Source organism: Balearica regulorum, chromosome 5, assembly GCF_011004875.1.
Source record: "Balearica regulorum gibbericeps isolate bBalReg1 chromosome 5, bBalReg1.pri, whole genome shotgun sequence".
Taxonomy (NCBI): Eukaryota; Metazoa; Chordata; class Aves; order Gruiformes; family Gruidae; genus Balearica; species Balearica regulorum.
In genome coordinates this window covers 50,027,001-50,171,179 of record NC_046188.1, presented here as the reverse complement: position 1 = coordinate 50,171,179, position 144,179 = coordinate 50,027,001, and the positions used below count along the sequence as shown (strand labels likewise).

Genomic DNA, 144,179 nt, shown 5'->3' with positions numbered 1-144,179 from the left:
TGCAAGTTGGTGTGATAAATTCCAGAAGTTGTTTACATTCCTTGACAAAGCAGTATTTCTTCAGTTCTTATTATTTAAACAATTTCAAGAAGCATTGTCCTAAGACTGGGTCATGGAGGGTTATATATCTGGGGAGAAAACAACCTTTGAAGAATTATAGTGAACTATTAAATATATCTACTGAGGCTTAAAGGTCAAAGAAGTCATGCCTTTTAATAAATAACATACAAGATTTGCTAGAATAATGGTCCTTCATAACTCTGACTTTTTTCACTGCCTAGTAAGAGGAGAGCCAGAAGAGGAAATCTAGCAGTTTTATATGCAGAAAGTCTATGGAACTTAATCCATTTAGTTGCCTTTATAAACTTTTGAGGCTATTATAGTTAACAAAAAGTTTGATTTTATTCATTTCCTTTATATAAAAAAAGGAATCAGCTCTTTAATTATAGCCAATGCTTTTCTAAACTTCTTTGGGAAGATTTAAAGGCGGCAAAAAAAACCTTGACAGGGATAATTTTCTGAGCAATATATGAAGAAAATCTTAAAATGAGAAGACATTTGTCTCTGCTTTTTTTCTCCTTCATGAAACTCAGGTATTTACAGAAGTCACCTCTATAACCTATCTGACAAAAACAATCAGAAGAAAAGTTAGCAAAATGGAGTGAAAAACAAGAGCCAAGAGAAATAGGAGCTGTATGGCAAGAGGTGCACAATGTGTCAACCTACATTGTCAACCTACCTTGTTTTTGAACAGAATAAGCCATTAAATTCAGCAGATAAAAGGACACTGCAAGGTTTTTCATAATACCTGTAATATCAGCACTTTTCTATGACCTGAAAAGGAAGCTTTTCTTTATTTTCATCCAACTTCAACAGGAAAATATAGGAAATGTACTGACATAAATCCATTACCGACATGGTCTTTTATAAAAGTTCTTGGGATTTCCCCAAAACATGAAGTTTAACCAACCATTATAAACGTCCTTGATCCAAAACAGGCCATAAGTACTTTCTGTATAATATATACATGTAGTTTGAGGTTTTTATCCTCATAGGAGCCTTTAATCCCCCAGGTACAATAAACTCCCAAGGTTCTATGGGAACTGGGTTGCTTCTTTCTCTAATTTCTTTTTGATGAAAGAAGAGTCATGGCAGACCTAAGACTAGGCTTAAATCTCCCATCTCTTTCACATTAGAAAGCAGGAACAAGTAGACTCCTGGAAAACCTTTTATTTCATACCAAAGAGTTGACATCTAATACTCAATTTTGATGTCTAGAAGCAACTAGAAGACCTCTTTTGCTTCTATTTCTTGGGATGATAAAGAAAACTGAAAAAAAATTGTGAGAACCTCTAAGCTGAAGAATAAAGAATATGATTTTTCCTGGATTGCATAACAGAAAGTGGACCATCGTGATCTGCCTGCCTGCACTGCTAATAGAAAAACAGACCCTCAATACTGTGTAACCCTTGGAACAATGAGGTACTAGTTAAAAAGTACAAGTAGAAGTCAAAAGAAAGTAAGAGAACATACTTATGCTCATACAAACATATAAAATTCACTCAGGACTAATCTATAGTCTTAATGCAAGTATTCTAGAACTTTAATACTAAAAATTTTGCAAATAGATTAGAAAAAAGATAACATTAGCAATTGCATTGTATATGATACCTATAGTTTTCAAACACACATGAGAAAATATGCATACTTAAGTGTATCATAATAGATCTTAAAAATCAAGACCCATGTACAGAAACATGTATGCTCACTTGCAATGTGTAGCTATTAAAAGCTTTCAAGAAAGGACATAAGAAGGATTTCTTTCTGTTTCTTGTGTGCCTCAATTATCCATACTGTTAGTTGGTTTGATAACTTGGCTGATGATGTTAAAGGCTGAGTGAATATTCACTGTATATCTGACTCGATCAGTAGAACTTAATTGCTCTTTGTAAGTGACAGCAGTGACCGCCCTTCCCAGAGAAGGAAATGGGGTTGCTTTCATTGAAAACGCCCCTTGAAACAACTTGGGTCTGTTTCTTTCAGGTTTTCTTTGTAGAATCTTCTCGTACTGAAGCCAACAGATTGGTAAGCCAACAATATTTCTCAGAGGAAAATATTACATAGGAAATCTTTTTATGTCTTACACAGGTAGATTAGTGTTGTAAATATTCTGTGCTAAAGTGAGGGATAAATGGATTCCAGTGAGGAAAAGTTTAGAAAAGGGATTAGGAAAGCGCTAGAAACATAATTTCTTCCTATTAAATATATCATTAGCAGAGGTTTAACCTATACCTTCTGCAATTTTATTAGTAATGATAAGAAAACTAAAAAAATTACAGAACCTAAGATGCTAATAAAGATAACTGAGCTGTGCATGAAGCAGCGAGACTTCTGGGAAGCCATGACTAGCTTCTGTAACCAGATAGTTCCTAACAGTGCCTTGCTTTTGGTGATATTTTTAATTTTTACCTTGTATTACACTGGGAAAAAAAACTCTTTAAAAATATTTTCAACTAAATATATAGATCTTATTCTGCAGCTAACAGGGTCTATTTTTCAATTTATGATGATAAAGTGTAAGGCAAAATGATGGACATGATGACAGACCATTCTGTGAAATTCTGAAAAATCATTTGGAATAAATTTTGATTCAAGTATCACTATCCTAAAATGAAACCTACGGTTGCTGTTTTTCACTAAAGGGCTGCTAATTTACAGTCATACATAGCATAGTCATGGTTGTTAGAAAGGCAATGGATAAGGATAGTTGCTAACATTCAAATCGTAGAATCATAGAATCTTAAAGTTGGAAAAGACCTTTAAATTATCAAGTTCAACCATCAACCCAACACCACCATGTCTACTAAAGCATGTCCTGAAGTGCCACGTCTACACGTTTTTTGAACACCTCCAGCGATGGTGACTCCATCACCTATCTGGGCAGCCTGTTCCAATGCCTGGCCACTCTTTCAATTTCAGAGAAGAAATTTTTCCTAATACCTAATCTAAACCTCCCCTGACGCAACTTGAGACAATTTCCTCTTGTCCTTTTGCTAGTTACTTGGGAGAAGAGACCAACACCCACCTGCCTACAACCTCCTGTCAGGTAGTTGTAGAGAGCAATAAGGTCTCCCCTCGGCCTCCTCTTCTCCAGGCTAAACAACCCCAGTTCCCTCAGCTGCTCAAAAGATTTGTGCTCCAGTCCCTTGACCAGCTTCACTGCCCTTCTCTGGACATGCTCCAGCACGTCAGTATCCTTCTTGTAGTGAGGGGCCCAAAACTGAACACAGTATTCAAGGTGTGGCCTCACCAGAGCTGAATACAGGGGCACAATCACTTCCCTCGTCCTACTGGCCACACTCTTCCTGATACAAGCCAGGATGCTCTCCAATCTGTCTGTCTTTTCTGAATTGTGTGGATCAGGACTGGACACAGTACTCCATGTGTGGCCTGTCAAGCAGTGACTAGACTGGAATGATTACACCTTTATCTCTGCTAGTAATGCTGCTGTGGATGCAGCCCAGGATCTAATTTGCATTCCTTGCTGCAATGGCTGCTGACTCATGTTTAGCTTCTTGCCCACCAGAACCTCCAGGTCCCTTTTGGCAAGGCTGCTCCCCAGCCACACAGATCCTCTCCAGTACTTGCTGGGAGTTATTTAAGCTCCTTTCCATGAATGCTTCCCATGGAATTCCTCTCAGCTAGGCTCTGAGCATATTGAAGTTGGCTCTCCTAAAATCCAGCGTCTTTGTCCTACTACTGGTCTTTAGTGTGCTCAACAGGAACATAAAATCCACTGTGTTATGATTGCTGTATCCAAGGCTACCATTAGTTATATTGTGAAGTAAGACATCTCAGTTTGTGAGCAGTAAATGTAGCAATGTGTTATTCTGAGTCAGCATGTCCAGCATCCGTAGCAGGAAGCAGTCCTCAATGCATTCCAGGAATCTGATGGATGACTTGTTCACCACTGTGTCGGTTTCCCAAAAATTGAAGCCTGTTTTCCCAGGTAATTGAAGCCACCCATCAGGACCAGCTGGCCCAAGACTTCCCTGAGCAGTCAAAGTAAGGTCTCATTAGCCTCATCATCCTGATTGGGAGGTTACCTAATGTAAGATCCCCCTTGGTGACAATCCCTCTCATCTTGAGCCAAAGGCATTCTATAAAACTTTCATGTTCTCCATAGTTCACTGCCATACACTCAAATTTCTCTTTTACATAAAAATGCAACTCCACCTCGTCTTCCTTCCCTATTTTTCCAAAAGAGTTTGCAGGCATCCATTGTGATTGTCATCACATGAGTTTTCCCACCAAGTTTCTATGATTCCTATGACATCATAACTCTGAGCATGGAGCTCCAGTTTCCTGTTTGTTACCCAGACTATGTGCAATGGTATACATGCACTTGAGATGGTTGGTCTTAGGGATTTTGCATTTGGAGAGGGTTGGGAAGCATTCCTCACTACCCTGGTAGGTGGACACATGCAACCTGTTACTTATGAACATGCAAGTGTCACAGCTTTGAACACAATCCCCCAAGTTCATGACTTTAAAGCATGATTCACTTAATCAGCCAATCTGCTAGCAAAGATTCATCTGCCTCTTCTAGATAGGTGGATCCCATCTCTCCCCAATAGGCTGTATTCATCAAAGAATCTCCTGCAATCATAGAAACCAAAGCCCTGGTGATGAAGCCAGGTATTGATCTGCAGGTATTGATGTGTAGACCCCTGCATCTGTCTGGCAGAACAGAGGAGAAGATCACTTGTGCTCTCAGGGCTCTGAAGTTCTGATTAATCTTGCCCAGGTTTTGCTTTACCATGTCATTGGTGCCCACATGGAAAAGAAGTAGGGGAGAGTAGTCTGTGCTTTTAACCAGTTGGGGCAGTCTCCCTGTGACATTCCGTACCTTGGCTCCTGACAAGCAGCAAACTTCACTGTGTAGCACGACTGGCAGATGGGTGCCTCTGTGCCTCTCAGCAGAATCACCCACTACTAGCACTCGTCACCTCCTTTTGCAGCTTTTAGTGTGTGCTGCTGGTGCTGTTTCTCCCTGTGAATCTTGCTCATTGGATTTGCCCACTGAAAAGACTTCATATCTGTTGGTGGTTGGTACATACAAGGAAGAAGAGTGAAGGGATAGCCTGTTCCCACAGGTCAACAAAGTCCATGGTGCCTCATTTTCCAAGGTACTGGCTGTTTGCTGTTGAAACTCCTTGTCTTGTAGTCCTTAGAGGTAAGCGCCACGGGGCGCTAGTATTTCTTCTTGCAAAGTCTCAAATAATACTCAATATATTTCTTGATCACCCTCTCTAATACCGCATAGCCTGTTAACTTCTTTCTGCAGCTCCTCCACCCACTGCCTGAGTGACTCCACCAGAGCACAGCTTGCACCTCCACCCTCCTCCACTGAGAAAGGGAGGTGCAGTCTTTGCAGCTCTTCACGTGATAGGAAGCTCTGTCTGGGTGGCTGCCTCCACTCGTTCCAGGCTAGCCTGGCTTAGTTGATTCCTGTCTGCTGCAGAGTGCAGTCCTTGCCTGATCTCAACCAGCATGCTTCTGACAACTTCAAAGCACTGCCTAATAAGATCTAATTTCCTGGAGACCTCAAGCTTCCAAGTAGACTTGCACATCTACCAGCTAGCTGGGATGACCATCAGGGCTGCAGCCTAAGCCTATGGGTGAGCAGAGCAGGCATCAGATCAATAACTGGCAGAGTGTGCTTTCCTGCCTGCCATTCCACAGGAACTGCCGCACTCTAATCTAATGTTTAGATTAACCCATTTTAATCTCCATCCTAAAATACAGTTTAAGAAAATATGTGGTAATTATTTATATTTTGCAGAATTCATTCATCCAATGATGCTGAAATAAAGTCCCATGTAAAATTACAATATTTGCAGAATGTTGACTTCATTGTGTTTTAAATGCAAAACTACAATTTAATAATAATAACCTTTTGCATGATACCTCATAAGCACATTTTTAAGAACTTTCAAAGCTACTACAGAAATTCTAATTGAGTTATGAAGACGTTTTCAAACAAGGAACTAGTATTTTTAACATAGGCAAGATTTTTTTAAAAGCAGTGAATCTTTAGATTGTTTAACATTAAAATGCACAAAATATACAACGATTATTTAATGAGATGTAAAAAAAAATTCATATGGCATGATGCACCTGTATAGAGCTATTCACATCTGTACCCTTAGTAATTACAATGAGAAACAACATAATAGGTGTATGGTTTCACACTGAGCAGGAGGTTGAGACACAATACTTCAGATCTCTGTTGCCTCTAAATAAGAAAAGCTTCTCAGATTTTGGTGGCCTTAGAAGTACATGTCATCAGTTGCTCCTCACATCATTTCTCATCAGTGGGTAGGCAGTAATTCCTCCTGAGATCTTGCAGGAGCAGAAGTAGGTCCCTTGTGTTTGGTAGGTGTGAGCTTCCACTGAATTTACTATTTCAAAGAGGAGGAAATCATTGGTGAGTTCAGAATTAAATGGAAACTTAAGCCCAACTTCCTTCAGGCAAGCATCAGAATTCAGAACTTAGGAAAGGAGCCTTTGCATCTAGATGTCCTCAACCTGCCCTCTGAGTCAGAGGTTCCCAGCTGTTGCAGGACTCAGGCAGAGTTGCTTCCTCCCAAAAAGTTGAGCTCTAACCTTAGCAGGAGCTGAGAGTCAAGCTCTGTTGCCTCTTACAGTGCTGAGATGCTGTGTTTGATTCTGAGCAAGGCAGTGGCTCTGGAACATCCTCCTCCTTGGCCAGCAAAGAAAATCGTTGGAACAGTGGGCCTCTTGGAATTTCAATGAGGCTTCTGCATATAGCTACTTTGCCCAAATAACAGTGGTCTGGGGATGCATAAGACTAGAAATGGCAGTAGGGTCTGCAATCTGCTTTGATCCACTACTATTAGAACTGGAAACCTTTGCAAATGGTATTTCTTAGAATACTTCAAATTCTCAGTGCTTTTCTCAGTTAAAACCTCATCAAGAGAGCCTCTGGTTTAGTCTGAGTTCTTTAGGATATGAAGATTATGTGATTGTGCTGGCTAGCAACCCGTCCTTGATACATTTGAACCTATTGGCTAATTTTAACCAAATGGGACAGATTAATTATTTTCCTGTAAGTTTTATGAAGCAGGAATCAAGACTAAGGGGTTTTTTATAATTTCTCACAATATTATTGATGTGTATAGTAATTAACTTTCAGAATTTTTCTCTGAAGTTTTTATTCTATTTTTTTTCTTATACAGAATTACTCTAAAATCAATGTGCTTCTTGAAACAAAATTAATTTTTAAAAGATATAAGATGATCTAACGTGGTAGTCATGGTTTTGTTGCAATGATATAGGTTGTGTGAATAATAGTTCTGGTAGCACACTGATTGATGTAATAACAGGAAATTCTTAGTTGATATCAGTGTAATTCAGAAAAGAAAATAGCCCTTCATTCAGAAAGTATCTATAATATTTAGTTCTATTTGACACTGAGCTGCAGGTGGTAAAATGGGCAAAAGATTCACTGAGTGAAAACTGCCTACATTTTACAGAAATTACAAAATGGGAAAATGGGAAGAAAACAATAGCAAAGAGTTTGGAAGGATGAAGAAAATGACCCTTCCCTTAGTACTACTTAAAAAAAAAAAAAACCCAAACCCCCAACAACCAATCCCCCCAAAACCCAAAACATATTCTCTGTTCTACATCCATTAAAGAAGAAACAAGTTCTATACATTTGAGGGAAAAAATAATCAAGAGGTTTCTCGAAGACTTAAAGAGCAAGCTACTTTCAAAATGATAGTTGTGTATTGAAGTTCTATGTCATCTTGAGAAAACTGCAAATAGTGTCATCTTCAACTTATCTCTGCTTAGGTAAACAATGAGCAGCTGAGATGCAAATATTGAAGGAGGGGGTATTGCTCTTGAACAGAAAGAAAAATTCTAAATAACTTTTCAGGTCTGTGACAGTGTCATCATTTACTTAAGTTAATAGCATTAAATCTTTAGATCAGTGAAGCAATCCACAGCCTTTTTGGCAACTGGAGTGCCTCATTGCTTCTGGAAACTCAGATCTGTCAGTGTTCATACTCTGTTGGAAAGAAATTTGTGCCTTCCCTGCTCAGAATTAGATTTAGCCACAGAAAGCCTTGCATTTGTGATCTCCATGCTCAGTTATGGTAAATCATTGTATTCAGGGTTAAAACAAAAAATCTAAAATTCTTTCCAATGCAGAAAAAACAGTATACACAAATTACTGGTGTCACTGCATGTTAGTAGTCACCTTGTAAATACTGAATTAGATTCAAAGATATGCATCTCCAAACTTCTGCAGAGAATCATTTCTAGTTAGCTGGATGATGACACTCTCCCAACAAAGCATTTGTTTTCTCTAATGTCAGGGTTTCACTGGAATTACTTCAGTGTACATGAGACAATTTTTTCTAGTAACTTAACTCCTAAGCCTAGAATTCACTGCCATTGCTCATATAATGTTAGAGATTTTGTGTATGTGCTTGAGGATGATCTTAAACATAAGATAATGTTATAATATGATAATAAGATATCTGTTCATACTTCATGTTACCTGGGAAGTAGGAAAAAAATCTCACTCATTTTTCATGCAGATGGACATCAGTCTGTGAATGCAGTGGGTTTTAATATTTTATTTTAATATTAATTGGTGAGTTGCTGAAAATCAACCTGGCTATACAATTTCAGCACAGAAATATCAGACACACTTTTTCCTGCTTCATTCATTATCTCTCAGTAACCTTGACAGTGAAGGGAGCCACTGCATCTCCAGACCATTCCAAAATATACTGCAAAATCCACTTTTATTCAATGGTTTCCCTGAATATTAGACAAAGTAGCCATTCCTGATGGGTTTTTTTTGTTAATTAAAAATACAGTCGGTCATCCTACCTCATCAATTGTATATAAGGGACATTTTTACCATTAAACACATAGTAGAATCCTTACGATTTACCATTTGTTCTCAAAATTAAACCTCCAGTGAAAAAAAATGCAATTTATTTTTTTCTCTAAACCCAATGTTTCAATACTCTCATCTGTTTAATCCATATTATCATAGCCTTTACAATTCAAAGCTTTTTATTCTTGCCGAAAATAGTATTCTCCCTGTGTTTTCATTTAATTATTATGAAATACAGTTACAATTATAGAAGAGAGCACACATTGTGTAGGACAACCAATGGTAACCCTGTCTCTTACTATCAATTTGGAGACATTAGAGACAGTTCTGTTATTAATGCTTATTGTTCTATTGACTTGAGTAAATTTTAGATGAGTGTCATTGTGAGTTTGTCTGATGGTGAACCTCTGGTGAAAACTAGGCATAACCTAACAGTTTCTGCAAATTGCATTAATCCTTTACAGTTAACCAAACAACAAACAACTTAATGGGTCACCTCAATATGAAAATAAACCATGTAGTCACAGAAATGGACATTTTTCAAGCTCAGCTAGAAAAAGCAGGCTTTGGACTAATTCTGTTTCTTTTGTCTGAGCAGTGAGATTTAAAATTCCTACAGAATAAAAAAGACTAATAGCATTCTTGACAGGGAAAATTGAGGGAATGAGAACATCAATTATAGGAATGACTGATAAAATTATTTAATTGACACTAATCTAAAGATAGATCTAGACAAAAAGTATGATGGGCAAGTGATGGATTAAGACTTTGAGTATAAAAAGAGGCTTTCTTTTGCATCTGACTCTAGTGGAGATGAAGAGATCATTTTATTCTGTAATTCAACAAGAAGATGTAAGTATTGTGATTAAAAATTGGAATAAAAATTACAGATTAAAATACACTGTTTCAAATACTTTTTACAGAAACCCAAAGAACAAACTGTAGTCAAGGATAACAGAATTAACATATTTTTGTAATACTGCTTGAATGCAAATTTTGACATCTTTTGAAATAACTTCTGTGGTTTTATTCAAATAACACAAAGAAAACATTTTTTGTCATGGAGAATTTTCCAATTTCAAAAATGACTTTCGGGATTTAACAGTTGAAAGCTAGGAAGTTTCAACCAGAAGTGCATTTTTGATAAGGTAAAGGAAAACAAAACTTTGCAAAAATTATATTGCTATTTTCCAGATCTGTCTAGTCTGAGTTGTGAGAATCATGCAATGGCTGACAGAACATCCTCAGCAAATGATAAAAAGCATTAAATGAAATCGGCAAAGTTGAGCTTCCCATTTATGTACAATAGCATTTAAGAATTGTATAAGATAAACTTTATTCAAGCAGTTTTAGATCAGAGATCCAATGACATGGCTAGATTACTATAACCCTAATGTTCCTGACAAAAGAGGGTAGGAAACATAACTACAAGACACACCTTCTGCTTCTAGCCTGCATTATGAACATTATGCTACATTGAAGTAAAAAAATGGTTACTCTTTAAACTGGTGAATGATAGGTGTATTGCATTGTTAGCTTTCGCAGCTCCACATTCAAGTTCACATACACACTGTGTAAATTTTGCAGAGAATCATAAGCAGCTTCAGAAAAAGGAGCTGGAAGTGTAACACATTCTGTGCAACATCTGTGATGCTTTTCTTACTGAAATATGAATTTGAGGGACTTGTAGTGAATAAACTCATCTGTTGCAGAGAAAATATAATTTGTCAAGAAAAAAAAGGGAACTAACATTGGTATCTCTGCCTTATAACTCAATTTTGCACATCCCAATGCCAGATCTAACCACAATTAAGATAATCAAACTTGTGAAACTTCACTGGTTATAAATTAACAGGCTGGGGCTAGTCTAATCACTGGGAAGTGCTACATCCCTAGCCTTTCACATATAACAAAAAAAACCCCACCCCCCCAGAAAAAAAAAAAAAAAAAAAAGAAAATAAGTGATATCTCAGATACAAAGCAGCAAGGAAGTACGAAAACTGAGTTTTGACTCAGCTCTTTTTTCTCTGATGTTAGAGCAAAGAGCATGAGTCAAAGGAATTTTAAGGGACTGTGACAGGCCTGGATCACAGGGAGCTCCAGGGATCACAAGCGGAGCAGGGGCGTGTGAAGCCCTCAGTATTCCCAAATACAATCACAAGCAGATGTTTGTATTTAGCTCTGCTTCCGTACCTGAGTCTCTGAAAATTATCTGTATTCACTTTACACCGCCTTATTCCCCACCACTAACCAAGCCCTTGTGAAGTTGGAGCGAGTGACAGGCACAGGCCAGGCTGCCCAGACCAGAGCTCCTCTGGCTGCTCACCAGCCTGCCCAAGGCCGCCATAATCAGAGGTAATTGCCCGGGCTGTTATCTCCCTGCAGCCTGCGTCGTGCTTCCAAATAACGTCTAATTGAATTGCTATAATTTTTGCCCTTCCTAATGCAGTGGGTTGGCGAAGGGAAAATGACCCAGGGGAGGCGGAGGAGAGGAGGGGGTGGGCGGCTCTCGGCTCCCTCCCCACTCCCCGAGGGCGCCCCTCCTGCGCGGTCGTGCTGCAGCCCATAAAGGCGGAGGGAACAGAGAGGGTGGGCGTGTAGATCCGCGTCCGCGGACATGCAGTGAGTGTTTGCCGGTAAGACTGTAGCCGTGGGACAAGCCGCTCCGCCGCCAGTACCACCTGAAACGCTGCGAGGGAGAGGCCGTTGCGCCCCAGCTCAAGGTACTCCCCTCCCCACCTCTCGGCCTCTCTCCCAGTGGGAATTTGGGTGCCAAACCGGTAGCCACAGGAGCCCTGCCCCATGGGAAGAAGGTTCACCCCCCACTTCCCACCCGCAGCAGAGATGCTCACGTGCCTTGGGGAATCCATAATTGGAAGAGCAAAGCAATAACTCAGAGCATTTACCTTAGTATGGTTTCTTTCCAGATGCAGAGGTGCACTAGTTTCCTGTTTCTGTCTTTAATCCTTTGTGCCACCCTGTCAGAAACATTTGGACTGGTTTTCTCAGTAAGTACTAATCTGTTGGAGGTCCTATCCATTGGTCTGCATCCATGTCTCACCTGGCAAGTAACAGTAAACCTTGCAGTGATATACACTGTATTTAGATATAGGGGTTGTACAAGATGCAGCACTCAAAAACATTTTGGGCAGTAAACAGGTTTTAAGTTAAGAATTTGGGGCTCTTGAATACTAGCTCCCTTTTAACAAATAATGACTAAAGGGAAAAAAGAGTGTCTAGTTTGTAGACTGAAATTGAATGGCCTGACTTGAAAAGGTGGTGTACATATGGACTTCTCTTTATAAAGAGGCTATCATGTAAATCCAAACACTTAAAAAAAAACCCACTGCTGTTTGCTAAGGTGATTATCAGGCGGTAATATAAACTTGGAGTACAAAGTCAAAATTTCTGCCTCCTAAGTGTGACTTGCAGTTTCACTTACATGGTGTGAAATCTTCATACCACATGGATTTCAATAGCAAAACTATTGACTTAGATGGGGCAAGAGTTCATGATTAATATTTGCTTCAATATTATTGGCTTTTGTTTTTTACAATATTTCTTGATTTCAAGCCTTCAGAAGACACTTTCTGCTAAGAGAATGTTCATTTGGGTGCTGTTTGCTTTGTCTTCAGAAAGCACTGTAGTTCATGCAATAACATACTTGCATTTTTTTTCTTTAAGGCAAAAGAAAAAAGGGGCTGGACTTTGAATAGCGCTGGTTACCTACTTGGGCCACGTAAGTCAAGCACTTTCTTTTTTTTTTTTTTTTTGCATTATTTCAAAATGCAGAAGTTGCGATTTTTTTGTTTGTTTGTTTTTGTGGTTTTCTTGTAAACCAGTTTGCTGAAGTGTGCTACTCAATTTTCTGATGAATACAGTAATTTTGTCTAAACCTGCAAGACTAGAGAAACTCCTTTGAGAGAGAACTTGTTCAGATATTTGTTACATGCCTATTATAGAATTGAGTTGTCTTAGATAATAACTGTTCTTTTCTAAAGCAGAGTTGTGCTGTAAGGCTTTATATGCAGAAGTACGTCTGGGCACTCCTTGTGTTTTTTGAACTGTAATTGTCATTGTAATATGACAAATATCCTGTCTGCCGCCCCCCCAAAGTGTTACAAAATCTTATAGCATCTAGATATCAAGGAAAGAATGACAAATGTGACACTCTGGCACTTATCAATGTATATTGGATTTCACCTTTAAATCTATTTGAAAATGGCTTTACTACCTAGCTTTATTATACTACTTCCCCCCAATTAAAGCAAGACAAATTAAAACAATTACATGCAAACTTGTGACTGTAAATATTAACAGTTAACTATGAAAAATACTTGTTGCACAAGGTGTTTAAAATACAGGAACACATTGGTTTATGAAGATGGAGAATCACAAATGTAGATTATAAGAAAAGTGAAATGCAGTGCTAAGCTGCCCCAAATATCTGTCCTCTTACTATTATTTCTTGTTAATGTAATAATGCTCACTACCAATGTTTCTATATTTTCAGTCTCAGTACTACATGACACATACTATACATACTTATTATGACTCTAATAGTTCCTTTTAACCAATCTTAAGGATACGTACAAAAAAAGATTAATGCATCTTAGTTTATTAACTAGTTCTATAAATGTCTGGAAGTATACTTGCTCCAAAGCAGATCTAACCAAATTGCCAAAGATACTGTGGGGAAACGTACTTGTCAAAGTGCCATTAATCTAAGACTAGATAATAGGAATCATCCTTTGTTGCAGGTTGTATTGATCAGCTTTTACTGATAAAGGAAATGCCCATTGCAAGGGGGAGAGAAGAGGCACCAGGGGCATGTAAGATAGTTTTTGAAGGTTATTCATGTAAACTATCTGCAGTTTTCTTTTAAGCAAATTCATCAGCAACATTGTCTAAAAATAGAGGAAAGAGTAGCAAAAACAACTTCCCAAATTACACATGAATGTACAAACTTACACTTTCTTTACAACTTCCTCTGAATTCAGTAATAGCTTCAGCTGGGCTGGGTCTGTAAATGATATAAATCATAAACACAAATTCATAAGAGATTATTTTATTTAGTGACACATTAATTGCTTCTCTGACATTGTGTACATCAAAAGTGCCCATCATGATTTTTCTTTGAAATCCATGAAAAGCAAGCAATGTAGCAAAAGTTGTTGTTTAGTCAATTAAAACCTCTGATGTTTAATTTCTTTATCAGATGCAGTAGATAATCACAGATCTTTTAACGACAAACATGGTTTCACTGGTAAGCGTGAAATACAGCCTGATGAGGATATTAAAGCAGGTAATAAAATTCTGACAACCAGTATTGTTGACTTCATTTTTTATGTTTAGTAATTTATTTACAGTTATTGAGTTAACTAACTACCTAGGTACAAGGTTATTCCTGCACTTTAGAAAAATTCTAACAAATGTACAAAAGGAAGAAAAATCAAATTTGGCCATTCAGTGTGCTCTTTGTACACGGTCATAGCTTAAAACATCTTGGTACCTAGGGAATAATACCATAATTATGTTGCTTTTAAAGTCTAATAGACTGTATTACTTTGAATAAACCTAGTTTTTTATTTTTGTATGTCAAATAAGTACTTCAAATGTCATCCTAAACACTCAAGAGTTGATTCTTTTCAGCAAAGAAGTGAGCTCATAAAGGAATCTTTCAGTAGGGAAACCTACAGAAACTGGCAAATATTTTTTTATTTTTATTCTGATATTCTAGAACTGAAACCAGACCTTAGAACTGCATGACACTGTTTATGCTGTAAGAGTCATCACTATTTAAAAAAAAAAAATCCATGTTAAATCTCACAAAACTTCCTATATTTAAGCAAGATGGATTATCTTCATTAAAAGATTGAGAATCTGGTTGTTGCAATTTAACTCAGCAGACAGTTAAAGCAACTACACAGCTGTTTGCTCATTTCTCCTCTGCCCTTCCTCGGTGGGATGGGGGAGAGAATTGGAAAAAACCTCATAGGATGAGATAAAACTAGTTTAATAGGACAGAAAAGGAAGAGATTAATAATAATGATAAAAGATACACAAGTGATACACAGCACAATTGCTCACTAAATGCTGACTGATGCCCAGCTAGTTCCCGAACTACAGCCCTCCCTGGCCAATTTCCCCCAGCTTATATAGTGAGCATGACATCATGTGGTGTGGAATACCCCTTTGGCCAGTTTGGGTCAGCTGTCCTGCCTGCGTCCCCTCTCTGCTTCTTGTGCACCTCCTGTGGAAGGCTCATGCCTCTTCGTTGGCAGGGCCTGGGAAGCTGAAAAGTCCTTGACTTAATTGTAAACACTACTTAATACACTAATGTTTAGTTGTTGCTGTCAACACTATTCTCATCCTAAATCTAAAACACCGGCTACTATGAAGAAAAATTAACTCTATCCCAGCCAAAACCAGGACACTGGTCAAAACTGAAGTCAAGTAAACATATTGTTTTGGAGTTGTATGTATCAGAATTTATTAAATGGCAATTAAATGGATGCAGCCTTGTTCTGGATTCATCATCCAAAACTGGGTCACTACAATATATGTTTAGGCTCCCTTTATGAAGAGAAGCTGGCATTTTTAGGATTTATTTTTAAATACCTACTTCAGGATAAAATGTAGAAACTTCTAGAAAAAACTATTTCTCCTGAGGAGGAGCTAAGTCTGCTACAGACATCTAAAGTGAGCTGGAATGAATCTCATCTTTGGACTGCCAAAATAGTGATCTATTCCTCACTGAAACCAAAGCAAGCAGTACTTGAGTACTGTTGCATTCATCACTGCACTAATGGGGGAAGACAGTCTCAGGCCCAGAGCGCACTCAGACTATTTTAAATCCATCTAGCACAATAGAAATGTAGCTAACACTAAATAAGTTCATAAATAAAGGAAATGTGCTTGATTATAATTTTATGGGCATAATTACTTCGTCAATAGAAGACTAACATTAATACATTTCTTAGGTGTTACATTCTCAGAATTACTGCTAGTTTAGGTCTGGTACATAGCTACATAGTGGGGTTTAGTATATGTACTGGTTTGGGTTTTTTGGTGTTTTTTTGTTGTTGTTTGGTTTGGTATTGTGTTTCTTTTTAAGAAAGAAAAAAAAGGAAAACCTACTTCCTCAAACACTGGTGTAAAAACTATATTTTGCCAGGCAGGAACAATGTGAACGGAAAGCACTTGTAATCTAACAATGCAGCTCACACTGCAACATGTTGCCATTTGTGGATATACTACCAGCTCCTTTAGAGGAGTATGATCTGTAAGAGTTAGGGAACTCTTTCCCAGGTACTGCTGTATCTCACAATTACAAGTAAACCCCACCAAAGTTGTCTGGATGAGACCTGAAAAGCTGCCTCTGTTATGTACCTTATCAAAAGTTTTCTTTGAAAAGAAAGAGTTCCTATCCAAAGGAGACTTACATATAAAAAAAAATAAGGTAGTCAGAATTCTTACTTTAATTGAAAAGGAAGGACTTTTTTAGTTAAATTCTGCTGATTATTTACAGAAGTATCTTAAAATGGCAATATGCATTATTGCTATAAAAGAATTCATGCAAAGGACTACTCTCTCTCCTTGAAGGAATGTTGCAAATTTCACAAGCTCTCCAGATAACCTAGAGGAACTTGTAAGCTGTATTATTTATGTAACACTAGGTCCAGGAAAAAGGTAATCTATGAGCATAATTAGGAAAATCTTTAAATTCCAAGACCATAACTGTCTCTTTACTAGAGCGCAAGTAATTGTCTATATAGAATTAAGGTCAATAGCAGAGTATATAGAAATACACATGTACAATATGGTCAAGTCAATAAACAAAAATATTTATCCAATAAATATCACATTGGTAATAAAATCTGGGTCAATAAACTACTAATATAATAATGATTAATTATAACAAAAATCCATAACAGCTTAGGTGGGAATAAAAATTAAATTAAGGAACACTTCAAATGACATAAGTATTATTAATGTAAGTAATAACAACATCTTTGTGTCAGTTCAAAGAGTGGAAGACAAGACTTTTAGATGCAAATTTCTTAAATGTATTCTTAAATGCTGACTCTTTATACGCTAGAAACTTCCATGTCCCTTACAACTCTCCATCAATATTTTTTATTTGTGCTACAGAGCTCAGTCTGCCTTCTGATCCTGTATGTCACTAGAAGCCTAAATCTTCTTTTTCTTCATGGAAGAACTCCCCCTAATATTGACCTGCTGCAAAGTCAGTCTTTCAAGCTATTTCCTGAGATTAAACACATCCCCTATGATAACATCAAGGGACAGTATTTTCAGTGATGTAATAATGGACCATCAGTCAGATACTGGTACCCATCTGTTTTGTATGCAGAGAACTAAAAATCTTAGGGAAATTACCTACCATTTGTTCTCTAATATAGAACAATTCTCTATCCTGTTGATATAAAGCAAGTTATCTCCCCTTCTTTTTTTTTTTTTTTTTTTTTAAATAGACACAAAAAGCATACTTCTCAAACTACCAAAGTGCAATAACAAGCTCCCAGGGAGCTTGATAAATCGGGCCATTTAAAAAGGATCAGAATGCCTACTTTTATAAGATCAAAGAGGAGTATGTTGTATTAGGTACATACACAAAAACATAACTTCCTGAGCTTTCGGTAAAGTCCCAGGCCTACCTTTTGGGCTACAAATCACTTTGATATCGCTTGAGTGGTTATTGGGAACAAAGTCAGACTACATGAAGAACTTTTAAATGTTTTGCATAGCTGATGAATTTGTTTGCTAAATTTACCTTTCCCTTCAATCTTAGGCTAATGGTCACAATGGAGAGAGGTGAGAACAGTTGATAACTCCCTTCTGCAACAGAACTCATAAGGCCTTAAGGACCATGACCATTAAGGTGTCAAAGCAGCTCCTATGCAGCAATAGCATACATAGTGGGGCAATTTTGATTCTGAGAATTGCAGTTACCTACCTTAAGGTAGCTTTGCTCTTCCATTAAATTAGGTTTTCCATTAAGGATTTTAAGGAGAAAGAAATTTCAGATAGCTTTTTTTTTCCCAGAGTACTCCTAAACCTAGCCACAATCTCACATACAATAGATCTTTACACCATGTTAACTTTAAGTAACAACCAACTTGTTTTATAGGGGATCTTGGAAGACCACTGGCTGATGAAAACATTGTGCGCACAGTAATTGAATTTTTGACTTACTTACATCTTAAAGGTTAGTGAATACCTTTTTAATTTTTCACAATTTCTGGTGTGAAATTTACTGACAAGATAGGACTATCCTTGAATGTAAAAGTCTGCTACAGCTTTGAGTGTGCAAGACTTTAAGCAGCATCTCTGGTGTGCAGGAGGGACTATCAATTCCATTTTAGTGCACTAACAGGCCTGATTTAGAGAGTGCAGGTAGTTCTGCTATGCTGTAGGTCAATGAATATCCAACATAGCAGGGTTCTAATACCATTTGATTACTCTGGGCACTGTGAAAACAATAACAGCTACTACTAAAATTGTATGGACCCAGCTTTTAGAATAGTTGAAAACAAACTAAATACAGTTTGATTACATGGGAGTTAGTTAAAACAATTCAATAACAAATTAAATAAGACCATAGTTCAATGCCAAGAAGAGTTGGTTGAAATTCTGAAAGACTTGTTAGCGACAAAAGAAATACATCTCCCTTTCTGCATGTATTCTACAATAAAGTCACATCATAAAATTGCAACAACACTAAGCTGAATGTTGGCAAACAGCTCAAAATGCTGCTAGTAAAAACACTGTGGAATCTTAAAATTGTGACAAGAATTGTAAAACTGAGCTTACAGTGGATTCTATAAGAACTGTAACTTTATTATAGCATTAGGTGTAAAAAAAAAAAAAAATCTGGCTGCTTCTAAGGTTTCATTAATTTTGCTTAAACCTCCCCCCCCCCCCCCCCCCCCCCAATTCAGAGCTTTTAATAACCTCTTCAGCCCTTCTAAAACTGTCTAGAAAATGTTCAAAAACATAATACATACTTGAAAAGAAAACAATAGGAAGGAAAAAAGTTATTTTTACTGCAAATGTTTGAGGAATTCTCTGTCTCTGAAAGAAGACAATTCAATAAATCTGTAACTTCTATATTCTTACCTTTGTAAGAAATAAGCAATTTTGCATGCTGTGGAATAGTAACAAAGAACTGTATGTTACATTTGTATTTTAATTTCATTATTAAAAGATACTTTCAAGAGATCTGTTTATTTTCTGTATATCTAGGAAACAAAATTCCAGACCTCTTTGGCATAATTTTCTAAATTTCTTGCATCCACCCATAAAAAATAATTCTCACTACTGAAAATATCAATCCAGTGTTATTGAATCAACTTTGCATTTAAAAAAAAAAAAAACCAACTCTTTATGATTAGTACTAAAGCCCTGAGATAATTCAAATATATATTTAAAGTATGTTATTAGCATGTATATTAACTATTGACAAAGTAATAGCTTGTTTGTTGTACCACTGTGAAGAAGGAGGAGCTCTAAACACTCCTTTATCCTGCTATATGAGCCTAGGAAGTAAAACCAATAACAGGACACAACAGAAAGGGTGTGAAACATGTCAAACTCAAGCATGCAGGCGCTGATGAGTAGAGTAAGAGCTGTTAAATTGGGCAAGAAAATAGAATGCATCTCATAGAAATACAAATTACTTCTTTCCTGGGATGAATGAGCAAAAAAGGCTGTATTGTAACTCTATGTAACAATTCCTTGTTTAGGATAGCTATGTCAAACAGTCATTTTTATTCAGAAAAGACCGTATTATTATCTGTCCTCATAAAAAAAAAAGGAATCTCCAGATTATATAAAATGGCTTTTCCCTGAGATACTTCTTGTATTCCCAGGTTTCAAAAGACACAGAATGTTATCATATTATCCCTTAACAATATTTATTGGCAAGATCTAGTACAAACTCTCACATAAAATCAGAACTGTAGATTTAAGAGTTGAAAAACATACTTTTTTATGATGGAGACGCTTTAACATTTTTGCTCAAATTAAACTTTACTACGTTAAATATATTGGCTTAGATATGCTCTTTTGGGGGATGGGGAAAACTCCCACTCATGTGATTCAGATTCAGGGAATGGTTATTCAGATTAGATGTTTATTTCAATCTGCAAGATAACGTGAATATTTTAACTGCTAAGAAGTATCTTGGCAATAACTAAAAGTGACCTTCAGCTCTTTCTCTTGAAAATAGCTCCCTCCAGCTTTAAAGGCTTCCCATATACAGTAGGCTGTAGGATGGCAACCATAACTGGATAATATTAATCCCAGCATTTGAGATGCTGGGATCCAGCAATATCAATTGACATAATAAAATTGATATAATTTCATTGTCATTCTGTCATTGCTGTTTCTAAAAATGTGAAATTATTGCAGGAAGATATTATTAACATTAAAAAGAAAAAAGTTTATAAATTGAAACATTAAAAGTTCAAGAATTTGCCTCTTATAGTTGAGAGAAGAAAAATATAAAAATGTATACTACTGAAATTTGATTTCATTATTTAATTTATAAGATTAATATGCATACTTACATATGTGTTAATTATCTTTTTTTTTTTTTTTTTACAGAGGTGGGAGCACTTGACAAACTACCTTCACCAGAGGAAACAAACCAGTCTTGAAGAAGTATGCATTTTTATTTTATTGTAGTGTAGATTTAGATTGAATTCTAAACAAAAGATCCAAATGAACTGAAGATGAGAAGTATTGCTTGCATTAATCTGATAAAGGTAAACAGCATTCTGCTCCCTGTTGGGATTTTATTTGTTTGGAATTTTTTTGTTTACCTTTTCTTATTTTTTTTCTCTCCTGTGATGTTAGACTGTAAAATTTTGCCTTGGTAAAATTTTTCTGTAGGTAAATGATAAAATAAAAATAAAGAGCAACTACATTGTTTCATATTTTTAAAATTAAATACAAAGCAGCACACAATACATCATATACAAAGTCCAAGTTAAATTGTAAGATTACAGTGCATGTATGCTCTGCAAATTGCAGTAAAGCAAAACATATATGCTACATATTGGGTACTTTAGCTAACTGAGAAAAAGAGGAACAGTGACTTCAAACTGCTGCCATACAGAGTCTTTTTAAGTCACGGATCTGTCTGTATGTCTAAACTTCATGGAAACCTTCTTCTCATCATTTCATATCTATGAAAATATGAAAGTCATATTCATTTTAAATTTCATATTATTCACCTGTAATACACCAGCCCCTTAACCGAAGCATACCTTCACACAATACAAATTTAACTGTTCTGTACAAGTAATAGTTCTACACAAATCCTGTGTAGGATTCCTGTTCCTAAGTCATCAAGAATACTGGATCTGTATTGAAAAAACTCTCTTTAAAGAAGAAACTCTCCCATCCACTCCAAGATTAAAAAAATATTTTATTTTATGAGATGCTTTAGTCTGAGTACAGCAAAACACTTGAACTGATCCCTAACAAAAGAGCTTTGATGTACTGTGACCAGACTGCTAGGCCCATGCACAATAAGTGTCATATCAAGAATGAGGAAAGGTTTGAGAGGATAGAGAATCTTAGAAAGGTTTTTCACACTCAGATGACTCTCTGCATAGTGCAATGAAATCTCATCCTTTCAAAATGCTGCTGTGCACTAAAGGGCACAGAGTGACAGAAATTTTGCAGGACATTATTACATAATCTGTTTTTTTGCTTTTAGTATAGCAGAGTACATTCTAGATGCCAAACCACTAGTGTCTAATTTGAATCCACAAGGTTATCTCACCTTGTCAATCAGCCAGTGCTATTCCTCTGATAATCACTCAGCCTCTGATCTAATGTCTGACGTTCACTTCCCAAAGTGTACTTGTACGCTTTTTATCAGAGCCAACGAGCTTTTGAGCAAGCTCTTCAGACAATGTTTTACTGTTTTTGGTATTTTTTGAAAGAGTAATAAAAAAGCATATGCTGCTAGTATACATGCTAGTAGTTCAACATTATTTGGTAAATTTCTAGGCCTCCAAAAATGTGAAAAAAGAATAGAGTGAACTTTATCTTCTGTACATTAGTATAATTCAGTAATTCCAAACCCTCATTTTCAGCAGTAATGTCCACATTTCCTATCATAAACTTGAAAGCAGAGCTCACTAAAATCAAGAGATGTTCTTTCCATTGATTTCCATGGACTTGGGTTCATTGACTGCTAAGAACCAGTATCCATTTGCAGAACTCAGTAACAAGCCCTCTTTCTATGGCAAAGCAGCCAAATCTATGATCAAATAAAAAGAATAGAATCTTAACATTTAATTTCTTTTATTTTGAAATAGGATAACAAATTGAGTTTAACCTTAGAAAACAGTTATTAAATTAGCATACTGTCAGCTGGTTAAAGTTGATATGGTCTTGTTAGAATATTTATTTGAAATTCTGAAATTTGAGTTTATTTGAAATACTGAAAAAGTCAGAGGAACAAGTTCCTTGGAAGATTTACATCACTGTCTAAGCAGGGAGGCCCACAAGTTCTTACCCGTTGTGCTGCATTGCCATATGCATATATTATAAAAGGATCATTATAATCTAAATACCAAAAGCAATCCACACACTTTCACTTAGTAATTAGTGCATTCAAACACACACTGACAATATTCCAAAAATACAGAGGGGTAAAATTTTCAGCCTGTTTCTGCACCTTCTACAGCTTTTATCTTTGCAAAAACAAAGGGTCAAAAAAAAAAAAAAATAGGGGCATCCTTCTGGATCAATTTCAGTAACATTATTATTTTATTTAAAGCATGTTTTCATCGCTACATCTCAGACCTAAATTCTGCAAATATTTGGGATGGCATCTCCATAATCAGCCTCTCAGACAAACACCTGATAAAAGATAACCTTTAAAGCACAATTTGAAAGCAATTAGTTTCAACAGGGCAAAGAGACAACAAAAGTATGTGACAAGTTTCAGTAGAAAATAAAAAAAAATCCCTATCCATTTCCTCCTCATTTCATTTATTTACTCATTTGCACACATTGTATCCCACTTTTGTGTAGTATTAGATCAAACACATATCTGCACTAAAGACAAAAGCCAAGTCTAAAAAGATGAGTAAAACTTTGTTATAATGTTTGCCAGTGATACCAAATTACCCAACATGCAAATTTAACTCTGACAATGAGCAGAAGACTTGCATGATGCTGAATGACTGGACGATAAAATGGCAGATGAAATTAAATGCTGATGCAAGCAAAGTAATATATACAGAGAAAAACAACTCTAATTTTGCATACACGTAATGATGGTCTAAATTATCTCCGGAAAAATAGCTTAGACTCATTGTACACTGTCCTCAAAAAAATGTCATTTTAAACCTCAGCAGTAGTTAGAAAGGCAAATGGAATGTTAGGAATTATAATGAAAGAAGCCAAAACTAAATCAGAAAAACATCATTATGCCACCATTCTCAACTTTGACACCAGCTGCAGTTCTGGTCAGCTCATTGCAAAAAAACCCACTGTAGAACCAGAAAAGTTGACAAATAGAGGAAAGTGACAAATATCTTCAGCAATAGGGAACAACCTTTATACAGAGAGTAAATAGACTGTGACTTTAGCTAGAGAAAGAGATTAGTAAGGAGAGAGAGGTCTTAAATGTTGATGTAAAAGTGCTTAGCAAATTTGCTTCTTGTAACCCAGGATTTAACGATTACCTGATAAAATGATTAACACTTTTAAACCCCACCCCCAGAATAGGAAGTCCTTTTCCATATATCTCATGAGGAAATTGTGGCACTGAGAGGCACAGGACATTGTAGAGGTCATAGGTTCTGAAGGAAACAGTTATATTCATGAAAGAAAAGTCCTTTAAGATCCAAATGAAACCACTACCTCAAAGAGTCTAATTAAATTGTTTCTTAGAACACATTAAGGACATGTGTGCATAGAGCTATAAAAAAACCCTTAGATTTTGATCCATAGTTCAGGGATTACTTAAGCACGGTTTCTTCATCTGCACAGCATCTGATGCCAGCTTACAAAAGAAACTTAGAAATTACACATTTTTGGCTAAAAATACTGCAGAAATGACTACTACCTATAATCAAAAAAGTATGATTTTCTACAGTCCTTCACCTGCCAGGTAGTCTCACTAAGATTTGTTTAAATGCAGATCAGTTCAGCATAGAAGAGGAATTTTCTGGTGGCACAGCTGACATAAAATAGTCTATTCAGATCAGGAAGTCATTAGGCAGCTGACAGGATACATGTATTTTCCCACCTATCTACTCATGTAAAGGTCAGACTGCAAAATTAGCATAGAAAAATTAGATAAGATTCAGAATACTGAGGATGTTTGAGGGGGCTTGATACTGGGGCTGACATAAATCTGCTTTCAAATTTAATGTTACCATAGTTAAAAACAAACTACAGCCCCTTTTGCCTGATTAGCACACTAACTTCCTCAGATAACAGAGAAGCTTGGTGTGAATAGGTTTACAAAAGATTCTCACAATTTCTTAGCTGTTCTTTTGCCTTTCAAACAAGATGAGGAGATATGATGTGAGATAGTATGTGAAGTAACACAGCAAAAGTGATGAAAGTATTTTTACATTATTTCAGAATATGTGATACAAAAAAGCAACAAATCAGAAATGGACACCAGGAAGCACTTTGTAATTTGTCCAGGGTATAAATTATCATCTCAGGAATTTTCTAAGGCAGAATTAAAAGAAAGTTTAGAGCTGAGTGTTATTAGCAGAACAAATGATTTTTCACCAATTAACAAAGTACATTGAGTTCAGTACTCCTGACACTATTTTGTAGTTTGTTTTGTGTTTTTTTTTTCTTAATAAACAAATGCAAATAATAATTCTGATATACTTAATTTTGTGAGGACTGAGCATGACACGGAACAACCATAGGAAACTGCAAATCACAGCTAGTTCTACTACTCAGAATCAGTAGTTAGGTATAGAAATGTCAGTTGCTAAGATTTTTAATACCTCAGAGCATACAGAATTTGTCAATTCACATGGAACACTCAGCACTGCCGAGAAACACCTTTAAAAAGCCAGAGTTGAGCTACAGATGAGAATTATTTTGTCTCCTTGTTTGTAAAGCACTACACTATTCCCAAATACTTGACCAAATTTCCTTGAGATTCACCTTGTGTATGTGCCATCATCTGTGGTATTTCTAATTGAATTGATCTCCCCAGATTTTTCACTAATTAAGTACATATAAAACATACAGCCTTTCTGAGTGCTAGGAGACATGCGTCTCATATGGAATGTCTGTCTGAGGGGAAATTCTAAAATACCAAAACATAATCTATCTCAAATCAGGATAAAATGTTACCATTCAATTTGCAAAAAATGTTGTGTGTTGTTTTGGGTGGTTTTTTTTTTTTTTTTTGGTTGGGTTTTTTGTTTGTGGTTTGTTGCCCCCCCCCCCCCCCCCCGTACAGTTTCTAACACAAATGTTGACTATTTATCACTTATAAATGCTTAAATAATCAGAATGGATTGCTTCTATAATTTCCCTTCAAAATGTTTATGAGGTCATCTGTTTCCTTGAAATGATTCTATTTAATTAAAAATAATTGTATCAGAAACTAATTTATCTGATCTATAAACGATTTGGCTATTATTTATATTTATCAATATTAAAGGCAGTAGGTCTTGACAAGATTTAAAACTGAGGCTCTGATCATTTACGTCAGCGTAAGTTCCTGTGTCGGATTTGTAGCATAAGTATTCTTTGCTTACTATTTACTCAGTGCAAGAGAATCACACCCTAATTCCCTAAAGCTCTTTCTGCAATGTCATAGGGTTGTGTCATGCTTCTTGAACTCCTAATATGAAAGACAGTAGATTTAGGAATCATTAGCTTTCTGGTGGTTTTCACATCTACTGCAGCTGTTAAAACCCTACTCAAAGTAGTCTCCAAAGATTTGTGTGAGCATTTTATGCACCTCTTTTGCAAATCAGTGTTTGGGAACACTTATATTGGGTAACTTCCTTTAGAACTCTTCACAGGAGCTTTAGGCTCTTGAACTAGAGAGGGCAGTTCTGCTAAGTGAAGATCTGAATCACGTTCAGCTCTCTGCTAGCTAAAGAGTGAGCCCTGGCTCTCTATCCAGAGTAAATTTAGGCATTTTGGTTTGCTTTAAATCAAGCAGAATGAACCCAGAGCTCTAAGACTTACAGAACTAGTAGGAGCAGACAGGAAAAATAACCATGATTTTACAGCTAAAAATGTTACATTTTTGAACCACTTTTCAAAACACAGTTTTGCAAATTGTGCCTACTTGACTTTCATGCTAGTTACCTGCTTAGTCACTGTTTAAAAATACAGCTCTTCAAAGACAACATGTAAGGGCCAAATCCTGACCTATGAAATGCAGTATAGTGGTACTGATGACCTTGAAAGTAGGTTTATTTATATCAGTTAAAAGCTGACCTTATCCAGTGGTGCAATGTTAGAAAAAAAAAAAAAAAATCTCTTTTTAAAAATCTCAGATTATGCTGAATTAATTTCAGAAATAAAAGCTATGGTCACCCTCGTTCCACAAACAATACTCCTCCTTCCCACCTGTACATCGTTTATTGAATCCCTCTGTCAATTTGGGCCTTCAGAAGCATCTACTGATTCTAGCCATTAAAGAAATGATACTGTGTCTGTGTATTATTTAGAAACATCCCCACATCTGTGAAATCTTATTTCATTTTATGTAGTTTAAACTATATAACACTTTTTTCCAAAATATTTACATTTTTCTCTGCCTTTTGGTCCATTTTTGTTTGAATTCCTTTTTCAGGGCACATTATAAACAGTATTTTCTCTCTCAAACATCTGTTTCCAAAAATAATTTTGATTAAACATAATAGTTTTCTTGTGTTAATCATCATTTGGGTATTTTTCTCCCCACTCTATCTATCTATTAGCATAAAACACAGTAATTACCAATAATTCATATTTGTGACAGTGTTGACAAGCCAGATATTCTTGCCTGGGTAAAAGGAAGCAGAGGTAACACATTTTTTTCTTCTATGATCTGTAGTAGCTATTACGCATATGCATTATTCTTTGACTCAACCAGATAGAAAGGATGTTTTCCTTTGTGGTGAAAAAAAATCCTTTATACTATACTACCTTTTGTGAATTCAGAGTGGAATCACATCTGTGCACAGATGTATTTTTCAAAAGAATTAAAGCAATGAAAGATTCTAATCCCCTATTTTCAAAAGTGATTTAAGGACAGGGTTTTTTTAGGCATTCATTTATTTTGACATGCAGAAACACACTTTGGATTTATGGAAGAATGCAAGGAGGTCAGGTGGTGAAATAGCAACAAGATTTAAAATTTTAATTATTTATATGCAATCTGAAACACTATTAAAGAAAGAACTTGTGTGCACTTATAAATCCAACTTGATACTAATCTGAATCTTAAGATGCCAAAATACATTCAAAACCCAACAGTACGAACTTTTGCTATCAGAAGTTGGTCTTTGGTACCTTTGGTTTACATATATCTAAGCAAAGAAGGTGATGTTAGCCAGCAAATAAAATGATCTCATCAACCTCTAAAGGCCAAAAAACTGACAGAAAAATGTCATTGTAAATACACAGCAACATTGTAATTACAAGCTCTTATTATGTTGCACGTGGGCCATATCTTTTGCTTATACAACACAGAACACTCTGCACTGGCAAATACAGTCAGTCAAGTGTGCATATGCTATGATTGTGCCTGGATCCCCACAGCAAAACCTGACAGAGGCTTGGCTGGATGGAGTTTAAGATGCAGATATCACCTAAATGTCCTCTGAGAGATTGTAAGACTTTAGCACCATAATGCTTAAAATTGTGCTAGAAATTGGGATTTGCATGTCCTGAAAACTGTACCCTTGTGCTATGCAATCAGGGAAAAATTTTTGCAGAACCTCTAATTCAGTTTAGAATTAGTAATATCAAAATTACATGAAAACTTAAAACTATGGCTTGCAGCAGGAAAGACCTTCCATTATAAGAAGGAAAATATAAATATAAAATTGAACACTTAATATACATTCATATTCCGACAAAAGCCAGGAAGCCTTGTGTGCACAACCCTATATATGTGAACCCTTCATCATTACCTGGTATCACGACACATCATAGAATGACAGAATGGTTTGGGTTGGAAGGGACCTTAAAGATCATCTAGTTCCAATCCTCCTGCCATGGGCAGGGACACCCTCCACTAGACCAGGTTGCTCAAAGCCCCATCCAACCTGGCCTTGAACACTTCCAGGGATGGGGGCATCTATAACCTCTCTGGGAAACTTGTTCCACTGTCTCACTACCTTCATTGTAAAAAATGTCTTCCTTATATCTAGCCTGAACATACCTTCTTGAATGTCTCTGCTTTGTCTATGTCCCTATTAGTGACCAACCTCATCAAGTAACAGATCAATATTATAACCTCTAATCCTCCTCCTTTTGGTGTTCATATATTTTTAAAAGTTCTTTTTGTTGTCCTTCACAGTACTGGCCAGCTTGAACTCTAATCAAGCATTCACCACACAAATTTTCTCCCTACATTGGCAAACTGCATCTCTAGTCCTTCTACATCACCTGTCCTTCCTTTCAATGTCCATATACTTTTCTTTTATTCCTAAGTCTAGACGAAGAGCCCTGCTTAGCCAAGCCAGCTTTCTGCCCTGCTTGCCTGCTGCTAAGTTAAAATGTCAAAGGCTGGAATGGTACAAACTGAAATAACTTGTTGGCTTCTTGGAAAAAAACATGGATGTATACTACTTGAAAAGCCAGTCTTAAGAATTAATGTAAGAGCAGATGTTCATTCAAACAACCTTTAACCGAATGGTTTCATGTTACTACCTGCATTATTGTCTCTTTGGGGTTTTATTCTCAACAGAGGAAAGACCCTATAGCTGAAATTAGATGCTACAGTGTGCTGCCGGGATTTTGGGAATCAACAGCAGTAGGTGGCCATGCCTGTGGTTTCTGGATTTTTTTTCAATGACAAAGCTACATATAGTCTTTCAACTGCAGTATTTGGAAGTAAGTGTATATCAGCAGGGACTGAATTTTGTGCTGACCTTGGGGCTGACAATTTTTTTTAAGTGAGCAAAGGAGAAATCTTGAAGATTGATGCTGGTGTTGGAGAGAGATACATGGTGCAGCAGCTGAAGTTTCGTCAAGAGACTATTTCTATGGCTCTAACGCAAGCAAGAAGATGGCATCTGGTAACTCTTTATTGTAGCTTTGGTAGCTGTAGCTTTATTAACTTATACAAGAAAAAATACAAAAGAAATCTATGGAGAAATTCTAGACAAAATTTGTTTTATTCATAAGCCATTTCTTATATGACAAGAAATTATTCTGTCATTGTATCCTGTCCTAACATAACAAACAATCAACTCAAACAATCTACCAAGAAAATGCCAGGAATTCCTCACAGAGAGACTAGTTTTCCCACTTGCAACTCCAATAATTCTTCACCTCTTAAAGTTGTTGGACAGGAAAGAAACACAAGAGGTAATCTAAATTTTTCTTAAATTCACAGCAAGATGAGATCCTCATAAACTGTATCTAAAGAGTGCTTGTTTTTAAGACCTCCAGTGTTAAAGTCTCCACAATTCCTCCAACAAACTAGTCAGTGCTTCACTGTCCTTTACTATGAGAAAGCATTTCCTGATACAGAACTGAAATTTTCTTTCTGCCTTTTCTATCAAGCACTTGTTTTATTGACCATGGACATGGGAATACTTTTCCCTTTGCTGTTAGAAAACCAGTATCTTTCAAGACAGTTAATATGCTCTTGCTCACAACCCTTTTGGATTCTTCTCCTAAAGGTAAAAAAACCCACAACTTGCTAAACTTTGAGGAACACATAGTAAGGCTTTCCAGAAGAAAAGATTCAAGCAGGATCAAGATTTATAGGGTTTTTTTTTTTTTCTGTTAAAGAAATGGTTTTGATTTTAAAATAATATGCAGAACATGTTAGGGTTGTTTGTTCTTAGTGCTTCAGCTCTCTAATTTTTATGCTTCCAGGTGAAAGCAAAAGACAACTATAAAGCAGAGAAGGCTGTCAATTTAGAAGACTGCAGTATATGCAAGTCCTATTCTTCTGAGCGAAATAATAGCTGGCCTAAATGGCCACAAGGTGGTAATAGTGTTCTACGTGAAAAACCTCCAGGGCGTTTAACAGAACAGGGTTAAATCAATACAAATATCTGATTTACCTAGAATTGTAATTACAAAGAACACTAGTGCCTTTAGAAGCGAAGATGTGAAAACAACTAATAAAACACTATGTGCTAGCTAACAGAGAGAAATGCAGTAGCTAACAGTGATACATACCTACTGTAAATAGTTACTAAAAATGTCCTTGTATTAGCATGACAAAATTTAAGAACACCATTGGAGTAAAATCAGGTAATAAAAACTACAAGAGTCCTGTGCAGTGGTTGTCTGGATGCTTTACCAATGTTTTAGTGAGAAATAATGGGGGGAAAACACTCAGATGATTTATGCTATGAATACAGAAGATTACAGAGTTTCCCCCTTTGGAAAACAATCTTGTCAATAAGTAACAGGGGAGCTTCCAAAGTGTATCTTTCTGTTAGGGCAGATTTCACATTGCAAATAAGCTTGCTTGTAAATCTGTCATCAAGCGACTGCATGAGAATGTTTCCTTTATGTAATTATTTGAGGGAGCTATAATATCTTGCTAGTCAGAACACCAGCTTAAATACAGAAAAAGAAATTACATAGAGAAAACAAAAATTATTCCTTTACTGGATTTGAAAAGTGTCACCCTAAGTGACTGTAATCATTATTAATGTTCAGATGGTTGCAACAGCCTGAAGCTGTAAATGCCAATATCACTTTGGAGGCAACTGCCCATTTAGTTGGGTGTGTAAAATCTTATATGTGGAGCTTTGGAGGTCACTGTCACAGATGCTATGAGGGAAGAAAAAACTGCTCAGGGATATACAGCTCCCAGGACTGTGCTGAAGCAAGATTTCAACAGAGAAATTCCAATGGTGAAAATGTATTTGTATTTCATTTAAAAAAATAAAAAGTGGTACATGGCAGAGAGCAGTCACAACCCTCCAAAGTGATCAGCGAGGATTGCCTGGGAAGGAAAGTGAAAACATGCAACTGCTTTCTGCGTCTGTGTTTCTCATGACTTGGTCAGCTATATGAAACCAAATCTTATTCAGAGCCAAACAGCATCCTATAAGCTACCGTGCCAAATCATCTACACAGCTCTGAGGTCCTTCTCTTTCTGAAAACATTGTGAGCATAGCCACAATCCCAGACTGCATCTGAACAGGACAGTCTAGCAGCAGCAGAATGTGGGGTTGGTGATTTGGATGAGACAAAAACCCCTCTGGATTTAGGCATAACTTTTTGTGACAGTCATACCTTTGGCACTTGTTCTCTGGATTCTGTGACTTACTGTTCTCCACACTAAGGATTCCCAGATTTACTTTTGTGGACTACCACCACAGACACTGACAAAAGTTAAAAGCAGAGCATTTGCAGTAAAAGGTTTCCGTTTCAGAGACCCAGTTTGCACATACTACTCTCTGGTTATCACTGATCTGCAAGAAGATTTGGGGATGGGGATAGATTTCAAAAGGGAATTGTTAAGGCAATGTTCAAAGCATATTGAGCTAAAAAATAAACCAAGAAGGTTGTGGTGGGTTGACCCTGGCTGAGGGCCAGGTGCCCACCAGAGCAGCTCTATCATTTCCCTCCTTCTCTAGACCAGGGAGAAAAAGTACAACAAAAAAGCTTGTGGGTCGAGATAAGGACAGGGAGAGATCATTCTCCAATTATCGTCACGAGCAAAGCAGACTGAACTTAGAGAGGGAATTCATCTAATTTATTCCTAAGCAAAACAAAGTGGAGGAATGAGAAATAAAACCAAATCTTAAAACACCTCCCCCCACCCCTTCCATCTTCCCAGGCTCAACTTCACTCCTGGCTTCAACCTCAGCCCCCCCCCCCAGCGGCACAGGGGGATGGGGAATGGGGGTTACGGTCAGTTCATCACACGTTGTTTCTGCCGCTTCTTCATCCTCAGGGGGAGGACTCCTCTCATCGTTCCTCTGCTCCAGCATGAAGTCCCTATCATGGGAGACAGTCCTTCACGACCTTTTCCAACGTGAGTCCTTCCCATGGGCTACAGTCCTTCACAAACTGCTCCAGTGTGCATCTCTCCCACGGGGTGCAGACCTTCAGGAGCAAACTGTTCCAGTGTGGGGTCCCCATGGGGTCATAAGTCCTGTCAGCAAACCTGCTCTGGCGTGGGCTCCTCTCTCCACGGATCCACAGGTCCTGCCAGGAGCTTGCTCCAGCATGGGCTTCCCACGGGGTCACAGCCTCCTTCAGGTGCCTCCACCTGCTCCGGCGTGGGGTCCTCCACGGGCTGCAGGTGGAATCGCTACACCCCCTCATCCTTCCTCCATGGGCTGCAGGGGGACAGCCTGCTTCACCATGGTCTTCACCACAGGCTGCAGGGGGATCTCTGCTCTGGCGCCTGGAGCACCTCCTCCCCCTCCTTCTGCACTGACCTTGGTGTCTGCAGAGTTTCTTACATCTTCTCACTCCTCTCTCCGGCTGCAAAAAGCTCTCTCTAGCTGTTTTTTTCCCTTCTTAAATATGTTATCACAGAGGCGCTGATTGGCTTGGCCTTGGCCAGCGACGGGTCTGTCTTGGAGCCGGCTGGCATTGGCTCTATCAGACACAGGGGAGGCTTCTAGCAGCTTCTCACAGAAGCCACTCCCATAACACACACACACACACACACACACACACACCCCCGCTACCAAAACTTTGCCATGCAAACCCAACACATTGGTGTTTTTCCTAAGGTACAAAAACCAGGGATGTTTGCAAGAGAGGATATCCCGGTATGGACTGACTTGACTTGTATTGCTCTGGAGTGTTAGGAGCTCAGGAGTAGGACTGATGTATAATGAGATAGGATAGGTGTGATGTTCCTGCAAACTCCCACACTGAAGTTCTGTCTCAACTGAAGCTAGCGTTACTTTCATATCTGCAGAAAGTGCTTTGACTATCTAGGAAAAAGGAGGGATGAAAGAATTTAGTCTATAAAAGTGCCTTTAAATCCTTTCTCAAAAAATGATTTACAAATAACAGTAGCATGATGCTTGTAGATGTAAACAAGATGGTCACAGGGTGAACATCACTTTGGATATGGTAGGTAATTGTACTTAAAAAGGTATTATGAACTTTGAAAAAGAAGACACAGAAATAATATGGGCCACTGTATCATTAACTTAACTAGCTAGTGAAAATAAGCACAAAATGTGCAGCTGCCACCGGAAATTTCATTCAAGCAATGGATCGTTGATCACTTAAGTGCAAACCTAGACCTAAATTCACTCACTAGCCAGAAGCAGAAACTACTGTTTGACTTAGAGACCTTTCTTAACAATCTATTACCCTACTGATTGCAGTGGGCTATTTGATGTCTGTAAAACAAGTTAGGACTACTCATCAAATGTAAGGAATCATAGCCACTACTGTCATAAATAGGTCTCAGAAAAGGCAATCTCAGTGCAGAGTCCAAAGAAGAAGTGGGGATCAAGAGGTCCTGTCTGACTCTAACAGATGATCCTGCTGGTCCCATTTGTGAATCTGGAAGCTGCATGATTGCAGCCAGTGCCAGGAAATTATAGGGCAAAGATGCTAGGTTTTAGCTTTTGTGTTTAGGTCTGACCATATCTGGCTGTGTCTCAAGGTGTTATAAATACTTTAATTTAGTGATTAAGACATGTTGTGACTGTATGATTCAGACAGCACACAGGTCATAACTAGAGTGAAGAGATAAAGACTATCCTGTCTGCTTACTCACTACAGCCTAATGCCTTAAAGGCAAACTGGTGACCTAACCTGGAACAAGTACACTCTCACTTGGAGAGGCCTCAAACCTGAAATGTAGGATAACAGACACTGGTCACTCGAAAACCTGAGGGACCTGGAGAAGGGAAAAGCTTCTGAAGAGTAATTTTTCTGCGCTTTGAATCACACAAGGTATCCTGGCCTCGGCTAAGATAGAGTTAATTTTCACAATAAGCTGGGAGGGGCCACAGCCAGGACAGGTGACACAAATTAGCCAAAGGGTTATTCCATACCATATGATGTCATGCTCAGTATATAAAGGGGGCTGGCTGGGGAGAAGAGGGGGCTCTGAGACTAGGACTGGCTGAGTGTCTGGTCAATGAGTGAATTGCATTGTGTATCACCTGATTTGTGTATTCTGTTATAAGTACTGTTGTTATTTTCCTCTTCCTTTGCTGTCCCAGCAAACTGTCCTTATCCCAACTACAAGTTTTACCTTTTTCTTCCCATTCTCCTCCCCACGCCGGGGGGGGGGGGGGGGGGGGGGGGGGGGGGGGAGGGGGGGGGGCGGGTGGGCGGGAGGCAAGCAAGCAAGTGGCTGCATGGTGTTCAGCTGCCGGTGTGGACTAAACACAAGGATACTGACCTTCAAAACTGTGATAGAAGAGTGGAGTGAATAGCAATCAGACATTCATAAAGAGCAAATTAAACCAATCACAATGAGAGTTATTGGTTAAAGAGACAGACAGGCTTAGGTAATGCTGTGATTCTTTACATGTAAGAACCATCTAAAGCAAACTCTGTCCCTGACTGTAAGATACCATCCTAGTTGCTAGTGCAACTCATCCCAAGAGAAATCAATTAATTGCCATTTAGTGAGATTGTTTCTCTTATCTGAGTGAGAACCAAACCATCAGTTTTTACATCTGCTATATTTACCTATCTTAACAAGTTAATATTAAGTAGCAGCCTTTGATTTGAGGCTTCTGCTTATGTCACCCACAAAGTGAAAGGGAAAGCAAAGTTTGATTAGTCATTTCATTCTGGAAAAATAGTCACTTTTTGGAATGATATTGCCATATCTTAAGGGGACATTAGTTTTTCCAAATCTTTGGGATGCTACCATTAGTTTTGTTGTCTGTTGTCTAGTTCTATTAAAATTCTGGATCCTGAAGTCATATGACAATGTGAGAATTTCATCCTTTAATAATACAAAATGCTTAACTTGTGTAATCTTAGTGATCACAAGAAAAAAAAGAAAGCATATAATTCAGTGTTCACTAGAAAAAAAAATCTAATTTTTTTATTTACTTTAAAGAAAATGTATTAATTTAGAGAGTAATAAATCTGGATACTTGGGTTTGGAGACAGTGTACCAGTCCTGGGAATAAGTCAGTTGTCCAATCATTCAGATAAATCAGCAGAAACATGTTTCTAAAACATCGTATATGTCAGTGGACTCCATAGAACACATTGGTGTTAAACCTGCATGGGAAAAAAAGGAATTTCCAGAAGATGGAGGTGTGTTACAGTCATGCAGAATAAAGGGTATGACACATGCAAAGTGACACTTCATTTCTAATTGTGCAGCTCAGCAATTATTATGTGGGGAAACACTTTTATTAGTAGGTTTTCTGACTATAAGCTGATACTTGAAAAACAGTACTGCACTTTAAAATTTATTTCAGATCAAGGGAAGCAACCACGTAGGAATTTGGATGTGTAATTTGCCTCCCATACCACTCAAATACGGCTAGCCATGGCAGACTTTACAGCATACAGTATTCTACATAGGCTGTTCTGTGTGAAACAAAAGGAAAATTATGAATTTAAATTCTACCAGAGTGAATCATTCATCACTTCTGAGTCCAGACTTGGAAATCATCCCCTATAAAGTCAAGGCACTATTTGCACAATTAGAGATTACTTCCACTAAAAGTATCAGAATCACGCCTTTTATCTTTGACCAAATGAAGTAGAATGATTGCATCAATTCTCTATGATAATTAGATGATTGAATCATGTGAGTAATAGTTCACTTATCTTCTAGCTATCTAATTCATGCACTTTTCACCATAAGGACTCAATTCATAAATCACTACCTACTCATGAGGAGAGCTCACTTCAGTCTGAAGAAACAGACCGTATAATGAAGTGATTTGGATGCTTGTCATCTCTTCAGAAGGTAGCAGGTGAGTGGAAAAAAAAACCCCAAAACACACTACCTTGCCCCACAACAATTTCCTTTTGTCTTGGTACAAAGAGATTCTCACTTAAGCATATAACAGGAAAGCAGCTAGTGTAGTTTTTCATAAGGCTTTTTTTTTTCTTCCTTTTTTTCTCTTCTCCTTAAAAAGAGCTGACATATGCTGTTTCTCTTCAATCGTATTTTTCTCTCTTAAGATTTAATTACCATTCTGTAATCTTGTTGTTTCCCTTCTCCTGACCTCATTGACCCATTTTAAGATCTTGGTTTTAACCATTCTAAGGTGTACAATACCTCTACCTGTAAAAGAGGTAACAACGCAGTGGCCTTTAAGCAGGTGAACAAGGAGAAACCAGATTACCTATGGGGTGCCCAACACTTGGATTTGAACTCCATGACTGATTCTCAGAACAACGGACTCTAGTTCTCACCAGAGCCAGTTGCAGCAAGAATAAATGGCTTTTAGACAGGCCAAGGCAGAGTCAGATATTAGTACTGGGCAATGAGCCCAATTGCACAGCAAGGTTAAAGTATTTAATACCAGGGATGGTAAAAAACACAAATGTCTTGGCCCTCCAAGTTCAGGCCTTTGCTATTGTTGGCAATCAATTTATATAAACCCTTTCCTAAATAGCAAAGTATCAGATGCTTGTTAATAAGATGGATTTTTTTCCTAGCATGTGGAGACATTGTCAGGGTAGTTAAAATCTTCAGTATTGTCATGCTGCAAAATTATTCACTTTCCAACAGGCCTGTGACAGGGAGCAGCAAGGGCAGGCTAAGCCACAGGGGAATCCAATTGAGAACTGAAGATGACAAGAACGCAGGCATAGGCAATGCCCACACTGAAAAGGGCCCTGTCCCACAGTACCTGAGCAAGAAGGGCGGAGCAGGTACAGTGATGGTAACCAGGTTCAGCCAACAGTCCACATTACCAGACAAGCTCAGAGCAATGAAGCAAGTCTGAGATCAAGCCAGGAAGTCAAGATCATGTGTCAAAGTCAGGGTCTGTATCAGCCAGGCACAGGAAGAGCTCAAACACAGATTAGGTAAGGACCATGTATGAGAGCCTTAGCTGAAAAGCTACTCCTGTGCAAAGAGGACCTGTACCACATTTAAACTGCCTTCAGCCCAAACAGCCAAATCCACAGGAAGGGTGGAGGCTGTGCACTCTGAGTCCTGACCCTCTGAAAGGGTCTTGACCTCCTGTTGTACTACAGGTTTGACTGCACTATACAATGAAATGCTGTACAGAGACACCTGTTCTTCACAGTTGAATTGGCCGTGCTGCCCAGCACAAGGATTTCAACACGTTAAGGAGCAATAAGTAGAATTAGCTATGCCACCAGGAATCAGTGCTGTACACAGATGAATGCAGAACCTAAATGGACAGAGCTGCCTACATATTATTCCTCACTATAGCAATACGTATTCAAGATAGGCTACCTGGAAAAGGTTAAATCAAACAACAGCTCCTCAGAATTCATTCAAGATATGACATTTCTGACAGAGATTAAAGGGGATGTGGGTACCCTCAGCTCTTTCCTTATAAAAGCATATGCTGCATAGGCAAATGCCACGTCTTTCTTCTGCACAGTGAATACATTTGGTATTGTGTTACATTATTAGTGCTATTAGAGTTCTTATTGTCCTGAATTGTCATCACAATATAGATGTTCTGAAATAGCTAGTTCACAGAAACCAATCTAAAAAGTTACATCTTTGTCATAACTCATCTGATATTTCTTTTGTATTCATCATAGAAAGATAATCAAAATCCTTTCAATCCAGCATTAAGAGTATCAAAAGAGGGCTAAACTGAACAAGGCAGAAAAGAATTTATGAGTGGATACCTGGGAAAAACCTGCCAGTTGCCTTTAACAATTAAGCTAGTATTAATGCATCGGGTGGATGTGAATGGGATTGAATTTTTAATAAATTATCAATGCTATAATTGAAATGATTTTACAGGAGCTTGCTTGGGCAAATTGTTACAGATCACTACAGTTTGCTTAAGAAAAGATGGGAGGAGGAGTTGTTGGACTGTTTGTAACAACAGTGTATCTATTCCATCCTGAAACTCAGGAGGAGGTGAGTGGAAAACTTGTTTAAAACATGCATAGGAAGATAAAAGAAGCAGTGATATAATAGGGTACCTATTAAAAAACTCTTGCTCAGGGAGAGGGGGCTTTCTACAGTACCACACTGTGGTGGGTTGACCTTGGCTGGGTGCCAGGTGCCCACCAAGTTCCTCTATCCTTCTGCCTTCTCATAGGACAGGGGGAGGAAAACAGGACAAAGAGCTTGTGGGTCAAGATAATGACAAGGACATCACTTACCACTTACCATCACAAGCAAAGCAGACATGACTTAGGAAAATGAATTTCATTTATTGCCAATCAGAGTAGGATAATGAGAAATAAGAACAAATCTAAAAGCACCTTCCTCCCACCTCTCCTTTCTTCCCAGACTGTACTGCACTCTCAATCTTCTACTTCCTCCCTCCACCAGTAGTGCATAGGAATGGGGAGTAGGGATTACAGACAGTTCATAATGCTTTGCCTCTGCTGCTTCTTCCTCCTCATGCTCTTCAGCATGGGGCTTTTCCACGGAGTTCAGTCCTTCAGGAATGGATGGCTCTAGCAATAGTCCCCCACAGGGTCACAGTTCCTGCCAGCAGCCTGCTCCAGTGTGGGCTTTCCACAGACTGCAACTTTCTTCAGGGCACAGCTGTCTGCTCTGGCATGGGGTCTTCCATGGGCTGCAAGGTGGATATCTGCTCCACAATGGACCTCCATGGGCAGCAAGGTGACAGCCTGCATCACCATAGTCTTCACAACGGGCTGCAGGGGAATGTCTGCTCTGGCACCTGGAGCACCTCCTCCCCTATTTCTTCACTGACTTTACTGTCTGCAGCATTGTTTCACATTTTTCTCTCTCCCAGCTGCTATTGTGCAGCATTTTTTATCCTTGCTTAAATATGTTATCACAGTTCATTGAATAAGTTTGCCAATGATACTAAATTAGGAGGGGCTGTGGACTCCCTTGAGGGTAGAGAGGCCTTAACAGAAAGATCTGGGTGGACTAGAGAGCTAGGCAATCACCAACCATCTGAAATTTAACAAGATCATGTGCCAGATTCTGCACCTGGGACAGCATAATCCTGGTTATATGTACAAACTGGGGGATGAGAGGCTGGCGAACAGCCCTGCAGAGGGCAAGACTTATGAGGAGCAGCTCTGTTTGTTCAGCTTAGAGAACAGAAGGCTGAGGGGTGACCTCATCACAGTCTACAACTTCCTCAAGGGGAGGTGCTGATCTCCCCTCTCTGGTGAACAGCAATAGAACACGAGGAAATGGAATGAAGCTGTGTAAGGAGAAGTTCAGACTGGACATTAGGAAAAGGTTCTTTACTGAGAAGGTGGTTGGTCACTGGAACAGGCTCCTCAGGGAAGTAGGCACCAAACCTGTCAGAGTTCAAGGAGTGTCTGGACAATGCTCTTAGTCATATGATTTAATTTTAGGTAGTCTTGTGAGGAGCAGGGAATTGGACTTGATGATTCTTATGGGTCCCTTCCAACTTGAAATAATCTGTGATTCTAGAAGAATGTTACTGATTAGCTCAGCTTTGGCCAGTGGTGTGTCTGTCTTGGAGCCATCTGGAACTGGGTCTGTTTGACATGGGGACATCTTCTGGTGTCTTCTCACAGAAGCCACCTCTGCAGCCCCCCATACCTCCAAAAAAAACTTGCCATGGAAATCCAACACATACACTGAAGCATTTAAATAATTGAACAGTATATAACAATGAGGTTTTTACCCATCCATATGTGAGAAAACAGCATGACAATCCATCAAATGGCTAGAGTGCATTGAGGACATCTTTAATTTCTAACAGGGGGAAAATATTTGAGGAGCAGGTGGTTTAGATCTGTACAGCTGGAGACAAACTGTTAGAATGTAATAAGGGTAAAAACAATCACAGACTTCACTCTTCTAACAAAAGGAAACCAAAGACCAAGCAGAATAATGGTACGGGATTTCAGCAATCTCTGGGATCTGGCAAGTGGAGTTACTTGAGAATATTATCTAAGGCAAAAAGGGCATAACGTAACAAGTAAGAAGTAATAGACACTGCATTAAATACTAAATGGCAAATTAGCCTAAGACAAGGGAAAGTTATTCATACAGCAAAAGACCATTCTTGCTACTTCAGTAGTTACTTTAATGCCTGAAATTCTAAAAGGAATTGTTCAAGAAGCGAAGAAAAGGCTATGTAATTGAAGTGAAGTACAGATAAATTTAACACCAGTGTGTAAATTTAACACCGGTAGCTGCAGTGAAAAAGAATTCATAACTAGCAAAATCCACAAAAGCCCAAAAGAGAAGGTACTTCTGCGTTTACAGAGAACAAAGAAAAGTATGTAACTATTTCTGTCATGCCTGTACCTTGATCAATATCTCAGAATTGGTTAATAATTGAACCCAATCTATGAGGAAGACAGGGGAGGATACCTTCTCCTAACTCTTTCACCTCCCCTTTTCCCTTTTGGTTGGTTACAAAAATTCTTGAGAATTTTGAATACCCTTGGAATGTTCTGGCCAGTATATTCCTATTGCTAGGTCTCTTGAATGTATATTTCAAGTCCTGTTCAGGGTTAGCAAAAATTGTTTTAAGAATACCACCCAGGGATCTTCCCTGAGGCTGAATAGTCAAGGCTGGCATGGAATGTGGGAGAGTATGGGCAGGTATCTAGAGACCTTCTCACCCCCAGTGGTTTGGAGCTTCACTCCAGAACAACTACAAGACCCTGATAAAGTGGTAGAATATTTGAAAGGAAAATGTCGTGGCTATTCCAAGCAGACACAACTTACTGCACTGTGCTGGGCCCTGGCCACGATCTAACACTACTTGATAGTGGACAGCACCATCAGTGGGAAGAGAGGGGAAACAGACCCACAGGCACTGCAGCTACCCAAACCCCTGCAACAGGCACTGTAGGCGAGCCAAAAGACCAACCTATACCAGTATCAGTTGCCCCTATACACAAAAAGAAATACACAAGGAAATCTGTTCGCTCAGTGAAGGATGGTGATGAACCAGGACCATCACAAGAACAGGAAGAAGAGCCAGAAACAGAAGTAATCATCCGATCCCTGTCTCTGAGAGAGCTGTGAGATATGAGAAAAGATTTCACCTGCTTTCCAGGTGAGCACATTATTACCTGGCTGCTCCGATGCTGGGATAACGGGGCCAGTAGCCTGAAACTGGAGGGCAGGGAGGCCAAGCAGCTGGGATCCCTGTCTAGGGAAGGGGGACATTGACAAGGCAATTGGGAAAAAGACAAAAGCCCTCAGCCTCTGGAGGCAACTCCAGTCAAGTGTGAGGGAAAGGTATCCCTTTGGTGAAGATGGTGTATATTGGCCAGGCAAGTGGACCACCATGGAATGAGATATTCAGTACCTGAGGGAATTAGCTGTGCGGAAGATGGTGTACGATGACCCAGACAACATGCAGTTACCCACAGACCCTGACGAAGTCCAATGTACCCAATCCATGTGGCGAAAGTTTGTATGGAATGCACCATCATTGTATGCCAACTCACTTGCAGTAATAGAAAAAGCGAAGAGGCACCAACAGTGGACGAAGTGGCTGGCTGACTCTGGCAATAGGAAGAGAGTCTTTCTTCCTCCCTTGTCTCAGCTATGGAGAAACTGTCCTGGGAGGTCCGGCAACTCAAAGAGGATATGTCTTACTCCCCACCTGTACAGACCAGTATTTCAGCTGTTAGGAGTAAACGTTCCTTTGCTCCAGAGAGGGGATACAGAGCATACAGACCACGAGGTATTTTGTTGTTTTACCTGCATGACAACATAGAGGACATGAGGAAATGGGATGGAAAACCTACCTCAATCCTACAGGCACAAGTACATGAACTGCAAGGCAAAACAGCCACAAAAGGGGATTCTTCCAGGAAAAATGCTGCTCCAGTTTCCAGCGGGCAGCCCCCCAGATCAAGTGAAATGCCTGATCACACTTATGATCCCCTTGAAAGGACTTCTAAGTCCTTTTTGCAAGAAGTGAGTAGTGAATATGATGAGCAGGATTAGAGGGGCCCTGCCTCCAGCCAGGTGGAAGAAAGGGACAATCAATCAGGTTTATTGTACTGTGTGGATCCGATGGTCTGGCACATCAGACCCACAAGAGTACAAGGCTCTAGAGGACACCAGTGTACAGTGTACTTTAATGCCATCAAGCCATGAAGGGGTGGAACCCACCTGTATTTCTGGAGTCACAGGGGGATCCCAACAGTTGACTCTACTGGAGGATGAAGTAAGTCTAACTGGGAATGACTGGGAAAAGCACCCCATTGGGACTGGCCCAGAGGCTCTGTGCATCCTGGGCATAGACTGCCTCAGGAGAGGGTATTTCAAAGACCCAAAAGGGTATCGGTGGGCTTTTGGTATAGCTGCCTTGGTGACTAGACATTGTCTAGTCTGCCTGGTCTCTCGGAGGACTCTTCTGTTGTGGGGTTGCTCGGGGTCAAGGAACAACAGGGGCCAATTGATACCATAGCAGTGCACCGGCGACAATACTGCACCAACAGAGACTCCCTGGTTCCCATCCATAAGCTGATTTGTCAACTGGAGGGTCAGGGAGTGATCAGCAGAACCCACTCACCCTTTGACAGTCCCAAACAGCCAGTGCAGAAGTCCAGTGGAGAGCAGAGGCTGACGGTAGACTATCATGGCCTGAATGAATTCATACCGCCAATGAGTGCTGCCATGCCGGAACTTCAACATGAACTGGAGTCAAAGGCAGCCAAGTAGTACGCCACAATTGATATAGCTAATGCATTTTTCTCCATCCTTTTGGCAGCAGAGTGTAGGCCACAGTTTGCCTTCACTTGGAGGGGTGTCCAGTACACCTAGAATCGACTGCCCCAGGGGTGGAAACACAGCCCCATCATTTGCCATGGACTGATCCAGACTGCACTGGAAAAGGGTGAAGCCCCAGAGCACCTGCAATACATTGATGACATCATTGTATGGGGCAACTCAGCAGAGGAAGTTTCTGAGAAAGGGAATAATCCAAATCCTGCTAAAAGTTGGCTTTGCCATAAAGCGAAGTAAGGTCAAGGGGCCTGCACAGGAGATTCAGTTTTTAGGAATAAGGTGGCATAACGGGCGTCGTCAGATCCCAATGGATATTATCAACAAAATAGCAGCCATGTCTCCACCAACCAACAAAAAGGAAACACAAGCTTTCTTAGGCATTGTAGGCTTCTGGCAAATGCACATTTCAAATTAAAGTCGATAGTAAGCACTCTCTACCACGTAACCCGGAAGAAGACTGATTTCAAATGGGGCTCTGAGCAACGACAAGCCTTTGAACAAATTAAACAAGAAATAGCTCATGCAGTAGCTCTTGGGCCAGTCCAGGCAGGACCAGATGTGAAAAATGTGCTCTACACTGCAGCCGGGGAGAATGGCCCTACCTGGAGTCTCTGGCAGAAAGCACCAGGGGAGACTCGACCCCTGGGGTTTGGGAGATGGGAATACAGAGGATCTGAGGCCTACTACGCTACGACTGAAAAGGAGATATTGGCAGCATATGAAGGGGTTCAATCTGCTTTGGAGGTTATTGGAACTGAAGCACAACTCCCCCTGGCACCCTGACTGCTGGCACTGGGCTGGATGCTCAAAGAGAGGGCCCCTTCTACACATCATGCAACTGATGCTACGTGGAGTAAGTGGGTCACACAGTGGGCTTGAATAGGAAACCCCAATTGCCCAGGAATTCTGGAACTGATCACAGACTGGCTAGAAGGCAAAGATTTTGGAATGTCGCCAGAGGAGGAGGTGACATGCGCTGAAGAAGCCCCATCATATAATAAATTGCCAGAGAATGAGAAGCAACATACTCTGTTCACTGATGGGTCCTGTTGCATTGTGGGAAAGCATAGGAGGTGGAAGGCTGCTGTATGGAGTCCTACACGGTGAGTTGCAAAAGCTGCTGAAGGAGAAGATGAATCAAGTCAGTTTGCAGAGGTGAAAGCCATCCAGCTGGCTTTAGATTTTGCTGAAAGACAAAAATGGCCAATGCTCAACCTCTGTACTGAGTGATGGATGGTGGCAAATGCCCTATGGGAGTGGTTACAGCAATGTGCTTCCAGTTGCTCTGCTTCCAGAGGCAAACCCATCTAGGCTGCCCCATTGTGGCAAGATATTGCTGCCCGGCTAGAGAAGCTAGTTGTAAAGGTGTGTCATGTAGATGCCCATGTACCCAAGAGTCGGGCCACTGAGGAACATCAGAACAACCAGCAGGTGGATCAGGCCGCCAAGATTGAAGTGGCTCAGGTGGATTTGGACTGGCAGCGTAAGGGTGAATTATTTATAGCTCGGTGGGCCCATGACACCTCAGGCCATCAAGGAAGAGATGCGACATATAGATGGGCCCGTGATCGAGGGGTGGACTTGAGCATGGACGCCATCTCACAGGTCATCCATCAATGTGAAACATGCGCCGCAATCAAGCAAGCCAAGCGGGTAAAGCCTCTGTGGTATGGAAGCTGATGGTTGAAATATAAATATGGGGAAGCATGGCAAATCGACTACATCACGCTCCTATGAAGCCGCCAAGGCAAGCGTTATGTTCTTACAATGGTGGAAGCAACCACTGGATGGCTGGAAACATATCCTGTGCCCCATGCCACTGCCCAGAACACTATTCTGGGTCTTGAAAAGCAAGTTCTGTGGCAACATGGCACCCCAGAGAGAATTGAGTCAGACAACGGGACTCATTTTTGGAACAACCTCATAGACACCTGGGCCAAAGAGCATGGTATTGAGTGGGTGTATCACATCCCCTATCATGCACCAGCCTCTGGGAAAGTTGAAAGGTACAATGGACTGCTAAAAACTACCCTGAGGGCAATGGGTGGTGGGACCCTCAAACACTGGGACACACATTTAGCAAAGGCCACCTGGTTAGTTAACACTCGGGGATCTGCCAATCGAGCTGGCCCTGCCCAATCAAAATTTCCACACCCAGTAGAAGGAGATGAAGTTCCTGTAGTGCGCATGAAGAATATGTTGGGTAAAACAGTTTGGGTTATCCCTGCTTCAGGCAAAGGCCAGCCCATCTGCGGGATTGCTTTTGCTCAGGGACCAGGGTGCACTTGGTGGGTGATGAGAAAGGATGGGGAGGTCAGGTGTGTACCCCAAGGGGATCTGATTTTGGGTGAAAATATACAATAAATTAAATTGTATGATGTTAATAGCTATATACTATATCAATGGTATAACCATAAGAATCACCCAAAACTAATGAAGGATGGACTTTGGAACTGACTTCAACTGGTGCCCAGGAACTTCATCGAAAAATCACATCTTTGACGTCCAGACTGCAAGCGTGGACCATACCAGATACACCAGCCGTGAAAAATACTCCGGATGCAGCATGCAACAATCCAGCAGCATGCACCATTGTTCCTGCTCTGAGAGACTGTATGGCAGATGGAACCCAAAGCCATGGACTAAATGAACTCAATGGACACTTTAGAACGATGGCCCATGGAGTAAGAGAATGGTGCCTGTGAAATAATCTGGGCATGACGTAGATGGTATAGAATAAGGGGTGGATAATGCCCTGGTTCTGGCAAGGGTAGAGTTAATTTCACAAGGAGCCAGGACAGGTGACCCAAGCTGGCCAGGGGCTATTCCATACCATGTGACATCATGCTCACCATAAAAGGGGGGCTAGTCAGGTAGGGGAGGGGGCGGTGTGGTTTTGTCGTGGTTTCGGGACGGGCTGAGTGTCCGGTCAGTCATTCGTTCGGTAAATTGTTCTCTGTTATCACCCGTTGTTAATATCTGTTATCAGTACTGTTGTTGATTGTTTTCCCTCTCCCTTGCTGTCGCAGTAAACTGCCCTTATCCCAACCCTCGAGGCTTTGCTGTTGTTTTTCCATTCTCCTCCCTGTCCCACTGGGGAAAGAGTGAGTGAGCGGCCGCGTGGCGCTCAGCTGCCGGCTGGGCCTAAACCACGTCAATACATAATAAAGAAAATAATTTGGTTAAAGCCTAAAAAGTACTGTAATAACTTGTACACAAAAAATAACATCAGCAACAATTTGTTAAAACATTACCAGTTTGCGAATGGAAGAACACATGTATTGGTACGTTTAGTCTTTGAACAGGTACAGATTTGAAAGTAACACTTCCCTGCCTCACCACAAGAAATTATATTTAAACTGGGTTTCAGCTGCATAGGGATGCATCTGTCTGTGTTTTCTGGACCTGGAGAATAGATGAGGAACCCAGGGAAAAGAAGAATGAAGACACCTAGCTCAGCTCCACGTTACAAGAGAGTCTCTATGTGGGGGTTCAAGAATGCTGCTGGTTACTAAATGCTGCTGGTTACTCTGTGTTAGTTTTCTAGCCAGGTCATGTGGACACACAAACCACTGACCCAGCTGCAGACTAGGGGCACAGGCACTATTGAAGCTTTTGGGATGTCACATCTCTGCATGCAGCTGGAGTGGAACTCTACTTCTGACCATGCTCACCTCATCTCTCTCTCTCTCTTTGTCTTGAATAATGGGATCCAATACAGACAAAAGGCAGCTCTGAGCAGAGAAATGCCTAAATACCATGCACATTGAGATTTCATGTAATTTCTCTATCTGTATCTAGTCACAAACACAGTGAATCTCTAAGTTCACTGGTTGATGAGCCACTGCTTGGTAACACAGCTTCTGAGATCCTAGGGCTCTATTTCAGTGTTGTTTTCCACAAGGTACAAAACTTGTTACTTCAGTACTATGCAAGTTAAAATTTAGAGCAAAAATTGATCTGTCTTCCCTTCAATCTTTCAGGCCTTTCCTAAATTCCATTTAACTTTCCTACAACAGGAACTTTCAATTGAGAAAAGAAACACAAAATCAGATTCTATCTATCTTCTTCATCTTATAATAAAAACAGGTCTTCAAACCATTCTTGCACCACAAAAAGTTAAAAAGAGGGAATTGAAACTTACATCTATTGGGAAGCCCTTTGTAAGGTCAGACAAGAAGTGGCCTTTCTGCAGATGAGGCGTAGGCAATGTGTTTAATAACTGGAGAACCAGAGAGAAAAACATGTTCATGCAGTCATAACCAAATCTCATTCTTTCAGGCTGCACTTCTAAATATACCAAACAGCAAAGCAGGAATCTTGGAGATACTATGACTTCCTTGTCCCTTAGTTTTATTTTACTCTGGACAAAATATTTTGCTATAACCCTTAGCTTCATTTTCATATATGGGTGTATAGAAAAACAACCTTTCTTTTGTGGTTGAAACACATTTTAATTTTAGAATCATTGAATTGTTCTGGTTGGAAAGGACCATTAAGATCATGAAGTCCAAACATTAACCTAGCACTGCCAAGTCCAACCGCTAAACCATGTCCCTAAGCACCATGTCTACACAGCTTTTAAATATCTCCAGGGATGGTGACTCAACCACTTCCCTGGGCAGCCTGTTCTCCTGGTGTTGGAGAGTTCTGTAAGAATAAGATGTTAAATAACATTTTGCTTTTTTTCATCTTATCATTATTAAATCTAGAAATCTTAATAGTAACAGTGCAGTTACCATTATTGATCCTATGTGATCAATGGGGCCACTTTTAACAGGAACAAGCTACTTTCATAATGAATCTTACCATTATAATAGTCACTTAAATGCAGATAGTCATTGCTTTTGCAATCAAATTATCAAAGGTCTGAAACAGTAATATCAAAAAAGTGAAATAAGAATGTATTTTTATATAACAAACCAGGGGGCAAATGTAAACATAAATGACTACAATGAATGCATTAAAAAAGATTGAAAGTAAAAAAAATCTTACAGATATATGCAATCATCTTATTATATTAAATAACTGGAAAGAAACCAAGAGCTTGTGAGTAATGTTTGAGTGGAATGTGAGGATAGCTTCTGTTTGACAACAGAATGTCACCGAGTAGGCAGACTCTCTACAAATATCTTTGAAAACCAGACATTTGAATTAATAAGGTACTTAACAGAGAATAGTACACCTATTCGGTATCTTCATATATTATTCAGGGGGCATTTGCTCTAGAGATTGTGGACTACATTTGCCCAATTCTTGACTTTAAGGATTTGTGTACAGTATCTCAGGAACAATTTAAAAGAACGATTGATGACCCAGGAGTCATTGTTATAATATTATATGCCCTCTGGTATCTAACCTCTGAAGTCAGCCTTGCCTAAGAAGTTTTATTCTAGGTTGAGACATTATAGAATGATCTTGCAGGAGTTCCACTTGAAATCAAAATATTTTGGAGGTGCATACACAATAGGCCTAAGGTGAATTTAACCAGTCACAGGATTATTCTTCAACGTAGAATAATCTTTGGCCTGTACTGAGATGTCATTAATGCCATATTCCAGTTGCCTCTCTCTCATTGGAACAGTGAAAGGCAAAATGAGTAGCAAATTATTCTTCTACAGTTATTCCAGGTGTCAGAATAGCTTTATGGAATTGCAGCAAGTTATATCTTCTCCACACTTTTGAATTTATTCTGAGAGAAAACTAGTGCGGGCAACAGCAGGTAGTGCATAATCAAAGGAATAAGGAGATGGATTAAAACCTACTTTTGCTTTCCTAGTCCATCTAGTTTGCATTAGATTTGCAGCTGAATCCCAGCATTGGGCCCACTGAAACAAAACAGTGAAGGCCCTAATGTAAAACCTTGTCACAGTGATGTCTTGGATAAAAAGGAGCATGCTTGAAGAAGTACAACCATATGGACTTCTCCAGCAGTATTAGCACTACTACAAAACCTATTTCTGTTAGGATCCTAATTTACCAAGCACACCACAGTGACATTCTTTTAGAGTTTGCTATTACCTGAGTAACTTTTTTCATGTTCCTCTGAAAAGTTTCCATATATACTTGAAGTTTGTAAATAGGAATCAGGTAAAAAAAAAAACCCAGAAAAGCCAAGGAGAATGTTGTTGTGAGATATATATAAAAATAAAAAAACCTGTAAGCTAAATGTGTATTAGCGCTTCAAAAATTGCAAAGAATTAAAGATTTCAGATGCAAGCCAACAATCTTACCTGCATCTTTTCCTGCTATCTAAGATCATGGGATATTTCTGAGGAATCATACCTTTTTTCTACAATCAAATAGCACCAGTAAATAAGCTATATTTACATACAAAACATACTATTTACATACAAAACAGATAAACTTTAATAATAATGTTTTTGTTGTTACTCTTCTAATTTTTCAAATAGTAGTGCCTAACCAAGCTCTATTAACAATTCAGGTATGATTACTAGACTCTGACAATGTATCATTTACACTTTTTCTATTATACCTGCACTAGCATTGACAGTTTCCAAATCATGGTAGACCTACAGCAATCTCTGATGATTATTATTATTGTTTTTATACTCACTGCAGTCAGAATCTCTCTTGAGGACTACTTGTTACTGCTTTTGACAGTATTTGCATCTTAATAGGCTTCTTCATAAAAAATGAGAAAAGATATGTAATTAAATGAGTCTGGATTTATTATATGAAGACGTGAAAAAACTGAAAATTTTGACAGCTTCCTACTGAAGTTACTTTCGATTTTTGTTATGTAGCAGAAAAATACAGTATTTTCTTCCATAATTTCTCTTCTTGCAAAAAAAATGTTTTAAAAGTTGTTACTCCGATCCTATAAGATTTCTCATGTCTAGACATTTTAAAGGAGCCACTTCATTCACCATCAGTATTATTAATAAATGGCAACTATATACAACATTTGCTAAGATCCTTGCATCAAAAGAATTTATCTTGACTTTCTCACATTCTGCAGTATTATTTGAACAATCCATATTCAGTTTCTTGGTTTTACCTTTGTAATCAAAGCTATATGGAGCACCATGTTATTCTTACCAGTTTTGTATGTCATATATTGCAAGAAATATTCCACAAATGAACTTTTCTTTTTTACTCCAGGGCCATCAGCTTGCACTCAGCAATTCAAACATGGCACATGAATGCAACAGAAAGTAAAACCTGCAAGGAGTACTTACATAATGCAACACACTTTCATCAGCCCACACTCAAACACAAACTGCCACTCTCAAATGACCCAGTGGCACCCTCTATGAATTTTGACACTGCATAATACCTGTGAAGAGACTGGCTTTTCAGTATCCTTTCTAGACTATTTAGGATTGAATTACTTAGCTAAGTTTACAGGGAATGGCCTGTCTGTCCTTCCTCAGCTGTTACATTAAACATCTAATATTGTATTAAGGAAAACGTGAAATGTCAGGTTTCCATCAAAGAAAGGTGAAAATTAAACACAAATTAGATTCTATAGCATGCAAACTAATTAGAAGCTGACCCTAGTATTCAGGAGCTTTGCCATATGAACAAATTAATACCTATTTACTTCAGTATAAAACTAAATCCATACCAGCTTCTCTGGACAATCCAGTTCAAAGAAAAATGTACCCTTTGCATAATAAATCTACTTCAAAGTCAGACATCTACTAATTTCAAAGTACAGAACAGAAACCCATTCATTTATTTAAAACACATTTCCTCCATACTTGTTAAGGAACCTAAACGCAAATGATCTTTTTATCCCCTTTATGGACTAGGAATTTGTAGCTTCAAACTATGATTTTGTTTCCATGCCCCTTTCAGATATGAAAACTTCTACACCACTTCAATAATATAATTATACCTTAATGTTTCTCTTGTTACAAAGAATTAAAGCATTACATTGCCTTTTACCAGCTTCCTTGCTAGGACAGAATACAGAGGGATGTGTTTCTAGCTACAGTAATTACCTTAATTTTGTAGGAACATAAGATTGCTGTGTAATCGGCTATTACTAATGCAATTACTCTGAAGAAATGGTTCACAATGAGATGTGTCAGGGGTGCTTCTACATCAGCACAGATAGAAGTAATTTAATATGAGTCACATTTGGTCTCTGAAGTGGGTAATACTGCATGGCAAGTATCCACACTATAATGAAGATTTATGAAAGCATTATTTTGGGATAAGCTTATAGGACAGCTACTGGGTTTTGCAAAATCACCATAGACCTCTTCTTTTCCCAAACATATTACAGCATTTCTATAATTTATGTTATAGCAGAGGCCCCAGATGGGATCAGGGCCCTGTTCTGTTAGGCACCTGCTCAGGGTCTGATATTCCTTGTTCTTTCTAAAGGCCTCACACAGAGCTTACTGAAGTAAATGGAGAAACTTTGGATGGGTTATAGACTGAGTCCTGAATAACTGGCAGACTAAAATGAAAACAAGGGGGATGGAGGAGCATGTCATTCCACTTCCAAGACTTCTAATTCAAGAAGGTCCTTGACAACATGCTTGACTTCATTATTCAGTATTCACTCAAGTATTTTCCTGAATCAAGGGTATGGAAATTCAGTGAATCTCTCAAGACCAGCCAGGAAGCATAAAGCCAAGCTAAGAGTGAACTCAAGTCTCCGAAGTTCCTCTTTAGCTCCTTAGCCACAAACCACATCATTCTGTAAACAGAGCTCTGTTGTGTGCAATTAATTAGTAAATTTGTTAACTATTAGCACCTCTCAAAAGGCCTGTCTGACACAGCTTAATTAGTTATTAACTATGATTGTAAAAACAACTATAATGAATAAGCAATATAAAGTATGCCACAGCAGGTTGCCACACCACAACAGTTGGAATGAAGACCATTTGTGTACAGTTGTCCATGTGCTCTATTAATTGATTACACGTAGCTCTACAGAATGAGTTGACTTATCATTGCTTTACCCCAGAAGCAGAAAACCAGACATGCCCTAAGTACCAAACATACATAGAACTGTCACTGCAACAGGTGTAGTCATATTTTTTTTTTACCTTTTTTTTTTTTAATTCCTGCAACTGAAAAATGTAAACTAAAATCACCTAAACACAGGGATTAAATGATGACACTAGAGTTTTATCACCCAATAAAAAATGACTGCTACTATCAGTGCAGTAAAACAGAATACAACAAATATAATAATTTTATGTCAATACAAAGTTCATTACTTTCACTAAAACTCATTAATTGTTAAAGTATGCATACAGAAGGCCAGACCTGGCCAGGATTAACCAAAAAGGGTGTGAGAAATTGCCAGATACTACAGACAATGGAAGGGGAAAAATCAGCTTGCCAAACTTAATCTGGGGCTAATCTAACAGGACAGTAACAGGAGAAATTTCTAGATATAAAATACTGAAAAGGGAGTATACGGAACTCCCTTTGGGTGAAGACTGAAAAGATAGTGAAAAGGCATGTGTTGACTTACTGGGGTCACTGACAAAGGCCGAAGCTACCAACGCCCAACTCCCCAGACAAAAAAAACCCCAAAATAAAAACCTAACCCTAATAAACCTGGGAGCAACAGTAAAAGTGTAAAATGGGGACAAGCTGTTTATTTGAGAGGAAGAAAAAGGGGTACCTGCTTTACAGTTCTCTGCCTAATCAACAGAACATGGAACAGCACAATAAACCTATTGTTCTGACCATACTTTCAGGACCCCAATGCACCAACAGACTCGGCAACATCTTCCTCCTCTCCTAGAGGTTTGGCTGGAGGCCAGCTCTGATATAGCACAGCTGTAGCCTTGGATCAGACTTGTGTAAGAAAGAGTTGTGAGAAGACTTGTTTGGGACTTCCCCGCTTCACCCAGGAGCTGTATTTAAGCTTAGGCCTTGCTCCTTCCTAAGCTGCTTCATAGATATATCTGTGTCTGTTTATATACCCTGCTGATCCTCACTCACTGATTTGAATTCCTGGTTTGACATCATATTTACCTCATCACTATGTACTTGTCTGGCAAGAAGTAGACTGTGGGCAGATCTTATTAGAATCACCAGAGCATTTCTGGTCTTCTTGCTCAGGTACCATGTGTTTTGTTGGTGTGGAATTCAGGCACAGAGGGTTGGATCTTCAAACTCAGTCTCTGGCTGACAATAAGCAACATCTGTGTCCAGTTTAGAAGGGACCACAGAATGTCTACTTCACATTCCCCAAACACCTCCCAGCACTTTCTTGCATATTTCACACATGAATCAAGAGATCCAAAACAATACTGTGTTACAGAAAGAATCAGAAACTGAGAGGTTCAACATCAAGTAAATCTTTGAACTGGCAGAACTTTAAAAACCATAGAGGATCCTCACAGAGGATCCTAAAAGAATTCCCTATATCCCTATTGTCCTGGTTTCAGCTGAGAGGGTTAATTTTCTTCATAGTAGCTAGCATGGGGCTATGTTTTGGATTTGTGCTGGAAGCAGTGTTGATAAAGTAGAGATGGTTTTGTTCTATGGACCTATGGTTGAGCAGTCCTTACACAGAGCCCTTTCTGCTTCTCACGCTGCCCTGCCAGCAGGATGGCTGGGGGTGCACAAGAAGTTGGGAGGAGACACAGACAGGACAGGTGACCCAAACTGACCAAAGGGATATTCCATACCATATGATGCCATGACTCACTTTATAAGAGGCTTGGGGAAGAGGAGGGACTGGGCGGGGGGGGCGTTGGCATTTGAAGTGATGGCGTTTGTCTTCCCAAGTAACTGTTATGTGTAACAGAGCCCTGCTTTCCTGGGGATGGCTGAACACCTGCCTGCCCATGGGAAGTGGTGAATGAATTCCTTGTTTTGCTTTGCTTGTGCATGTGGCTTTTGCTTTACCTATTAAACTGTCTTTATCTCAACCCGGTTTTCTCACTTTAACTTTTCCAATTCTCTCCCCCATCCCAATGCGGGGGAGTGAGCAAGTGGCTGCATGGTGCTCAGCTGCCAGCTGGGGTAAAATCATGACACATGTGGTTGAAAATTCTTTCATGATCCCAAAGTAAGTTTGACCAATTCAAGCCTGAGCGTTTAAACAGGGGAATTCAGGAAGGTGAACACACACTGCCTGCATTTTGCCTCAGCATCTGTTAGTGTTCAGTACTTATGGGTTCTAAGAGTAACATACCAAGGAGAATAAATACTTTTTTGGGTGACACAGCTGACTAGCAAAAGTCCTGAAGTATGAGATTCAGGGAAATATGGCATAATCTATTCTCTCCTTCCAAAATCCCTTGAATATGCTGATATATAAAGACAAGCAAAGCCTCGTACATAGCCATAATAGGAAACCTGTTTTAATTATGCAATTTTTGATGTTCTGTTTTTAAATAGTTTAGATTCCTGGCTCACATTATCCTATCTGGAAGATCATTTCAGAACCTTACTCTTTGGTTAGGAAAACTTACCTTCCATTTCAAATTTAAGTGACATGTATCCTTTTATCTTTAATAGCTTCTATGTCTCTTCGATATTTATCCCCTGAATTTATTTATAAAGAGGAATCATATTTCCTCTCAGCCTTTATTTGCCTAAACTAAATCAAACTCCTTTGTTCTCTCCACCTAGACAGATATTCCCTTCTCTCATTCGTCCCAGGAGCCTGAGAACTGCATCTGTTCCAAATTAAGTTTATCTTTCTTGAGCACAGATGACCAGAACTGTACACAGTATTCCAAATGAAGATTTAGCAGAATTTTACAAAATAATAGAAACATTTTCCTCTCTCTACTAAAAATATCTTTCTTTTCTAATATTCCCTAGAACAGTATTAAGCTTTTCCATAGCTGTATGAAATGAATAAATACTTGTAGCTTAGAGTCACCTTGTGATTCACCATATAATTCATATATTTCTTTTTTCCTCCTCTTGCCTCAAACTGATGCAAAACAGCTATAAAATTAGAAGTTATTTCTTACACTTCGCTACTTTGTTCCAGCTGCCATTCTTTCCAAGGTATGTCTTTCATACCTTCATTTGCTTTCATATTCCTCTGCATGCTGCTCTCTATTAAAATTGGGGCTCTTTTGACATTTACCCTTTTTTTCTTCTGTCCATGTATTTCAGCTTCTTAAATGGACCAAGTAGTTTAAAAAGAGAAGGGGTCTCTTGTTAGAATGTTACAGTTTTTTTAATCTGTAAATTGGAAGGGAAACACTTAATCTCTAAGATCCTTAAGAATAGTTGACTAAATTTGATGATACCTGCTCCAATCAAACAGGGACAAATTCCAAATTTAAGTAATAGGGAATGCATCAGAGAGCAACTTTCAATTTTTATGCAAAGATCTCATGGAGTGGATTGTATTATGTTTCGCTTCTCTCATCCAATATATATACATGAGAAATTCAGCTCCCCACATAATTTTTATCTGTGCCAATATATACTTCTAAATAAGACCTCATATACCACATTATAACATACTTAAACTGAACTGCATGTATGATTAAGAGAGACCTCTTAGAAGTGTCTGAACTTCTGAATTTCAGAGACCTCTCTGAAATAATTTTAATGTGCTGACCCCTGGTCTCTGCACTGAAGATCTTGAAAACCAGGCCTTGAGAGTTCTGTCTGATGTACCTGTAGGTAAAAACTGAAATAGAGAAAAAACATTTGGTGCCAACATTTGCTTTAAGTAACTTCACAATTGTACCTATCAAAATAATCTCTGTCCTTAGCTATTTTTGAAAGATGAATATTTCTTGTTATTTTCAGATGAGACTGACACATTGCTGATTTCAAAAAGGTCTTTGTGTTTTATCTGCAAGGTTAAAATGTAAGTAAGTAGTTCATAAAGTTATGAATCCATGGGTGTGCTTGGTTTTCCTCAGAAACATGAATATCATATATTTCTGATATATCATAATATCATATTCAGAAACTGAACAAAAGATAAAATACTGTTAAAAGAAAAAATATCCATTACCAAGAACAGAACAATAGCTGATATCCATGCTTCATTTCTTAGCTATCCTTTTCCTTTTTATTTATTTATTTGCTGGGGCCAGGGTTTCTTTGCTAGAGAAAGCAGCAGTGACTGAAGGCAACTCTGCTTAGTTCTTCTTCTTCACAGAAAGCCATTTGAAGAAGTTCCATTTATTAGTATCTAATGTTCAAGATCCTTGTATGAAACAGAAAGGCAAATTATCAACTTATTTGAAAAGCTATTTTCCCCCTAATATAGTACCCACATGTTCCTATGCTATTCAGTTAATGTTTTTCTGCAAAGTTTTTCACCTTTGATATGAAATCAAACCTTGATTTAGTATAAAAAAGGCTACAATTAGTTAAGGAAACTGATACATATTTCCTACCTGACTGTTTCAGGAAGAAATCTGTGGCTGTGTCAATGTTGTTCTCAAATAATTTCACCACTGACAACAAAAAAGCATTACTTGTAAAAGCACAAAGATAGCTTTAGCTTTCTTTATTGTCTTCTTTGACAGAGTTTTTCAGTTTCTTAACAATTATAGAAATTGCTTTTGCTAGGCTTGTCTATTACATTATATATTACCAACTACTGCTTAGTGTTTAATTTTTTGTGTTCAGAATATAATTACTATCCTAGTCACCACAGAGCCTGGGAGTGTTTTTTTCAGACTGAGTTTATACCATCTGTAATATAAAAAAATATTAAATCAAACCAGGTTTACCTCTCTGTATTGAAAAAAGATAAACAATTTCAGCTTTTTACATCTAGTAGTTTTTTTTTTAATTATTGCGTCAGTGTAATCTTTTACATATTCTATTGCCTTGTATTTTTTTTATCAAATTGATATTAATTTCAATGACTGTCTTATTGGTTCAATAAGGCTAAATGCTAGGTCCTGCACTTGGGTCACAGCAACCCCAGGAAACACTACAGGCTTGGGGGAGAGTGGCTGGAAAGCTGCCTGGCGGAAAAGGACCTGGGGGTGTTGGTCAACATCCGGCTGAATATGAGCCAGCAGTGTGCCCAGGTGGCCAAGAAGGCCAACAGCATCCTGGCCTGTATCAGAAATAGTGTGGCCAGCAGGACTAGGGAAGTGATTGTTCCCCTGTACTTGGTACTGGTGAGGCCACACCTTGAGCACTGTGTTCAGTTTTGGGCCCCTCACCACAAGAAGGACATTGAGGTGCTGGAGCATGTCCAGAGAAGGACAACGAAGCTGGTGAAGGGTCTGGAGAACATGTCTAATGAGGAGTTGCTGGGGGAAACTGGGGTTGTTTAGTCTGGAGAAAAGGAGGCTGAGGGGAGACCTTATTGCTCTCGACAACTACCTGAAAGGAGGTTGTAGCCAGGTGGGTGTTGGTCTCTTCTCCCAAGTAACAAGTGATAGGACAAGAGGAAACTACCTCAAGTTGCACCAGGGGAGGTTTAGATTGGATATTAGGAAAAATTTCTTCACCAAAAGGGTTGTCAATCACTGGAACAGGCTGCCCAAGGAAGTGGTTGAGTCACTGTCCCTGGAGGTATTTAAAAGACATGTAGATATGCTGCTTAGGGACATGGTTTAGTGGTTGGACTTGGCAGTGCTAGGTTAATGTTTGGAATTTATGATCTTAAAAGTCTTTTCCAACCAAAACAATGCTACGATTCCATGATTTATATGGTGACTTCAAAATGTATGCAGAAAACGCAGAAGCCTTCTCTCAAGGCTTCCTAGCTGGCACCCTGGGTGAAAGTCAGCATTATATATACCATGTTTATCAGAGATGAGAGCCTACGGATGTTACTCAAAGCTGTAGCTCATGTCTTCTTCATTTATTTCCCTTACTGTGCTATTTGTAGCTCTCCTCTGCACTCCTACCCTTTACTGTTGGTGGTAGAATTTTCTTATCTTTCCCACTCTAATTCCATTTTAATTCTATGTATTATTTCTTTTAAATTTTCCCTGTGATTTTTTCCCCTTTATTATTTTCCAACCTCTTGAATAGCCAAAATCCTGTGATTTTTCTTCCTAATTGTTTCTTTCTCATCATTTGAACTCATCTCTCTTTTGGGCTTAATAACTTGCCATTTTATATTATGGCATTGTCTCCTGCTGTATGTATTCAAATTAAGATGCATCTGAAGATGAGACTGTATTACACTAAATTCATTTTTTCAAGGATTCTAACATTTCCTCTTACAATGTATTTATCTTTTTCTACTCCTCCCAATAATTTTAAATTTTATTTTACATTTCCATTCCTAATTGCTATTTTCAATCCATACTTACATCACTAGTCCTAACTCTAGTTTCTTGTTTACTAGTGTTAATCCTACTGAACCTCACCTCCACTATGAATCTTATTCAGTTGACTTCTGAGATTTGAATTCAAGGCATGATTTAGCAGTACAGGCTGGTTTCTTCTTCATGCTTTGCTTCCTTATGGAGTGTCTACTGACTCTACAGCCCTTGTCTGCTCTTCTAATTTATGATCTCATAGTAACTCTACCTGGCGACAAATACTTTTTAAGATGATGCATTCATGTAGGTATTAACTCCAAAACAAAGAGAAATCATCTTAGGAATTAAAGGGCCAAGGAAAGGATGAAGTGTACAGATGGTGCCACTTATGGACACTTTGAGAATCCATTTTCTCCTGTGACCTTCAGCAATGTCCAGCAGTTGTTAAAAACAAAGATATAAAATGCAATTCATTCACATATCAACTACCACTAATAAAAAAGCCCTCCCTGTTATTAAATAAGAATTTTAAAATAGCACAAAGTGTCACCTGCTGTCTTGGCAAGAATTTTTCATGAATCATCATGACATGGAGAATATCTTTATTCTTTTAAGCATAAATGCCAAACATATCTAAGCATATATTATTAACTTAGCATAAAATATCTAAAACCAGAGAGCATTCATTTTTATATAATCTGTCAATTCATTTATATGACAATTTTTAAAATTTTTTCTTTTCCAGAAACATGGCAGCAAATAGCTTACTCCTGTTAGAGAAAATAAAATGTACCATCACCCCAACACTGAGAATGAGAAGAGGAAGAAATGTCACAGAGAAAATGTCCACGTAAGAAAAATAAATAATTAAAAGCCCTTCCAAGCTTTCAGGGAACCTGGATTGCATATGTAGGATTCAGCAATTTTCAATCATAAATGCTATGTACATAAATTTTTTTTCCTATCACAAACTCTTGTACTTTACAACAGCAGTAAAAAGGAGGTCATCTTCCTCCTGTTGTTTATGATGCTCATCTGTCTAACGAATTTCATGTTGAACAAAGTCTGGTAGAGGAGTGGTTTCCAAAAGTAAATATCAAACCTACCGACAACATTGCTCTGTTTTCAAAAAGATAGTACATCTGCAGAAGGCAGACATAAGTTGCCAAAACAGAGAGACCCAAAGCTAAACTTAGTAGATTTGCCTATCACCACTGGAAATGGAATTGTTTCACAATAAAATTTGTTTCACAATAAAATAACTAAACTAAGATAGCAAACTCTTACTCAGTTTTTACTGCATCTCCACTCACAAAAACATCCAATAAAGTAATTTTAAGTTAAACTCACTTTTAATAAGAGTCTAGGTAAAGACTGAAAAATCAGCTCAGAAAGCCCTAACTACAGAGAAAATCTGTTTTAGTAGAAAATATAATAAGCTTTCTACAGTATTAAACTACTTGGGAAAAATGCTGGATGTGGTGCTGGTTTCACTTACACCAGCATAATTCAGAAAGAATTCAGCTGAAGTCAATGAAATTATTCCTATGGAAGATTAAAATAAGATCATTAAGTAGCAAAATTGTGGAGACTATGGGAACATATCAATCTTATTGGCTTTATAATACATTGAACATTATTTCAGTCCTTTAGATTTTCATTACGCATGTAGGATCTGGGATAAACATCTCCCGAATTCCTCCATGATCATTCGTTCAGCTAGACAGAGAGAGTAACCTCTTTTTTCTGCCTCTTCAGCTTGCACCAGAAGACAAGCACATATTGCTTTCACTTCTTCCCAAGATATACATACAGCTGGTTGCCTGACAAAGGAAAAGAAACTACTATGAAATATCTCCATTTTAAACATAAAAATAATTTAAAAGACAAACTGCAAAACTCAGTTAAGAGTTGGAATTCACAGAGCTGAATCAGAGTAGCTGCACTGTTACTGTAAGATACATCTTTGTAGGAATTTCGCTGTTCTACACTGAACAGCTTCTGCTTCTAACAGATTGCTTCTCAGTTTTTCTGATTGATCCCATGAAAGACTATGTTCAGACTACATAATTAATCCATGTAAATGCTGCCCAACAGGTGCAGACAGAGAAAAGTTATACAACAAGCCTTTTCCCCTACCTGTATGCAATAGTCAGATCCTGCCTCATGTACAAGAAAATGTGTTAAAAAGGCTTAGTCAGGGTCTAGGAGGTACTAAATGTAAATTCAGTCTACTGCTGTTAAAGGAAACAGTACGAAGCCCCTCAAGGGTTCCCTGAATGGCACCTTAGCAGCCTTGCTTTGAATAAACTCTTGAAACTACCAGTCATTAACATCATAACTTATTCTACTTTATTAATAACATAACTCATCCTACTGTGCAATTCAAAGGCATAACTTGGCACCATCTACCCCATCAATACACTACCAACAGCAGAAACTATGAAACTATTTTAAAAATAGATAAATAGAAAGTATTTTAAAAAATTGAATTAAGATAAGAATTTCAAGGTAATGGTTGATGCAAAGCAGCAAAGAAAATGATGTATGCAAAGTGAAAATTTTATAGCCTGGAGTAAAGCTCCCTAAAATCAATTAAGAGGTGGTTTAATTAATTTTAATTGTTATTAACAAGTGTTTCTATTCATAAGGCAAATGACTATACACCAAACAAAAATAGATTTTAGAAAGCATAACGACATCAGAAGCATAACAACTGTTTTAGTATGGCCTTCTTAGAGTATTTTAAAAAACAAATTGCCAACACTAATAAAATGGACAGGAGGTGAACCAAAGGAAAAACACATGGGAAAGAAGCAGTGATATAAACATGCTTATTAATTGAACATCACATACATATTAATAACATAATTTTCTTAGTACTACTTCGGTCAAGGTTTTGTTAGAAATGAATGCTTGAACACAGAAAAATTTAAGAACAGAAGCACTGTAGGAAAAACATAAAGTAGCTAAGGGGGAAAAAGTTGAGAGAATTAAATATGTGATCAATACATAAATAACTGCTGTTTTGTAAGCAGAACTACTACATATATCCCTGAACTCTGTATACTATATTCTTAAAGGATAGTTATAGCGTCTCCTTCATTTTTTTTATTTATAGAAACAAGATGACAAATGCTATGTGAAGTGATTCCTTGCACCTAAGCCATCTACCATTTTAGTCACCATTTCTTAGATAATTATAATGGTTACATGAAAAATTAATGAAGTCAGACCAATGGCTTATTCATTGCTATTTCCAAATATTCACCTGTCTGTCTTCAATTTTTGTAACATTTTGAATGTTGAAGTTAAAACTGAGCTATTTCCTTTAATATTTCCAATGTCCGTGTAGTTTAGCACATTCAACTGTTCTTTTTCATCTGGACTTTCTTCGTAATTTTTGCAGCCGATGCATTTGCAAATAGAGGAACACATAATTTTAGCCTGGCAAATATAGAATACTTATAATAAAAATTGTATAAATCTTAAATTAAACATACATTTGAGCAACTATTGGAGCTCATACCACCAAAGACTTATTCTAGACATGCTGGTCTTGGATACTCCCAGAGTGAGACTACCAGTATCAATACAGTAAGGAAGCAAGACAGGTTTTTTCCCATGGATTCCCCATGAAGATTGATGTTCTGTACATGGACAAATCACTCCTCCCCTCAATTTGTGGATAACTTTGCAAGATAACAAAAATACCATAGATGCAAAGAAACTAGCAGGATTAGAAGATAACCATTCCTTGGTTCTTCTGGAGCAAGGCATAGGCTGAGAATCCTGATACCAAAAAATTTAACTGATCAACTTCAGCCAGATTCAGTTCTTTAAAGACATGACAAGAAAGATGTGCCTCCTGTGTTCAAAAAGTTTTACGATCAAAAATGCAAAGAAGAGAAGTAATTATTTTTAGCAACCAGTAGTTATAGAATATAGTCAATGTTAAAATTGTAACTGATGAGAGGGAAGTTCACCTGACTCACCTCAAAGCACTCACAATAATTCTTGAGGCATCCTGAGCGCTTGCAATTACATCCTTTGTTATGGTGAGGTTTAATTTCTCCTAGTTTCCTTTTCCCAATCTTTGGTAAGAAAGCTTCTGGGTTTCTATCAAGACAGGCCTAAAACAAAAATTGCTAGATGATGAGAAATTCAAAGAAATGTTTTTAAACACCTGAATGACTGTGGTCCAATGTTTAACAAAGAAGTTCTTACTTCCCACTCACATTATTGGTGGTATGAAACCCATGGATAAAGGAGTCTTCCATGGCATGTGAGAGCAGAAATTCAAAGATTCCAGAACACTAAGCCAACTTGGCTCTACCACAGGAAGCAACTTACATTGCTTTTATGGAATAACCTAAATGACCCATCTACTATTCTCCTGGGACTGGTTTTCTTTCACTGCTGATGCTACTTTCACCAGAAACAGTAAGTTCTCAGTGAAGAAAGAACCCTTGCCTACATAGCTACATACCCCTCAGAAGTTTTAAATGTATCTTGTTTTATTAATGGCCCAATACAAAGACCATTCACTGAAATCAGCATTGGATTGGAACAGCAGTTTTTAATTAGGTCCCAAGACCTCACAATGCCATGGACTAACTAAAAGGCAGGTTAAAGAGGTTATACGCCCTTTATTTACAATATTTAGGGATGGCACAGGTATGCTTTCATCAGTGGCAAACAAGATCTATTATGCTCTACAAGATGCTGTCTACAGCAGTGAAAGGAGTGCTTAGACACCAACAACCCCATCAGCTGATCTACAGATGAGCATCTCATTTGAAAACTAGTTGTTGCATATTGACAGCAAAAACTGCTGCGGCTTTGACTGGTTGGATGTGGGAAAGCTCTACCTCTAAATAGATCAACATCTTGTACAATCCTGAAATGATGTGAGTGATACAAAAAGAGTTCTGGAGAGTTGCATACAAGAAGCACAAAGCCATTAATATATCCTTAAAGCATCAGCAGTAGAATAAAACTTTTCATTATCACTTTAAAACTTACAAAATATAACATACATATTAGATTAAATAATTGCCCAGATTTTGCAGTTTGATATACACACAAAAATTACCCCACATAGTATTCTTTATTCCACTAATAAAATCAGTAGATTTTAGTAGATGTAGAAGCAACCTGCTTCTCACTAGTGCAGGGTTAAGTGTTGCTGCCAGGAAAGCCAACTTTGTATTGCTGCATGGGTCAACCAGAAAGACTAACACAGACAACTGTGGAAGATCTGTCAATGAGAATAATAATTTGGATAATAATAATAATTTGTTTTCCTTTAACTACTGGCTGACTTTGGGATATAATAAGTTTTCCTTCGAGTTAAAATTCTGAAATTAAATTTGGGTTTGAATACTTACTTCCAAGAATAAAAATTATCATTCAGTTAACACATTACTAGTTGTAATCCAAAGTATCAGAAGTTCTACACAAAGGAAAGAAATCCCTAAATTTCCTTATGTTAAGAATAATACAGGGGCAACACTTAGCTTTATTTATGTTAAAAATAACATATTTCAAATACTGTAACTAGTGGAAAAACCAATACCGCTATATTTTTCATACATGAAGCTGATACTAATGTGTACTGTACTTTTTTCTTTTTTTACCTTAATGGCTTTAAATCGCTCAGTTTCATGAAGTTGGTTGTTGTAACAATTATTGCAGTTGCAGTTGTTGCAAAAATCACCATTGGCAAAGCAATCACAATATCTATGATTAACATGTAAAGTAACATAAGAAATTAAAAGTGTAAAAATACTTACAATAAAGTGTAAATTTTTAAATTTAAATTCTACTTCTAGGCAGAATGTTCAGTTTCTGCTCATGAAAAATGTTCCTTCCTCTGTAATTTAATCACATCAAACCTAGACAAAGAGCCTCTCTCTCAATTTTACATTTTGTAAAATACAACCAGACCATCCATGAATCAAACTTTAATTATCATGTATACATGTCTCTGTGAATATTATTTATGTATGAGAGCAGCAGCAAGACAGAGAAATTATATTTCAGTATACAGCATTTACATTGTACATAGGATTTTCCAGATATGCTCTGAACAATTTTCTAGCTTCTCTTTTTATTTTTCATACTTTGGATTATATGCAGTCATCTACACCTCTGCACCAAATTCTGAGCTTATCTGACACTAATTTACATAAACTGTGGGTCTTTCTAACTCAGTGTCAGACAAGTAATTTTTGACACATGTATCCAGTTCATTTTAAAGCACACATTTCTTGTTTGTCCTTTCATCTATACACTGTTATTAGCATTTATTAAATGTTGATAAACTATTACTTACAATTTAAGACACTGAGATTTTGTGCAGTTACATGCTTTCTTAGACTTTGTAACCCCTGAACCAAAAGGTAAGCTACACAAGTTGAAAAGGGAAAAAATTAGAAAAAACATACAAATACAACTAAAATGAAAACTAATTATTCTGTAGTTTTGAAACAATAGATACCGATTCTATTTTTTTACACCCATATTGGTGCTACTTAACAAGTGTGGCCTCACAGAGTACATGAGAAAAAGAGAATAAGCAATCTGTAATCTCACTCTATCCACCAGCTGTCACTACTTGGGACAGGTCAGCCCTTAGTCATACAACCTAGTAATGGTTGTGCAACTGCAAAGCTGTCTCACCTTTCACACTGGGGTTGCATCACCTCTTATTTAAAAATAATCTGCAACTAAATATTATTAAAAGAATTCCACTAGAGTTAGAAATACAGGCTGAACACTTGCTAATTACATTTGGAAACATATCAATTAACCTAGAAAATTAAATGTTTTTCAGGCAAATGGACAGCACAATTGCACTGATCCTAAGAAAACCCTGCTACATAGTCTTGACCGCCAGCAGCTAGCATTCTGACTACCAAGATATATACACACAGCATTCTTACAGAACTGCTGGTTTGTTACAAGAGAGAAGCAGCTATGCAACACAAAAATGTCTAGGAGTCATTGCCCGTTTAAAATTCAAGTCATCATGGATGTAAGATGTTTCATGCATCTTACCCCTCTGAGGTCATTTTCACTGGCCCATGCAGATTTGATTCTAGATGGAATGTGGTGGTGCTAGCTACTGGTTGTAAGGGTCCATTTTCAAACTGTTTAAGATAAAATGCATATATCCTGTTCATGTTAACCTTTTAAAAAATAATCTTGTGAGTTAACAGAGAAAAAGTAACACAAAGAAATTGCTTCAGGGATAATTTGATTGCCAAGGTTACTAGTATAAACTCATGGAAGTAGAGAGTCATGAAAACAGCATGCATCTCCTCTTGGAAACCATTCAGTATGCCAGGAATCCTGTTTCTCCCAATGCAAAGAACCAAGAACGGCTTTCAGTGCTGCAGTGTTCGTGCACTATTTTCAATTTACTGATAATTCTAGGTTCAGTTGCTTTTAATTCCAGTAGTCAATTGAAACTGGCTAGTGACTTGATAATTTACATTATGTTCAACTACAATATCACATCTAATTGGTTGAAGACTAAGCTCACAAGCTAAGAAAACACACTGCAGATCTGTTGTCTCTTCAGACATATGATTAATAAGGGCCTGGTTATGGAGAGAGACAAGGGAAGAACAATTAGAATGATGCTGATATTACTGGTAATGGAGGGACAGTGAACAATTCTAAATCACTGTTATTTTAATATGTGATTACTCTAGCTGAGCATAAAGAAGAGAAAAATTACTATATTTAAAGCAAGAGAAGAAATCTAGGAAACAACTCATTTGGGATAAAGTTAGCGAAGAATTACAAGACTTATCTACATCATTGCTGAATGTTTAGGCATCAATTTGCAGATATACTGCCGTTAGAGATGAAAGACTCCCTAGGTCATTGTTTGATCTGACCCTTGGGGTTTTTATCCGTCTTTTATGATAGTGGCTGATATCCACAAACCATTTCCTGTGTTTGCACCAACATCACATATTCACTTTACACAAATCAAAATTTAACAATTAAAAATTTGCAGCGATTTTTGCTACCAGCTCTGCTAGAAGTAACACCTGAGAAACAAAACATTCGCAAAGATTTTTAGGCTTCTGTTCAATTTTCATCAACAAAATTGAAAAAAAAAATCATAAAGACTTAATGACTGTTAAATTCTAATCGAAAGAAAAGAGAGTAAAAAATCCTACTGGAAGAAAATACTCCCTTTCATCTGGTAAAACTCAATGTGCTTTCTTTCATCCCAAAAGAGTCTTAAAATGGTTCTCAGAAATAACATACTCTATACAATACCAAATTCAAGGTGTCAAAACTGGAATAAATTTATTTTTCTTACAGCAAACTGTATTTTTAATTCTGGTATTACTTCTAGAAAATGTTGAAATCAGAAACCTTTATGTGCAGAAAGTATACTGAGTGCAGAACTAATCTATCCAAGCTAGCTAAACTGTCTTTAGAAAATGCACACAATTGTTACTTACCAACATAGACTTAACAACTCATTTTAAAAAAAGGAAAAAGAGTGTATAATGTACTTAACAAGTTTAAAGGATAAAACTTCTTTACCTCTTGTTCATTCAGAACCAGTTCACCTGGAACAGGCAAAAACTGCCCCAGTACAGGGTTGTCCACATCTGAAAAGAAGATATTGACCTGAAGATAGCAGAACTACTCACAGTATGTAAAGTTTCATTTCTGCATAAATATTTTTTGAATTAAGCATACAGGCAAATTGGTACCTTCAATTTCTTTTGTTAATAAAAAAAATTACCTGAGGCTGTCTGTTCTCTGTTAGCACTTTCTCCTACCTCTACAATAAATAGTGTCAATGAAGGACCTAGAATTTTTCTCTCCAGAAATGTTTTTCTCATTGAAAAAAAAAAAAAGAAGAAAAACTTGACCACACAAAAATGCCCCTGACAGAAGAACCCGCCACCAATTTGTCAGCTAGGAATTTGAGCACAGGATGTTTTTACTCTATGAGATCAAGTACCTTTAAATTCAAATGACTGACTTAAAATATTTTGATAAAATAAGAAAAATGTCAGAAACAATTAAATATATTTATCCTGAATTCTTATTTTACAAATTTCCAGAGTTCTGAGAGAGCATCTGGAACAGGGGTCTTTAGCTTATAAAAAAAATTACTGAAAACCCATGTAGAAAACCATAGCTGCAAGAGTAAGTCTTTGTGTAAGTCCTGGTGAAGAATTGCATGTAAATACATGAGCATCCTAGCCTATGCAGAAAACATCAGTCTTAGTAAGATTACAAGATAAATCTTATACCTGTACGTACTTCCATCACATCTAAAGAAAGAAAAAAAAAAAAAAAAAGCCAAAAGATAGCTTAATTCAAAACTTGAAGAGACTAGTCCCTAGAAACTTTTAGATATAATTTCTGGACCTAATTCTTTTACTTGCTGTGAAGATAAGTAAAGCAGAAGAAAGCCCAAGCAAATAAAAACTAAAAAACATGTACCAGTACACTCCCCCTCAGCTTTTTCTTGCTTAATATTACAGCAAATAAATGAGAGTTTGAATTTTATAAAGGAATATGACCTTTAACTTGAATGTGCCTGGTTTACTCTTCTGATGGCATCTGAAAAATATAAGTAAGCAGGATCCATACCTTGAGCATCTGCTGAGAGATGCTCACACTCAGCACATGATATTGAGAGCAATAGCTGTGCTTGTATGGTGCCTAGTATCAAATGCTTTGTTTTTGCATTGTCATAAAAATACACAACAGTAATAAAATTATAATAATAAATAATGAAACAAACCATGTTAATAATGTTTTTGAGGAAGATATACTTAGATAAATACTTATTTAAAACTAAACTACACTCAAATACTTTGTTGCTGCTCAGATGAAAATGTGTTACTCTATCTAAATAGCATTAACTTTAGGACCTCAGAAACCACTTTCTTTAAAAACTGATGGCATTTTAAGTTCACACAATTATGTAAATATTAGTGAGACATTCTGACTCCCAACGGATAAATAATACTCATAGCCCTCAACGCTGCTCTTCATTTATAGAGAAACAGTGACACTTGGTGGCAAGCTGGGGTAAATGCAAATGTACGCAGGTGCTTATGCTAAATGTGCTTTATATGAAAAGTAATCAGTGTATTAAAAACTTGTAATAAATTCAACATATCTATTACATCATTCTTATTACACTGAAGTGCCTGGCAATTTTTCAGTTATAGAACAAAGTAAAAATAATAACTGGTGATAGCTACATTAGCTTTGGCTTGCCTCCCACTGTTGCTGCTTAAGAACGTGAACACACACAGTTGCACATTAACAATCTATGATACACTATCTGACAGGCTAAAGACAATTTTCATTTTTATTGTACCTGATTGAAGATAATGATGTTGGTTGTGATACTCAGGAATTAGATGAACTGGTTTTAGCTCTTGTGTGCCACAACTGTTCATACAGAGTATTTGAGTACCTCCTTCTAACTGGCAGATAACCTGGAATGAGTAACTAATGATTAGCTTTCATCTAAGAAACTAATTCTAAGCATATTAAGGTTTTCATAAGGGTACCATCTATCTTATAAAGCTTTATAATCACAGACTAGAATCTCTCAAACAAATGGATCATTATGCATTAAGATGTTTGCTTTTTGACCCTTAATTTTAATTTATTTTTGGAAACAGCTATTGAGATCTAACACTGTAGCTCCTCAACCTATGTAATACAGATTCCTGGTTCTCTAAATTACTCCATGGGGCTTTGTAGAGCATATTCTACCCATTTACTAGTGTGCTGGCTTCTGATTCAGTTCCCTAACCAGAACATGTCATTGTAATTGTTCATGTTTCATTTCATTTAGTTAGTTGTGATTTTAAATCAAGACTATTCCTTTGGATGAAGTAATCTTCACATTGGTGGTTTTGGTTTTTTTCTTTTGTTTCCAGCTGTTAAATAGAAAAGAATATGTTATATATGTACGTATAAAGTAGCACTGTAACTAGATAAAATTTAGACTGTGAATCCGAGGAAGGGACTGCCTTATCATTCTTGACACAGCATACTAAGTGGGACTTCTTGATGTTAGAGTAGTACAAATAAGTTAATTTTCTCTATGATATAATTTTGCTGTCAATTACAGGATATAATTACCACAGGGTTGGAATCATTTCTGTGTGAACATCTGGATTCCTCTGCTACACTGTGCAATGCTAATAACTTGCAGCCAGACTCGTGAACATTTGAACTCTGAAAAATTGCTCTGTCTTGGTGATTCTCGATAACATTCCTAACTGTCTCTCTTACCTCAGCCTGAAATACAAAGTTTTAAATCTTAACAGGGATGCTTTAAAATCTACTTAAAATTCCAAGCAAATACAATACATTTAAAAATGTATCTGCATAAATCACATATTTTAAAGCAAGGATTGTATTCAAATGTAATACCGAGAATAGTTAATTCACTTGTCTATGACAGAATGATTTTTGCTTGTATTTCAAGTAAATATATTCCTGAAGAATAACAATGAACAGTAACATACTTCACAGTAACAATGGTGTTCAGTGTCTCCAACATCACGAAGCATCAACTGATTTCTAAACTGCCTTGGAGAAGTTAGGCAATAGTCACAGCAAATTATGCAAAACAAGAATTAGTTTTGAATGATATAATTTGACTGGAGATCATTGGGATTTAGTCTAAAAGTAAGTAGTAGTCATCTGAGACTGGACTGCAAATTCAGTTATACCTATAAATCAGATTGTTCCAAAATAACTTCTGTTATGGTGATCAACTACTGTGTGTCATGGCGTTCCATCATAGATGTGGTGCCACTTGCATTTGTTGAAAACATACGTATCACCTATCTCGGCAATCCATTAACTTATTACAGTGTCATCTTCACAAAAGTCACACTTCCAGATGAAGCCTTGCCCCTCTCAGTACACACTTTAAAACACCGAATGGACAACCTTGAAAAACATGGCTACAAAATTCCAGTAATTTTCAGAAATCTCCCTTTCATGTAATACCTGAATTTCTGTAATTTGTCTTGCACTTATCTAGGAAATTATATTTGAAAAATTCAAGTATTTTAAGAGAATAAATAAGTTGCAAAGAACATTTCTCCATAGGCAGGGGATGCTAATGTTAAAGCCATATTTCCAACCTCAGCTCTGTTCCTTTTTTATACACTGCACATGTGATAAAGGCTCAAATACTAATCAGATACTCAAAGGGTGTTTGGCAGAGTCCCACTATAAGCCATTTGTGTTCACGTGGCCTTAGGAGATGCCTGCTCCCCAACTGGCCTGAACTGGAACCAGAATATGCAAGTGGCAGACAGGAGCCACCAGGAATGGAAACAAGCAAAAAATCCAGATACTATTCTTTCTTCCTCCACAGTGTAGCAGTATAGGAAATCTATGGAGCAACATTTTTCTTTCCCCCTCTTTTGTGAGCAGATCAGATAGGACAGTGTTTAAAAAGAGCTTTTACCCTCTGGCACTTACAATAAATCACATTTCAGACATTCTACACTTGAACAGATTCTTTCAATGATAATGAAATCTTACATGCATACTTACTATTTCATCATAGACAGAAGCAGTAGTCTGAGGTAAGCCACAGATATCACTGGAAGATTCTAGTACATAAAATAAAGCACATTTTGTTTACACAAGATCAGTGTTTTATACCAAGAACCCTTTTACAGCATCAATAAAAAAGATTTTGATGTCATTACAGCATTACATTCTTGTGAGAGAAATATTTAATACTCTTTTGTAACAGACTTGCCAGGAAAAACAGACTTTGGGTCTTTTTGATGTCTTTATAAGGTTTATTTTGCTCATTTGGTAAAACTCCTTTAGCGTCAGGATAAACTATCTTGTAAGATCAAATCTAGCAGTCAGTTTAACTCTGAGCAGGATTGTGAAGAGATTATGAGCAAAACACATCAAACCGCTCATGAGCTAACTGTCAGCAGCAGCATTATTGCAAACCACCTAACTTTCATAACTGGTGGTGAAACTTCAAAATGAAATAAAAACATTGTTCAACTCAATTAAAAAGAAAATTGTGCTGTAAGGACGAATATCTTCTTCACAGTCCCCTGAAGGAATGTGGAGGTGGTATGAGAGGAAGTGAAAATCAAAAGTAAGACTTAACTACGTGGTTGAAGCATCACGAACACACATGGACAAACAGTGGTTCATTCTTAGTTACATTAACATCATCAGAAAAGGTTCATACTGCAATTTGCCAAATCCAGAAATTAATTTATTTAGCTATTTAAATCCTTCCCTAAGCTTAAAAGAGAAGAAAAAAAGAAATAAAATCCCCCTCAATCACTTGGGGCACTTACCATTTAAGCAATTGGTCAAGTTTTGTAACTGCATAGTACCGTTTCGGATTCCTTTAAACTGATCATAACAAATACATTTATTCTCACCTGTAACTGGAGGTATGAATGATCTGAACACCTGAAGAAAAGAATGTTTTATTTATAACTATGTTATGCATTAAATGATTCATTTTTAAAAAGCCAAATGAATAAAGAAAAAACTTAGTGACTTTTTGAAAATTGGAAGTTATTTACGTTTTCATGACATAATTAAGCACATAAATGCTGCAGCCTATTCAGCGTTACCAGATACAATTATATGCCTTGAATATTATTTCTGCCTTTTCTACTCAACTTACAGTTTTGCTTCAGATCTAATGCATTTACAACTATAATAGCATCATACTTAATACCTACATTTGTATTTTCAAAAACAAATCAAACAAACAGAAAATGGAACAGACAGAAACCAACTATTACCCAGTTTCAAATTAGAATTGAGATTGTTTGAGCTAGACAATTTGCTCTCTATCTGTGTGTGCTGTGCTTCCTCTTAATATAGACAGCAGTTTAGGAGGGTAAGCAAGCAGTGTAGAAACAATCAGCCAGCTTGCTTTATTTCAATAAAATTATTTATAACTTGATTAGAATTTTGTTCGAATACCTTCAAGAAAGAGGGCAGGTTAAGGAAACATGCAGATTTAGTGTGATAAACTATAATGATAGTAGGAAGAAAGCTGGTCAGAAAGATTTTTTTCTAAATCTGATTTTTAGCTCCTTGTACAGAGACCAACCAATTTTCATTATCTTCAACTTGACTTTGAAGAAAGCAACTGTTAATGCCTTATCAAATCTTTATTTTCCACAGGCTTCTACCAGTCTTTTGAATCTTATTAACGGTTCAAAAGATTGAAGGTCTCAATTATTAAAGAACTACTAATAACTTTGAGCATGTGTGTAAACAACCTTCCAAGCCAGAGATACTTTTAAATTATAACTGTAACCTGAAATCAAAAAGAAAACCAAAACATGTGAGGTAACCATCATGATAGACCTCAAGCATCTCAGGATGAAATGCCATTGGGAAACACACTGGACTGGGTAGTGTCAGCAATGATTTCTCTGACAGGAGATTTCCTGCACAGACAGCCTGGCATGTGCCACCTGGCTTCAGCCTGGCACCTCAGTGGGATACTGCTAGGGAAATTCAGACCTCATTTTCAACCAAGCGATCTTTGTGAATTCTGGAGGTTTTTTTAAAGTTTTTGATTTTTGCATCTGAGAACAGCACTGTTTGTCAAAATATTTACATAGAAAAAAATGTCAACTAGTATGCTTAATTATTTCAAGGAAGCTTCTCAGATAAAACCTCAGTACCCTTCCAGAAGCAGCCACAGTACAAACTTAAAATTTGGAGATTTCTTCAGATGATATTCTACAGCCATAAACAAAGATGCAAGGACACATAAGTATTCTACATATGAACAGCCTGCATTAAGCAGATGGTCCTGTGAGCTTCACACGAAGTTTTATGTGGTGTACCTTTCTCGTTACTAATTGATACTACATAGAAAATGTAACTTCTACCTATACAGAAACCCCTTTCTCTTACAAAACTACTTTCCCCATTGAGATTTAACGATATAGGCTACAGTTTACTGCTGCAAATAAATTAACTTGTTTGGACTATAAATTTTAAGATTGTAAGTGTGTCACCTGTGCAACTATAAAACAAAAGTTAATATCCTATTTGTCCTTTGTACAATTACCTAATAATTGCTAATATAGATGGTAACATACAAACCCAAAGTGCATATATTTGTGACATGGTAAGATTTTTTTTAAGGAGCAAAATAACTACCCAGTCATTTAAAAATATGGCTCATAACATAGACAAAAGAACAACAGTCAGAACCTTTTGTTCACATTGCATGCTATTTCTGGCAACATAAAACAGAAATTTATTTCTGTATTTACTACCCAGTTTGTTCTAGTATAAAATTTATGACATAATTTTAAGCATCATGTGGATCCCATATAAGTTTTAATGTGGCAATTCCCAACATTTAAGTCAGAAATAAGCATGACTATATAAAAATTCTTATTTCACTTAATCTTACTGGTATCATTCTGACATTTTGATTGACTGTTCCTTCTAGAGAGAAAATGCTTGAAGTTGGAATACTGCAATTTTTATGCTGCATCGCTACAGAAGAAAGAAAGCGGACACCATCTGAAGGCAGATAAGGTGAATGCGTATGTTCAGCTGCTTCTGGAAGATTTAATTCCTTGTATGTTTCAAGATCATCATCACCACAGCTGTTGTTTTCATGTGGATGTACTTCAACTTTTACTGTTGTATTTTGATTTTCAGTGGTAAGTGGATACTTGAAGTGATCTAACAAAGTCTCTCCCACGTTTACAGTGCATAAATGATTGTCTTGAGTAGACAGCAATCCTTCTTCAATGGGATTATTAATTACTGCAGTTTCCAGGTTAAAGTTTTCAAAACTAATAGGACTATTTTGACTAAATATTTCAGTTACAAGTCCACTGTCTATTACTGATCTTATATCAAGCAATATCTGATTCTCCATAGTCACGGACAGACTGTCAACTGGTTCATTTTTATTTTTTTTCATTGAAGATAATTAAATTTTCTATTTCGGTATTCTTCTAAGTATTTTTTCTTTCTAGAAGTGAATGAAAAGTCTTAACCAAACAATAGCACATATATATAAAATACTGAATATTAACCCAATTAACATCTAGATGTGAAACTTAAAACATAATGCTGGAAGAGGTTGTTGGGGTTCTGAATCTAGCTTTCAGAAAATATAGGCCACCATGTCACCACAAACAAGCTGCTTTTACCATAAGAACACATTCCCTGTAATCTTTAAACACATTAACAGCATTCAGACTTAAATCAGAATTTCACTACATGGCTTTAGTAGTCAAGAAGAATCATCAATAAAATTGACCTAGTACACTTAGACAGCTTAATTACACCATTTCAAGTTTGTGTCAGTAAGTAGCACATTAAAATCAAACCCTACCTGTACTCTCCATGTCACTATTGCCAGTTACAAACAACACAAGCCAAAGCACCTGTACCCAGAGTATCACAAGGCCACCATTAAAAAGACATAGGCCAAGATCCACTTGCACTATTATCGCTACTATTTCTGGATTTAGACTGAGACAATATGAGGGTCAAGCTACCCACGTCCCCCTGGCTGGACTAGGATATGGCAGCCCTCTAACAGTTTCAGTCTCTCTGACCCATGTGCATCAACCACTAACGGCAGCTCTGGGACATCCGTGGGGCGGGGCGAGGCAGGGAGACAGGCCCTGCCCAGAAGTTCCGGCTACACTCCTACCTTCTCACGCTGGTTTTCAGGGCAGAAAGGATGGGGTCAGGCCCCACCTGCACCCCTGGCCTTGAAGAGATGACATGGCTCTGCCGCTTCCTCCAGGAAATTCACTTTGCCCCATAGCCGGCGCCCGCTCCAGAGTGAGTGCGGAGTGACGGCCGCGCGCCAGACCGTTTAACGGAGGCTAGGCGTACGCCAGGGCGCCGCTTCCAGCCTGCCCTGCCCTGGCCCCCTCCCCTCTTCACCCGCCAGCGCCGGGAGTTTTGCACTCCGCAGAGGTAACTGTGACCACACGCATGGGCTGCAAATTTGGTTAGGTGCTTTGGGGGATTATTTTGTTTGTTTTGTATTGAAAGTGTAATTTCCCTTAGAAATTATCTTGCAGTACCCTTGTATTGTTAAAGATCAACCAGAGACCCTGATACTGAGTAAGAGGATATTTGTTATAATGCATGTAGAAGAGTGCTACTTAGCACTGGTAAGGCCATATCTGGAGTGCTGTGTCAAGTTCTGGGCTCCCCAGTATAAGAGAGACACAGACATAGTGGTGAAGGCCATGAAGATGGTTAAGGGAGAAGAGGATCTCTCTGGGAAAAGAGCTGGGCCTGTTTAGCCTGGAGATAAAAAGTGGAAGGGAGGGTGCAAAGATAGACCCAGGCTCTTTTCCATGGTGCGCAGTGACAGAACAAGAGGTAATGGGCAAATTGAAACGTGAGCTTCCCTCTGAACATCAGGAAACACTTTTTCACTGTAGGGGTGACCGAGCACTGGCAAAGGTTGCTCAGGGATGTTGTGGAGTCTCCATCCTTGGAGATACTCAAAAAGCCATCTGACATGGTTGGACCAGGTGACCTCCAGAGATCCCTTCTTAACCATTCTGTGAAATAGCTGGCTTCCAGCTTCTGCTCTGAGCGCCCTTTCTACAACTCGCTATGTAAATCTTGGAATTGTCACCTTGCTGCCATAAGGATTTCAGAGTTCAGAAAACACTCCAAACCTACCAGGCCACCACCTACAGCCATTTTAGATAAAAGATGGTTTCCTTAAAAGTAGAAATTGAACCTGAACTTTTCAATTAATATATTAATGCCTTCATTCTTAGAAAATCTTGTGTTTAAAAACCCAACACAGCACCTAAACCCACCCAAGACAAATTCCAGCTACCATTCATCCATAAGGTGCCAATTAATCCAAGAAGAAACTAGAAGCAATTTTTCCTTTGCTTTTGGGTACAAACGTCCACCCTGCTGGCCCCAGGTCTGCAGCCATGAAAGTCAGGAAAACCAGAACGAAGCAAAACAAAGAAACCCCTCACTTTCTCCTTACCTCTCAAAGGTTTCAGCTAACAGCAAAGTTTTTTATTTTACTGCTTCCCAAGAGGAGTTCATTAATCTCAGAGCTGATTAATCCCATATATCATGTACAACTACAGCAACATTTTCTGAGTATAAGATGCTTGCCATCCTTAAAAACAGGCAAAGGGAAGAGGGGAAAAAAACCCCTCCAAAATAGAGCAGTATTTTCTGTGCCTAGAAAGTTTCCATACACCATTTCTATTCAGATTGAACATATCAATTTACAACTTCAGTATCCAGCCTTGGAAATACAACCAGGAACTAGCAGTAACTAAGAGATGAAGTCTGAAATTGAAATCATTGTGTTCTTTCACATTAGCGAAGGCTGCAACATCAAGAAAAACAGCAAGCTAAATGACTGTGAAAATAGTCTGTCTCACAAAACTATTTGGTGCATTTTGTGTGGGATTTTTTTGTTGTTGTTTGGTGTTTTTTTCAATTATTAAACAGCAATTCAAAAAAACAGCACATGAACCTTTAAAGGGTAAGAAAAAATCCTCGTCAACTGTCTCAACGTAGTCCCCCATTTTAATGCAATTTCAAAGGGGTTGTCAGGTACTGGGAATCTTCAGATAAAGCAAATAATGTTTTAACAATGTAAACTTTCTGTGCCTGGACTAGTTCTCCACTGCCTTACCATTCATATTCTATGGATTGTTCACTGTAAAGATCAAACCAGTGCTATCCACTAGCTTGCAGGCAGACTGCTTCACAGAAACATTCCAGAAGTTATTTGGATCCCATGAAAAAAACCTCATCTAAAGAAAGACCTATGTTGTTTCTTCTTCCTACTGAACCTGAAAAAGAAAAATTGTTCATTAACACATTCCCTATTAGTTAGCAAGACATGTATAAATCACTGCTAAAATAAACTGAGCAGTCTGCTGCTACCATTCTTAACTGGATTTAATAGCAATGATTTCACAAGTCCAGAAACAACAGCAACGGATCTGGGAAAAAGATACAAAAGATTTTAAACATTGTACTAAGTAGGAGTAATTGTGAAATTTTATTTTATTTTTTGAAGTCACAGAAGAAGTTAGAAAATAGAGACAAAGTGTTGGATGTAAATAACCAACCATAGATGTAGAGTAATTGATAAAATAAAAAAAAGATAAATCCAAACAAGTAGCTTAAATTAATATATTTTATATGAGAAAATAATTGGTACAAAGGCTGAATTAGAACCATGAATTTCAAGATCAGGCACACACTTCCTTTGTCCCTCAAAAAACCCAACCCTTAAAAGAATATTTAGTTTGGAATGGTGTTAATCCTGGACAATGGAAGCCTCTAAATGCACTTAAAGCTGTCTTTATTTCTACCATGAAATAGCTTAAATAAGAATTTTTGAAAATGCAAATTTGAGGTATTCGACTAATTCCACACTGCTATTTAATAAACAGGTCAATTTATTATCATCCAACCTGACTTTTACTGCCTACTCAACCCTAATTTTGAGCTCTTAAATCACTAATTGAGAACAAGTGATTCAAAGTTTTAGTAACAAATTAATAGTTTTTCTGGAATATGAACATTTTACTTTATAATAAAGTACACTGTATTAGAAGGTTCATTAAAATCTAGGTAATTTCAGTTACATTCCTACGGCTTTTGAACAAAAAAGCAAGCAGTTTTACTCTTTGTACACAATATTGAACATTAAGATTTAAATTAATATATGCTGTAATCACTGTGGATTTCTAAGATTTACATCCAAAAAGCGTATTTTATTTACATGCTGCTGACATAATAAAATCTTATCTGTTTAGGAATTATGATCTATCCCAAATTAAAAAAAAACAAAACAAACATTTAACACCAGAAAATGTTTAAAACAATTACAATAAAACCTAACTTTCTGTGCCAATTATACTTACTCTTTAAGAATGTAAAATTGCATTGATAACTGAACTACAATTAGACTTGAAACATTTAAAACCTGAGAGTCAAATCTAAACTTTTTTTTAAAAAAGAAAATCCTACAAACTAATATGCCCTAATGTTAATTTAAGCACAGATTGGTCAGTGGTCAATAAAAAAACCCAAAACCCACAAAACAAAACAATGCATTATTTCTGCAGTTCTAAAAGAATAGATCACTGTAAAATTGTTGGGAGTTGTTTGATAAATGCGAGGCCTGCCAGCCACAGTAAAGCTTATTTCAAAGTGTCCTTTCCCACATGCTGTACCTAATCAAATGATGAGTGTCCTTAGCCAATTTCTGTGAGGGTTTCCCTATGTTTATGTAAGCATGCATTTGCTTAAGTATGCATCTGGGATCTTTGAGGCTTCCTACCTCAAACGTACATACACAGGTGTTTTAATAGCTAGATCAAAGAAGAAAAACAACAAAACAACATGAAGAGGCATAGAAAGTTAGAAATACTGGCCAGAAAACATTCAAAGTCTAATGGGAAGTTTTATATCAATACCAAAGGCCTTTTAAAATCAGCATAGCTCTGGAGCAGCATTCGCTGTATTACTAAACACCATGTACCTTACATTAAAAAAACCAAATTGGCGCTAACAGGTACAGTTTACTGCACTGCAGGATGTGCAACTATAAAGCCTGGGAAGAGAAGAATAGCACACAAAGTTGCTCCATTTTCTAGTAGCTGTTTTATCTCTACACTTGGAAACATTATGCTCCTTTTTGAGTGAAATAGCTTTCGCCTTCCTCTTTGTATTGTTCAGAAACTGCTTGACCAAGAGTGTCTCCCAGGAGGGGTTTGAGAAGGCCAGGATTTTCCCATTCTGGAGCTATTTTCCACCGTTCTATTAGTTTGCTCTTCACATGCAGATGGTTGACAATGTAGTAGTGGTCCTTCCAGGCTGAAAGCAGGCAAACTGCATGCAATTGATCAGTCACTACAGGAAGCCTTGCTTTGTAGACTATCCAACATGTTGCATTAACTAAATTGAGATTCCCTAGGACCCAGAAACTCTTACCTCAAATGACCACCAATACCATTCACCAAAGTAAACACATGAGTATTTGTAGCTCTGAAAAAGTTACTCCTGCTTTTCATTGGGAATGATTTTTACCATTTAAGATGGCAGCATTTCAGTACAGCTTTAAGCCTAACTGCACCATATGGCAACATATTCAAGTCTACGTATACCACACCAACCTAACTTATAATTGGAAAACTAGATCTGCATTACTACTACTTCACCTCCTTCACCACTAAGACAATGTAAAACCAAGTCCCAGCATAAGCTATTTTCCCGGGTTTAGGATCTTTCTTTTTCTAAGGCACTTGAATGTACAAGCACACCAGGTCCATTTATTTATACAGAAATAAAAATCAGCGATGTGGCAAACATGCTTGAAAGTAATAAGAAAAATGTGATACCTGCTAATTAGGTGACACGTTTTACTACCCAATGTAGCACTCACTACCTTTTTTTTTTCCCCAAAACCCCCAAAATTTCTATAACTTCGTATGTTATTGTGGGTTATATCAGGGATTTTTTTTTTTTTTTATGTTTTACAGAAGTTATCTTTAAAAATAAAGCAAAACCAAAACAAAAACCAATGAAGGTAAACAGCCACAAGTTTTGTCATTCATTGACATAAAGCAGCAGATACATTGAAGAACATTCTGCTATTAATACACAGCAAATGGAACTTTTTCTAGTATTTGACTTTAAGACAGTGTGGTTTATCCCTTTGATTCTGGAATACAAAGTAGACTAATTTTAAGTAAAATAAGAACAAGTGTATACAAATTAAGAGAAAGCTGCAGGAGTTAGAATATACATGACCTCATGCAATGATACTATACTTCATCCCTAGAAACATACAAGATTTCAAAAGTCATCCTTTGTGGAAATAAACTCTTCCAAAACTACTGAAAAAAACAAAAAGAAGAAACATTTGATACACTGCTAAGGTTTCCGTAGGTGATCAAGAAGATCTTGACTCAGTTTCTTCGCCATCTACTGTTTGACAAACCTTGCTCTCATTCACTGTTCAGAAGAGTTGTCATCCCAACAACAGGAGATTGCTTGGCACCAATAAGGCAAATCACTTAGTACAGTTTTTACTAAGGTTAAATAAACCCATGATGTCAACCATTGCTTTTTGGATGTTTTTTCCAAAACGATGAGAATCCTTTGAAAACAAACAAACAAAACACAAAACCAAAAGACTCATACTGTCAATCAACAGTTATCTTTTAAGCAAAAGAAGGATCCTTTTAACACATTGTAATTTTGGAGCTCATGGAATTAAGGCATGTATTTTACCATAAAATGTGGAATTTAAACTACAAAAATGTTAATACTATAGAAATTAACCCAAGTTTATGCTATTACTGACTAACAAGTTCTTCATTATGCATCTGCTTTCCTACAGACAGAATTGAGATCATCTCCTTTTGAAATCAGATGAATCTATAGCTTTCTGTTACTTTAAAATAGGTGGGGTTTGGTATTGTTTTTTGATACAAGATTTTGCAAAAGCTAATTTTCAGAAGACACAAGAATATTCAGAAAGCGTATCACTAATGACCTAGAAGTACTAAAAGAGCAGAAAAACATTTTTTTGAGTTCCTATTAGAATCCTGAATCTTTTGCCATTGAAAAAATTACATGAAGTATTGAAAATGAAAATCACAATTATCTAAGTGTAAACAAACTATGAACTTGATCTGTTTATTCTAAGTGTCAGATTAATGGTACAAAGAAGAAATTAAGATTACAAATATAGATTATTAGCTACATTACAGGACCTGCTACAAACACCCTACAAATAGCCAGGCCATGCACATGAAATGCTGCCTTTTCTGTATGGGCCTTTGACTTCACTAATAAGTAAAAAATACAGGGATATTTAAAGTACAAGCTAACAGGGACCTGAAGAACAATTTGAACTATGAAAAAACAAAGTTGTATTTCCTAATCTTTAATGATTAGCCAAAGGCACCAAGATCTCTCCAACAACTTAAGGTCAAAAGAGGAAAACTAGTTCAGCTATGTAATCCTTAACAAACTCAGCATGTTTAGTAAAGTCATAAAAAAAAAATCTGAAAGGGAAGAATGAATTGAAGCTCACTCAAAGCAGGCCTCCGCAACAGCAGGATATTGAATAGATGGCATCTACTACATTCTAATGGGTGTTATTTTAATAATTTTTTGATTGATTATATTTCTCAAGCACAGATTACAATTTACGGGAAGAAGATTTAAAGAATAGGGAGCATATAATTTACTCTGCCTTTACAACTACAGCCAGAAACAAATCAAAGCAGAACTGCAATAACAAAACCAGGAGACATCCATCTTACTGTTTATGGGACAGATATGAGTCATTTTGCATGAGTTCCAGGGAACTACACATATGTGAAGATGACCTTGGGCCACATGCATAAGTGAAATAGAATATGGTTTTCTTGGTTTATAAATCTATTAAATTTATACAGGTGGAGACGAAAAACCCCCAACAAAAGAGCAATATGTTGAGAAAGAAAAAACACAAAACTATGTTGGCATGTCCTGCTAAATTTTTTTAGACAATGAGTAGAACAGCTTTATAATCAGATATCAGATTTATTAAACCATAGGAAAGGACTGACCCTTACCGTCTCAGAACAAGATATTTTGCTGGAGACATGGAAATGGATGGAATTTTCATCCAAGATAATATAAGAAACACCATAACCATCATCAGCCACCTAGGGGAAGAAAGAGGAAATCACATTCTAAACTTTTTCTTTTTCCTTCTATTCCTAAATTATCTTATACATAATTAAACAATTCTTAGTGTGCAGTTTTTAAAAATGAGTTGCAATTTCTCCTCAAGCAAAAATTAAGCTTCCACATTTAATGTGTAATTTCTGAAGACTGATTCCACTTAAGGAAACAGTTCTAGTCTCCTCTGAAGTGCCTGGAATTAACATCTTCTGAATATATATCTGCAATATTTCCCAACTTTAGTATTTTGAAATAGAATACTTGTTCAAAGACCTCCTCCTACGAAGGTCTGGTCCTAAGCAGTTATACCGCTTCAGTACTGAAGTAGAAAAATAGTTCAGTTGTATACCTAAATATCCTGTTTCCTGGGATCACTCTGCAGATGGAAACAAATACCGTATATAAATATGGAGTATACAAGCCTTGTATTACGAAAACTTGCCCAAAGGCTAAGTCAGCTGTCTCTACAGCAAAGATATCATTCTGAACACCTGTATCATGAGCAGAGCTCTGGTCCGATTTCAACATTATCAGCATTAACTGTCCCAATTTTCAGTCTGGTATTACATTTAAAGTATGTCTAGTAAAGGTGCACAAGTCCATGGGACCTGATGAGATGCATCCACAGGTCTTGAGGGAACTGGCAGATGAAGTTGCTAAGCCACTATCCATCATATTTGAGAAGTCGTGGCAGTCTGCTTAAGTTCCTACTGACTGGAAAAGGGGAAACATAACCCCCATTTTTAAAAAGGGACAAAAGGAAGATCTGGGGAACTACAGGCCAGTCAGTCTCACCTCTGTGCAAAATCATGGACCAGATCTTCCTAGAAACTATGCTAAGGCACATCGAAAATAAGGAGGTGACTGGTGAAAGACAACATGGCTTAAACTAAGGGCAAATTGTGTCTGACAAATTTGGTGGCCTTCTATGATGGGGTTACAGCGTTGGTGGATTAAGGAAGTGCAACTGATGTCATCTACCTGGACTTGTGCAAAGCATTTGACACTGTCCCATGTGATATCCTGTCTCTAAATTGGAGAGATGTGGATTTCATAGATGGACCACTGGGTGGATAAGGAACTGGTTGGATGGTCACACTCAAAGAGCTGCAGTTAATGGCTCGATGTCCAAGTGGAGATCAGTGATGAGTGGCATTCCTCAGGGGTCGGTACTGGGACCAGCGCTGTTTAACATCTTTGTCCACAACATGGACAGTGGGATTGAGTACACCCTCAGCAAGTTTGCCGACGACACCAAGCTGTGCAGTGTGGTCAACATGCTGGAGAGAAGGTATGCCCTCCAGCAGAACCTTGACAGGCTGGAGAGGTGGGCCCGTGCAAACCTTATGAAGTTCAACAAGGCCAAGTGCAAGGTCCTGTACATGGGTTGGGGCAATCCCAAGCACAACTACAGGCTGGGCAGAGAATGGATTGAGAGCAGCCCCGAGGAGAAGGGCTTGGGGGTGTTGGTGGATGAAAAGCTCGACATGAGCTGGCAATGTGTGCTTGCAGCCCAGAAAGCCGACTGTATCCTGGGCTGCATCAAAACCATCGTGACCAGTAGATCAAGGGAGGTGATTCTCCCCCCACTACTCTGCTCTTGTGAGACCCCACCTGGAGTACTGCGTCCAGCTCTGGAGGCCCCAGTACAGGAGAGACATGGACCTGTTGAAGCAAGTCCAGAGGAGGGCCACAAAGATGATCAGAGGTCTGGAGCACCCCTCCTATGAGGACAGGCTGACAGAGTTGGGATTGTTCAGCCTGAAGACGAGAAGGCTCCAGGGAGATCTAATTGCAGCCTTCCAGTACCCAAAGGGGACCTACAAGAAATCTGGAGAGGGACTGTTTACAAGGGCATGTAGTGATAGGACAAGGGGTTTAAGCTGAAGGAGGGTAGATTTAGATTAGGTATTAAGAAGAAATTCTTCACTACAGGGGTGGTGAGGCACTGGAACAGGTTGCCCAGAGAGGTTGTGGAAGCCCCATCCCTCGAAGTGTTAAAAGCCAGGTTGGACGGGGCTTTGGGCAACCTGGTCTAGTGGAAGGTGTCCCTGCCCATGGCAAGGAGGTTGGAACTAGATCATCTTTAAGGTCCCTGCCAACCCAAACCATTCTATGGATTATTTTATAAACATAGACTATCCTGCTACCACCCTCCTTCCTGTCATTGCTAACTCAAAGGATCACAACCTTCAAGCTCTTTGCTGCTAAGCAGCCTGATAGTCTTCTTGTCATTAGTACTACAGGGCTATATTCTACAGAATACTTTAAAAACCCCAACAAACAGCACATAGAAAGTCTGATGTACTGATCTCTGGGCTACTTCAGCAAACCAAAGCACAGTTTTTATAAGGATACAAAAAAAGTTGAAGGGAAATGCAAGCAGGGTTATTTGGAAAGGCAGACAACTGAATGAAAGAAATTGAAGGAATGAAGAAATATTAAGAAAGGAGCAGTTAATGTAGCATTAGCAAAAACAAAAGGAAAAAAGTGTTAGATATTCCTGCAGCCAAAACCCTATTTTATTGCCAGACCACACCTTTTTGGGGGATTCTAAATACTGACTTTATATGCTGAGCAAGTCAGTTTCTCATGAATGAGCAGCATTGCAATTCCTTGATGCTGCAATTTAAACTTATTCCAGCTTCAAGAGCTACTGAAAGCTGTATCAGAAACATGAATAAATAAATAAAAAATCAACCCACAAAAAACAACTTCCAGCTTGACAAACCAGCCAAAATGTACTGCACTTATCCCAATTTCTGTGTGGCAAAGAACAGTCCTGTGATTCCCATCATTGTTCTTTCAATAGAAATGCTTTCTAAAACCAGATTAGTCTATAGCCCCATGAAGTCTGCTTAATAGATTTTGTTAACAACAATATTATCATCAATGGCCATGTTCAAATCCTGGTAAAATACTACAGCGTGTCAGAAGCTTGTAAAATCTCTAACAATACACTAGTTTCTTGAAAGTCTACAGAAGCTGTAGAAAGTCATTTTATTCTTGACTTAGCCACTATTCACACTTAGGAGCGCAAGCAGAACAACGTGTGTAGCTTAATTTGGAAGAAAGTATGAACACTTTTTTTTTTAATTAATCACGAAATATATATAAACAGGTCAACCATAATTGCTTTTATAAATCACAACCTTAAAATCTAATTAAAGTAATAAGGCATTTGTCACTGTAATAATAGCCTGATGTACAGAAGCTCTGGGCATAGGTAATATGATAAAAGCCCCCACTTTATCAGATCTCTCTGCCATGGAGCCCCATACCACATTTGATAACTGCCTATTTCCTTTAGAATAATTCATTCTTGTAGCAGGGTATGAGAAAAAAGTGATGCAGATTTTTCTGAGTACATCCACATCAAGGGGAAGCATTAAATGCATGTATTTAAAAGCATGTGTTGCACCTTTGTTGTGCAACATTAAGGTATTACAGATCTGAAATTTTTAGATTGACTTATTTTAAATAAAATTATTTTTAAAGGGATACTTGTATTTAACACACATACCGGTCCAAATCCTCCACCACTAGATAACATCTCAGGGTTCTTCTTCAGATCAATGTGTTGCTGTGGTGTCTGACTTGTTGACAGCCTCCAAGGCTCTGACAAAACCTTTATTAGATATCAAAGAAATGCAAAGTATAACACACTGTTTAAGAACATGAAGCTGTCTCAAAAACTAGTCAAGATAAGTTAGAAAGCACTTAATAAAGCAATATTAAGGATAACTCCAGTACCCATTTCAATGGAATGAACAATTAAGAAGGTTAAAAGAAACAGAGAATAAAAGTTCTTTCCATAGAAATGCTATTGCAAAACAGATTAATCTGGTCTATAGCCTGATAAATTCTGCACTATGGGTCTTGTAACAACAAGATCGTTAATGGCCATATTCAAATCCTGGTAAGATACTACATCAAGTTAGAAGATGTAAAATCTCTAACAATACACATGTATCTTGAAAGCCTGCGGAAGCTGTAGAAAGTTGTTTTATTCTTGACTTATCCACTACTCACATTTAGGAGGGCAAGGAGACAAATGTGAGTAACTTAATTAGGAGGCAAGCTGGAACACATTTTTTATTAATCAGAAAACATGAACAAGTGCAATATAACAACTTTTATAAAACCCAACCTTAAAATCTAGTTTAAGTAATAAAGCATTTGTCTCGGTAATAAACAGTGACATTAATGTTGGGTATTAAAAAACCCCCGAAAAACAAACAAACAAAACCCCACAATGTACAGTTCCTTTAACTCACAGCAACTTAAGTGATTTTTGTCACAGTTCCAAAAGAACATTCTTGAGAGAAAACACACAGCCTCTGTTACGCTGCCTTGAAAATATGTAAAACCACAGCAACCAATTTTTTTTTAATTCTGACTTTCTTGCAATCCTTAATAACATGTATTATGCTACAAGCTCACAGAAAGCATTACTATAGGTCTATTAATAAGTGCATATGTATAGCAAAATGAAACTAACTTGTAATCTACCAGCAGACATTAAACAATGCTAGCTAAACTTTTACCTTTTTTCTTAGGAAAGCCAGAGGTCTATAAGTGTGTACGCAGATACCACAAAATACTACATAAACAAAGGATAGTTACTGTAATTAATAGTTATCATTAAAGTCACTTACTTCCTTAAGGAAAGGAGAATCTACAGCAAGGTACTTTGACACAACATAAAGGCAGAACAGATGGCGGTCAATGCCAGCACCAGTCATGGCAAGACGATATAAGTGCTGATGTTTGGCAGCAGCAAGTCGAAAGAATTTAAGCTTATTTTCATTCTAACAATGAAAAAAAAGATGAAGAAAAAAAATCAGTTAAGTGAACTGGGTTGAGGATGGAGGTGCAGAAATTAAGTTACAGCAATGGCTCTAGAGCACTTAAGGGTCAAGTACAAGAGAAAACACATGCAACTAACACAAAATACTAGTATCCTCTGGCTTTTCAACCTCATGTATTCAATATCAGGTATTAGCAAGTGCCAACTATTACCTGCTGTAAACAGTGCATAATAAAAACAAATTTGTATTTTAAGTATGATCTAACCCCAGAATCAAACATGATTACAACTCAAGTTTACTACATTATTGTATATTTAGTTTCTAGAGGCACTGGTCTTAAAAAGTTATAGAAGAGCAAATCTCAAAACAATTTAAGAAAAGCTGGAACTGCAACAACCATTTTAGAAGGCAAACTGACAACACTAGAAGGTATTGGGGTCCATCAATGCTGGTAATTTTTTTAAAGCCTTCTCTTAAGAGCTCAGGAGCAGGCAATTCCAAAGTGTCGTAAGCCAAGCAGGTGGGGCAGAATGCCTGTCTGAGCAGGGATCTTCTAGAACTGTCACAGTTTAACCCCAGCCAGCAGTTAAGCACCATGCAGCTGCTTGCTCACTCCCCCCATGGCAGGATGGAGGAGAGAATCAGAAGAGTAAAAGTGAGAAAACTCATGGGCCAAGATCAAGAAGGTTTAATAGGTAAAGCAAAGGCCATACACACAAGCAAAGCAAACCAAGGAATTCATTCACCACTTCCCATGGGCAGGCAGGTGTTGTTCAGCCATCTCCAGGAAAGCAGGGCTCCATCATGCATGACAGTTACTTGGGAAGACAAACGCCATCACTCCAAACATCCCCCCCTTCCTTCTTCTTCCCCCAGCTTTATGTGCTAAGTATGATGTCATATGGTATGGAATATCCCTTTGGTCAGTTGGGGTCAGCTGTCCCCTCCCAACTTCTTGTGCATCCCCAGCCTACTTACTGGTGGGTGGTGTGAGAAGCAGAAAAGGCCTTGACCCTGTGTAAGCACTGCTCAACACTAACAAAAATACATCTCTATATAACAAAAACATTTCTATATTATCATCAACACTGTTTTCAGCACAAATCCCAAACATAGCCTCATACTAGCTACTACAAGGAAAATTAACTCCATCCCAGCCAAAACGAGCACAAGAACTTAGGAATAAAAGAAAAGCATATGGACATTGGAAACAAGAACAGGCAACACAGGAGGACTACTGAGATGCTATTTGCCACTGTGAGAAGAAAATTTGTATGGCCAAAGCTTCATTAGAGTTCAAGCTGGCCAGTTCCCATCATCTCTGCATCAGACTTTTTATCCTCTTGAGCACAACCTGGCTCCCTACCTCTTCCACAGTGTTCTCTCTCCTTTAGACTAGGCAAGAATAATTAGGTTCAAACTCTCCTCACAGATCCTTTTCAGAGGTTTCTAACCATCCTTCTTGCTCTCCTTTAGACACTCTCCAATTCATCCATACCTTAAGTGTGGTATCCAAAACAGGACATACCACCCCAGCTAATGCTGTAATAGAAAAAAAGTGCAGAGACAAGAGACTACTAAAAATAAAGGGCAAGACTAACTAAAGTGAGGGCTCTACTTTTTTCCAATAGCATAGCACTGGATGTGCTATGTCAGTTTTCAGTTACTGATTGTTATAATCCTAGATCTTTTTCATTAGAACTTCTACCCATGCAGCTGTTACTTAGGCCTGGATGCAATACCTTGAGTATATTTCTATTTAACAAAATCTTCTTTTTCAGGTCAAATTTTTATTGAGTCTGAAGAACTGGAAATCCCCTTCAGCTTACCAAAGCCTACTAAAAAGATTTATTTCATCAGCTGTATCTGTGAAAACTGTACTAGCAGTGGATTAAAGAACAGACAGACCTCAAGATGACTGACCTCCACTCTTCCATTTTGACAGCAAATATTTTAACCAGTATTGTACAAGTTTTCCAAACCAATAAGTTTTCCTCTAGACCAGGCTTCCTTTGTTTGCTAACCAGAACATGACAAGAAAGATTAAAAAGCCCACTGAAATCAACATAAGAGCAACTACTTATTTCCTGTGAGTAATACTTGCTTCCCTATCAGAAAGGAAAGCCCAACTCGTATGAGATTACTTGTTTTACAAATCTATGTGTGAATTTTAAAAGTGACAAAAATTTCACAAGTCATCTGTATTTTCTGGAGTTCAGGAACTGTAAGAAATGGCATATTTGGCTAAATTACTGCCATTTTATTTTGGAATAGCCTTGAATTTCTGCCATGTTGACAGAAAATGTGGACAATTACTTTTTGCTGCACTTCCTTCCTAAAAAAAAAAAAGGCATCACTGTGTTTAAAAACTATTTGGATATGGATACCTAATGATAACACATATGCCTTATGGATTGTACAAGGCAACAAGACATGAACTTACACTTTCAGTTGGGTCTTCCATGGTTTGAACAAAATTACATGATTCAATAGTACACGAACGAACAGTTTCGGTTCTGCCTTCTCTGAACAAGCGTGTCATAGAGGCTTCATATGTTAAAGAAAATTTTCCCATGTCCTTGAAAAGGGAAACATAAGAACTTAAAAGTTTTAGCCAGACTTAGCCCCTCTTTCTTAATCAAAAGTTCAAGGTAAGCACACAGGATGTCAATCACTCCACAAATTAAACTCAAGTTTTCCGTAGCCCACCATTAGCAGTCTTACCTAAAGATAATAAAGGCAAAAATAAGATTAGTAGTAGTATCTGATAAACACTAACAGAAAAAACAAACTAGCAAGGACTATCTTGGCATTTTATATTCAGTCGTCTTCACTTTATAACAGAAGCAGATTTAAAGGCTATCAAAAACCTATTTGGAAGTTAACTGGCTTCCTAATTAACACACCTGTGGTAAGTAATGGAGAAAACTGTAACATCCTTTAAAGTATTTTCAGTTAAAAGTTTAATAGCATGGAGAAGCATGCCAGTGTAGGGATTTTCAAGAAAGTGAGAACTGAAAACTGCCTGCAAAATCCAGGAAGTGTGGCTTCCGTATTTCCTATAGATGTGCACAATCTACAGATTAAAAGTTGCCAAATGATAGAAGTTTATCTAACATGTTAGCAACTCTACCAGTCTAAAACCCACATCAGAACAGATTGTGAAAGTCTGTTCAGTTTTAGATTAAGAGGATGGGTGTTCAAAATAAAACAGGTGAGTGGGTAATCAAACTATTTGCTATGTAGCTACCCTAACCAATGGTAAAAAAAAGACTAAGTGGTGATAGCAGGCAGGAAATCTGGATGCTTTGAAAAAACATTTGGAATTAGTTAAAAAAATAAAAATGTTAGAACAGTATCTCAACAGTGACAACTAGAAAGCAAAATGAAAAACATGCATGTTGCTACATGGGTGTTTTCTGAAAGCACATTATAGAAAAGGTTAACTAACAGAAGAAAACACCAGCAGGCATTTCTGTTAATACTGTTAGGGAGTGTCCATTGACTACTGAATGAAGGGTGACTCCAAACTAAAAGATTAAATTTAGTGTTGTTTGGATTATAACATGGCTTGGATTATAAACACAGCTACTAGAAGTTTCATATCTACTTCTTTCAAGTTCAAAATGCCTAGGGATAGACCAACTAAGCAGAACAGCAAAATTTGCACGAGCATCAATATGTCAACCTTTGGAAAATTATTTTCCAGCCAGTAATCTGTTTAGGGTTTGTAACAATTTCCATTGAATGTCTTTAATAACCTTGCACAATCAGTGCAAGATTACTCTAAAGTACTTTACACAGTCGCATGTTTTAATCAAAGATGCTGTACCCAAATTAATGCGATTCTAGAAGCCAGAAACAGTCTGTTCTTACCCGATAGTGAGCAAGCTGCAGGGCAAGTTGCACGAAGGCATCAGGGCTGGTTTTTGCTTTCTTTATTAGTCCTTTCCCAAAAGTATCAAAGAAAAATGAATAGAAGTCCACATCATCTGCCAGAGCTGTAGCAGTGCTCAAAGACCTCTCAATCACTTCTTGACACTAAAATAAATAAATAAAGTACCTATATACAAATATGTGCATATGCATACATTTGATTGCATTTAGAGAACTGTTGAAAAAGTGCAAGTATTTTTAACTTATAAATAAAAAATGCTGCCTTTATGCATGCCAGGAACATAATTATATAAATAATCTCCCTTTAGAGAAAGAGGAGCAGCTATCTTTGCCAGAAAGTTAAAATTCAAAAAGTTAACAAAAAATAAGTTTTAAGCCAATGCACATCTGGAGTAAAAAAAAAATACGCTTTAAAAAAACACCAGCATTAAGACTGTTCAGATCACTAGAACATACAAGAATGACCCACAGAGCTAGAATGGCAATAGTTGTGTGGCTTCCAATCTGCCATATGTGCTTAAACAAACATATCACCATTACCTTTTTTATTCAAAATTAAAACCCAAATAGGTGATTGGCAGTTTGTCTTGAACTCAGGCAAAAAAAGAAAAAAAAAAAAAAACAAACATTATTAGACCGTCACTTATTTTTGACATGTTGCCAACCAAGAAAGTTTCTAGTAAAAACTTTGCATTTCCTGGCCGTAATTTTTACAGTGATGTTAAAATCTATCTTTTTAAATATACCAAGTAATGTCCACACATGAAATTCACATCTTATAGGACTCAAAGGAATTTGAAGTTTATAGGGTTTATAGTAATTTTTTTTTAGGGTTTACAGGGTTATAAGTATATAGAGTTTATAGGGTTTTCAGTAATTTATAGGATTTATCGGTAATTACTTAAATGATTTGACAGCTCAGGCAAAAGAGGAGCTTCTTCCTCAAACCACTAGCTTTTCTGTACGTACTTCTTCTGGAATTTCCCACTGCAGTTTGGTAGGAATAGGAATATTTTTATTGGTATCTCCTTTGCAATGCCCATCTTCTGAATAGCCCAGTTCAAGATACTCAGTTGCCATTACATTCTGCAAAGAACGACACTTCTTCAGAATTGCAACACATTACATATTGCTGTGGAATTAGGATTTCATTGTGAAATCAATATAACCTATTTTCAGTACATAGTGAAATACAATATACAATCCATTTCCAAATACTGAAAACAGCTGTAAGTGAAGCCCTCTGTTTTACCACTTACTTCAAGGCATTTTTCCTTGTGTTCTGAGTGGGAAGAAGATCAGATGTGCACTAACACCTATTCAATTACACTGGTGCATTTTATTAGATGCTACTGAATTAATAGAAATGTTTCAATTAAAAATCCACCTCAAACTTACTAATAGTAAAAAAAAGTCAGTCTTAGAGTCTTAGATTTCACAACCTTTGTTCAATTTATATTCTAGAGAACTTCTGCAAGTTTGCTGTCTGTCAAAATTTGCTCGTCAAGAAACAGTTTATTTCAGAGTAAGTGCATATCCCTGCAAGAATTTAATAATTTTTAAGATTTGCATCCCACTAAAAATTGCAGTTTATTTTATATATGCACTAGAGCTCTTGGGTGGGGAAGTAGAATGTTTCTAAGATGAACAATACAACTTGAACAACAGACAAAAAGAGATCTGTCTCAAGATGTCAAACATCATCCTCAATGTAACAAAAACAAAAAATAAATTAAAAAATACAGAATTATCAATAGATTTGAATCTACTAAATACAGAAAGGAAAAGCTTGACAAAAATCTACTGCATGTTCTACATATATATTTCTAATAATTTAATTTTCTTACATAGTGGTCAGAAAATGCCAACTATGAAATAAAGCTTAATCCATTCTATTCTAAAAACAGACAATCTATGAAGAACTAACAACAGATAACTTTAGGAAATTAAATCCTACTTAATTTATTTTAGTCATCTTAATTCTTAGCAGGAAATGAACCAGCTAATAGTAAATACAGTAACTGTTTTCCATTGAGCTAGTCTAAACGGCACTATCAAGTCAATCTCAAATCAGTTTGGCCTTCTTTCTTCCCTGGTTAGAGAATGCAATGAGAATTTTTTTGTTCTTACACACATGGAAATGCTCATATAAAAAAATTAAGAAATTACTTGGGGCACCAGTCAGACCTGAGACCCATTTGCAAAAATACCTAATGAAATCAGAATTAACTAATGTTGATGAAACAGTTTTGAGTGATTGAGTCATGTAACTGTTCACAGGTTTAAGCTTTAAAAAGAAAAAAATCAAATAGGATTTTAAGTAATAAACTAACAAACCTGATATGATGAACAAACCTGACAAAAAGTGCATTCATTCCCTTCATTGCAAATAAATACAGGAGATAATTTAAACAGCATATCAATGTGCAGCTGATCAAACAATGCCTTAGAAGAAAAGTTAAACTCTGTACCACTTCTTTAAATTTTGAAAGTAAGTGTGAGATTTTTATAGCACAAGAAAGCACAACTGCTTCAAGAGCATGTATATATGAAAAATACAATGCCATATCAAAGAGGAAACAATTTATTGATTTAGAATATTATAAATAAGTTAAATGAGCAGCTGTATCACTTTTCTATGAAGTTGTCTATGCTTATTAAAAAGCCATAAAGACTTTTAATTTAAAGGACAACAACCTTTTAAGCAAGATGTTTGGTTTTTGGTTTGGTTTTTTGTTGGTTTGTTTTTTTTAAAATTCTACCATCACTGTAGATACAGGCCCATAAACACTCATCAGCAACATGAATGCAAAGGACTGAAAGTAACTGCTGATCTTCAGGACTGTTGCATGGACCATATCCCATTATCTTCTGCATTAACTTTTTGTACTAAATACCTACCTCCCACAGGTGTCCAACAATAGGAGCATCTGCCCAAGAGTGCTCTGCATTCAGACCCATTCTGCCATTTTTGAATACTATAAGCGTGAATGTTTTATCAAACCACCTAGAAAAGAAATTAGGATTTCCTTACGGTTTTGTACATTTCAACAGCATTTTTATACTGTAATTTTATCTCCCTCAAAAATTCACATTTACATATACTAGTTCTTGGATTATTTTTTTTAAATAATAGTTTATTTAAATAAATAGACATAAATTTGGACCTCATGAAGTTCAACCTTGTGAACACCATGACGTTCAACAAGGCCAAGTGCAAGGTCCTGCTCCTGGGTCAGGGCAATGCCCAGTATTAATACCAGCTGAGGGATGAATGGATTGAGAGCAGCCCTGCAGAGAGAGACTTGAGGTACTGGTGGATGAAGAATTGGACATGAGCCAGCAATGTGTGCTTGCAGTCCAGAAACCCAATCATATCCTGGGCTGCATAAGAAGCAGCGTGGCCAGGAGGTTGAGGAGAGGCGATTGTCCCCCTCTACTCTGCTCTTATGAGACCCCCCCCAACCTGGAGTACTGCACACAGCTCTGGGGTTGCCAGTACAAGAAAGACATGGACCTGTTACAGCAGGTCCAGGGGACAGCCATGAAAATGGTCAGAGGGCGGGAACATCTCTCCCATGAAGAAAGGCTGAGAGTTTGGGCTGTTCAGTCTGGAGAAGAGAAAGTTCTGGGACACCTTATTGCTGCCTTTCAATATATGAGGGAGGCTTATAAGAAAGACTGAGAAAGACTTTACCAGGGTCTGCAGCAACAAGGCAACAGTTATAAATTGAAAGAGGGTAGATTTAGATTTGCTATAAGGGGGACCTTTTTTTATGAGGGTGGTGAGATACTGGAACATGATGCCCAGAGGAGTTGTGGATGCCCCATCATCGGAAGTGTTCAAAGTCAGGTTGGATGGGGCTTTGAGCAACCTGATCTAGTGAAAGATGTCCCTGCCCACGGCAAGTGGGTTGGACTAGATGATCATCGAAGGTCCCTTCCAATGCAAACCATTCTGTGATTCTATGAAATTTATCATCTTATACATCACTAATTTATATGTATTAGCTATGTGAATTAGTGAAATTCTAAAAAAGAGAAGGTGTTTTCCACAGTCAACACTGTACCTGTCATAACATCTGCCATGTATTAAGGATTTTGCATATGCATCCAGTGACCTCACTGGATCTTCTTTCTTGTACCCTTGCTCAACGTCATCCAACGTCACAAAAAATGCTGCTTTTTCAACAGCATCTAAGGACTGTTTGTTCTTTCCACGACTAAAATAAGCCTGTCGAGCTTTAGCCCATGGTACTCTGCAAAAAAGAATTTGGTTTATAACCAGATTACATGAATTTGTCAATGTTTTATCACCCTTAAGATCAGTATGAGACATTCACTCTACTTCTATCAAATTTGAAATGACTACTTTTATTGCATTTAAACTATATCAGCAGTGAAAAATTCTGAAATAAGTGTACAGTGTAATCCTAGGAATCAATTCAACATATCATCACACATGTGCAAAGCTTAATCCTCAGAAATTCAACATTTCTGTGGCACGCAATACATACAGATCACCTATGTTTATAACTGCACAAAAGAAAATATCTATTATATAGAAGAAAATAGTAATAATAATGAAAACGATCAACAGATTAATATCCATCATTGTAACACCTAAATCTAAGAGTCTGTACAATTGTCAATGAAGCGTTCCATGGTAAATGCCTGAAACAGATCTGAAGTTAAAGAAGTTCTGAACAATGTAATTTCTGTATGGTTGGGCTACTTTTATTTATAAATTTATGTGGTTTTTCCAATGAAAAAAGTATTTCAGTTTGTTTTGAAGCAGAAAGTGAGAAAAAGGAAGGACTCCTATTAAGAAAGTATATTAAAATCCACAGCTCTTTCTCTCCCTTGTCCAGAAACAACTAGGCAGATTGAACTGTTTGCCACAATTTACTTGAATTCAATGATCTTGCACCTAGAACCAAGTACATACTGCTTTATTTTGTAGGTTCAAGTCATGAATATGGAGTAACAGTTACTGAATTCACATTCTAAATCTTAAAAATTAAGATATTATTTAAAATGCCAGTGAAGCCCAGAGTAGATAGAATACTCAAGTAGTTCAATACGTGTAATACTGTAAAACTTCCAATGACCACTCTTATGATAACAACAATTAAACCAAACTTCTCCAGCTAAGTATAGGTAATCTGTATACAGGTTTGCCGCTGCAAAATTACTTTTAACTCCTTGTAGTTACAAATTAGTCAAGAGCTGTTACACATTAGCAATATACAAAATCAGTGATCAAGGTATAATCAACTGACTGCAGCCTATTTAAAATTCCAAAGCCAATATTCAATTAATACGTTATACAACTATTTCTAAATATTAAAAATAATTTTAAAAGTAATAACCACCATACCTATCTCCTGCAGTAAGAGCTGCTAGTTTCTCTTCACCAGCCTGAGGCTCTGAATCATCATCAAGAATTCTTTGCATCTGCTGTTCGATTTCTCGGGGTTTCAACAGTCTACCATCATGGTACAGCCACACTTTGAAGTAACGGCCCTTATGATACACAACAATGTGTTTGCTGTCTTTCACGTGCTGGAGAGTATCTAGAATTACAATTACGTGAAAACAAACCTGAAGTCCCAAAACACTAATGCAGTAATTAACATCAAATGCCTACTGCATTCACTACCAGTTAGCCACAGCTTATTTATTTTAACAAAGTAATAGTGTGGAATAAAATGCTCCCCTCCATGTTATTTTAGCACAAAGATTCCTGCATGAAACAGTCAAATACCTGGATTTGTCATTCATTTGCATATATAGCACCACCAGTTTCCACACTGGAGGCTGATATTAAAGCAACTAAATCTGTATTTCTGTGTCTGAAAAGTAAGCACTAGTAGTGTAGTCTGATTAAGCAGTCAGCAAAAGAACACACTAAATGAGTCTGAGGAAAGGTACTTTTAAATCATCTGCATTCAAGTGCTAGACAACTCATGGTACAATCTGTGGGGAATCTTAAGAGCCCAAATTTAGTATCACAAGCTTTTGTTCACAGATACAGAGCAGATACAGATACTCTGGCAGATACAGAGTGAATACTCTATCTATGGCCAAAAAATGTAGTGTTATGGAAGCCACGGCAGCAGAAACGTAGGCCACAAATTTTTCCTCACTTTATTATTTATATGGCTTAATTGGGGTAAGCCTGAACTTAGTCATGAAGACATTATATCAAAGCCTTCAATTGATGAAAACTGTTAATTTAATTCCTTCACTACCCTAAAGAACTGTTATATTCCTATAAATCTTAGAAGTCCCATTACTGAGATGGTGAAGAAAGATGATGTCAAAACCGAGGGCTGAGCCTAAGAGTCATGATTCCAACAGATCCAAGAAGCATTGTACCAGAAAAGAGTTCCATAGTTTGGGTGCTCTCAGCTATCCATAAAGTTTTGGTAGGTATGCTCCATCTACTGACTGAAAGCAGTTTTATGCTAATCATGCCTTTGGCTATCCACTTTGCATTTCTGCCAAAGATAGGATGCCTGTGATAGAAGATTGGCAGAAGCATCACTCCAACAGTCAAGTATGTTAATACAATGGGTTGTGAATTGAGGAGAACCTCCACAGAGGAGGAAAAGCAGCAGCAAAGCAATCATCAGCCAGTGAGGTAACTTCTTCTATAATCTCAACCTGAGTCAGGACACCTCAAGTATTTGTCTCATGTACATGATGTGTCTCCATAAAAAAAGACAACTTCTTGAATGTAAAAAGCATGTGAGATCATTAGTCATCTACATGAACAACTGACTTCACAACAGTTGTTAAGCCCTGGCAATTACCTCTCAGACAGCTTACTTATGGGTCTAAATACAGATTTATGCTCCTGGAGTAAAGATTTGTTGTAATAAAAAAAAAAAAAAATCCCTTTCCTTTTTCTTGTCACTCCAAGAAGTCATTTATGTACATCTGAAGATGCATATAACATATTGCATGGGTTTCCTATAAAAAACAAAAACGGGAATGGAAAGACATAAAGGTTCTTAGCTGCTTAAAAGAAATAGTTCACTCCATAGTGTGTTTTGTTAAAAGACATGAAGATTAAACAACTGCTCATGTGACAGGATACAATGTTCATTAAGATTTTACCACAAATTAACATGAAGACATGCTATAGAATTTTTCTTTTTTTCCCCTCCCTTTTTCTGCTCCTTTAGGAACTGTAACATACATAAAATACTTAAAATATAATTGAAATCAGTGGGCAAGAAATCAAGATACTCATGAGAATCTGAGAAAAGTACCTTTAACTCCCTTATCCACATACAGAATGACAAAAGTTGTTTTTCCTTTAGAAAAATAGAAACAATGAAAAACTGAAAAAGTTAAATAGAAAATGTGAAGTGCTAAAGAAGAAAATAAGGTAATTTTATGATGTTGACTGTACTTTAAAAGACATTAAGCAGGAGAAACTGAAGAGAATCATTGATATATGGGATATATTTTAATAAGATGGTATAGTTAAAATGAGCCACTTCTACACTTTTGTGCAAAACTAATTTCAGACTAAGAGAACACCAAATCCAAAGCTAAATGCAAACAGTTCATATCTTTTATCAATGACAAGGAAGGGGCCAGGGTAGCACTTTCAGTACTTGAAGTATTCTAAATAACAATAGCTCATACACTACAGTTGTCTAATAGAGATTTTAAAACTTGCTAGTCTACTTAAGCTACTAGCTCATGATCAGAGAGTAATCAATCACATCAGGCATGTGTTTTTCTCCATTTTGCAGATAAAGGAAGGAAAGGAAATAATTCCTCAATAATCTACCAAAGGCCAGCAGCAAAACAGAGTAAAATCTTTATCTGACACACATCTACTGCTTTATCCACTAGCCAATGACACTTTCTCTCCCCTTATCCAACTTCATACAGTACAACAAATAGACCTACAGCAGTGAAGAGTGGGCACATCTCTGTGTCTGTTTAGAAATAGTTTTTTATTCTGTAGTTGAGTGAGTCTAACATGCTCAAAGGCAGCTTGAAATGTAAGAGTGAGTTACAGATCTCAAAGAAAGTTCAGAAAATAAGGAAGTATATCCTATCTCCAGGTGACAGCCTGTATGCACATCCCCAATGGAGGTGACTAACCAATAACCCCTTGCATTCCAAATTCCTACTGATTGTCCTCTGTGCTAATCATGACTGTCAGGATAACTCTGCCAAATGCTGTATTTCACGCTGATGCTGCCACTATGATGCAGTGTTGGACAAACGTGTGAACTCAGTTCTAAGAGGTTCTTCAGCATGTAACCAAACCAGATCATAGAAACCTAGATATAGCTTAAACTTTTGTAGAAAGCACAACAGAAATTTCCACTCAAATCTGCTGTGAAATTAAAAAATGAGGAAATGGATAGCAATGTTTTCTTCCACTTGTTGACTACAAATATTAGTATTTCTAGATGTAAAGTGCCTCCTTTTGCAGTGACAAAACTCAGGAAAAAAACACAACAAAAAAGCCACTTTAATATTAAGATCACAAAAAACAGCTTCAGTCTGGAAAATTTAGGATAAGCTGATGGAGATCTTTGGAGGCTACCTTGAGAAGAAACCCATGATCAACTTTTACGGATACGTTACCTTTAGAAAAATAACACCATACGAAGAAGAATCAGCCTCAAGATCTTGGATGATGTATTGACCATCAAAAAAATATGGTATTTTTATGTTGAGATACAACAATTTATCAAAGGTTTGCCATTGACTGAAGTGAAAAGCTTTTATAACTAGAAGCAATGTTAATGAATGCATGCAATGAGAGCACACATACACCTACAGTGAGAAAGTGTATATGAACTGTCACTTACAGATACTTTTTTTTTCTGAGTTAACATGATTGCTTTTGATCATGTAGATATATCCTTAGTCTCCCACAATAAGCAGAAGTTGCAGAAATAGACTCATGTGAAAGCGACCCTGCTGTAAGTCAACAGGTATGTCCCTCTATTTAACATTAAAATGTGAAAACTTAGTTACTCATAGCTTAGGATAATCAGACCATCACTGGGAGTTAGGGCAGAAACTTACAAAACCTGTAGCATATATTTTCTTAATGCCTTACAGGGAAAGTTTTGGACACATTCCTTATTACAGGTGATTTCACTTAGCTGATGTCTTACAGCGCCTATAAAAGGTCAAGGTAACAGTGGCATTGAAAACCTTGACAGGACTAAGACTGTACCTGCCTCTAAACAAGGTAAACAACTAGTGTTGAATGTACGTTCACAGTGAGAAAACATTGGAATGTTGTTGTGAATCACATGTTGAAAGGAAAAAGGAAGAGTCAAGCAAGCAAAAGATTTTAAAATGGTTGAGATAACAGAACACAACTTTTACAGATATAAAAACACAGATATCAAAGGATCCTGCAAGATTAGAATTAAGAAAAGTAAAGGCTGTTTATAAATTAAAAACATAGGGCAAACAAGAGTTTCTTGAAGTTAGTTTTTACTTTAAGTAAAGGAAGAGACAAAAAACACTGAAGTTTCAAAATCACCCTAAAAGGAAAAACATCAATACACTCTATAGCAATTCATTCATTCCTAAGTATTGGAACAAAGTATGAAGTGTGTCCCTGTATCTGTCAGATCCTTATCTGGGAAAACAGTATTTTTGCAGAAAATACCTAAAAACCTGAATTCCTTTAAGATGTTATTCTCCTTGGCTGGCTCTGCTTACCTGATTCCTCTCCCGGGATACGGGAGGTATTAAACATCCGTTCCCACTGAGCTGAGCAGAGTGGAACAGTAGATCCCATCAGAAGAATCTGTGCCGCAAATGTACATTAAAAATGTAATTTTGCATATACATTAGGAAATTAAAAAGGAAAGAAAAAAACAGGATCTGGTTAAAGACAGGCTGTAGAACAGTAAGATTTAAATACATCAACTCAGGTTCGTGTGTCCCCCCTCCCTCATTCATTGGCTTTCCTTGAACTACATGTGGAAGATTCCACCAACATCCCAGTAGCTGTGGTTTTTTACCCTCCTACCAAAAGTTCACCCTTCAGGAGGGATGACTGAAGCTAGTTAGCATCTGAAATCCAAAGAGCTCTCAATGGCTGGTCCGGATGCAAAACTTACACATGCAGCTTAATTTCTTCTTTTAAAGTTATTTCTGCATTTCTAACAACAAAAGTTCACATTTTTCAGATTTGTAGTTACATACAACTAATCACATCCCTGCCATGACCTTCAGCAAAACTACTTAATTGTTTCCACAATATTTGTTTGCTACAACACACAGCCACTGGACAATACAAATTCAAAATGGGATTCACCTTGCTTATCTTTGTTACCTAGAAATTAGTGCAACACAGGATTTTATCATCTTCTATACTTAGGCTGCCACTGGCCCACTCTTGGCCTCAAGGTGCAGTCCTTTGTCCCCACCAACCCTTGTGCTCACACTACATGATAGCACAGGCTTTTCAGACTTGAGTAGCTCAAAAGTACCATTACATGCTCCATACATAACAATAACATCTGTCATACACAATACTTAACATATGCAAGTACAAGCCTCTACTTGTCTTCTGGGCAAACACATATGTTAATTTCCAATACTGCAACTAGCTGGCATGACAGAATCCTGTGGTTTTGATAGTTGGTAGTTTCTGCCCACATGCAATTCAAGTGATAACCAATATGTCTGCGACCACAAATTTAGTTACATCTTACACGTAGTTCTGACAATAAGACATTCCTCTCCCATTCTGAAAACTGATCAGCTTCTTATAGACTGCTGGAAAAAGATCAAGAGCCATTTAAAACTTATATACATACTGGCTTGATTTCTTGTCTGTCCAGTTTTTTCCGATAGAGCAGGATGGCATGGATAACATTACCAGCTCTAGCTGCCTGCAGGGTTGTTGGAGATAAATTAAGGAAGTCCTGTAAAGTACATAAGAATCATAAGTTAATGATTACCAGACTACATTAAAAAAATAAAATACTGATAGTACTTCTCATCCATGTTCTTAAAGTTAATTCTGGTCAATAGAGAAAAGGCTTTAAAACATGTATGAATTGCACTAGTGCAGTGAGTTGATGACTTGAAACTTAAATTTCTTCAACAGTCAATCTCCTTAAACAGCATCAGTCCTAAAACATATACGATAACTGTTAATCACTCCAGTAGAAAAAAAAAAAGACAATGCTACTTAAAACTTGAATCCAAGACGACCATATTTGCACTTTTAGGGTCTCTTACTTCCCATACAAACATTTGCCAATATGAGCACACACCTTGCTGAGTTGTGTTACCCATGAAGTTTTACATGGAGTTTTTGAAAGATTGCTTGTTGCAGTAAGCACAAAACCGTATAAGTCATTACTGCATGAGTTTGCCTAAGTGGTAGGTGTGCTAAGTATATTACTAGGATAGCACTGTACTTGAAGACATTGGCTGCAGGTTATACTAGAAGAAAAAAAAAAACAAAGGTCACATATTCAGTGGCAATGGATTTCTAAAAAGAATATTAGGAAATAAGATACCTGGCAGGAATTTTACAGTGCTTCTTTTGACACATAAATGTGTTTATACTATTTACCTACCATTGCAAAATAGTTACTATTAACCATAATCGGTCCACGTCCTCTAAGGTAGATATACTCTTCCCACCAATCACTAACCTGTAGCAGGAAGGAAAACAAAAGTAATAAAATCTCATAATTTCCACAGTTTGTGTCTTCTATGTTAATGACTCCACAACACAATATTCCACACAGAAGCAGGAAGGAACCTGATAGCTTGCCCCCCTACTTAAAAAAGACAAACAAACAAAAAAATCTGATTTGTGTTAAAATGTAGGGAAAAACAGCAAAAAAGGGGCAAGAGAATTGAATTAAATTCAGCTGTAGTTCTCCGATAAGCTTCTGAAGCACTCATCATCTTCAGATAACATTTAAAATCCATTAGATCTCCTGAATGTTTTGCAGCCTTTGCCAGGACACTGTAGCTCAGCTTAGGCTACTGGGTACAGCTAGATGTTAGATAATACATTAGAAAGGAATTATATTACAGTTCTCACTATGATGTAGGGGTTTAAGGGTTTTTTTTGTAAAAAAACCCTTATTGTTACAATTCTTTATTTCTGTTTCATATACTTTAGCTACTCAATATAAAAAATTGTCCTAAATCACTCTTATAAACTACCTGGGTAGCCAGGCTCACTGTTGAGTTACCATGCTTAAGCAGCAAATAAACAGATGTCAAAAGCAATCAAAACAACAAAAGCTAAATCACCTACTCCAGAATAACAAATACAAAATGAGGATTCATTCTTTCAAGTTCCATTCTCCACACTATTTAGCAAATCACACAAGTTATTTCTGTGCAAATCAGGGGGATCTCTGATACACTTTACAAAAATATCATGCAGTATCAATTACCACCTTTTACATTTAAGAAAGAAAGTTAAGCCAAAAAAGGCAACAGAGAACAAATAGTTGTGTCATTTGAACAAGTGAGCCTCCTATTTATCTACTCACATAGTTTGTGGCCCACCAGGATTTTAGCTTCAAATACCACTGAAGCCTTGGTCCCAAATTAAATGCAAAATCTTTGGCAAGACCCTCCATTCTTCTGAACTCTTCGTCATCCATAAGTGGCCGAACTGATTCCAGATACTAGAATCCAAGAAAAGAATCAGCATCAGTACAGTAACTAATATGTAGCTTCTTGCTATTCCTACACAAAGCGTTTGAACAGTAGACAAAGATATCCACACTCAATTCATAAGGCTGCAAATACCATGTTGTTAAAATAAGAGTAGAGTCTTCTAAACATCTGCCTGCAAACTACAAAAATGAGATCTTTTTCCAGACACTTGTCAGCAAATCACAAGTGGAAGAGGTTACTTTTCTAAAGATATATTTTCCAATCAAAAGGGAAAGACATACTGTTTCTTCAGTATCAGACAGAGAGATATTTCATCTCTAAAAATCAAATCTTCAGTTTCTGTGACACACTGTCCTACTTACACACTTTGCTATAAAGGTTTTGTGTCATAAACCACACATTTATATGTTCAAGCTGTGGAAGATGACAAAACTGGTATGTTTCAAAAGCCCTGGAAATCACACTTCATTGCGTAGTCTTACATCAACAGATATCACATCATCCCCAATATAAATTACACCAGCTTCAAATTGTCACCAGTTTCACTGGTTTGTCATAGCCTTTGTTTTAATTTCTACGCAGAAGTTTTAATCCATTACACCATTATTAATACCACCATGCAATACTTTTATAAGAAATGGCAAAAAAAAAAACCCCACAAGGACATCTAAATATGGATTCGATGTTACTGAAGAAAATGAATTAATGAATGTACACACCCTATTGACTGTGTCTTTAACAGCTGGAACTGGCAATCGTGGTAAAGATGTCTGGAAACTGTATAACATGGGTTTACGTCCTGAGAAGAGTTTTACAAGTGCCTGAAGAAAAACAAAAACAAAATACACACCTCAAATTATTAGGTTCAACAAAAGAAAAATGACAGAGTAATAAAGTGTAGCGTAACTCAGTTCTTTTCATTGTAAATTATACTGTACTAAGTTTAGCAAACTATCATATTTATCACTGTTTCACAAATAAAAAAATGGCACTGACATAAGCTAACTTCCTAAAGGTTAAACAACATGTCAGAAGAAGATAAAGAGTGTCATAGTCATTCCTGACTTCCCAGACAACCTTCTTGGTCATTAGGCAATATTGTTGTTTATGAATAGCATACCTTGATCTCAACAGAAAATAGAGACAGAGTTACTTAGCACTTCTTTTCTTCATACGTTTCCTTTCGTAAAGATTAAAAAGCAAATCTACCAGTTGATCTTTTACTATATAGTAGATACTACAAAAATACCTATATTGTGCTTTAAAACAGGAATCATTATCAAGCCCATCACTCAGCTAAGGATCCCAGATAGCTATAACCACCTTTAAAAATAATAATAATGTTTTGGAATCATGGTTTACTATTTTCCAAAGTTATAGCTCAACATCAATAACAGTATTGATGTTACAGGGAGTTTCTTCAAGCATAAGTCTATTTCAGGTAGCCTACTGCATGATTTGAACATATCAAACTGTGCAGGCATGTCAGTGTTATATACAGTGCTTGTGTTACAAAAACACAGCAACAAAACAAAAAAGCCAGAGATGACAGTTCCCATCTTAGTTTCAAACATTACAGCATCTCCTGTTTTCCATGGGAGACTGAAGACAGAAGCAGTATTCTGTCTACGACTGCTTCTCAGCAGTGACACGCACTAGGCTGGAAGTCTAGACCATGCAACTTCTAGACTACGCATGAAAGGATTTTGACATTATGACTCTATTTCAGCATGAAAGTCAAGTATTACACCAACAATCCAGTGGAAACTTTATTAGGAAAGTCCAATCTTGGTCCAATATACTATACCGTATATTGTATGTAAGCCAATAGACTAAAGACAGAAAAAAACAGAGGACTTCATTTCACTACTAAATTCCTGGAACTTCTCTCTTCTGTCCTCTATAACTACATTTTTAACAAGTAGTTTTGTCAGATTCTGCCCCCTCCCCCCCCCCCCCCAATTTCCTTGGTCAGCACAGCTCGAGGAGGTTGTTTTAGGCAGCACAAAACTATTAAGAATTACAGAGAATTACCAGCAACAAAGACCTCCTTGCAAATGGATCTGTATCACAGAGTTGTCAGATGTACGTGGATGCACCACAGTGACATGCCCAATGAAATCTAGTTGTGCTTCATTACAAGATAAATTTGAAACCAGGTGAGAAAAAAACCCCTCAGCTTTTCATAAGAAAATCTTATTCCATACTTGGAGACAATTTGATCCCAGAACTCTTAAGCCAGGAAAGGCTGAAATTATCTTCTGACAGAGAGTACCTGCTCAACTGACAAAAAACAGCAAACACATTTCACAGTATTTCTCTCATGTAAACTTGTTGTAGAAAAATTATAACAGTTTGAGACCACTAAAATGATCTGACAGACATGCACACTTAATTACGTCTCTGATTTCATGTGCAAACACAGCAAATAATCTCATTTTAGCATGCATTGTACCTGTTCACTGATTATTAATATTTTTTAACACTACAACTAATATTTGAATTTTTCCCCTAATCCTGGTACAGGAAATTTGGCATTAGAAGATGGAATATGTTCATTAAAAGCGTCACCAGACTTCCAACCAGCCTGAAAATCACTTTGTACTGTGACCGAAATCAGCACTCAGGTTTTTGATCTGCATGACTATTTGAACAGAAGACAGCATATTCATGATAGCATTTTTCATGCTGTTAATAAACGTGAAAAACAGCTACAACCCCCCCCAAATATCAGGAAAACCCTTCCAGAAAGTTACACAATATTAAACGATAATAAAAATCTAGAAAGCAAAGGTAGTTGGTACTGTTTTAGTAGGGAAACCAGTCTTCTCTTTTGTTGGGACAAAGGTAAAGAAAGAATAAGGCATTAAAATACAGTTTCATATTAAGTATAGATGAGACACTGTAGGGCATACACCTTTATAGTGTTCTATATTTTAAATCACATATAATACACAAGAAAATATAATACACAACAAAATACATATGCAACATACATAATAGACAAAAAATTATAAATACAATACACAACAAAGCATGGTAATTAGCATTACAGTTCATACTGTTTAAGATTGATAAGGCAATGTTAACAACTTTAAAATATCTTTCTGGTAGGACATGCTGAAAACTCAGACAGCTACAGTTTCAAGCAATTGACAGAAAGCCTTACCATTCAGAGCCTGTACTGTACAAATTCGAGTCATGAGGCTCCTGATACCGCTTCCAGGAGAAACTATCAATTAGAAATTTCATTTATAACAGATCAACATTAAATTATATTTTAGTGTATGACTCTGGATACCTGTTCTTCAGCATATTTCACAATAAATCATGAAATGTTGTTAGACTAAAACAAATCAGTTAATTTTTGAGGCTGCAGAGACTAATTTTTATCATAGTAGGGCACTTAAGTTATTTCTACAACAATACTGGCAAAAGTGAGTTGAAACAAGCGAGTCCAAGTAACAAAAACCCACTTCATCTCTTGGAGCACCTATATGTATATTTACTCACTTTGTACCTATTATGTACTTTAAAGGATCCTTTTCCAAAGCACCACAATAATCAACAGGAGCCAGGTCACTCTCATCCTTATGTGAAAGCTACGTAACAAGGTACCTACCTTATGGTTTTTCTCCAACTCATTTTGCAGGCATACCGCTAAATCAATTGAAAGGACATTCAGTATTATTTTCTTTAAGTATAAGATTAATTTTAGAATGGATGACTAGAAATCCTAACATTTCAACAAGGAATTAGAGTAGCACTTTCTGGGGAGGACAAGAGTCTTTGGTACTGCAGCCCAAGTTCTTTAAGCTGTAGTTGCATATAGAGAAAAAAGTAGGTATTTGAGTCACACAGTTCCAAGGTGTTGGCAAATTTGTAAGTTATTCTTGAAGTGTTTACTCTTCCTTCTACCAGGCCATCCTGAATAGTTTAATGATAGCATCAGAAGGATGACAGTAATTAGAATTATCTACCTAGCAGCCTCCTGCCCCATGACACAGAAAACACAAGCAATGAAAGAACCGTAAAATTTTCTCTTTTAGGGCTTTGAATACAGATCAGACAAAAGTTAGGACAGAAAGGAAGACAATATATCCTTACCATCCAGCACTTGGTGCCTGCAGAAAGTTTGCCATGTTCAGCGAACATCCAACCATGATAGGAAAGCAGCATTTTTAGAGAGTAGCGCATTGTGACAATAAGGGCAATCCAAAGCCCTGTGCCAAAAAGTATTCCACTCACGATGTTCTGTGTTTGGTTTGACATATAGCCACTATTTAAAACAAACAGTAGTTAATGTCAGTTTCAGTTTTAAAGAGAACCTAACATTGCAAACCTAAGTCTAATGGTACTACAGGCAAGTATTATTACACAAGCTTCATGCCCATTTAGCCCATTTTCATAAACTCCTTTCCGAACACCCTCTCATGCAGCAAGATCAAAGGCCACAGAGGTTGCCAAATGCGCTTCCCAAATACTCAGAAAGCAATGCAGTAATACTGGTGTAACAACCTACCTGTTTCATACCCTCACACATCTGCTTATTTGTGTTACTCTGTAACAAATACACTGTTCAAAAACTGATACACTTTAACAGCATTAGCTTTAAGAGTAGCTACAAATAAAACTGATTTCCTTTAGGGGAACAGTAACTTTTCAGTCTACTTACGTTGTATCAAGTGTTCGGTTGATTTTAGCTATTATTCCTAAAGAAGGATCAATTTTGGCATACATTGTTGACATCACACCCACAACTACAATAAGCCAGCTAGATGGGCTAGCAGGATAAACGCCAGTGATAATTCCATTCTGGAAAGAAAAGCCTTCACATAATTTTTTCATACCAAAGTGGTTGACTTCATGTTACCATGAAAAGAAACAAAAATCAACATATTTAAGTCATTTAGTTTTAAACAAGAAGTTGAGATTATTCAACATTTTCTTACATATGCTTAACTTGGGAGTAGGGAATGGAATTAGTTAAGATAGGCTGCTACAGAAAATTGTCACAATGATATCAAGAATTAAAAGAATTTTTAAGTTATTTCATAGACAACACTGATCCTGCTGCAAGTCTCACTAAAAATACTGAAGTTAGTAAACAACTTTGGAACAAATAACACTTCAATAATTCCCACTTACATTGAGTTAGGCCTCTCTAAATGAATACATGGCAAAAATATTCTACTGAACAAGACACTGAAAACCAAAATTATGGGTTTTTTAATATCATTTAAAAACAGTCCTTCTCATAGCTTCATAAGAAGATATTATTAACACTACTGATAAAAATATGGTTTTTGAAAGAGATGTTGTAGATAGCCTGTATCTTATCTAGTTTTCTACAAATAAGAGAGATACTTACTATTTATGATCCCATGAACAAAACAATAAATTCACAACAATCTATATCAAATACCTCATCAGAAACATTACTACTTAGCATAACTTGTAGAAGATAGATGTTCAGGTAACTTTTTGAAAACAGCAAACATTGTCTTTAATTTGAGAATTTATTTTTGGCAAAGAATACATAGAATCAAGAGTGTAGCCTTGTACCTCTTAAGTGATATGGCGCTAAAAATCACAACTAGATATATTTCTGACTTAAGCTACAAGATTACATAATTACATAATATGTTATGAAGAGAATGAAGTAAATTAAGCTATTCTTAACTTCTGTATTTGTTTCATCTTGCTTCCACAGAATAAATAAAAAAGATGTACCCATTCAGTCTTTACAGCATCATCCAGTATTACTTTCCTCAGTACCCCTTGTCCTAACTAAAACCCACACAAGTCTTCCACAACAAGGAATTTATTTGCCATAAAGGCAAAAAAATTAAGTTTTGCCTAAACAAAACCTCAATAAATCTATAAAACATTAATTAACCCTTAAGTTTGGTGGACTTGACTAATTCAAAATACCTTGAATCTGATGAACTTTTTCTTCCATGAATGGACACCAGATAGGTAAATTTGTCTGAGTGCCTCATGGCTCATTCGCAGGTCAATCCCATCTGGTGTTACTGTAAATTGAAAAGCTACTGCTTGATGAGCTTCTGCCATTTTCAGAGGAGTTCTGTCAAAAAGCAAAATTAAAAAATTATTTCCTTTGTGGTCAAAGGAACTAGGAGCTAGTCCATTTCTAGCAAGATACCTTCTACAGAGTAATTTTTGGAAATATTTCAAAGTTTGCCAAATTTACACGCAGTACTTGCCTTTTCCTTACAAGCTATGCTTGCACTTCAATCTGAGAGTCCAGTATGTTAATTAAGGTACCTCTTCTAACCACAACAGCTGAAAATGGAAGCAAAACACTCTCCTGTAACTTTTGGCAGGATTGCAGAATGCTGAATATAATTTATAGATGCAATATATAAACATTTGAGCAGAGCAGAAAATTAAAGCCATAATATCTAGAAAAAGCGTATCACAGGTACATATCATCTCACTCTGTAATAATAAAGGAGATTCAGAATTCCCCCCCCCCATCATTTTGAAGCAAAAGGTATTTAAAGTGTTCACCTCAGCTAGCAAAACAAAGCTGCTTCTGGCCATATTTTCCTCTGAAAGGTTTTCATATCTTAATTTCAAGCTGATTAGTCACAGCAATAAAACACTATAGCCCCTGTGGCTCTCAGTTCTGACTGATAAATAAGTGCAAAATCAAAACTATGCAGAGTTGAGGAAACCAAACCACAACTGTCAGAAAAATGACCTTCACATAAACAAATCTGAAATTAAAAGGAAATTTGACTGAACTGCAGCTCAGTTTAACTATTGAAACAAATACCAACAACACTGCCAATATAGACAAAAACCCATCATAATGGGCAGGGATAACAGGCTCGAATAAAAACCACTGGAAGTTAATACAGAAATGTAACTGATTCTGTTTACACATTTATGTCTCAACTCTATCTGAGGATACAGCCAACTCGAATTGAACTCTATGCAGTAACACATGGCATACCTTGGACTCAACAGGGTTTGCAAAAGGGGAAAGCACTTAAAGTTAAGAATTGATCATATGTTATAAATAAGAATTTATCAGCTCATCTTCCTAGCTTCTTTCTTTCCATAACCAGCATTTCTACATAAATATACTGGAAGTTACCCCTAGTCATCATTAATTCAGAGTAATGTTGTTTGAGCACTTACAATCAGAACAGAGATTTTTTGCAGACAGGCTCTATGTATGACATTGATATGGTCCAAACTACATATTCCTGAGAAGACCATTGAGATTCCAAAGTCTTTTGTCCACATTCATTTATTATCTTACCAAAATTTCTGTGCACAATCCTACAAACAACATCCTCTTAGAAGTATGGCAAAAAGGTAGAGGAATTAATAATCCCATATGTAGGTCAGGATTCAAGGCCAAGATTTAATTTCACATTTTTACTGGTACAAAACACAATATTATCAATACCAAGTGTTTTAAGGTGGTATTGGCATTTCTATTTAAGCAAAGTCAAAAGAAAGTACAACTACTTCATGCCTTTTGAATCCTAAAGCCCTAAATTTACATTTCTTTTGCAACCCTGAAGCTTAGACTTCGTACTTAAGTTCTGGTAGACATTCATCCCTTGTTAAACAGCATGTGAAGGCTAACCTGTGCAGGTTAGCTGGGCACTTCAAAAGCAGTTTATTATGACTGTAGTGCTGCTCCTTCAGTCTGTAAATATTCTACTATGTCAAAGTCACCTGGAGCACAAAGAAGGGGTGCAAAGGCATATGACTAGACAACTAGGGAATGCAAGCACTGGGAATGTTGCAGTAAGAGTAGGCTTAGGAAATAAGTACACAATATAGGAAAGGAAGGAGCATTAGGCAGAGATTAACAAGTGCTGTTGCGCAACATCTAGTAAGGTTTCTGATCAATAAGTAGTGATTGTTTGCAGTATCTCAAGTGCCTATCCCTAGACCAGTCTGCAATGATCAAGCTCTGCAATGTAACTACTGCTGCAGCAGCTGATGGTAATTCACAGATCTCCCAAATCCATCAGCCACTGCTCAAGTTTTATAGGTTGAGTTCTGGGTGAATCAGGCTTCTGGATTCAGAAGGGTAGCTAAAGCTCAGTATCATACAGATAGTATACAATTTAATCTATGCATGTACAGTGTCTGATTTGGAAAACAAAGAAACCAAATCAGCTTTGAACATCAGCTTCAAAACAATTTTAAGACAAGTCCGGTATGCCCTAGTAACAACAGCAATTTGTAGTACTTAATGACTTCATCACTAATAACTGCTTATTCATAGGGGCCTTGCTGTAGACAAGCATCAGAAAGTCAAAGTCAGCTGTCTATTCCCTCATGTAAATTGTGCATCACCAGTTTTGCATTAGGACCAAAACTGCAAGAGAGCAAAACAGAGACAGGCAGCAGTAACACATAGCATACCCCAGACTCAACAGGGTTTGCAAAAGGGGAAAGCACTTTACTTTAAGAATTCGACATATGTTTAGCAATACTACTAAGACTGGGATAAAAAAAAAAAAAACAAAAACAAAAAAACAAACCACAAAAACCAAAACACAAACCATGACAAAAACAACTATATCCCCATACTGAGAATCAGGCACCTGGATTTGTCTCAAGAAGAGCCAACAAGTTATCCAGTACGAAATTCCATGAGTGAAATCTGGAATGTCAGTGTCTTAAGTACTAGATCATCTAGTTTCGATTATCCTTCACCTCCCCTGTGACTTCTCAGCCTGGGAATTTGTATCTATTCCCCAATTTGTCTCTGAAGAAAAAGAATTTCAGGAACCTTTCCCTTTTTAGGCATTGCTAGCAAGCATGTGACTGTCCAAGGCAGAAAAAAAGATTATAAACAGCATTAATCATGAACAATCAACCTCATACTTTAATGAATTAAATTTTAGCATGATCATAAAATTAAATAACCTTCAATAAGGAAAATATTCCATATTCCCAAATGAAGAAACATTAATCCAGCAAGAATGAATCCTGAATCAAGTAAACAAGCCCTGGAAACAAAGACAAGTCTAGTTCTAGGACTGTATTACTTGACCCTAAGATGTGAAACAATTGAATGGCTTGTTTCTTTTCATATCCTTTTCCTTTACTTAAGAAAACTGTAAGCCTTTAAGACTGTTCTGAATTATGATGTCTGAACACCAAAGACTTCCTGAAGTCCTTTTCTTTCAACACTTTTTTTCCTCCTTAAAGGACAATTTAATCATTAGCTGCTGTACACTTCCCCTCCTTTGCATTCCTCTGCTGTCACATGCTTGCTAGCAAAGTAGGTAAAAGGGCACAGGCCAAAGGAGCATGTGTTAGACTTATAAACTTGACTTGCCCATTTTAGTAAGGCAGCACCCACATCAATTGGCTAACTAACACTGAAACAAGAACTTCTAACTTCAGGCATCTTGGTCAGCAAAATATTTCTGTACAGCATATACTAATTAACCTCATTCCCAACAGAGAGCCATAAACAAGAGCTTTTGACTTTCTTAGCAGTTTGGCCAAGTCTTACTTAAAATGGAAAAAAGAAGAGCACAATAGTTTTTAAAAGTAATCTGAAATGGCTATTTTCATTCCTTTCAGTGTTCTCTCATAATATTATTGTATCTTAAAAAACACACTTGCCCCTTAAAACTTGGTTTCTTTTTTTTTTTTTTTAATTAAAAGAGAAAGCTGCCTGTTCCTTGCTCTTCTCTAGTTTTACTTCAATTCAAACATGCTGTAACAGCTGCAGATCTTTCTCCTCTTCCCTTTTCATACCTCTTCTCGAGCCAACCAAAACAACACATTTTTTTTCCATTGTTATAAACAAGTGCTCCTAGATTGGATGTCACTTTTAAGTCAAGAAAACACACTGCACGCTAGAAGGCCTAAGCCCTGATAGACCTGATGGTCTGAAAAACTATGCCGCTATGCATAAAGCCTCCTCAGACTGCTATTTTTGCAGTTTCAGGATATCTACACTATGAAGACCAAGGTTTAACTCACAGACCTTATGATTTCAGGTTGCAGACACTGAACAGTCAACTCTGTATTAGGGCTTACGTGTACCTAGAGCCATGGAAGGAGATGAGTACCTCAGCTCTGGAAAATCTGAAGCTAAAACAGATCCCATGTGCAGGATGCTTCCATTTAGTCAGGCATGCAAGAAGTCACTTGTGATTGGTAATGTCTCTCTGAAGCACATAACACAATGTCTAAAAGACAGTGAAAGAATTACCAGGTGCACCAAGCCATGATACAAAATGTTAAAATGTATTACAGTACATTGCACAAAATAAGACATTAATTTCTGAAGCAGTTAATTTTGGAAATGCTATTGAGTATGGACCTGTCTATGTTTCTGTAGATTTCATAAGGTATATATGGATAAAATGATAGTGCTAAAAAAAAGTTAAAGTCACTACCTCTACCTCACAAAAAGCAACTCCTCTGCTTTAAGGGGATACCCATGTGACCTCTTATCTCAGAGCTCATCTTAGCCACTTGCTTCCCATACATTCCTTGGCTCATGCAATTCATTTTTCTCTCCATTTCCTATTCCTCTTGGAATAGGGAAAATCCTGCCATTTCTCCTTGGTGGGAGTCCAAACATCCACTGGAAAAAGAGAGACATTATTTAAATGTAGCGTTCACATCAATAGCTCTTTTTCCTGCAAAGGAAGCAAGTTAGCAAATGCAAAGGAAAACTGGAGAAGTCTTATTCACAAGACCCAGCATAGCTAAAACTTCAATGATTTCACCAAGGGGAAATCATGCCTGACCAATCTGATAGCCATCTCTGATGGCTTGACTGGCTGGGTAGATGAGAGGAGAGCAGTGTGTATTGTCTACCTCAATTTCAGTAAGGCTTTTGACACTGTCTCCCATACCATCCTCACAGGCAAGCTTAGGAAGTGTGGGTTAGCTGAGTGGACAGTGAGGTGGACTGAGAACTGGCTGAAGGACAGAGCTCAGAGGGTTGTGCTAAGGGGCGCAGAGTCTAGTTGGAGGCCTGTAGCTAGTGATGTTCCCCAAGGGTCAGTACTGGGTCCGGTCTTGTTCAACGTCTTCATCAAAGACCTAGATGAAGGGACAGAGCGTACCCTCAGCAAGTTTGCTGATGATACAAAAAAGGGAGGAGTGGCGGATACAGCAGAAGGCTGTGCTGCCATACAGCGAGAGCTGGATGAGCTGGAGAGTTGGGCAGAGAGGAACCCGATGAAGTTCAACAAAGGCAACTATAGGGTCCTGCACCTCAGGAGGAATAACCCCACACACCAGTACAGGTTAGGGCTTGGCCGGTTGGAAAGCGGCGCTGCACACAAGAACCTGGGAGTCCTGGTGGACAAGAAGTTAATCATGAGCCAGCAATGTGCCCTTGTGGCCCAGAAGGCCAGCGGTGTCCTGGGGTTCATTAAGAAGACCGTGGCCAGCAGGTCGAGGGAGGTTATCCTCTTCCTCTACTCTGGTGAGGCCACATTTGGAGTACTATGTCCAGTTCAGAGCTCCCCAGTTCAAGAAAGACAAGGAACAACAGCAGACAGTCCAGTGGAGGGCTACAAGGATGATTAGGAGACTGGAGCATCTCTCTTATAAGAAAAGGCTGAGAGAGCTGGGTCTGTCTAGCCTGGAGAAGAGAGGACTGAAAGCACTGGAACAGGCTGCCCAGAGAGGTTGTGGAGTCTCCTTCTCTGGAGATACTCAAAATCTGCCTGAACACAATCCTGTGCAATCTGCTCTAAGTAATCCTGCTTTAGCAGAGGGGTTGGACTAGATGATCTCCAGACATCCCTTCCAGCCACTATCAGTCTGTGAAAGTCTTACTTCTATGACTCTCACTTGCAATCTACCTCAACAATTTAGTTTGAGGTTGTCCTCACAGATTTTTGACATCTGTTTGTAGATTAGCTTTTATATACAGGGCTTACACCTGTCAGTATCCAAACTAAGCTCACAAAACAGGTCTCTCCAATTATTCTACTTTGATGATCAAAGTTTGTCAGTTTTCTTGGAAAAGCAGTGACTGCTGCATACAGTTTCTCCGAGAACACCGCTACGTACCACCCCACAGGTTTCATACTGAGAGCACCCTCTAATAGACATCTTTGGCACCCAAACCACAGATGGTGGACAGACTTGCAGCATTACATATTCCTGTGCTAAGAGCTAGAACACACTGCATCTTGAAGTATGATGACAGTTATGAAATCAGAAGGAACTGGAAGCTCTCATAACTTCATGCAGATTGAAGGTACAACCAAAAATGCAATAAGAAGCGTCTTACCACATAGGTAGTATCTTCTGGCTCCTGCCAAGTTCCTACTAGCAAGCTTAAAAGTAACGCAAAAAAACAACCAGAAACCTGAGCTTGAACAATTATTTGCTTCTTCTTAAAATAAACTTACAACTTCAAAATTTAGCTTAGCGCTCAAGTTTCAAATAGGAATAGAGACTGGTGAGGAGAAAAAGAGGGATACTAAATCATTTACAATTATATTGTTTAAGGAAGTTTTCAAGATGAGAAGTGGAGAGAAATATAAGTTGAAAGTATATTAAACCCAATTTTAGTTAGAAATCATACTTAGGACTATATTAAGATTTCTACTAAAAGCTAGACACCTTGAACTTAGAAGGTCTTGGGAAACCAAGCAAGTGCCCCAATATCTTTGTCCCCAAAACAGTTTATTTCAAAAAGAAAAAGTGTGTGTGTGTTGGGGGGGGGGGGGGTGTGGGGTGTGGGTGGGAAGGGGAATTCTATTTCTATCAACATGCAAAGCAATAAGAGTTACTGATTGAATATTACCAGCAGCCACACTGAACAGGAAAAAAATCTGGAGGTCTCAAGTTCTCTTAAAAGACTTCAACTCTGAACTTATTCAATGTTTTCAGTATTTAAACAAGTTTTATCCAGTATTTTATTGTCCACACATCGAATCTTCCTTCAGGAGATGAGCTTGCTTCAGCTTTTGGAAGAAAACAGACATCCAAAATGTTTCATTTGTACGTTCATTTGTTAACATATTTTGACACTTTAGGATAGATCACTGAATTCCAAGAGTCTGAGGACAGACTTAATGAAATCAGAGCCAGTATTAAAACACTAGAACACCTGCGCTGTGTTTGTGCTGAGATAGTGATCAAGAATTTTCTCTCACCTTTTTAAGCTATTACTATAGAAATTTGCATTTCCAGCTCTCCCAGAAAGCCAAAACTATGAATGCCTTTTGTTTTATACAAATCAATGAGTAATTGTTTATGCTCAAATCTGTTGATTTCATACCAGATAGTAAACTAAACCCAAGAGAATTCCGAACACTGAGATGCCCATCCAAGTCTCTTCATGCATTATTCCAAACTTCTCTTCAGATTTCTGCTATTGATGTTCCTTTCAATCCAAACCTTCAGTATCACCTACACAAAGTAATCCAGACTATCTTATGGAAGCTGACTTTGCCTAGATAGCGTGCTTGCAGTGGAACAATACATAGTGAGGCACAACAAAGCCAGTGCCAACATCCTAAAATAACTCACTAGTATATTAGTTTACTTCCACACTTTGCCACCAACTACAGTTTAACAGCAACATTGATCTATACAGCCATCCCAGAACTGGATGCAATCCACATGGATAATCAAGATCGCTTGAGTTTTTTGTTTTTGTTGAAAAAGACTCATGTAAACCAGGTTGTCCAAAACAAAAAGCATATCAAACACTTACATCAAGCAGCAGGATCTCTTCTTAAACAAACGTAAAGGGTTAGAGTGTTAAAAAGAAAACACCAAAAAAACTTCAAAGTGTAGTTGTCTTTGTAACATTCACCAACTATGTCTTCACCTATCTGAATTCTGCAGAGGTTCTGAAATCTATCAATTTGACATCCTTCCAGATGTTTGATACAAAAGTAGTAGCTGTCAAACATATTTAAAAGGTTGAAGACAGCAAAAAACAACAAAAGAAAGAACCAAACTGCAGATGTATTTACAAGCACAGGGACTGAAACTGGGAGCAGTGGCTGATAGACGAGAGGATTTTGCTGTCATCCAGATGGACTTTGGCAGGCTGAAACCTCAAGTTCCACAAAGAGAAGTACAAAGTCCTGAACCTAGGCAGGAGTAACCCCATACACTGGAGACTGACTGGTTACAATGCAACTTTGCAGCAAGTTGCACACAAGTCAGCAAGGTGCTCTTGCAGCGAAGGTGGCTAACAGAATCCTGGGGTACATTAGGAGGAGTGTTGCCACCAGGTTAAGCAAGGTGACTCTTCTCTTCTACTCAGTGCTAGTAAGGCCTCATTTTGAATACTGTATCCAGTAAAAGAGAGAGATGAAACTACTGGAGAGAGTCCAGTGAAAAGCCACTAAGAGGATTAAGGGCTTGAAGCATCAATCCTATTTTTCTATACAGTTTTAACTGTATACCTAGCAGAGATGCTTTATGTAATTTTATGTAGGAGTTGTTATAATAGATTTGCTTCAAAAATTAAACTTACTTTAGAACACTAAGGCCTGAACAAGAAATCATGTGCTTCAATTGCTTTAAATGAACAGCACACCTTGGAAGTCAAATTAGTAGTAGCAGTCAAACATTCAAGAAGAGCCAAGTTTTCTGCAACTGACAAAAGTGTTCTACTAGTTTGGAGGATAAAAGAAGCTGAATTTTGCAGTAGAATTTTTACAGAGATTTTGCATGAACTTTTCAGACAATGATTCATCTTAACTTTTCAACATTATTCCAGTAACTTCACCCTCACTAAAAAGCACCAGGGTATCATTATACAAAGCTTTTAAACGTGCATTGGTATTTTAAACACCACTACATTGTGCAGTGAGAGACTGCTAGTCTTAAGACAGCAGGTAGATTTCTGGAGCTGACCTTAAGTGCCATGTATACTGCAGTGATACAGTGGGAAACAGTACAAACTAATGATAAAAAAAAATAAGCCCTTGGAATTTAATGTTACATGTATATACCTATCTAGAGAAAACATTGACTGTTCCTATCAAATGAAGGAAGCCTGCATTATCAATAATAAACCCAATGTGACTTCAGTAAAGCGTTTTCATGGAGTTTGCTATAGATGCAATAGTTTCAGACACTAAAGTTTATGCTGTACAGCAGCATCCAGCACTGACTCAGTAACTCATGGTCCCATCTGCTCTTATGTGAGTTACTGCCTCCCCATCACTATCTGACATAAATACCTAAATTTTGCCCTAATGCTAGAGGGTCGATTAAGTAAGGCAGCTCACCAGAGAATGCAAAATATGCCTCTACCGATGTGCATCTGGTGCTCCTTTGATGCACAGTTGAACAATGTTAAAACTAAAGCTAAAGAGAAAAGCATTCACTTTAACAGAAATGCAAACAAAGATCAAAGTTGTTTAGAGTGTTATGCCTTTCAAAGGAAATTCAGATTTTGATCTAGAAAAACTTCATTAAACAGTGTAAAATATAGAGCTCAAACATTTAAACATATGATCAAAAAGGCTATCCAGTCACTCTTGTATCTGTTCCTTGCATATTCTACTAGCTATACATTGCCACTTTCTTGCAATGTATACTACACTTCTGCTAAAAGGTAACAAGACATTTAAGCCTCAGAAAGAGTAGAGCTTATTCATAGTTCATGTGATACTCTGCAAGGCACTGACTTCTGAATTTACTATAAAGATTAACCAGACACTGTTATTCACTTGAGAATTTCTATTTCTAAATAGCTTCCTTGCATACTAACCTTCAATAATATCTAATCATGCTTCAGCATATAAAAAGACACTGATTCTTGCTGCTCTCAAGTCTTATCAACCTTACAATGATTAATCATATTCTACAGGCACAAAATCATTAAGAGAAATACGAGAGGAGTGAAGCCACATAATTTCTGTGCAATAGTCACGTGGATTAAATTCACTCAACAAGGTTTCTCAAGTGAACCTAATGATTATAGCATAGAAATAAAACAGAAACCAAGGCAGTACTCTCCTTTAAAGTTTTAATTAACATAGCATTCAATCAATTATCATTTGATCTGACAAAAACAAAGTTAAACTGACAGGCTCTCTCATGCTACTTTAGTTGTGACTTGACACGTGCTAAAACCAGTTTAAGCCTCCGAAAAGCTAAATCTGTTGTTTATGCAGCAGTTCTCCTCCACAGGGTCCCCAAATTAAAGTTACTATGCGATGACTGAAGTGGTTTAAGCCACTTGGAAAGAGACAGAAGACAACAGCCATCATTTGACATGTACATTTCAAGATCTCATCTCTGATTATTGCTAATCATTGCTTCCAATCCTTCTCACCCTCACCTACAACTGACAGCTGTGGTCCCTTGAAATTGCAAGTGTCTTAAAAACTTTATCACATCTAAAAACTGAAGAAATACTGTGCAGCAGGCAAAGATGGAGAACTGAATACCTGTATTTGCCCAGATATAGCAACACTGGGACCTACTGCAAACCTCACCCACAGCAGACAGTTTGAAATCAGAACAGCTAAGGAGTTTGCAGTAACTTGCTGTTCCACTGACAAACCTATCCACTTGTGTTCTGTCCTCAGCAGTTTTCCATGATCACCTGTGGGTGAATATTAGCTACCCTCTGCAGGCATCTCCTTTGGAATCTTGGACCAATTTCTTTATTCCCTTCCCAAGTGATAAACAGGAAAAACAGGCATATATGGAAAGGGAAGAGATAATAACAAACAGACCAATGAATGAAATGTAAGCATACCCGAACAGCTGTCTTCCTTAAAAGCAGACTTGAGATTTGTCACACAAATCTTCTATCCCACAAGCTCACTGCAGCTGGGATCTTGAAAAGGTTAGGACACACTGAGTGGCAGATTCATTCCAATGCTGCTAGCTCCTAATAGACATCACACTACAGCAATGGCTAACAGTCAGTTGTAGCTCTGAAATAGAAAGTCAAGAAAAACAGTTTGAGCTTTGATTCACACACAGCTTTCAACCACTCAGAAGGACTGGATAAGACTGGAACCATTTTAGAAAAAAATGATGGCAATGGAGAGAACAATCACAACAGTTCTGAAACACTGTTTTCCATTACACTGGATAAATGTAGTATCTGGAACGATCTGTCTTTATTTAACAGGTCTGAGATGGTGAAGAACTGTGGAGTGAAAGAAAATTCATCTGCTACCCACTTAGTCATTTCTGAGGGCTCAAATTAATGATTGCTAGCTAGTGTGATAAACAAGCTGACCTCAGGGGCTAGACTGCAATGCTAGTTTCAGCTTTCAGTTTAAGACATCCAAGTGTTTTCCTGCAGGCTTTAAAGTCACATTACAGTCATACTACAGTCATCACAGATGCCATAAAGATTGCACAGAACACTGTTTTCACTGCCACTTCCAGGAGAAAAGCCACAGATAGTAAGTTGTCTTCTCACCTGATCAGACTGGAGACAGTCAGGTAAAGGAGGAGACTGGCTATAGCAGGCAATGTGTTAATTACTCGGCTAACATTAAGGCATATTAATCCCTACAGTTTCTGTATCATACGGCTTCTCTCCTCTTCCCAAATAGCATGCTCATGTAAAAAATTGTACCAAAATGTACACTAAAAACCACCAAACCCAAAACAAAAAAACCACAAAATACCAACATGCTCCACAACTGTAGTCACAACAGAAACTTTTACAACTGTCATATTATTTATGGGTTTTTACCCTATATACAAGAGTAGGACATCGTATACTGTTTCTAGTCCTTTTAGATTATTCTAGTATCTACTGTAATACACATTATATTGTACACATCCCAGCAAGCTACCTCCTCTGCATTCTAGAAATTCAGAATAACCTTGCTGAACAAGAGATAAGCGTACAAAACTAGAACACTGCAAAGTTACCATACCATGCAGAAACCTCCCCCACCCCATAAAACCCAGGCTCTAGGATCTGGGTATTTCTTTTTAATACTGCTACAAAAGACATACCTGGGCATTTAGATTATATGAGTTTTATTCCTTCTCTCTCCCCTTTGCACTGAGCTTCTATGCTCATGCAGTAAAAGAAGAATGGTTATCTTCTTTACAACAACAAATATGCCTGGAATGGCAGGACTTTCATGAGACATGCAAGATGTCACATTTTAGGACTTTGTAGATCCTGGAAGATGGACAACAATGTTTGGTGACTAAAGGCAAACTGAATGGACTGATCTTGCAGTAGTTCAATGATCATTTACTGTACAAGGTTGAAAGACCTGAATAAGGTTTTTCAGACTGTATAAGGTAGAAAGAGTGAAGAACCAGTTCCAAACATTTTACAAACATTTCAATTGAACATTCAAATTAAAGTTAATCCAGACTTGGAAAAAGAGGGATGTTTTTCAGTCATTTAGTTCTTGTTTTTCTGAACATGTGGACTTCAAGACTGTGATACAGCATGCTGCAGGACAAAGACAATGGTTTTGGAATATTTAAAATAAAACCAAAAACAACACACAGATTTGAGGGGTTTTTTTGTTGGTTGGGTTTGTTTGCTTGTTTTTTAAAATACACAAGCATTCACTTAAGTCACCTTTTACGCAAGATTTTCCAAAACCAGTCATGCTCGGGATTCAATATTTTGACTATCCCTGCATGCAGCACGCAGAAACATCCTCCCTGCTGTGCACACATCTAACCATCGATCACTCTAGAACTTTGTTTTTATTTGCCCCGGAGGATGAGCTGCTCTGTCTCCTCGCTCCCCGATTTTCACCGCAGAACACGGGAAGTTGGCGGGTCAGCTCCCGCTCCGCGGGGAAGCCTCTGCGGGGCGCGCCCTCTGCCCCAAGCGCTCCTCCCCTCTCCGGGTCTGCTCACGTGACCACTCCCGAGAAGTGGGTGAAAGGTCGCGCCGCCGCAACGTCGCGCAGGCCAACAACAGCCAGGCCTACGGCTGGGACAGCCCCGCCCCGGGCTACCAGCACCCCCCCAACCTCTCCAGGCTTTTCTACGCGGGCCGTGAAGGCACTGCCAATGCCAGACAAAAGTTCCCAAAGAGAAAGACCGGAAGCAATGAAGGAAGCAAAGCATATCTCAAAGCTAGGAGGAAAAAAAAAAAAAAAAAAAAAGGGTTGTACTTAGCTTGTGCAACTTAACAGTTTCTATTCTGGTACTCAGTGCTAAAAAGCTTCACTTGTTTGATGATAGTTTTCTTTAACCAAGAATAACGTTTTCTTGTGGAAGAAGCTCTTGATTCAAGGGTGTAATACCCCAAAATTTTAAAGACCCCTCAGATCACTTATCTTTCAAACCAAGTCACAGCTATGACAAAGCCTGATACTGGTGTAATCATATAAAGTTACATTTCCTAAACTAATAGAGATCCACATTGTGCTTACCTACAATATTACCTGTGCTATTATAAACTGGTGATTATCAGTTTATATCAGTATATCGATATGCTCACAACAGGAAAAGAACCTGTTAATTACCACTGAAGACTACAATACTTTTTTTTCTTAAATAACATCCATTCACAATGGCCAGAAAACATGAAAATCCCTCGTAGATCTGGAAATAGAAGAGGTCAGACACTCAGGAATACGTAATTGAAAGGACAATTAAGGCATTAGATCTTCCCCATTCTCAATGCTACACTCCTACAAACGCCATAAGGAAGCAAGCAGTTTTCTGTAAACTCCTCTAGACTGCAGTTTCAATATGATTGTCCTCTAAAGTGCTGACAAATTGCCAGATAAGATGAAGAATGGAACATTTGCCTTGATCCTACTTTACACTTTTCTCTTTCCAGAAAAGGTGCTTCCTGATAGTTTCATCAAGACTAGTCTAGATCTGTTATAACTGAAGTCATATTTTAGGTTGATTTTTCTACTTAAACCAGAAAACATAGCACAAAATATGAAAGTTGTGTGAAAATAAGGCAAGAAAATGGAGTTCCGAGATGCTGCAAAATTCTTAAATCTAACTTTTGCAACAAGCCTAATTAGCATTCTCATCCTGTAAACCTGCCATGCCATGAACAAAATATAACACTTCCTGCCTATGTGCATCTCAAGAGCAGTTTGCAGTGACTGCGTTTTTTATACGTCTCACAACCTGCAATCACACGAGCATGTGGACTAGCGTCTCTCTCGCTCTCACATACACAATTAAGTTTACACACACTTGAAAACCCACCACTGATACCAAGCCGCGTGCACACTTCTACAGAGCTGACACTCGTCCTGGTAATGGGTCAAAGCAGCTCTAACAAACCCGCGAAGCTGCGCGTCACCAACGTCGTTTTCGTTTACACGGCGTAGATTTAGTGAATCTCCTCGTATAACTGTAACATCGCTCCCCCTGCCCCCATCCCCTCCCCCCCCCTCTGCGCCCTTATCTGCGGCAATAACACACTAACCCTCAAGCCAGGGGAAAACGCGAGCAGGATGCCAAGGACACCCTGCCTTTCCAGGGCGCTCTCGCGCCCGCCCGGGTGGACCCTCCCGCGCCTGCCGGCACCGCTAGGTATCGGCCCCGCACCCACCACCCTTACTGCGTTTTCACCCTTTCCTCCAGCAGGGATAATCCCCGCTTAGGAAACAGCACCCAGCGCACTCGCAGATTTACCACAGAACTTCGTGCTCGCCCTAATAAAAATAATAATTAGGCTAAACCCAGACCAACCGAACCCGTCCGCCTGACCCCAGCCACGTTCTCCCTCAGCCCCAGCGAGGACGGCAGTGCCCTGCGGGAGTATCCCGGCTGGGGTGGCGGGGGTGGGAGGGAGGGGGAGAAGAAGAGGGATGGCTGGAGTGGCAGCCCGCAGTGAATCAGCCAACTCAGACGAGCACGGCCTTTCGCTGCTCCCTACCCCGTTCCTCTGGGACCGCTGGAGCCCACCGCCTGCAGGCGGCGGATCTAAGCCAAGCCGCACCAGGAAAGCTGGCGATCGAGGACCTACGTCCCACACCTGCCCAGGGCCCGCTGTCGACGACCGGGCCCCCCTCCCGCTCACCTGCTGAGAGAATGGCGGTTACCGGCGCTCAGGCGGGCAAGGTCGAGCTAAGCTGAAGGTAGCAGCAGCACAAGCAAGACGCGAGTGAGACAACGACCACTCCCTTACACACCCTGCTAGAGCCAGGCTTGGCGCCCGCTCCCCCATTGGCTCCCGGCGGCGGGGGGGCGGGTCCAGAACGGGGTAGGGGAGGAGGTGCAGGCCGCGGCCCGTGTGGGCGGAGCGGAGGCGGGTAGGTGGGCACTGGTAGGCGGGAGAAGGGCAGTGCTCGGGCAGTCCCGGTCCCGTCCCGGAGTCAGCGCGAAACACAGGCTCCGTGGTCTCACAGCCGTCCTGGGGAAGGAAGCTCTAGGGATTGTGAGGGGAAGCCCCGGGGGTGTAAATGTGTGTGGGAAAAGGTGCACTTTGGGGGAGCATTGCGTGTGGGGTACCTGTTTGGGGTGCAGCCATGGAGCCAAGATGGCCTCCCTGGGAAGGAACAGCCGGCCCACTCTGCTCCAGCAAATACTGGGATTTGAAGGAAGTAAGTACATTCAATACATCTCAGCAAAAGTAATTGCATTCTTAAAAAAGAAAAATCATGAAAGTAATTCAAACAAAAGCATATGTGCCAGTCTCAGGGCAGAATGGTACTCAATTTAAAATTAGTACTTCTCAAATTTGTGATGGGCTGGTCACCTTCAAGAACTCAGAGCTTGAATATCTGATGCTCTGTTTGATTTCAGCATGATAAAAACAGGAAGAATGCTCTGTCCCAGAAGGAGGTCAGACTGCAGTGATGTCAGTATGAAGTCTATTCTTTAACTAGTATGAGTTGGTATTCATACATTTTTCCTTCATGGGTAGATCCATCCAGCCATGCACTCCTGCCTGCTGTGATTTATAGGATGTGGCTGAAGGCTCAAAAGCACCCAAACATATGACCAAATTCAGAAGTGTGGACATTGCACACTAAGCCTCTCCCTTACCCTTAATATCATGCAATACCAGTGAAAAAACCCGCAACGCTTCTGGTCAGAATTTTCCCTTCTAGTGTTCTGTGCTTAATGGTGCAATTTTATGAAGATATTATTCTTTCAGAAGGAAATGTGAAGCCTAGTAGAAAGTAAGGGAAGGAGGAGAAAAAGAAGAGGGATTTAGATCTATTAATATTAGCAGGGAGAGAGAGAAAACAAAAGAATAAATCACTACAAACCCAGCTATGCCCCCAGATTCAGCAGCATTCATATGTACATATTTTTAGTCATAGCCCATGGGAATGTAATTTTGATAGTTACAAGAAGGTAATTAATAACTTAAATAATCTGTATGTTTTTCATTACACAAAGGCAACCTAAAATGTCATTGAGTCTTTTTTTTTAACCTTCCAAGTGCCTTTTACCTTTGAAATATTAAAATAATAAACCAAATCTGCTTTTGCTCATTCTGCCAGGAGTTTCTTACATATCTTAGTCCCAGTCAACATTTTCATCTACACAGCAGTCAGGAGGGAATCAGTCAGCTGGCAACAGATGTTAGTTATTTTGTTCTCCAAATAATTGTGCATGCTGTCATGAATTAAGGAGCACCAAGATAGAGTGCTTACTTTAACATGACTCTAAGCCCCCTGCAGCTAACTTTAAAGACATGAAAAGTGTTGTATTACATAAGGCTGCAATGATTGCAACTTAGCCAAACTTCACTTGGTTGTGTTTAGCTGGCAAATGTAAACCTTACAGATAATCCTGTGACTAGTTCCTAGTGGTCCTGACACTGACACCTAGGTCAGGCTTTATTCACCCATTAAACCACAAGGAGCAAGTTAGATACTTCTGCAAGACTGTCCTAACCAGAACATAGTGCATCTTTTATTGTGGCAACATGCACTGCTGAAGTGCTCTGTCTCCTCTGCTAACCATGTTTCTTCAGCTAAGGGCGTAAGGTGGTTCTGCCTCTCATAGCTGCAACTGTAGTCATCTGCAGGCCTGCAGTGTGGCCTGTGCTTCTCTAGCAACCTTTCACTGCTCAGCAAAGGTAAGTCAATTTTTCCCCCATAATTGACATATTTCTAATTTCTAGAAATTATCATAGAATCATGGAATCATAGAATGGTTTGGGTTGGAAGGGTCCTCAAAGATGATCTAGTTCCAACCCCCCTGCCATGGGCAAGGACAACCTACACTAGACCAGGTTGCCCAAAGCCTCATCCAACCTGGCCTTAAACACTTCCAGAGATGAGGCATCCACAACTTCTCTGGGCAACCTGTTCCAGTGCCTTGCCACTCTAACAGCAAAGAATTTCTAACATCTAATCTAAATCTACCCTCCTTTAGCTTAAACCCATTACCCCTTGCCCTGTCACTACACGCCCTCACCATCTTTCCTGTAGGCCCCCTTCAGGTACTGCAAGGCTGCAATTAGATCTCCCTGGAGCCTTCTTTTCTCCAGGCTGAACAATCCCAACTCTGTCAGCCTGTCCTCATAGGAGAGGTGCTCCAGCCCTCTGATCATCTTTGTGGCCCTCCTCTGGACTCTTTCCAACAGCTCCATGTCTCTCCTGTACTGGGGCCCCCAGAGCTGGATGCAGTACTCCAGGCAGGGTCTCACAAGAGCAGAGTAGAGGGGAAGAATCACCTCCCTCGACCTGCTGGCCACACCTCTTTTGATGCAGCCCAGGACATGGTTGGCTTTCTGGGCTGCAAGCGCACACTGCCGGCTCACGTTGAGCTTTTCGTCAATCAATACCCCCAAGACCTTTTCCTCAGAGCTGCTTTCAATCCATTCCCTGCCCAGCCTGTAGTTGTGCTTGGGGTTGTGCTGGCCCACGTGCAGGACCTTCTGAGTATCATCAGCACAGACCACATGTGCTTGGTGCTGTAATACCTCCTTAGCAATTAATTCTGATCCCTGTAATCCAAATAAATCAAAATAATCAATGACAGGTCACATTTTTTGGTGCCTTGGCAGACTGAAATAATTTTGGCTTACCATGATGGATATGTAGCTCTTTAATTAAATACATTGGTTATCTTATCCCAGCCCTTCAAGACTTCCTGGCTTTTGTGCATGCAACATGGCTTCTTTGTAGTAGCTTTCTTATCCAGTATACCTATCTGTCATTATATTTACTTTTCTCTACTTTTTAATAGATTTTAAAGATGGCAAAGCAATATACCTTAAACCTGGATCTGGTCTGGAAACCTGGCTATCTCCAGTGTGATTTTGTGGTGTTCTGTTTTAGTGTATTTTTTTTAATTAACTCAGGACTGAAAAATGTTTCTGGCCTGAAACTTCCCTCAGCAGCCCTTTCACAGAATTTTTATTTTTTTATTTTTTGAATTAATTAACCACTGCAGTTTCATTTTAAACAGGAACAAGACCATTTGTTTTTTTCATTCATGTTATCATCTGCCATGATATCTGAAAATGAAGGTTTCCATCATTATGATGTAAGCACAGGTAAGTCAGTGTCCCATAGCAACTTGCCACTGATAGCCTGAGTGGCAAAACAAATTGGTAGTAAGTGAACAGAAGAACAGCTCCAAAATGTAACTTTTTTAGATAGGTAAGTGGATGCATGTTTGTATGCCCAGGAGCCGAGGGTGAGAGCAAAGCAGGCAGGGCAGGACCCTCCCTGATGAGGGCACCTTCCCATGGTACCTGAGCAAGGTGAGCAGGACAGGTCCTCTGACAACAAACAGAGTTGGCCAGATCATTAGATACATCTTCAGTGATGAGGCAAGTCCAAGGTTGTCAAGCTGGAAAACTGAGTAAGATTGGGGTATGGATCAAAAGGGAGCATGGCCAGGTACAAGCCAGCTGCAGGAGGGCACCAAGGATGAGAGCCTCAGCTTAAACGCTACTCCCAAGCAAAGTGGAGAGCCCCACTGGGGCCTTGCAGCACAGCTTCCCCCAGCAGTTCATTTCAAGACCAGACACCTGTACCATGTGTCTGAGCAGGCGCAAAGGTCTGGCAGCCAAAAGCCCGGGAGGGGTGGAGGGAGAATATTCTCAGGTGACAGTGTACACACATACACATGTGCAGACTCACAAAATAGCCACATTTACCTTTCTGTGGGATGATGCAGGAAAAGTGAAGGTCCTTACAAAATGCTAAGTCCAAAAGGATATAGGATTTTTTGTCAAGAACGAAATGTTGCAAAACTGCAGTGCTTAATACTGACCAGTGAAAATCACTGAGTGATTTCACGTACCACAAATAATGCACATGCTTTGCCACATCCTCCTTTTCTTACATGTTCCAGACCACTCCTGTCTCCCAAGCCATTATTGATATGTCAACCATCTCAGCCACTTCAGTGTTATTATACTGAACATGAAGCTGTTGTTCTACTGAATATGAAACTCTGCCAGCACAGTAATGTCTCAGACTTTGATCTGGCTTGATCTTTGTCCATTCTTAAATACTTTCTCATGAAGATACAGTAGCAATTCAACAGATATTCTGTTTAAACAGAACAGAGTGAGTTGCCACGGCTTGCCCTGCTTTTTTTTAACCAAATAAAATGGATATTACTAACCTCACTTGACTGAGTTGTCAACAGGGTTATTAGCCTATCCTGTGGCAGTCAGACCTAGCAGAGAACATATGGTGTGCATCTGTGACTGCAACAGCAGAAAGATGTTTTGGGAACATAAATATGCCCCTCTTCTCCTAAGCAATATCATTTTTAGAACTGATTATTCACTTTTAGTGTATTCATTTTACTTGAGTGGAACAAGCATTTTGTTTTTAAATTTATTGATTAAAGAATTGCAAAAAGATCACTCAGAACATGTCATGCGTTTTGATTAGAGTTTATAAATCAAAATAAAACAAGCATACCTTTCCAGTGCTCTGTCAAACTAACTAGACTTTACAGTCTCCTTGAAAGTGAACACTTGTAGATGACATTTAGCTAGTAAGTAATATGTTATTGCTTTAGAAATGACACAGTGACAACTTTTCAGGTGCTGAAAACCCACCTAACTTCCCCAGATCTGATCCATGGCAAGGGTTATGCTCCCAGTGTCTAGTATTACTATTTTGTACACCTGAAATAGTCTTACCTATTGTAACATTACCTCCAAAGAGATGACCAGGGGACCAAGTGAACACAAGCACTAATCAATATCTGTTGAGAAGTGGATAGGTATAGGTCTAATACTGTCATGGTTAACCCAGCAGGCAGCTATAACAACCACACAGCAATTCTCTCCCCCATCCCCCACAGGTGGGATGGGGGAGAGAATCGAAAAGAGAAAGGTAAAACTTGTGGGTTGAGATAAAGAGTTTAATAGGACAGAAAAGGAAGATAACAATAACAATGTAAATGATAAAGAATATATAAACAAGTGATATACAGCACAATTTCTCACCACCCAGAGCCAATGCTCAGCTAGTTCCTGAGCCACGTCACCTCCCAGCCGACTCCCTAGTTATATACTAAGCATGATGTCATATGGTGTGGAATATCCCTTTAGCCAGTTTGGGTCAGCTGTCCTGGCTGTGCCCCCTCCCCCCTTTTTTGGGTGCCCCCCCGCCTTCTCATTGCAGGGCAGTATGAGAAGCTGAAAAGTCCTTGACTGCTTGGCAACAACTAAAATATTAGTGTGTTACCAGCATTATTCTCATCCTAAATCCAAAACACAGCACTATACCAGCTGCTAGTAAGAAAATTAACTCTATCCCAGCCAAAACCAGGACAAATACATTGCTGGCCAAAATGTCCATAAACTTAGCAGGTACCTAAGTTTTTCTGGAAAGGTTAAATTTATAATCCTAAAAGTACCTGAGCATCTTGGTGAAGAGCCCAAAAGAAATTAAGTGACATCTGCATACTCAAAACACCATGTTCCAAGCAATTCACTGTGTCTCCAAGTTATTTTTAGTACATATTGATCACTAAGAGCAAAATGAATAGTAATACTTTATGGACATTTTGGCCAGCTGTGTATCTGTCCTGGTTTCGGCTGGGATAGCATTAATTTCTTACCAGCAGCTGTATAGTGGTATAGCAAGCTTTGAAAGGAAAGTATGTAGTTGGAAGTTTTCTAAGGTAAGAGAACCTAAGTCAAATACACAACACTAAATGTCACTGCATATTAGAAAAAACCACAGTGAATGCTGTAACCTAATAGTGGTTGTGTTTGTGACAGTCCCTAAACTCTGCAAACTTTTAGAAAGAAAACTAGCCTGAAAATACACATCCTCATTCTATCAACGATTAGAGGTTTATTTAGAGATTATTTGGAAGGTTATTTAGACATTTGTTTGTTCACGTTGAAGGATCTGGCAGATAATTTTGGGAAGACACTGTTATATCCACTTGTAAAATATTTTTAATAATCCACTATCAATAGAAAATCTGCCATTCAGATGAACAATTGCTCATTGATAGCATCGTTTTCCTTAACTGTTTCAAATGTGAGGCATAACTAAAGGGGTTTGTATTGCAGATCTTTTGCTTATTGGGCAACAGATACTGTATGTACTATTTTCTACTGTAATCTACTGGATGGAAGCAGAATTGTTTGCTACCCACATAGGTCTGCAAGGACAATAGTATTAACTATTTATGACTATTTTTTGATATCTAGTATACCAATTATGTGCCTTACAGTAATTCTCAGACTGTATCAAGAGACTGAAGGAGATTGAACTGCTGTTTAGAGACCAAGCCTAAAATGAAGGAAGTGAGTTCAATTCCTTGCTACTCTACTTTAGGGACAAAGCCTATTAGCTGAGTTCCTCAGTAGTATTCGTAGTTCAAGATAAGCAGAGCACATGGGAAGGCCATGCAAAAACTGATCTGTGCAGGTCGGGAGTAAGGAGGAGAAACTTCCCTTTATTTCACATGGTTTTGCCATTTTAGACAGAATGAACAATGTACAGGATAAATGTACATGCCTCCAGCTGAGTGGATTAAGAGATTCTTCTTCCACTTTCTTCATAGCTTTTGAACAAATAAAATAAAACTCCAAAGCATCACAGCACTGAATGGGACTGCTGTTGGTTCTGTAGCATTGCTGTGTCAGTGTAGTCTTTTCCATTCAAATGCCAGCAATTCATCTGTAGGTGACTGAAGCACATCCACACTTCAGTTATGGCATTTTCCTTATTAATTGTCATGCTCACTCAGATATGCCTTTTTTAGTGATGAGTACAGCTGTGTGAGGACATATGCTTCCATTCCGCGTAGTGCTTTGTGATTTTCTTGCTCTACATTTCAGAATACCTCACAGAAAATACAGGAAATCTGGATCATACCAACCCTGCCCCCATCAAGCTTCTCTTGGCATCCAATTTCAGTGCCAGAGCTATTTCCAGACTAAGCCAGATAAAATACCCAGTACTGAACACCATAGTCACAGCAATCAAACTGAGACCCACAGTGCTACTCTTTACAAAGACTGTTCCCCAACCACTGTTTCAGGAAAGAAAAGGGTATTCTAACTACTCAAAGTTGTGAAAGAGGGTTCATTTTCGTTATAATTTTCATGCCAAAGTGAAAACTATCTGTGCTGTAGTTGCTCTCTTATCACACCAGTAGATTTCCATAAACAGGCTGCAATATAAGCTCAATTCCATAGACTTTGTTTCAGCTGTATAATGCATAACCAAGAGATTTTAAGGCCCTGTAGGTTTGCAGTGTATGCAAGTCTCATCTTCAGTCAAAGCTGAGTGCACACATAGGATTAAAATCTACCTTTGTACCTTTTCTATTGAATTTTCTTATCTTGCTATATCTGCAGCCTTAATAAAGCACAATTTATTTGCAATGTTTCCTTTAACTTATATAGTATCATCAACTCAAGCAAAGCAGAGTGCTGAGTGGGTAAGAAGAGGGAAAAATCCTCCAGAAATTGGAGCAGGACACGAAAAAGCAAGTGTGAGGCAGCTTGGGTATGACAATGGAAGAAAAGCAGTTTAAAATCTCCTTGCATAGTTATATTGCACATCCATGTTACTGATGCAGCTCCTCACCTGCAGCAGTGGTGTGTGCTTGCTGTGGCAGCAAATATCACAGATCTTTTGTGGATTCATGGTGCTAAGCCTTGCATAAATATAATTTAGTTCCTTACTCTGCCTACATGAATTCTGTTGCAGGACTCTGGCATTCAATTTCCTCCCTTTCAGCTTGTGTTCCACTCTGTTGCCTTTGCTGACCCTGATGACACTGAATCTTCTTGCATCCTTACTGGGAAGAGAGGAAATGTGCATTTAAAAGGCAAGCAAACATTGCCATAATCTCTCAAATGTTCCTCTAGGAACATTGTGGGGGCTAGGGAGGCAGCACAGCTGTCAAAACAGTGTCAGATATTCACAAATAGTACCCAAAATGGGAAGTACCCTCAGTTATGCTGAGTTTTCATAACTGCCTGAGACAGCTATGAAGCAGTGGGAACATTCTGATATCAGCCCTGGTTCTCCAAAAGTGAAGCAGCACAGTGCAATAAACTATTTAGCTGACTTTAAATACACTCTTACAACAGATGAATCCCAACTATAATGCTCAAAGCTGTAGCTGCAAAACTAGGGTCTTGGTTAACACTCATAAATGTTTAAATTAGAAGCTGAAATCTTCCATTAATATGCCGTGGAATCTCTGACATCAAGTAAGTTTGTTGGGTTTTTTTTGGCCTTTTTTTCCCCTATCAGAAACTGCCCAACATCAACAAAGGCAGTTAGCTAGTTTTTACCACTAAGGCCTTACTAGAGAGGAAAATTGTTTAAAGGCTGGAGAATTACCAAGTTCAAAAGTTTGGGGGGTTTATTCTGTAGTCTTCTGTTCTACTGTTTGTATTTATTCTGCTCCCTCCATGAGGAAGCCCCTTCCAGAACGAAAAATTTGTCATGTTGGTCTTTCTTCCTCACTTAATTGGCAAAATGTATTGCCTTTATATTTTTAGAATTTAATATTTCCTGAGCACATTTATGTATCTACACATATAAAAGCAAAGCAAGTCTGGAAAAAGTGGTTTATGTTTGGTGCAGCAGGCAGTGAAGTTCATGTTACTCTTTATTGAATATCAGCAGGTGAAATATTGACTTTGTGGGTAAATAGCTAAGAAAAGCACCATAATATTTTTGAGTTTCAGGAGAAATTTAAATATTTTTCATGTTTAACAACCTTGTGTTTATCAAACTATTCTAATGAGTAATAAAAATTGTTACAGAAAGCAAAATGTTTGACTAACCTATTTACCAACATTAACTTCAGCTCTTATCAAGATAGGCAGCAGAAAGTAAACCAAGCAGTGCACAAGTACTTTTGTGCTGTTTGGCTGACTCTTGGAAGTGACGTAAGCATCCAATGGACTTTGTCCATATTTGTGACTGAATAGTTCAATTCAGTGTAACTCTGCTCAGCATTGTGGTAGTACATGAAGCACAAATTCTACTTATACATATCTAAAACACACATCAAAACCACATAAAGAGATGAGAATAGATAAGGAAAGGTGACTGGAAGCACAGATCATCAACATATTTCACAAACAAGTTTTCCGGGACCTAAAGAAATATAATATACATGTCTCTGTGGGCTATTTACTAACCTGTAGGCAGATCAGCTTCCTAGGTAAGCCATATCTGCCAGGCTGCTTTTCAAAGTACTGTCAGCCAGGAAATGACTATTGCAAACCCCATGTTCTGCCTGCTGGACCTTTACCTCATTGTCTGTGAGAATAAGTCTAGTGTGCATTTGTGCCTGGGAAACTAATGAATTTAAGAAGCACACAAATAACCTGCTGAATGACTGGAATACCACCAAGCATAAATATGTTCCTGCAGTTCAATGAAGGAACAGAAGGATCCAGGGAAAAATGGCTAGGATAAGAAAGCCATCAATATGTGGAGTTATTTAAAGTTATATAGGGCCGAGAAGTCTCAGTGTATGACAATGTAGAAAGAATTTAATTGATCAGAGAAGGGACTGAAATTGCACTTCTCCTTCAAAGACTATACTTTTCTGAATGATATAAAATTAATAGTGAAGTCAAGCAATATTGTGAAACATCACAGAATCAAAGGAAAGACTGATTTCTACCAAAGCCCATAAAAATAGTAGAACAGTGTTTCTCAGGATATCTTAATGCAGGCCTAATGTTTGTAGCAAAGTGTTAATGTAACTGATTTTACATGGCTTTTCTAGGAAGCTAATATGATTTGAATCATGAACTTGATGAAGGCAGAGTTTGGTTTTAAAAATAAATATATGAAAATGACTTTGTAGAAAGAATACATGTGGGAAAATTATATGCTCTAGTATAATTCCATTTTAAAAGGCCATAATAAGTCTCTAATAGATCTTCTTATTTTCATGAATCCTGAATTTCATTCACGATTTCAAAGTGATCCTCGCTTTGACAACTTGGTGAGTTATTGCACGGTCACATTAGGTCCTTAGTGTTATTGAACAAGCACTTTTTGCCACGTGTTCAGAACTTAAGGAAAAAAAAATGCTTCCTTCAGTAGAAAATAGGGCTTACTGCCCTCGTGTAGCTATTGCAAAAAAAAAAAAAAAAAAAAAAAGGCGCCTTGGAAAATTTATGCTTTGGGATTTAATCCAACATAACTACTAGGAACAGGCACTCACAAAGCATAGATTGCACATTTTTCTCATTGTGAAACTTTTCTGTCTTGCCTTTGAAGCAGCTGTGACTTGTACTCCAGCACTTAACTAGATAACCCAGCAATCTTATATTATCTGACTATTTCTGGGCTTTTCTAAATCTGGGGAGGTATTTTAGGTGTTGTGTTGGAGATGGTAAGGAAATTATGGATTCATTTTTCATTCTATATTTTTGTGACTGATCTTTTGTTATTTCATAATTTTCTCAGGAGCATAGGATTACTTTCATGGAGGTCAATGTTCTTAAAAACTCAGCATGAAATGTGTTTTTATAGTTTTTGATTATTGCATTTGAGAAATTAGCTAAATGTAGACTTACTCTACTCATACTTTTTCAGAGGGTACGGCTTTGTTGTTGTTGTTAATTTTTATCATCATAAAAACTCCTACACATTGCAGGCTCCTCACAGATACCTGCAGTGCTCACCCCTCTCATGGGATTTGAGCTGGGCATGACTTCCAAAGAGAAAAGTGTACAGTTTTGCTGAGCTTCCTGTGAAAGTGTGCAAAATGCATGAATATTGAATCAAATATGATGGGACTGTTTGGAGATTAGCTAACATCACTCACTGCCTTTCATCACTAGCTTTTGTAGAGATGGCTGTATCCCTCACTACTTTTCAGCAGCTATAATAATGATGCCACATAGATGAGCTTGCACAATCTCTGGGGTTTTTTCACAGGTGGATACCTTCATAATCTTCCTCTAATACCTGGTGATTACACTGACAACATTATTAGTCCTGTGAGATCATAATTGACCTTTCCACATTGTACTTGCAGCCTCCAAGTGGAAATGTCACCCTCTGATGTAATGAGATACCAGCATTGCATGAAGGGACATTTCCCACCAAAGATGTCCTTGCCTGGAGTTTCATGTGTAGGATGCTGTCAATTGTCCAAACTCCTTACCCGAACCAGAGATGTTAAGTAATGCATATGCCATGTGCAGGATGCAGTACATGTGTAGGGTAAATATCAGGCACATGGCCTGATTTTACTGGGAAAATTTAGGTGTGTTCTCCATTCCTACCCCTCCCAGACAGTCTTGCTGCAGTCAAGAGACTGTGGAGACCTTTGAGTCTGCCTTTAAAAACACATGAGGGGGACAAATAGAGGGAGGCAGTCTTTCTTAAACAGCCTGTCCTTTCAAAAGAAGGCCATAGGCACAAAAACCCTTGGTCCTCTTGCCCAAAATGGACTCTTGAACTGGACAAGATATTGTCCAGTCTGAGGTTTAGCAACTTATTTATTTCTCTCTCTGTAAATACTGGTGCTAGGACACTATCACTTGCTCTGGTATTTATACTCCAGCCTACTGACAGACAAGGTGCACAAGTGTAGTTCAATCACATCTCATTCTGCAGAATCCCACCAAATACCAACCAGACACAGTGTGTCTCAAGTTGTTCCAACAAGTGCTCAAGTCGTTCACACAAGTGAAAAGAAAAAGAAAACCAAGCAACATGCTTGGTTGGTAAAATTACTCGAGAAATTATCATTGATGGTGCCCCAGCTCTCTGGGGCTCTCCAGGGTGGCACAGATTTTTTGCACGGCTGCAGACCCTGGTCTGAACTGTTTAAGCAGAGCACTGATGGTTTCCTGTACCTGGGGAGTTTATGACTTCTACCATGGAAGAGGAAAGCGTAGCTTATTCATGAGGCTAAAGTGGGAAGCCTGATAATAAAAAGAAGGGCCCATAAAACCAAGGTGGTGGGTTTTTTTAGGCCCAGCAACCCAGCTTAATAAAAATCTTCCATTATTCAAGCAGTTGCCACAACTAAATCTGACATCAAGACAGAATTCATATTACTTCATGGTGGCTCACTGATACTTAGTTCACTAAGTCTGATCCCAAGTCCATCTGTGAGCAGTGGCAACATATCCTCTTCCAGGTAGTTGGAGCATGGCCCACAGGCATTGCCATCACTCTCCAGGGCTAAGCAGCCCACAACAATATCTTACAATTACATAATCAATTCTTAGACACCTAAAATTAAGTGAGATGGATCCTCCACAAGTAAGTTGGTCCAGTGATATTTATTTATGGCCAAATACTGCCTACCTGCTCCCACTAATGACCACAGTACTGTACAGTTAGCCTCATTTCTTCCAATGTGAGTGAAGTGTTAGTCTGTGGGAGTTAAAGCTACAAATCTGGTCCTCTGAGTATAATCTGTGTTCTATCTATATAGCAACTGGAGCAATGAAATATTTAATTTGAAAAGGAAGTGATATAAAACATTAACTTTGAAGCAAAATATTGTGCCTTAATGAAGCAAGAAAGTTGCAGTGACTCATTTTAGCTTCATTAAAATGACAGGGCTTCCCAAGAAATAGCTGCACTTTGATGGAATCTCCTTTGAAAGCCAACCAAATTCACTTATTTCTCTTGGATACAGCCACAGTGTGGCAATGCCTGGGAGCCTAGTCTGAACTTTTCACATGACACCCTCTGTGAAAGGCATTGGCTTGCTGGATGAAGAAGCTACAGAAAGGTTTACACCCATACTGCAAGACTGCTAATTCAGCCTGCTGAGATCCTGGCTCCGACAGCTGGTTGCCTTGACTATCCCAAGTTGCTCATTCAAGCCCATTCATGCTCTTCTAGTCTACAGCTCATAGTGCACACACAGCCTAAAGAATCTACAGCATTTCAGTAAAATTACTAATTGTACTTACTGCACCTGCATCCTGGTTACATTTAAATAAACATAGTCCTGTCTGACTTTTGGGTCAGGGCCTTACCATTTGTAATGATGGATTCTTATCAAGAACAGAACCAAAGTCAGTTGCAGATCCTCCCTCTTCCCAAGAGAGATCACTACTGTGACTAAGTCCCGACTCCAAGCCAGCAAAGCACTTAAACCATTTACATGTGCATTTGTTTGCAGTGTTTCTGTGCTTAAAGATGAACCTCCATTTTGATGGCTTCTGGAGAGGACGCCAAGTCCTTAACATGCTGTGTAATATACAACACCACAAGCAGCATTAATACAAAATACTGTATTTGAACTTCTCACTTTTGAAATTTTCAGGCCTTCCAGCTAAATGACAGTGCTGAACTTTGACAGTGCTCAAACAACTACATTCAGCAGTGACTTTTTTTTTTATATTAAAGTCTGCTCTTAGGTTTTGCAGTCTAGATTTTTCCACAACCATAGAGAAAGGGACCTGGAGTTCAAATTCCAAGACCACCAACCTCACTAACAGGAGTGACAAATAAGACAGAAAGAGTTGAAGAATGTATATTGTTGGTGCATGTCTGGTGTTTGAAATACCATTCTCTGCTAGATGCCACCACCAGTTATTTTTCAGAAATCATTTTCACAGAAATATATACTTAAGGTATGGGGATAATAAGTAACACAGTGTGAGGTACAGAACAAGTTGCCATTAGACAAGCAGACTCAGCACCAATAGCACAAAATTGTGCAAGAATCTGTAACTGATGACTTATTAAACTAAGATGTGTTTATAGACTGCAGGGATTGGTTAGTTATCTACTTCCTGGAAGTACTTCGGTGTTCCTAGAAATCTTTAGTTCACTTTAACTGAACAAAGTTGACTATAACACAGAAATATCTCACAGATTAAAGACAAAACTTGTCAAGATTTAAAAAAAGGGGAGAGCAAGACTGGTATATGAAGTAAACTGCTAGAATCAGCTCTTACGACAGTCTCAAGCTATTGTGATTTATTTGCTGCACACCTGGCATGTCTTCTGTCCTGGCTGTTGACTGGGATAAAGTTAATTTTCACAAGAAGCTGGGAAGGGACACAGCCAAGATAGCTGACCGAAACTGGCCAACCAGATATTCAAAACCATGATGTCATACTCAGTTGATAAAGGGGGAACTGGCCGGGGAGGAGGAGTTGCTACCTGGGATAAGCTGGGCATCAGGTCTTAGGCAGTGACCAAATTGCAGTGTGTATCATTCCCTTTGTGTATTTTTATATGTATTGCTGTTATTTTCCTCTTCCTTTGCTGTCCTAGTAAACTATCCTTATCCCAAACCATGAGTTTTACCTGTTTCTTCTAATTCTCCTCCCTATCCCACTGGATGGGGGAGAGGGCTGGGGGGGAAGTAAGTGAGCAGCCACGTGGTGCTTAGCTGCTGGCTGGGGCTAAACCATGACAGATGGATAAGGAATCAACTGGCTGGCTGCATCCAAACAGTCAATGGCTCAATGTCCAAGTGGAAACCAGTAAAGAGGGCTGTCCTTCAAGAGTCTGTACTGGGCCTAATACTGTTTAATATCTTCATCAATGACATAGATAATGGGATTGAGTGCATGCTCAATAAATTTGCAGATGACATCACAAGCTGAGTGGTGCAGCTGATACATTAGAGGGAAGGGTTGCCATCAAGAGGGACTTTGACAGAAGTGGGTCTATGCAAATCTCATGAAGTTCAACAAGGCTAAGTGCAAGGTCCTGCATCTAGGTTGGGGCAACGCACGGTATCAATACAGTCTGTGGGGGAAGGATGAATGGATTGAGAGCAGCCCTGCAAAGAAGAACCTGGGGATACCAGTGGATGCAAAAACTGGACATGAGCTGGCAATGTGCACTTGCAGCCCAGAAAGCCAAACATGTCCTGGGCTGCAGAAAAAGAAGTTTGGCCAGAAGGTCAAGGGACGTAGGTGATTCTCCCCCTCTACTCCATTCTCAAGAGACCGCACCTAGAGTACTGCATACAACACTGGGGCTCCCAGTACAGGAAAGACATGGACCTTTTGGAGTGGGTCTAGAGGAGGGCCATGAAAATTATCAGAGGGCTGGAACACCTCTCCCATGAAGAGACGCCAAGAGTTGGAGTTGTTCAATCTGGAGAAGAGAAGGCTCTGGGACACTCTATTGTGGCCTTTCAATATATAAAGGAGGGTTTATAAGAAAGACAGAGACTTTTTACAAGGCTCTGTAGTGATAGGACAAGGGCAATGGTTATAAACTGAAAGAGAATAGATTTAGATTGGATATAAGGAAGAAACTTTTTTGATGAGAGTGATGAGACACTGGGACAGGTTTCCCAGAGAAGTTGTGCCCCATTATTGGAAGTGTTCAAAGTCAGTTTTGAACAACCTGATCTAGCAAAAGATGTCCATTCCCATTGGGGGGGTGAAGGGGGAGAGGGGGCAGATTGGTCTAGATGATCTTTGAAGGTTGCTTCCAACACAAACCGTTCCATGATTCTGTACTAAGCCTGGGCAAAAATTAGGAGAACTACTATTGCAAGTGTGGGACACAGTACAACTGATCCATCTTGGAGCAATTTCCCAATATCCAATCATTATTCAATGACTCAAAGGGGCACAGGGAAAAGGAAAGGTGGTTTATTTTCTTTGGGAGTGGTTGTGGGGGGCAGTGGAGCTACAGCAGCCCTCCCAATTTGATTGGAATTATAGAACAGTGACATGGAAGTGCATGTGACATCGGGTTGGGGCAGTATTTGAGCTATTTGGTTATTCAACAAGGCGTTTACAATTTTGCCTTTACTAACCCTGACATAGAAGCATTTAACTTCAGCAATGCAATCCAGAGAGTTACGCTGGAGCACGTTTTCATCTTAAAGGAGAGCTGATATCACTCCTGGGAGTTGCCCAGGCAAAAGTGGTCAGTGTAATTCTTGCATTAGGGTAGTTTGGAGAATACCAAGCTGAAAGGGGAGAGGATATTGTGCTTTGTGAAAAAAAAACACAAAAGAAAGAAGTTACCTGAAAGTATGTGTTTGTAGCTGTATTCTTGTCTGGAGTCCCAAAAGGCAGAATTGATGGGAAAACTAACCTCTGTTTATGGCAGCTATATAAGCAATTGCAAAGGAAAAAGAGATTACAAAATGATTTTAGACCAATGGATAGACCAATTACACTCTCTGCTCCCCTCCTCCATCTTCAGTGAAGAGAGGAAGAGTACGCCAGGACCAAGGGATAAACCCATCTTGCCTCAGTGTTACACTGGAAAAACATGTAAAACTCAAAATCTTACTAGATCAGGATACCACCTCAAACCTTCAAGGCGCAAAAGGTTTTTTGGGTCCCACAGAGAGAAGACAGATTTTGTATTCCACTGACAATACGTTGGAGCCATCATAAACAGCAGTGGGTGAGAGCTCTAACAGACACAGGGGCTAAAGTAATTTTAATTCATGGGGACCTATCCCAACATCCTATCCTGGTTTCAGCTGAAATAGAGTTAAGTTTCTTCACAGTAGCTAGCATAGGGCTATGTTTTGGATTTGTGATGAAAACAGTGCTGATAATATAGAGATGTTTTTGTTATATAGAGGTGGTTTTTGTTAATTGTTGAGCAGTGCTCACACAGGGTCAAGGCCTTTTCTGCTTCTCACACTGCCCCATCAGCAGGATGGCTGAGAGTGCACAGGAAGTTGAGAGGGGACACAGACAAGACAGATGACCCAAACTGACCAAAAGGATTTTCCATACCATATGATGCCATGACTCATTTTATAAGAGGCTTGGGGAAGAGGAGAGACTGGGGGGGCATTGGCATTTGGAGTGATGGCGTTTGTCTTCCCAAGTAACTGTTATGTGTAACAGAGCCCTGCTTTCCTGGGGATGGCTGAACACCTGCCTGCCCATGGGAAATGGTGAATGAATTCCTTGCCTTGCTTTGCTTGTGCACACAGCTTTTGCTTTACCTGTTAAACTGTCTCTATCTCAACCCATGAGTTTTTCTCACTTTCCCTCTTCTGACTCTCTCCCCATCGCATTGGGGGGAGAGAGAGAGAGCACGTGGCTGCATGGTGCTCAGCTGCTGCCTGCGGTTAAACCACAACATATCCAGAAAATAGACTGATGGAAATTTATGTCTTGGGGGAAGAATCTGTTTGTGAAATCTCTTTGATATTACAATCGGATTCCTACCTAACCTTTATAGCAAAAGTGTGGATACCTAAAGTATCCAAATATATTATTTGTTGGGAGGTAAAACTTCCATGATGGGGGAAATACTCTTTTGTAGTTCATATGATCCCTGTATAAAAAGTGGTTATGCCTCATGTTATTTTGGGCCCACCTCCCTCCAAACTGGTTGCATCCAAGAAGCACAGAAAAAGATTGCCCAGATAATTAGACAAGTATCAGAGGCTGAATGGTTCCCTGATGGCTTGTGAAGAATGACAGTTGATTGCTGATTCTTGAATAAGGCTGCCCTCACTTGCAGCCTTCATGTCTGACATCATCACTTTTCCTGAGCTGTGTGAAACCAAAGCCGGACCATGGCACACTGTGTTAGATACAGCTAATGCTGGATCCAACTGCTAATGATTCACAGGAGCAATTGATGTTCCCATGGGATTGTCAGCAACATGCCTTCATGTTTCTACCCCAGAGGTATATACACAGCCCTGTTGATTTGCCATAGGTTAGTAGACCAACATTTGGAAGACTGTAGTATTTTCTCATGTCATACATTGTGGGGGAAATCCACTCTGTGGACAATGTTATGATCACTGTCCCTGCTGAGATCCTGGCCCAAAGAACAAGGGTTCAAAATTCTTAATTTTGGAACATTGTACTAATATTTGTAAATATGTTATGCCAAATTTGATTCATAGAAAATAGTCAATTTAGTTTGTTTTGCAGAATGTGGATATTGATACCCTACTGGATGTCACATCTGCACTAGCCCAAAGCAATGCCTGTCAATGATCTCTATAATACACTCAAGTTTGAAGTCCTACCTGTTCAGCCTATGGTGGACTCTCTGGTGGGAAATAAAGGGCCCACCAGCGTTGTCTGTCTGCCTAGATTCTTCCAAGTGTCCTCTGGGGCCATTCAGCACCCTCTTGATGCCTCTCTGGAAGATCTGGGGTGTCCAAGTGGCTTTCAGTGCACCCTAGTGGTTTCTGGGTATACTTTGTGCTAGCAGAGTATTGTGGGGGTTTTTTGTGCATCTCAGGGTTCTCTGAATCCCTTTTCTTGTAACACCAATTTCCTTTCTGTGCTGTCTATGGCCATCTTCACATCCTCCAGGGCATTTCTGTGTCCTCCAAATGCATTTTTGTATGCTCCAGAGCCTCTGAGTCCTAATCAGTATTTTCAAAGCACTGCTGAGTGCCTTTTGGTGCATTCCAGGTTTCCAATGTGCCTTTCAGAGCAGTCCAGGGTCCCATGGGAGCTTTTTTGTGTCACCTGTGTTTCTGAGTGCCTTTGTGGGGACAATAAGTACTGCCATAGTCCAAGATCTTCCAAATGCCTTTATGGGGATTGTAAGACCTCCTTTCAGTAAAGTCTAGAGAAAGCTCCAAGTGCTTTTTCAACACTGTTAAAGGGCTGTGGAGTGCTACCTGAGGTCATCCAAGTGTCCTCTGGAAGAGTTCTGCATCCTCCAAGGTGCCTTTTTGGGTTTTGTGCATACATGGGATTGGAGACTGGTGAGGAAATGGGGAAAACACACCAATTGCCTTTCAGTACTGTCAAAGCACCACCAACTCTCTTTCTCCGAATTTCAGCATTCTCTCAGTGTCTTTTTGGTGCAGTTCAGGTTCTCCAAGTACCTTTTGGAACAGTCCAGGTGCCTTCTCATGTAGTCAGCAGCCTCTGAATGATTTTCGCTGGTGTCAAAGGTTCTTCAATTGCTCTTTGTTGGCTTTGCAGAGCTGCTGAGTTCCATCCTATACTGCTGGGGTCCTCAAATATCCTCCAGACCAAGTCTCCAAGTGCCTTTCTGTGTGCTTCAGGGGCCTCTGAGTGCTTGCTGGCACAAAGTGCCACTGAGTGCCTTTCAGTGCAATGCACGGCCCCCTGCATGCCTTTCAGTATATTCTGTGGCCTCAGAGTAACTCTCTCTCCAATTCAGCAGCCTCTAAATGTATTTCAGTGCAGTTCAGGTTCCCTGGGAGCCTTTTGGAGCAGTCCAGGGTCCAATGGTAGCCTTTTTATGTAGTCTGTAATCTCCTGAGTGTGTGTCAGTGGGCCGTAGATTACTTTCTGGGTGCTGTTCTGTGCTGCCTATATTCCTCCTGGTGCCTTTGTGTTCTATCCAGACTCCTCTGAGTAGCTTCTGGGTCTGTTTGATGTCCTCCACATGCTTTCGTTTGATAACTGGGAACATGCCAGTGCATTTTGGTGAAGTCCAAGGGCCCCCGAGTGCCATTGCATGCTGTCTGGAGTACTCCAAGTGCACTCTAGAGTGGTTCAGCTTCCTCTGTGTACCTGTCAGAGGGACATCCAAGGGCCTATGGTGCTTGCCAGGGTGCTTCTGGTGATACTCATTGCTGTTACTGGGAAAAGTAACAGCCCAAGAGAGACCAAGTGCCCGTTTAGAGAAGGTAGAGCATCCAAATTCCTTTAAGAGCATTCCAGCTTC

The 144,179-nt window shown here is 38.4% G+C and overlaps 2 protein-coding genes and 1 long non-coding RNA gene across 7 annotated transcripts; 1 reads left to right on the top strand and 2 right to left on the bottom strand.

Moving 5' to 3' along the window:
- The first annotated feature begins 11,533 nt into the window (after positions 1-11,533).
- Positions 11,534-20,889, top strand: GAL (galanin and GMAP prepropeptide). The gene is made up of 6 exons (XM_010312378.2): positions 11,534-11,664; positions 11,869-11,949; positions 12,626-12,680; positions 14,160-14,246; positions 18,093-18,170; positions 20,570-20,889. Exons 2-6 carry the CDS (start codon positions 11,869-11,871, stop codon positions 20,620-20,622), a joined length of 354 nt encoding a protein of 117 aa, XP_010310680.1. The 5' UTR covers positions 11,534-11,664; the 3' UTR covers positions 20,623-20,889.
- A 33,399-nt stretch (positions 20,890-54,288) lies between these two features.
- LOC142602075 (uncharacterized) lies at positions 54,289-56,008 on the bottom strand. The gene is made up of 2 exons (XR_012835742.1): positions 55,891-56,008; positions 54,289-55,557 (listed from the first exon to the last, which is right to left on the bottom strand). It is a non-coding gene; the product is annotated as an uncharacterized LOC142602075 (long non-coding RNA).
- A 3,845-nt stretch (positions 56,009-59,853) lies between these two features.
- On the bottom strand, positions 59,854-124,386 carry LOC104633476 (carnitine O-palmitoyltransferase 1, liver isoform). Of its 5 annotated transcripts, XM_075754769.1 has the most exons (29): positions 121,216-121,658; positions 119,990-120,170; positions 109,494-109,572; positions 109,201-109,354; positions 107,942-108,081; positions 107,374-107,545; positions 103,986-104,087; positions 103,137-103,274; positions 102,201-102,278; positions 101,430-101,537; positions 100,324-100,411; positions 95,984-96,179; positions 94,674-94,862; positions 93,505-93,610; positions 91,573-91,689; positions 90,583-90,747; positions 89,150-89,284; positions 86,554-86,706; positions 85,419-85,523; positions 81,784-81,876; positions 71,485-71,602; positions 70,706-70,764; positions 68,496-68,616; positions 66,692-66,759; positions 65,180-65,271; positions 64,455-64,526; positions 63,757-63,859; positions 62,113-62,250; positions 59,854-59,940 (listed from the first exon to the last, which is right to left on the bottom strand). In XM_075754769.1, the coding sequence occupies exons 4-29, from the start codon at positions 109,339-109,341 to the stop codon at positions 59,872-59,874; spliced, it is 3,066 nt and encodes a 1,021-aa protein (XP_075610884.1). In that variant the 5' UTR covers positions 109,342-109,354; positions 109,494-109,572; positions 119,990-120,170; positions 121,216-121,658; the 3' UTR covers positions 59,854-59,871. The 5 variants fall into 5 exon arrangements, with proteins under 5 accessions (XP_075610884.1, XP_075610885.1, XP_075610886.1 ...); XM_075754770.1 differs by lacking the exons at positions 109,494-109,572; positions 121,216-121,658 and adding an exon at positions 124,229-124,386; XM_075754771.1 differs by lacking the exons at positions 107,942-108,081; positions 109,201-109,354; positions 109,494-109,572; positions 119,990-120,170; positions 121,216-121,658 and adding an exon at positions 106,436-106,498 and having other exon boundaries at positions 107,374-107,445.
- Between the last annotated feature and the right edge of the window lie 19,793 nt (positions 124,387-144,179).

What these genes read in the sequence shown, in the direction of transcription:
- LOC104633476 (XM_075754770.1), bottom strand. Translation starts at nt 109,341, where the DNA reads ATGGCAGAAGCTCATCAAGCAGTAGCTTTTCAATTTACAGTAACACCA. An exon ending in TGGAAGACCCAACTGAAAGT is followed by an intron (nt 86,707 to 89,149) that starts GTAAGTTCATGT and finishes TTTCATTGTTAG; the next exon opens with AATGAAAATAAGCTTAAATT. An exon ending in CTTCTGTCTATGATGAAATA is followed by an intron (nt 68,617 to 70,705) that starts GTAAGTATGCAT and finishes TACTCATTCCAG; the next exon opens with GTTATCTGCCAGTTAGAAGG.
- GAL (XM_010312378.2), top strand. Translation starts at nt 11,869, where the DNA reads ATGCAGAGGTGCACTAGTTTCCTGTTTCTGTCTTTAATCCTTTGTGCC. An exon ending in TGATGAGGATATTAAAGCAG is followed by an intron (nt 14,247 to 18,092) that starts GTAATAAAATTC and finishes CTTGTTTTATAG; the next exon opens with GGGATCTTGGAAGACCACTG. An exon ending in GACTTACTTACATCTTAAAG is followed by an intron (nt 18,171 to 20,569) that starts GTTAGTGAATAC and finishes TTTTTTTTACAG; the next exon opens with AGGTGGGAGCACTTGACAAA.